This window comes from Alosa alosa, chromosome 24 (assembly GCF_017589495.1).
Source record: "Alosa alosa isolate M-15738 ecotype Scorff River chromosome 24, AALO_Geno_1.1, whole genome shotgun sequence".
NCBI lineage: Eukaryota > Metazoa > Chordata > Actinopteri > Clupeiformes > Clupeidae > Alosa > Alosa alosa.
Genome location: NC_063212.1, coordinates 9,117,282 through 9,261,460, shown reverse-complemented (window position 1 = coordinate 9,261,460; position 144,179 = coordinate 9,117,282). Strand labels below are relative to the sequence as shown.

Genomic DNA, 144,179 nt, shown 5'->3' with positions numbered 1-144,179 from the left:
CACGCAATAGGACAGCGGCAGCGCTATGAGTCCCACGCGTTTCCCACCAGCGGAGCTAGTTCAAACGTTAATAAAAGCTTAACTCGTGTCACACTGTTCGCCAGCAGCAACATCCATCTTATTTGTTTTCAAGTAGCAGGGAATTCAAGCCAACCCGTTGCAACTCTGCCATCAATCATTATGTTAAGCCCACCTAACGACTCTATACACGATTTCATTGGCCTGATTAAGTTTCAATTTCTGGAGCTCACAAGCCAACGGAGAGTTGCTAGACTAGCCCTGGCAGCAAATGTAATTTGCTGCCGCTAGGAGCACGTCTAGATTTCTAGGCTACCTCAGTCTCCCATGTCCCTTTAGATCAGGGGTCTCAAACTCAAATGAGCTGGGGGCCAATTCTGCCAACGTCATCTGATTGGAGGGCCGCTGCTTTAGATTGTGGATCTGGACCTACTTGATCTCCCACTCCAACTCAACACAGCCAGCACACATATGACCTACATCAAGGTGCAGCAGCCTGGCCTTCCCATGGTGGTATTCCATGGATAGTGTCGCTCTCCAAGGTGCTGAAGGGGGTACTGCAGTGCTTAGCCACATTGTGTATGCATCCCCAACAATTCATGCGGCTTTCCTGTCCAAGTTAGAAACACACAACGTTTAGACAATGACAAAGACTCACACTAATAAGCAAATAAACTCACTTTGTTTACACAAGTTCTAATAGGCACAAAATACTTTTGGTTGTCGAATTTATCTTGCACAAATTGTTACATTGTTTTATTGCACACAACATATTGAAAGGTGGGGATAATCCACAACAGTTTAAGATGGGTCCTAATGCAAATGCAGGGCAAAGTTCAACATCCACAACTGAACCAATGCTTACCTAAAGGTAGCCTACGCCATGCAAGATGCTCACCTTAACATAACCTTTACGAAGACAATTTGATTGCAAACTAACTTGTAATAGGAGAATCGTTCACCTAGCATATCCATACCAGAGACGGTTAGATCTTTGGCCATACAGCATAGCCGTAGTGAGTCGCTAACGAGAGAACCAGTCATGCAACTTCAAGAACAATCAACCTTATGACATCTCGCGAGAATCGTGAAACATTACCCCATCAGTAGATATCACTATTGAGTTCTTATAACGTGGATTGTTGATTTCTTTGTTACGTTGGATTTGATTTGCTTGGTATTTTACCTGATTTATTGCTATGGTGGAAGTTTTCCTTGCCTTGACGCAAGAATCATAAATTGAGTGTGTTTCATTGAGTATTTCCATTGAGTTTGAATTGCTTCCTAAGTTTTGCCTACAGGTTTCATTGGTTGCTTGCATCTCATATCACAAATGGGAACTGGGACTTTATCAATTACCCCCGGCGCCGACTTCTGACCCTCAAAATGTGCAAAACATCTACCCCATGACAAAGAATAGTAATCTACAACTAATACAATACAAGGTTCTTCACAGATTCCACTTCACTGCACATAAATTGGCAAAATGGGTTTGGCTCGATCTTTGCACCCACTCGCACACAAAATAACCTTAGATACATACATCTTCACGCGGTTTGGCATTGCACTCCAATCAACCACTTCAAGTGAGTGTCACAACTTCCCTTCCATCTCTTTGGCTGTCAGCATCCCATCCCTTCCTTATGCATACTCTCTAGTGATACATCCACAGTCAATTTAGCAACTCCGCAATAAACACTACTGGTAGCGCTTGACTATCGCTAAGAAAAACAATCCTCATGAACTGGAAATCTAAGAAAAAGCTCACATCACTCATTGGAAAAACTTGTTAAATAGACCATATATCATTAGAAACCTATCAACTACAAACTTAATCAATAATTAGGATACAACCTCCTTGGTACCCCCTTTTATCACCTAATTTCTACAGTCCTGGACCCTCTTTGCCTGAGAGTTCCATCTCCACACGATCATAACACACTTCATCAACAGATACACATATCATCGAACACTAGGGCAGGAGGTAGCTGGAACTATTATTGTTATTATTATTATTATTATTATTATTATTATTGGCTATTAGTAGTAGTAGTAGTAATATAAATAGCATCCCCTTCTTTCCCTCCCTTTATTTACATTCTGGATAACTTTACTAATTTCACTCTTTCTCTGCCTCCCATCGCTATTCTGCCGGGCCCCATTGATGGCTTGGGAGACTCGGTCCGAAGTGGTCAGCTGTGTGTCTTTTGGCATTGGTTGGGTCCTGGGTTATCTATTGGCCCTGGCCCCCGTGCACCTCCTCCCTACACAGCCATGCACACGCCTTTGTCCTGGAAGCACACAGCACGCTTTTACTCTTTCACCGCGACTACATGTTAGGTGACATATGTTCCAAAAAACTACAAAACAGGCTAGGTAAGAGAGTGGAGTGCAGGTAGATGCCCCATCAGGGTGTCTATCTGCATGCCTCACCCTATTTTAATGCACACACATTGTTGAGGCATTAACATCTTACACAGTGTGGTGCATGGGGAAATCCTGACAGATATTCACCATGCATGCCCACTTTAATGCTACATTCTAGATAGATTCCTCAACCTAGCCATTCACATACTGTACATATTTAGGCTGAAGAGTGGCGTGTTGGGTGAAGGTCTGGGGCGAGGTGGGCTGGTCGTGGTAGTGGGGATGCTGGGGCTCGAGGCTATTGGGTGGCACGCAGGTCCTCCCCTCTGTCAGCTCTTCAGTATAACTGTAGGGCTGGGTGGCATTGTGGCTATTAATGGTGCCCAGGTTGGCAATCAAGGTCAGGCAATCAACCAGGCAATCAGTTATTCCTATTATTATACTCTATCACATTAGAATAATTACAACCTCCTCTCCTGAAACCCTCCCTCTCTCCCTCTATGTTCCAGCTTCTCCTCCTGGCCCAACAGCAAACCAGCCTTATACATATGCGCATTACCACACACACACACACACACATACATCCTCACATACTCACTACCCCCTCACTTCCCCATCCCCAACCCCCATCCCAACACCACCACCTCATTCACACTCTTAGAGCTACCATCCAAGACCCCCATCCCCTTCTTTTTCATTCCGGGCCATCAATTTCATCCCTGATAATCATATCTGTAATCATCCTGACTTGTAAAATCATCCTTAGCTTTCATATTAATGTTAAGGTTGTGTTAGCAGTTTGTGGAAGCCAAGTCATCGTGATGGTCTTGTTGTTACAGTATGTAAGCAGTGTAATGCTGCCCGTTTGTCGATGTAGTATCTATAGATATCGCCTGATAATAAACTTATAATAAGATATATTTTGTTTGTTAATCCTTTGCCTCACAACAAAAGCATTTTCATTGTGTACAGGGGGACAAGCCACAAGTAGGCCTAGGCGATTTACAACGACAAAGAAAAATGTAAATATATCGGTACTCCAGTAGAAAAAAGTAAATCTTATAAACCTTATCTTATAGCCTAAACAAAGCACAGGGTTCTCAAGTCTCACGCAATTCAACAAGTTCACACGCCACACCTTGCATTTCTCACGCAAAAATATTACTATGTCAAGGTATCTGCATAATTATTAGAGGAAGCACAGGGATACGAGAGGATTTCTCGCAGGGTTCAGAACTAGCGCACCACTCAACCAGCCAAATCAAAAAAATAAATAGCCACCAACATGCTATCAAAAAATAGTGTTTGTTGCTAAAATTCCAAAATAGGACACCCCCTCCCTGCAACCACCCTATGCTTGTGTGCTTATGTGGGGTTACACGTTTAAGATTGCCTAGCCTACTTTATGGTTATAAATAAAAAAAAATATTTATAAACTAAACTGTCGGTCATTAAGAAAACATAATGATTGTGTCGTTGTAGCTTTGTGCAACGTTAATTTTATACGACCTATCATATGGCAAGCGGTTTAGGACATAACGTCTGTCAAAATAACGCCTCCACATGTAGATTTTTTACTTCTTCAGGAGTAAAAAATAGACGTCTGAACGTCAGACGTCATATTTTTACGTGTGCCACACGCAAAAACTTTGCGTCTGACGTCAGACGTTAAAAAATGACGCCTGGATGATTTGCTCAGAGAATAGAGCATCACAGTCCCATGCTGCTAGCATTAGCCTACATGCTGCAACACAGGTATGAAATATGTTTTAGTGACCTTGTTGTTTCTATGAACATTAATTGTTGTTTATAGGAAACATCAACTTAGTCGAGGCATAAAAAGCCCTGTATATCCTCATTAAGTACTTAAACTTTTGAACTAGCTAGCTAGCTGATAGCACATGCAAGCTGGATGCTACCACCGGCTAGCAGCTAGACACTGCAGTAAAATGGTTAGCAAACCGTCCATGCCCCCGTAAATATTTCACTGTTTCAAGGGCCGAAATCAAGAGTGTCCAAAGGGGTGAAAACCACTTTAAATCGGGTCACATTATTGACTGTTGTGTGTCCGAGGGTTAGCTTGTGGGTTTTGTAAGGGCCAGCATGAGGGACAAGACCTACAAAGTTGTGTGGTGTGTTTTGCAGGGAGGTTGGTAATGCTAGTTAACATTAGCTAGGCTACTGTAGCCTTCATACTGTACGAGTCATATCATCAATCATTAACCTAGAAATACTTCTTCAGATATTTAATGAACATTTTGTGTAATAATTCACAGCAAACTGAATATGGTGGTCCAAGAGCAGACCATGCACCAGTCCATGCATCAGCATGGCAGTCAGATACGAAGCACTGCACAATGTTGCTAACGTTAACGTTAACTGCTCTCACACACACACACACACACACACACACACACACACACACACAGACGATATAAAATGCACGATGGTAAATATAACATTCAATACCAAAACACTATTATTTGCACAAAATTATATGTTGTATGCTTATGAGTTACTCCGTAGCTGATTAGCCTAAGACATGCTCTAAAACTCTTTAGATACAGATTTTTCCAAAACGTCAATAGGAGACATGAATGGGAAATTTACTTCCGGAAACTAAGCTCTCTCGGAGGAGGGGCGGGACTGTGATGCTCTATAGGCTTGTTTGAGATCGACTGAGTCTGACTTGGTCTGGCTTTCTACTTCAACGTGATCTTCAGAGGCTAGCCGGGAGGAGCTACAACAGATGGCAGCTCATCCCGGACAGACAGGCTACAGTCTGCCTGACGTGACTCGCGGCAGACATCGCGGGAGATATCGCGGAATTTTGTTTGCAATAAATACAGCAGAACTTTCATTCTCGCTCATTAAAATGAGCATGATGACTGACTAAATAATTTCTTATGATGTAGTTTAAAAAAACCACTGTTGTCATACAGTTAACAGGCCTGCATTGTAGCACATAAATTCAATATCAAGTGTTTCCCCTATATGTGTGTCTATCTATTTAGCCAACAGCAGAAAATAACAGAATATCCAAACGTTTTCAGTAGGCTAGCCTACCATTGTTGAAGAAATCACATATAAGAAGGTATCCCTTCGATTTCTGTTTATTTTCACATATTCCAACATAAGGAAGCAGCATGAGACTCTTGTCAAAATCGTCATGAGGAGATTCCTCCCAAATGGCCCTATCCCGTCTTTGAACTGACGTCATGAGGGCGTGTTTCAGCTCGTGCAGCTCGTGGAAGGCAACTGCAAGATCTGTCTGCAGGCTAACCTAGCGTTCATGGGCTTCGGAAAAACCTTTTTCCGAGGCAAAACATCATCATTCTGCGTCATTCACATCACATAATGTGTGAGTCAGAGGTCGGAAACTGGGGCTAGATTTTGCTAACAGAGTTGCCCAGTTATGGGCTCGTCATCACTTTTGTCGTCACGTTGTAGTTCGTTTGTAGTCCATGTGGCCTTTCATGTCCAACAGTTTTAATGTGAACTTAGGAATCTGCCGTTTTTGTCACTTGAAAGCTGCATATCTTTCTTTCACAAGCGTCTTACACTATATTTTAAGCAAATACAGTTGTTTATTTAGGATTAGTGAGTGTATGTTTTAACCTTTGTTGTGGCATCCGTGTTTGTCACACACTCCGACGGCAAAGCACATGAACACTTGCTGTGGGAAAAACAAAGTTGCCACGGGGCGGTCCTTGTCATTCCGAAGTGCCTTGAATGCACCCTAAGACTCCCGCGATATTTTAAGGTCATGTGACATGGTGTCACGGTGGTAAGTCCCTCCCCGGCTGACAGAAGTCGGACAGAATTTCTAACCAGTAAGCAAAGATTGTTAAGGCGGAGCAAGATACTTCTTCGTAGTTCGTAGTTAGTCTATGGGCGCGAAATGGGGATCGAATCCTGTCTGCATAAAGAGGCATGTCGATGACGTATTGATGAGCGTACATTGCAACCGGCCAACAGCAGTGGCATAAATAACCGGCGCACACCTGATATAAAGTTGATTTTCTCCAGACTGGAATGCTCAAAAATGCTAAAAATGTACCTGAAATGTTCAGAAGGGTTTGAGGATCATGAAAACGTGCCCAGAATTCACATTCCTAACTCTATAGAACCAAGACCTTAGCATATGTGGTAAAATTCTGAGCTATGCCCATAGACTTCAATGGAGCAGTCGCTGCCTCTGCTGTGCATAAAGGGGGATTATGACCCCCCCTCGTGCGATCCGGGTTCCCGGAAGTGGCTCCTGATGAAATATCTTGCTCCGCTTTAACAATCTTTGCAGTAAGCATTGCGTCCATCCCAGTATGCATTGTGTTCAACCCAGCATGCATCACATCAAGTCAGATCTGCACAGATCTGCCTCAAGTCGAACACGCCTAATGTCTCCAGAGAATGTCTAATAAACGGGCTCTGATGTCTCTGATTTGCTGCAATGCTATGAAGGTATATTGGGTGCAAAAGTGGCAAGCACATTTAACTGCAGATTTTGCATGTGCACACTAAAGTCATAAATGTGTAACAGTAAAGTTGAAGTTGTACATATTTTTTTATATCTTGTTAACACAAAATAGGGGCTATGGGTTCACAAATCCTTTTTACAGGTACACAAATCCTATCTTGTGAGTCACAACTTTCAAGAGTCATGCACTCGACACTTTTGCGCCAATAGTTGCAGCGCAGTTGGTGGGAAACACATTTGCAGTGGTGGAGGAAGTACTGAATCTCAGTACTTAAGTAAAAGTACAAATACACAGAGAAATATTTACTTTAGTAAAAGTAAAAGTACCACAATGACAACCCTACTTAAGTAAAAGTAAAAAGTACCTGCTTTTAAATGTACTTTAAGTATTAAAAGTAAAAGTATTTGCGTAATGATTTATTCTCTTAATATCTATATTCTAAAAAAAAAATAGTATGGGCTGTGGCATTTTAATTAAGCTAGTTTTAGGTTAGGCTATATTCGACTAGATAGTTTTAAGCTAATGCAATTGTGCTTACCATCTGTGGCCCAGTTTACATTCTGACCTACAATTGTAGAGACTGTAATTCTGGTTATCTACTAGGGTGATCTGCTGAGTATATCATTCAGCAAAACATGAGAGCCTGAAGTTTAACGGGGTAGACCAGGGAAACGTCGGGTGGATCGTAATGCCAATTCTGCTGATTGAACAGAAAAGTTGCTGAGAAAGGTGTCTTTATGATTAGGTTCAGTTTCACTTGCGCAGACGCACATAGACATTGAATGAGCGCTCATTTCTACCCCAATTGTAGGCTATGCATCTTTATTTGATCACACACAATTAAAAATATTTTCTAATCTGGAAAATGCTACGTTTTTTTCCGCCAGCGGTTCTATAATAGTCCACCATTCATTCATTTGTGCCGCAAATGATCAGACGCGGTGACAGAAGCATGGGCATAGCCTGTAACTTCGCTGATCCCCGGAGAGCAATCTCATCGGAGAGGAGGCCCTAACGCTGCAGATAACAGACAGAGAAAGGCACAGAACACAGTTGCATGTCCAGTGTAGCCATGGGTCTGGTGAATATAGCCTACCAAATGCAGATGGCTACAAGCTCACGCTTTGCCTGGTCTAGACTAGAAGCTTATGTTTCAAAGATTTAGAAGCTGGGCACGTAGCGCTCCAGAATCTGTGGTAGCAACCCCGCCCCCTGGTAAAACAAACGTGTTTGTCAGAGAGAAAAAAAATCTGATCATAAAATGTATCTTAAAAAGGAACGATGGTGTTGTAAAAATGTAGCGGAGTAAAAGTACAGATAATTGCTGTAAAATGTAACGAAGTAAAAGTCAAAAGTATGCACTATAAATTCTACTTAAGTAAAGTACAAATACGTGGAATATTTACTTAAGTACAGTAAGGAAGTATTTGTACTTCGTTACATTCCACCACTGCACATTTGCACATCAGTGTTTCATAATCTGAGAACATGCACAACATTCGTGCGTAAATGTGAACTAATGCATCCGAAGTTGTGCATCTGTGAAATAATTTATCATTAATAAAATTTTACAGATCGCTTTGATTTTCTTGCACGACTACAAGTCAATTGACACAGGTGCTCGAATCTGCTTCTACAAGTGAGGATACTTTTGCTCCTGGCTAGGTGATATAATAGGAGAAAAAAGATTTGTATGTATGCACGTGAGCGAATCGATCGAGAAAACAAGCGGCCGGATCTGGATCGCGCTCAGACTACCATTGCCTGTAAGTAACATGTTAATAATATGAAGAAAGTTATCTTGTTTGTTGGTTTACATTATCATGACAGCTATGTTTAGCTTAGCTTACCTGCTTGCTAAATCCTCCAGTGCCAGATCAAGCTAGCTAGCTATCGCTAGATAAATAACTAGTTTAGAAGTACAGAAATATAACACTGTCCGTCCAAAATCGTTAGGACACACAATCTGACACAATCGCAATTTTCGAACAGCTGACTTGTATCTTGCACTTAGACTATTGGATAGCAGCTAGTGCTATAGCAAGTTAGCAATTGTTTGCTGTGCAGACATTATGAATAATAAGGTCGTAAAACTTACCGCACACGCAACAAATATTTTCTCGCTTTGTGGTCGTGTGTCCTTCATTGATAAGGAAACATGCTGAGGTTACTTACTTTATGAGCAGGCAATGGTAGTCTGAGCTTGATCCAGGATCCAGATCCAGCCGCCTTGTTTTCTCCGATCGATTCGCTCGACGTGCACACATGTATCTGCTTCTATGCACTTGTATGCACTTGTATCAATTGACTTGTAGTCGTGCAAGAAAATCAAAGCGATCTGTAGAATTTTATTAATGAGCAATTATTTCACAGATGCACAACTTCGGATGCATTTGTTCACATTTACACATGAATGTTGTGCATGTTCTCAGATTATGAAACACGGATGTGCAAATGTGTTTCGCACCAACTGCTCTGCAACGATTGGAGCAAAAGTGTCAAGTGCATGACTCTTGAAAGTTGTGACTCACAGGATAGGATTTGTGTACCTGTAAAAAGGATTTGTGAACCTGTAGCCCCTATTTTGTGTTAACAAGATATAAAAAAATATGTACAACTTCAACTTTACTGTTACACATTTATGACTCTAGTGTGCACATACAAAATCTGCAGTTAAATGTGCTCGCCACTTTTGCACCTAATATACCAATGCCTTCTTCTTCTTTGCTTTATTGGCGGATTACAGCTCTTTGGTGCATATACCGCCACCTATTGTACAGGAGTGTGTCAATGGACTAAACAGACTATCATGGCTAAAGTTTAAAGTTCAAAACCATGATCAAAACCCTTGGTCAAACTTTTTACAGTCTATGGGTAAAACATTCGTTTAGTTTTGCGACAACAAAGAGATGTCCATAAATCTGTTGCACCCCTGGGGGAACCCCCACCTCCACCCCCAATCAAGTTTTTTTGTCCCAACCCTCTAGATTTTTTGGAGGGAATTTCATAGATGGACGATGTCGCGCAATAGGCAAAGACATAGGCAGCTGCAACACCATTTTAATGGTATCTTGGACAGTCACATTAGCATGGACGGTCAAGACAATACCAGGAATGTGGTTGATCGGTAAGTTTTGTCTGTTTATGTGACTGATTCCTTCGGCTAGATGCTAGCATATGGTATGAATTCAAGGCTACGCTGGTCTTCCAAAAGCTAACCAATGCAGTACTGCTTATTTAGCCTCACACTTTTAAAGAAAGGCCCAGCCAAATACAATAGCCTAGAACTGTAGTACTGTTTATTTAGCCTCAATAAATGTTTCAAAAATAGCCTAGCCAAATGCATATATCCTAGAATAGCACTAACGTTAGTGCTACCAAAAAAAAAAAAACGTTTGGGCTTCTACACAAGTACCTCCAACCCCTTAGGTGCTGTCTGGGCTGAATATTTCACAACATTTGTCTTTAATTTTGTTTCATACAGCCTTGTCTGTACTTTATCAAATGTTTTGTTTCATACAGCTTTTTGTCTGTTTCATGCAAGTATCAACTTGATTCCCTGTTCATCCTTTTCCTGCTTGCAGCTTGCAATAGCAAGTATCCTAACTAAGTTTCTAGCAAATGCATCCCTGTTTTGGAGATCGGTCTTGAGCAGGAGTCTCTCACTGGGTATTCCTAACGTGTCCGCACAAATTGAACAAAAACGTGCCTGCGAACTTAATAATCAAACTCAATTTACTACGCAGTAATAGCACAACCTCACTTGCAACAGACATTCAAGGTATAAAGTTGTTAGATTGCACATAGCAGAACAACTGCCTGTGACTACAGCGGGCAGTCAGCTCAGTTCATCCGCTGGCGCGTCGGGGTCCGGTTCGCCCTGTCGAGACTTTTTTTTCCCAATAATGACCGGCGTTCTATACATTATCCCTTACATATTTGGTGTATAAACATGTCTTGCCCTTTTGTTTAAAGTTTTCACTACTAATTTGCACCTATGCTCAAAGTAACGTTTTTTCAAAGTAAATTGTTTTGCATTCTTCCAATGTTGAATTTCCCCTTTTTTTGTAAATAATTTCTTTCAGACTAAGGGACTGTCAGCGAAGGATAGATCCACACCGCAACGCAAGAACCACGAGGTCAGCCGGTCGGGCTTTGAGCTCCCTCAGGCTGTGCTTTCTGACAGATCCTTCTGCAGAGGTTTTGGGCTCAAGAAGTGTGTTTACCAGACTGCAAATAATGCAATTTCCGATTGTGTTGTTGCTGCATACAGATTACTCATGTTTTTTACTTTCATACAGATGCTTCATCAATTACAAAAATAAATGCCCCTTTCTCCATGTCTGAGACAGACTTCAGAAAGAAGGTGAAAGACACATTCCCAGACCTTCAGGATGGTGACTTTGATTTGTGTAGGGTAGACAGGTGGAGAAAAGTTAATCCGGTAGGAATAAGTTCTTTGTGTCCTTCAGTCATAAAGGCTTGTCCAGAGTTTTCAAGGTCTGCAGTTTACATAAGACTCAAAGTAAGCAGTGGGATATATGTATTTCGCAACAATTTTTCTCATGTTTTATCACAGACTTAACTTGTAGTCTAAAATACAGCATGTCATGACTGTAAATGAATGTTTGCTTGCGCCTCTTGTCTACTCTCAGACAGCACCACCACCCTCAGGTCAGATGGTAGATCAGATAACCCCACCATCCTCTGGCCAGAATGTAATTGTTGATCAGGTGAGCCTACTTTACACACTAAATTAATAACTAGGCTGGGATAACGGGGCGTATCGATTCGTCGGCCGACCAAAATATCTTGCGCGTCGATTTGTCAGACCCAAAACGCGTGCTGCCAAATATTTTGAATTTTACACCTTCAGTGTTTCCCATACGTTGACTAATCTGTGGTGGGGCGCCAAGAAATCAAAACCGGCCGTCACACATTGATGTTCTATGTTGTACTATTTAAATTAAAGATAAGATAAAATCCTTTCATTGAGCTACACTTTTTTACGCACGCAGCCTTTCCCTGCCCCGCCCGCTCTCTCTCGTAACGAGCCCGCTGCCCCTCCTCTGCATGTGCATTTAACACAAAATATTCACGATTGTTGAAGGATTGTTGTTGCGACATAGAAGCATTGCATAGAACACTGCTGGTTAAATTGCTATTAAATCCGCTTAGCATCATATGCTGTGCAAATTTGTTCAAAACTGCTGCAGTCAAGTTAATTCTGCTAAGGTCTTATCACAACATAGTTCATTGAGGAGACTAAACTTAGTTAAGTTATGCAATCAAGCAGTATCTCAAAGCAAATGTTAAAATACTGTTTGGATGTTGAGTTTAGCATGCTTACTTGCAGCTGCTTGTCAATTTCGTTACTCAGGGCTCATTTTATTGACTCTGCATGCATGCACACTGCATGTTTGCAAAATCCCAATGTAAATGGAAAAGTGTTTTCTAAGACTCAAAAGTGCTTGTCCCAAGGAGAAGTACAAACTGTTATTTGAACTAACTACGTGATGAATTGCATCCATACATCAGCAGCCTTTTAACTGCTTTAGTCTTACAATTGCAAGGGAATGAACGTCATAAAGTGACAGTCACTCAATTAGACCTATACACTACTGAACTTTATTGAATGCTACCTCTGACTAAGAATGCATTACTTTGCACAATGTATAGTCTTTTATTTTGGAATTTTAAGAGCAATAAACATAAATTGCAATGTTAAGGAATTCATGTTTTTTTTTCATTCAGATATATAAATCAACATGTATAAATTGCTATTAGTCAATTAATGGGGAGATAATCGAATCGAAATCGAATTGGACTGAAAAAATGAATTGTTAGATTAATCGATGCATCGAAAAAATAATCGCTAGATTAATAGTTTAAAAAATAATCGTTTATCCCAGCCCTATTAATAACATAACATTAATTAAGCATTAATCATAAACTGTAAGACCTGTTATGGCGAAAATAGAAGCTTTCCCGGCTCCCCCTACCGCCTCCTAGAACTGGAAAACGTCAATGAAAAAAAATTAATGTGTATGTCACGTTTTGCCTTAGACTAACTCATGTTATGCTTCCTGTATTTTCCCTGTCCATTCTCAGACAACAACACCAACCTCTACCCAGAGTGTTGTACCAGATCAGGCTAGCCAGTTTGACATTGATGCTTTGCTTTGTTGCTTTGGTCTGTTATTTTGGCTACTTGCGGTGCATGTTTTCATACTTCAGTACTGTAATACAGTGCCATAACACCTACCCATGTATGGATTCATTTGGTGATTTATTTTGTGTTTTGTTGTGTGTGGTCTGTGTGTGTCATGGTGATGTTGATGTACTGTAGTTGATGGCTTGGAGAGCCTTAAGACAAGTCCAAGACCAAGAATATGCAAGTTCCCTTGAAATTGATAGGGCAAGGGTAAGCATCACAATAATAAAATGACAAAACAATGCTGCATCAATGGTTGATGGTGTGATGTTATTAATTGCATATCAAATTTCATAGGACATGAGACGGAGACAAATTTAGGTGTATGAAAACCGGAGGAGAAAGGTATGCACAAGCATGATGAATTAGGTAATTCGGTTTAAGCTTTTATTTGCTGTGAATTTCATTGCAGAATTCTTTTTAAAAGGCAATTGAAGATAGGCAGAAACATATAGCCAACATCCCCGAGCCAGATGGCGGCGTGATTATTCAATTTAAGTATCCGGATGGGAGACTGCAAAGGGGGCTTTTAATATTACTCAGCCATTTGAGGCAAGTTTTTATTTTAGTAAGATTGATCATACAGTGATTTCATAGCCCAACTATCAGGCTTGTGTGTAATGTTGTATCCCTGTCTAGGACTTTGAGACATATTGATTTTACATAGAGAATAACAGGCAGACAATTGAACATTAAATGAATGTTTATGTATTTGTACTCAAATAGATTGGCCTCAGCAGCCCAGCACACACACCCAGTCTCTCACCAACATGTAAAGTTGGCTGTTGTTGGTTGCAGAAAAGATACAATTTACACATACAATTACAAAGTTTTTTATTATTTGGTTCTGTTACAGGACCTAGCTGTTGCTTTTGCTGGGTTAGATGACATGGCAAGTGAAATTTTCTCTATCCAGCTCCCACTGTCTCCAACTCCGCTTTACAGCTTTGAAAGACGCAACATAGAATACTACGGCATAAAACAATCGTGCACCGTTTATGTCCTGTGGCTCTCCACTGATGAGGTGCAGGCGTGTGTGTGTTTTTTTAAGCAAAACTATGCAGCAATTTCAACTTAATAGAACGTTTTAGAAATCATTGCGATAGTTAAAAGACCTGTTACAGCGAAAATAGAAGCTCTCCCTGCTGCCCCTACTGTCTCCTAGCTGAAAACCAGCCATGTGAAATGATTAATGAATGTGGTTTGTTTTTTCCAGAGCATGCAAACAAATGCTCCAGCCGTATTGCATCCATCAACTGTCATATCTCAATCACTTGTGGTAAGCATTTTCACTGCCTGTTGTGTGTTAAGATTTCTGTAATACAGTGGAGTTCACAAGAAGATGAAAATTAACTAACCTGGCTCACTCATCCCCATGTATAGGCTTACATTGATAATCAATGAATTTCAATAGTATATGGAATACAGGAATATGGATCATGTAATATGGCCATGGAATATGTGTCCATGACAGAGGTCTAAATACATGTGAAATCCCTCGTTTTGATATTTATTTATTAGCAATCATTTTAGTTTTATGTGTAAGAAGCACATACTTTGGATAAAAGTACCAGTTGTATTACAAACACATTTTCAAGATATGACATAACATGGCCCCAGCTGTGGCGCAACTGGCTGGGACACCTGCACCATACGCCGGCAACCCGGGTTCGATTCCCGCCCTGTGGTCCTTTCCAGATCCCACCCTGACTCTCTCTCTCACTCACTTCCTGTCATTCTCCACTGTCCTATCAAATTAAAGGCATAAAAAGCCCAAAAAAGTATAAAAAAAAAAAAGATATGTTCTATCTATCTGTTCCATGCACAACACACAGGTTGAGGATGATAATTATGTGCCAGATGATGAAAATGTTGTTTCTGTGAATATCTCGAGAACCGTAGGGCCTAGGAGGTCCACCTTTTTTTGTATGTTGGTCTTAAGGGGGCATGTCAACCTATCCCATTACCACTTATTTCATATATAGCGCCACCTAGTTAAAAATTAAAAAGCAAAACATTAGGTGTTTTCATCACAATATCTCTGGCTGACATGGTCAAAACTGCACGAAATTGAAAGTGTAGGATCATTATGACACCCTCCGAATGTATGCCAAGTTTCGTGGAACTTTCGTTCATGGGGGGCCTTACAATAAAATAATTTATGTGTACATTTAGTGACCGTACACCAACAAGGATTCCCGGGACACTGAAAGACGGGGGTACACGAAACTTGGTGGGCATGTAACCCCATATGGATAGCATGGAACCATCGCTTTTAGTTTTGATCTGTGGCCCCCGGGCTGGGCGATAAAACGATAGCGATATGTATCGCACATGTAATCGATATCGATAACAAATACGTTCGATAGAACATTCATAATTAAAAGCAACACACACCTCCTGCCTTATGTTTTCCATAAATAAAATAGGCTAAATATATCTTGCATTGTAGTATGTCAAACTCTACCAGAGTAGGCGGTAGAAGTAGGCCTACCTCAACACAGACTCTCCTTGCCCCGTGCACTCTCTCTCTCTCTCCCTCTCAACAGGTGCATCCCTCCTCCTCAGCATGCACATGTAATCCAAACATTAATCGTGCAAGACAACTGGCTAAATTGCTATTAAATCCGGTTAGCATCACTAGCACGCTGCACGAATTTGTTCAAAACTACTGCATTCAAATTGACTGCTAAATTCTAATCATCTCAATCCCAATGCAAATGGAAAAGTATTTTCCAAGACTCAAACGGCCTGTCCCAAGGAGAAAAAGTATTCAATTGAAACTTAAACACACGTGGGGAAACTGAACAGTCTAACCAGTAGACTATGATAAACTAGCAAATTAAGCTAACGTTACTTTGTTTACAATATTTCCAGGCTTCAACCAGTGCTGCTTTTCATTCAGACTTATCTGCACATTTATTTATTTGAGTGTTTTTAATGATTGTGTTGCCATTTCTTTTCCCTGTTTGCTTTGATTGATAACTAAGGTGAAGAAGGAAGGTTAAGAGGTTAAGTTTAAAATAAAAATGTCTATGTGGGAGCTGAGCTCACTAAGCGCGAACCAGCCAGGATGCTAACCTACAGGAGCCCAGATGGCCAATAATAGCCTTGCTAATGAGCTTGCGATTTCACTTCAGAAGGCGTGAAAAAAACCTCGGAATCTGAATTGAAAACAACGTTTAGGCTACAACCAAATACATTTACAAAAAAATATTTCCATAGGCTACAGGTTCGAATATTAAGAGATCCCTAAAATTTGTTCGAATATCTTTAAATTTTAAAATAATTGAATTATATTCGAATAACGAAGTTCGGAGTCAAAGCCCTAACACGCACACACATACATTCACAGTAATCCTACGTATGACTCACACAGTAAACATATATACGTATGCATGCACATGCACACACACAGGCACATAAACAGGCAAACACACAAGCACATGCACGCACACACATAAACATAAACATGTACACACACATGCACACAATTAGAGAATTTCTCAGAATTATGAACAGGCAAGATGGGGGTGGGGTTGTATAAAATGTATTTTACATGTGAAATCTATGAACTAATCATGTTTTGGTACTTGTTGTCTAGCAGATACCAGTGAGAATTGAGTGTGCATAATGCAATTCAGTGAGACAGTTAGAATCATATATGCCTTTCAGCGTGACTTATTTTTGTGGAAAACGTGTGCTGGACTGGGCGGCGGTCATAATTTGTACCGCTCTGCGGTACATCTAGTTCCTTTTTAATTCAACATGTTAAACTAGGCTAAAGAATAGAATTCCGAATCTCACCAAGCTTGAATCAAGCAGATCTGTCTTCCAATCTTGAAAAAATGTGAGCCTTTGGAGAAAATGTGTGAAAAAGGTTGAACTATTCCACTCAACATTCTAATAAAACATGTTTTCTGGAGTGTCATTGATCCTTTTCTCAAATATTCCATTTTTACCAGGATGACCTGTCATGACCTCATACATTGTCAAAATAATTATTTTGTAGCAACGGGAAGGCTGATCGCATTATGATTTCCTACAGCAGTCCTGCTGTTTTTCTCTCTAAGTGTTCTATATCAGACATTTTTAATATATTTTTAAACCTTCAAAATGAACTGCTGACACAGGAAGTGTCCAGAGTGTGAATTAAGATAATTTGTTGCCTTCAATAAGCCTGTCATCATGGCCTAATACATTTATCAAACACAGTCAAATGCTGGCGACAGAGTTCCTTTCTTCTCTCTCTTTCCTTTCTTTCTTTTAATCTGAGGTGTGTGTTAAATGATGTTAATTAAATTGTTCATGTGACTAAAGCCATGTCAATCTTTTGTTCTACTGCTTCCATTTCAATGTGAGTAAGATAAATTATTGGCTTTGTAAAAATCCAAGTTAGGAATATGCTTTGCCATAACCTGGAATCACCCACCCCTATTTCCCCTTTCAGAGTTACTGAAATAACAGTAAATAACAGTTTTATTTACTAGACTTATTGTGCCTTATCATGTGAAATTCTACATAACTGTCTGGTTCCTATTGTGCTGGAGCATATTTATGAAGCATGTAGTTTTATTTCACTGGTGTGGCAAGACAAACTGAAGAACAGATCAATTCACTTTATTTCATTATTTATTTATTTATTTTGATTTGTGCTTCTTGTGACAACAGTGACATCTTGAACAGGTCAGGATGACGAGATGCGGACACCTCAGCAGGAATAAGAGGAGAGAGGAGTGTGCTGGAAAGGGAGGAGCATGTATGAACATGGCAGTGACACCACACCAGTCCTTTGTCAGTAACCCAGCAAGTTCTTTTCTTAAAGCAACTGCCAGTGCACACCACAACACAGTATGTATGAGCTAGAAATAAGTAATTTGGCTCTTATTGTCTAATGCAGAAGCTAAGTACTACAGACTTTCCCCTAAAGATGCCAGCTGCAGCAGCAACATTTCCGGAAAGGTAGTGGCTTGATGAAATTCATTCTGGACTCTCTATCCGACCACATAAAGACCTCGGGATACTTCAGTTTGGCTTTAGGGACCCTCTACTCACTACCACGTAAGTGTAATGTTGTTTGGAACTGTAGAATCGAACTTTCTCAAAACACATCCGAATGACATGATTTTGATGTCAACTCAACGTATGTACTCCCAATCATCCGTAAATTGATCTAAAGTGCATTTTACTCCGGATAATTCCTTTAATGCGAAACCCCAAATGTTACCCTACACACTGGCCCTACTTGGTGTACAGACATGGAAGTAAGACCTAGGTGAGTGGTTGCATATATGTGCGTGTCAGCTTTGGAAGAGCTCCAGCAAGAGGTCAGTTACCTATGGCTCTCGCTGACCCGCGACGTCTCCTGAATAGCCCAAGCGTTGTTTGTCGATGTATTCAAGTTGTGTTGTTACAGTGGTGATATTCCAAATAAACTAAAAACAGAAGTTTGTCTCGCTCATGGGCAAACCCTCCAGGGGAAAACAGGTCCGCCATCTTCCACAAAGGCATGCAAACTGATTGTGAGCCAAGGACCGAGGACAGGTGTTCAATTTAACCTAATTAGCCACAGGTAGTGACATTACTAAAGCCCTGTCTGTAACATGTCCTGTCAGCCATGTCCTGTGAACAATAGCGGGTTCCTCACTGTCATGCCAAAGATGTGCGAATAGGGGCAGGCGGGGCTAATCCTGAGGCTTATGGCTGCTTTATAAGCAATACCTTCTCAGAGTGTGGTAAAAGTTCGCCCTATTAAGAGTCATGTGCCATCCAAAATTATTTTATTTCTGTTATTTTAGGGTAAAAACCTGTTTAAGTCACTGGGAGCCGTACAATCAAAAACCTTATGACACATATATAGGCTAACAGATAACTATAGTAGTTTTGTCAGTTATAAAATATTGAAGATGATGCAATGATTGTCACAATAGTCCAGAAAAAACATGATTATATAACTATTAGCATATAGCTGTTAGTATGTGTAATGGAGTTGAACTGAGCTAGCATGCTAGTTGCTCGTGTAAATCCTCACACCCCTAACCTTCAGAACGCTTCTAACTGCTGCGTTGGAAGCCTGGACTTTTAGCTCAGTGGTTAGAGCGTTCGACTCCCATGTGTTGAGGTGGCGGGTTCGAGGGCCTCATGGCTACGGCCGAACAACACCCGTGGGAATATCCATGACCAACCCCACTCTCACTGCTAAATTGCTTAAGTATGTATACTCTTTTTGATCCCATGAGGGAAATTTGGTCTCTGCATTTATCCCAATCCCTGAATTAGTGAAACACACTTAGCACACAGTGAACACACAGTGAGGTGAAGCACACACTAATTCCGGCGCAGTGAGCTGCCTGCAACAACAGCGGCACTCGGAGAGCAGTGAGGGGTTAGGTGCCTTGCTCAAGGGCACTTCAGCCGTTCCTACTGGGGTTCGAACCGGCACACGTCCGAACGTCCGGTTACAAGTCCGAAGCGCTAACCAGTAGGCCACGGCTGCCCAAAGTATCAAAAGTAAAAGTCCTGAAATGTATTATGACTTAATACAGTTGTTGCTATTTTTGAAATGATTCGGCATAGACATAGGCATTCATTGAGCCTTTCTCCTCCATTCAAGGACAAAATCAGCTAATAATTGTTGTATGTAGAAAGAACTAAAATAAAACTAATGTGATATCTTAGATACTTCAAAGTAACCACATTTTTATTTGTTGAATGCTTTACTCTTTCGGACCAAATCAAGATGTTCCCTTTTGTGTTTGATAGTGTCAGATTGTCTATCATTGTCTATAATTTGCTCGATGGCGTCAAGAGGCTAGTTATGGTAACATCAATATTGTGAAAAGGGGTCAACAAGGTACAGTAAATAGTGGATATGACAATAACATAGGTTAGGCAACACCATTATTTAAAGCCTAGCTCACGTAATAGAAAATATACATGTAAGTACACATGTATTTGGACAGTCTTTTTTTCTAAAAGGAACTTCAGCTGTACTTCAGCTGTCACAAAATGTAGTGGAGTAAAAAGTAAGATATTTGACCTCAAAATGTACTGGAGTAAAAGTAAAAAGTTTAACAAAATTGAAATACTCAAGTAAAGTACAGATACATGAAAAAGCGACTTAATTATAGTAATTGAGTAAATGTACTCAAGTAATGTCCACCACTGTCCGCTGGTAAGACAGAACGTGTGCTGGTCAGGTAGGCGGAGAAAAAAAAGACCATAAAATGTAATGGAACGGAACGATGGTGTTGTAGAAATGTGGAGTAGAAAGTATAGATAATTAATGCAAAATGTAATGAAGTAAAAGTCAAAAGTATGCACCATTACTGTATACTGTATAAGTAAAGTACAGATATGTGGAAAATGGTTAGGGTTAGGGTTAGGGTTAGGGTTTAAGTTTCACTTCGCCAATGAGTTCAAATAATCAAGTGCAAATGTGTCTAGCCTATATTTTGCTAGGTTTTAGCAAAGCATGGTTTTGTGAAATACCTGTTCCATGGTCTTGCATGCAAGCAGATTCCTTGCGCCGCTGACTATCAAAATACCAATGCGCTGTTTGAAGTTGCGCTGCTTGCTGTTAAAGGGAATGACAGATTATTATTATTATTATAAAAACACTCACTGGACATCCTACTACTGGACTGGACATCCTACTAAATTTAAATAAGCTTTTCGCTGGTGACCATGCGTTTTAGACTACGATAATTGATGTACAAGTGGAATGCGGACAAAAAAAAATGGAATTTTCATTGATGTTTTAAAGAGCACATCAGAATAGAAAATTCAATCAAGCAGTATGTTATGTTTGGTCTGAATGATGGAGCAGTGGGCACTGCAACAAGCGTGGATGCCTCACTAGCAGACGATCAAAATGCTGTCAGTGCGCAAGACACAAACGCAGATCGTGCCACCCAACCACTTAACAAGTAAACAATGTATTCTTTGCACGGTTGGTGTGGTTATTCATAAAACTTAAGGGCTGTCTGAATTTGATGCTTTGGGTCATGGCTTTAGTGTCAAACAACACTCTGAGGTTAATTTTCAACTCACAGAAATGGCCTTGGTGCTGGACACATCTTCTGAAGTGGGAAACTCAAAAAAAAAAAATACTTATTTCATTATATACCTGTATGTCGAACAGAATTTGGAATTAACATTACTAGAAGTGCAGAGGTTTCATTGTAAATAGTACATTTATTGACCAAGATGTGCTAAAAGATCTATAAAACAATGTACTTGAGTCCTTATTTATACAGTCTATGATTTGAGTAAGCAAACGAAATCTGTTGCAGTCTATATATTACTGTAAAATGGCTATTGATTTATTGGCTATTGACAAGATCTCAAGCTTAAAAGGCTCAAGCATTGATGTTGCTACTCAATTACCCGAGCACTTGCTCTGTGCAACCCTTAGTACCCAGTACACTGGGAATGAGTTGGGTCACAACTTAAATGAGCACATACAAATGGGTTTATGAAAGCAGTGAGATTCATTTGCATAAGATCAGAATATTTGGGGTTTAGTATTATGAAGAAATAACTAGTTTATCCTTAAAGACATATCACAAGCAAAAAAAAGCAGTCAATGTCACGACTGAGGATTTCTGCTTTGGATTTCTGGTCGACCGATGAAAGCCTCAGTATGCGATACTAATACTGGTAATGCAACAGCAAAGCAACTTCACTTGCAAGCTAACCAAAGTGCAGTCGGTTCTCCTGCCATGGTTTTGGAAATCACACACCTGCTGTACCTAAAGGCCCACGCATAATAAGGCCTTTGACTATCACTCTACACGCTCCCTGTTGCACGTCACGTTTTAATTTGCTAGCTGATCCTGCCTCCTGGCTTCCCAAAATGCCGCATCATGTGAACAGATCAGCAGGCCGGCAAATTTTCACCAGGCCTAATATAAACCATTTTAAGGCCATGAGGGGATTTTCCATGAGAAAAGAACATTCTGAACATATACTTTTGAGGAGCAGAGAAGAGTTTTAGGTGTGTAATAAACTGCTGGAGTCTGACTTTCATAAAGCATCCACCATCATTATACATTAACTGATGGGGCAAATAGAAACTGAGGAGATGATAAGAGGAGAGGAGTTCTTACCTCCATCATTAAGACCAGGAGAGAAGAATGGGTAAAGTTTCTTAGTGAAGGTAACATTAGCATAAGAGTAGAGATGATACCAACAGTCTGCATCATAAAAGGAGACCAGACCTGCCTCATAATCCACAAACACCCCCACCCTCTGGGGCTTCTCTTTCAGGGAGAGGGGAACAGAGGGATCAGCTAGTGCCTTATACTCAGTCCCATTACGCAGCCATATTGTCCAGTATCCATTCTCAGGGCGCAGAGTTATGTCCCCTTTCCTGGTAATGGACTCTTTGGCCACCCTAAGGTCCATGCAGTCTTCCCCTTGACCTGAACCTCATAGTAGAATTTGCCAGCAAAAAAACCCTGTTTTCCCAAGACACTTACAACAGGACTGAACCTTTTTGGGTTGTCAGGGACATTCTGTGGTGTGTCACCCAGTCTCACTTGTTTCCCATCAGCAGACAGGATGAGAGAGGCATGTGCTGTGTCAGGATCCAGAGTCACATCCACTAAGACAAAGAAAAAAGATATGACAGCTGAAGAAATATATTTTGACTGAAACAGAATGATACATGCTGTGAAATGTTTTATAGAAAATGTCTGTGACAGGTGTAATATGGTGACTAACCCTGTAGCCTTTACAGGTTCTGTTGCTGTGAGCCTATTAGTTTGATAAACCCAAGGTCACTAGGTAGACACAGTTAGTTTGGTACCTGATGGTTTAATACCTTCAGTGATCTCTAGTGCCAAGAAATCATCATTCATTGACATCTCTCATTGACAAAGACGGACTTGTCTGTCTGTGTCTTCTGATCAGAACAGACTGATAGCACAGATGGACTCATAGAAAATAGCCCAATCACAAGGACAATTCCCCCACAGCATACACTACCTGTCAAAAGTTTGTAAACACCTACTCTTGTATGGGTCTTTCTTTTTCTGATTATTGTAACATTGTAGAACACAACTGAAAACACAAAACTATGAATAAACACATGTAGGGTAACAGAAAAAGACTGGTGACTGTTTCATGAAGCTGGTTATTATGATGCCAATAGTGTACAAAGCAGTCATGAACATAAATTAAGGCTATTTTGAAGAATCTAATACATTAAACATATTTAGTTTTTTTAACAGAAGAAAACAGTATTGTTTCATGAGTCAACAACACAAAATGTGATTGTCAGAGTAAAAAAACAAATACCTGCACGATTTGTAATTATTTTCATGTCTTGTGGAGAATAATGAAATAAATACATACGTCATTCCATGTCAATTCAGACAAAATCCAGCAAAATGGTTGTTGCACTGTCTCGTATTTTGCTCAAAGTTAGTTAGCCTCAAAACTAAGACCTGTAAAATACTTTTGTTGAATTCCAATGTTTTCATACATTTTTTCACCCTCATTTTTACACTCTCAGAAATGCCTTCATGGAGGTCATGTTTGGGCGTTATCTTATCTTATAAGTATTATTCCTAGCCTGTCCAAACTTTGTAAGGTAAAAAACATACATGTTGTCAGTATGACTGGACTGTTAAAAGTTTACATGCATGCCCATTAGTTTTATATAATAAGTACCGTATTTTCCAGACAACAAGTCACACTTTTTTTCATAGTTTGGCTGGACTTATAGTCAGGTGTGACTTATATATCAAAATATATATAATTAAATTTAACATGTTAAATGTTGATTCTTTCTGAATGACATGAATCTCTGCAAGAACTAAGGTAACATTACCGTCGACAGCCGTGAGAGGGCGCTCACTTGGTTTTTCTGCCTGTCGCCATCATTGCTTTTAAGTAAACTGTGCACGAACATGTTCTCAATGCTCAAGTTCATGTAGAGACACTGAAGATATTTCGATCAAAGTTTCATTTTGTGTCGAGCCTTCTTTAAAAATAGGGATTCTGTGGCGATCATGTATCGAAATAGTAGTGCCCCTAGGATTCCCATTCAAAAGGCGATTTCACCCGAAGACAATGCGGACAAGCTTGAAAGTGGCGCGTCGGACGTAGTAATTATGTTTTTAAACGGAGTTTTGACTCGGGTACATTCACAAAAACACCCTAAGATGCGTTTTGGCGAGAGTTACGCTTTGAGACTGGGAAAAAAAGAAGAAAGAATTCCCTATACCACTTATATGTACAAATTGTCTGTGATGTTACAAACATTGTATATCTACTTTTTACATTTTATAGCATTTTCATTTAAAAGATGAGTTTTGGAAGGCATTTGATTGGCTAATAGGTGGGAAATGTCAATTCCCAGACAATATAGATTTATTTTGAAGAAATTAAACATTTATTTTTCTGGACATGGTCACTTAATGAATGATTCTTTTTTGTCTTAATCATTTTGTCAAATATGTTTAAGCCCGCTGGACTTGGTCAAGACCAATTAGAATAGACCAATTAGACCAATGGCCAAGAACAGAGAGCATTAAAAATGTCTCGAGTCCAAGACCGGACTTGAGTAGGCCTATTACTTCCCTGGATAATCTTCTTGATAATGTACTATTCAAGTGGGGATTTCATGGAAGAACCCCCCACACATGTTGCTTTGGCATTAAAATAACTTCCACATCATAAGATATGTAAAGCAACTAATTATGCTTAAACACTCACATAGGTTACAAAATCTCTTCTGTAGTGCATCCCTCTCGGCAGTGACGGTGTTCAATCTGTCCTGTAGCTGGGTTTTCTCTCTGTTCAGATTGTTGTATCTGGTCTGTAGCTGAGATTTCTCTGAATTCAGGCTATTGTAATTGGTCTGCAATTGTTTTTTCTCTCTACTCAGGTTGTTAAATATGTCCTGCAGTTTAGATTGTTCAGAGGTCAGGTTATTAAATCTGTCCTGCAATTTGGATTTCTCTGAATTCAGGTTGTTGTAGCTTGTCTGTAACTGGGATTTATCTCTACTCAAATCATTGTATCTTGTCTGTAGCTGAGATTTTTCTCTATTCAGGTTGTTAAATCTGTCCTGCAGTTTAAATTGTTCAGAATTCAGGTTGTTGTAACTAGTCTGTAGTTGAGATTTTTCTCTATTCAGGGTGTTGTACCTCGTCTGTAGTTGGGATTGATCTGAATTCAGGTTGTTGTAGCTTGTCTGACACTGGGATTTCTGTCTATTCAGGTTGTTAAATCTGTCCTGCAATTTGGATTTCTCTGAATTCAGGTTGTAACTGGTCTGTAGCTGAGATTTTTCTCTATTCAGGTTGTTAAATCTGTCCTGCAGTTCAGATTTTTCAGAATTCAGGTTGTTGTAACTAGTCTGTAACGGGAACTTCTCTCTACTCATGTTATCGTAACTCTCTTGCAACTGTAACTTTTCTCTGATCAGATTGTCATGATATAACTGTTTGGTTTCTATGGAGCTAAATTTGTCTCAATAATATTTGTATATGCGCAGAGGGGGATCCACAAATATTTCTTGATTTGCATGTGTGTTTCGATATCTACAAATAAAAAAATCATATTTGTAACTCGTATATTGATTTTTACAAATATAGATGTGCATTTGTAAATAAAATGCCATTTGTAAAACCAAAAATTTCATTTGTGAAATGTGATTCTGCATTTGTGGATCACCAGCACACGCATTCTTCGCTTTCCAAAGTTATGTGTTTTTGAGACGTTCTTTACATGAAAGCCACACAAATCCACACGTAAATAGGCCTACTTTAATTCACCGGCACACAGAAATCGCAATCCAGTAGATGGCGACATCCACAAATATTTCTTGACTTGCATTCGTGTTTTGACATCCACGAATAAAAAAATCATATTTGTAACTTGTAAATTGTTTTTTCACAATTGTAGATGTGTATTTGTAAATGAAATGGCATTTGTAAAACTGAAAATTGCCTTTGTGAAATCTAATTTTGCATTTGTGGATCACCAGCACACACAGTTTTCGTTTTCGCATTTGTGGATCAGCATTTGTGGATCACATATTTTTGAGACAAACTTTGCGGCAGAGAAGCCACCCAGATCCACAAGTAGCCTGCTGACACTTTTTAATCCAGTAGATGGCAGTGTTGTTCTATCGGACTCATAACCAAAGATTATTTGCTCATAACACACACCACACAAATTTAACAGGGTTAAATAAACACAAAATAATAAATAGTCAATTAACCACACAAACTGAATTGGCATCAGTGCTCTGCTCTTGAACAACAAGGGTGTAAACCAAGGCTTAAAAAGCCATTAGTGCAAACAATATTGTAAACTGTATAAAAAGCAAAACACACAGAAAAGCTGAGTAGAAAATAAATAGTCAATTAACCACACAAACTGAATTGGCATCAGTGATCTGCTCAAGAGTGTAAACCAAGGCTAAAAAGCCATCAGTGTAAACAATATTGTGAACAATATAAAATTATATATAAAAGCAACACACAAAACCTGAGTAGAAAATAGTCAAATTACCACACACACACTGAATTGGCTATAACAACCCAAATAACGGTCACGCCTTCTACAGTATTGCTATCTCCTCCACACTTTACTGCTCCATATCCATACTCCCTTCAATTTCTACTGTTTGCCCTGGCTGCAGTCTGAGCATGATGGGGAGATTCTTCTTCTATTCACAAAGGTGATCATTTCAACATGCTCAGGTGTCAGCCTGCTCCTGTGCTCATCAATGATAAGTGAGACTGCGCTAAAAAGCCTCTCGCTGTTGCGTTTTAAAAGCGAAACTGATGCCACAACTGGTCTGGGTTTGCTGAAGTAACCTAGGCTACAGGCTGCATTTATTACAGAAAATCAAGCAACATAGCACGTAGGCCTATCTACACTATTTAGTTTACCGCGACAACAGCGGTCACTAATTCACATCGTCGTAGGCTGCGCTGATGCACAAACGGTAAAAAAAGTTATGATGCCCTGGAAGCCTCTACCATTTTGGATGTGTAGAGTTGTAGGCCGAGGTGCAAGCTTAGTTGTTAGCGATTGACCAGGTTGCTTTTTTAAATGAAATGCGTTTGTTAGGCTAGCCGATTGTAAATGTCGGTGAAATTCAAACCCACAGTGTTTGACAGGTTTTATAGGCGTACTACAGGATGAGGAAGTCACTGCAGCTCCATTTCCCCACACCTCTTCTTGTGGATGAGTTAGCAAACTGTGAGGGGGTCACACAGTGTTTCATGAGGTAAACTCATAGTCATGGTCACTAGCTGAGTGCTTGTAGGTACAAGTTTGGTCTATACATTTTATTGTCTTTCTTTAAGCATATGTCTATCTATGTAAGAAAGAAAACGTCTCAGCATGTCATCTTCAAGTACCCTCAAGGAAGGTATCTTGAGTTCATTGTAAAGGTCTCTCTGTAACTGACTGAAACCCTCCTAATGAGGCAGATGGAAATGGACATGAACGATCAGCTGATTCATACATGTATGTTCCTGAACTGTCGTCCTATCGTCCTGTTCACACTTGAACTTTTACAGTTTACACTTAATGAACCCAAAACCTCTCTTCCTCAGGAATCAGCACACACTGCAGAGTTCATGTCCAGACAGGGTTTGGTCTAGAATGTCAGCCATGTTTGATATGACCTCACAACAAGGTAAAGTCTGTGAGTGTGTGTGTTCACTCAGGTGTGGTTTGACATACCTGTGTTTGTCTGTGTGCTCGTATGCCATCGAAAAGACCGTACTGAATTCTGAAGAAAGGTCAACAGAGTTGACAGAGGTTACCTAAGGTGACTTACTAAAACTCTCCTGACGAGGCGGATTGAGATGGAAGGAAATGGTCAGCAGAATCACATGGTCCTGAACTGTCGTCCCATCGCCTTTTTCACATGGCAGCTGGGTCATCAAAGTTGCCTTAGGCCTACTGCATAATGTTTTCTATGTCTTCACTCCATGAGCTGTGAGGGATTGACGTGGTAACGTTAATGTTCTGTTTTTAGCCTAAAACAAGCTGTTCCAGTAGTCAGTGTGCATAAAGCAATCTATTGCTTGAAGAGAGTTCCTTGGAGAGGATGAGAGAAGCGTAAAGAAGGACAAACATCAGTGCAGCTCAGTGCCTGGTTTCTTCCACACACAACGTTGGGAATTAGGGCTAAATAGTTCAGTCTTCGTTTCATTAGACCAGATGATTTTACTTCTCGTCGTGGTCTGAGAGTTGTTCAGGTGTTTTTTGGGAAACTCCCAGCAAAAAATGGCTTCCATCTGTCCACCCACCATAAAGGCCTGATTGGTGGAGTGATGCACTGATTTTTGTCCTTTACGCTTCTCTCATCCTCTCAAAAAACTCTGGATGTCATTTATAGTGACCACTGGGTCCATGGTTACCCGTCTGACCCAAGGCCCTTCATCCCGGATTCTAGGAAGACTGTTGGTTGTTCCAAATGTAGCACCCCTCTACTCTACTTAATAATAAATTGCACTTTAAAGTAAAAGGAGGTGCTTCTATGAGTTACTGTTAAGTTTAGGCCAGTTCTAGGTTCGGCATTAAGGGGGGAGTAAATTGACAAGGACACCAGTATGTAAAATGTTATAAATAAATAATGCAGGTTTATTAAATGCAAGAATATCTTTTCTCTATGAGAAAAGAAGAGGAAATACTAGTAAATAGAAAATAAATACAAAACCCTATAAAATAATAAAAGAGCTCTTAAAAATGCAAAGTATCAAATCAATAGTTAAAAACTCAAATGTCCAAAAGAAAAAGAAATACCGGGTAAGGTGGTGTGAGTGTACAATGTCAGTGTATGTGTGAAGGCTTGTCTGTATCCAGGGAACAGATCCAAGGGGTTGGTTATCCAGTATGAAAGGGCAGTTCAAGGGGTTGGTTATACAGTATGAAAGGGTAGAACAATTCAATCGATCCAAGGGGACTGACTCGCCATCCAGTGTTCCAGTGTACATAAAAACCCAATCTGCATACAGCAGTTTGAGAATACAATTAAGGATATATATTCAATATCAAAGTCGTAAGATATCATTAAATTCCAATTGAACTACAATTCCAGTTCAATTAAGTCCTATTAACTTAGCTAGGCACAAACTACGACGTTAGCGTCGCTGGTAATGAGAGAGAAGAGGTGCCGTTCTCACTCACACACACACACAGGCTACTACTGTGCGCGCTCCTCTAAACATTCTAATATTAACGTCTCCTATCTCTTAGGAGTTCGTTACTACCAACGATCATATATTTAAAATCATGTAATTCAATATATTCATTAACAACTTCTCTATTACTCAAAAACATACTTAAAGACAATATTATTACAATAGCAGCACTTAAAAGAACAATAAAGTAAAAGCATCTCCGATTGGTTTTAATTAGTTAGCTCAGTTTTTCTAGCATGCTAATCATCCTATTGACTTGAATGCACTATCAGCTAACGGTGCTAATCACTTTCGCTAGCAGAATGCTAGCGAAGTATTTTAACTCACGGAGTTCGAGGTTCAAACAACACAGGTCTTCAACAATCAGTAGAAAAATAGGTATAAGGAAAGGTAAGATGATTCAATACGATCAATAGATTTAGAAAAAGTTAGATTAGTGTTAGATAAAGTTAGTATTCATTTTCTTAAGAGGATTATCAGTAACATCTAATCAATTTCATTCAAGTGGAGTCTCGAGTGAAAACAAACCCGTCACCTAGGGAGATGACTATACCACAATAAAAGTATTTTAGAATACCTGCACTTTCAAGCAGACCAAAAAAAAGAAATACATATAATCATGTAAACTCAGCTTCTTGCTATTTATTCATATTTATTCTATTTATATATTAAAATATTTATTGAACTCAAACTGTTCTAAAACTAAAGTTATGGTCTTAGTAACCAAACTTTAAGGTGGGTTACACAAACTTTTCCATTTGAGAATGATGGAGGCTACTGTGCTCTTGGGAACTTTCAATGCTGCAGAAATGTTCTTGTATCCTTCCCCAGATCTGTGTCTTCACACAACCCTGTCTTGCAGGTCTACATACAATTCTCTTGACCTTATGGCTTGGTTTTAACTCTGACATACATAATCAACTGTGAGACCTTATTTAAAGAGATGTGTGCCTAATAATGTCCAGTGAATTAATTTTTGGCACAGGTGGACTCCAATCAAGTTGTAGAAGCATCTCAAGGACCATTGATGGAAGTAGGATGCACCAGAGCTCAATTACAAGCATCATTACAATGGGTGTGAATACTTATGGAAATGGAATGTTTCAGTCTTTTATTTTTTATAAATTTACAAAACACACCAAATGCCTATTTTTTTTTGTGGAGTGTTGGAGTATTGTGTGTAGATTGATGAGAAAAAAAAATAATTGAATCCAGTCTGAAACATAACAAAATGTGGAGAAAGTGAAGCATTGTGAATACTTTCCGTATGCACTGTATCTGTGTTCTGTTCGGTGAGTGTTTGTACGATTTCTCCCCAGGGGCTCAAGGGATCTTCATCAATCTTTGCATGGTTACTCATTAAGGCTACTTGCACTAATTACTTTACTAAAGGTTGTAGGGTCAAAAGTCTAGATAAATGTGTTTGCACAATATTGCCCTGGTAACTTAGGTTTTTCATCAAATGTGGCATGGTTAATCACTATACTACATGAACGGATCGGTCAAACTTACAGTCACCTCAATGAGGAGGGTGTCATACACCACTTATACAGGCAATGAGCAGTGCTGAGAGGTCTAGTCCAGGCGAACAAAGTTTCGGGCAGAAGCAAAAGCATTGGGTACATTTTCATATAACTTCATTGAATGGCATGTTGGAAGGTACAATTTAGAAGTTTAGAGCAGAGGTTGAGGTTTTATTTATATTAGAAGAGATTGATTGATGCATCCTCTCTTTTTAGGTCATGTGCTGTGTAAAGTACTTTGAGGGTCCTATACCTTTTACGCAGATAAGAAGGTATAAGATACAGGTGCTATCTGCCAGCTGTATAAGTTTATCTTTTTGCTGCTTATGTCAGTTAAACCTACATAAGGAAAACAAAAATCTTGAATGACCTGGATATTGTGCCATTGTGTTTGGAATATTTCCACGTAAATTTATAATATTCTCTAATGTGAGATGTATTCTTATTAATAGGTTTGAGATGTATTCTTATTATGCCCAAACCCGTCAATGAGTCGGGACACACGGAAAGACCCGGGGTACCACGAAACTTTGGGCATTCTTAGTTGAACCATTTTTCGTTTTGATCTGTAACCCCCCCGCTTGACTGGACCCCCCGAAAGGAGGGTAGGGCAGACACAGTTTTCTGTGAATATCTCGAAAACCGTGGGGTTTAGGAGGACCATTTTTTTTTGTATGTTGATCTCAAGGGGCCATGTCAACCCATTCCATAACCACTCATTTCATGTATAGCGCCACCTAGTTAAACACAAAAAAGGTGTTGTAATTGAAGGTATCTGTGACCTAACATAGTCAAAACTGCACGAAATTGGAAGTGTATGATCATTATGACACCCTCTGTATGCACGCCAAGTTTTGTGGAATTCCGTTCATGGGGGGCCACACAATAAATTATTTTTATGTTACTATACACCAACTGGCCTGTAGGTGGCCGGAGACAGTTTTCTGTGAATATCTCGAGAACCGTAGGGCCTAGGAGGTCCATCTTTTTTATGTATGTTGGTCTTAAGGGGGCATGTCAACCCATCCCATTACCACTTATTTCATGTATAGTGCCACCTAGTTAAAAATTAAAAAGCAAAAATTTGGTGTTTTCATCACAATATCTCTGGCTGACAAGGTCAAAACTGCACGAAATTAAAAGTGTAGTATCATTATGACACCCTCCGAATGCATGCCAAGTTTTGTGTACTTTCGTTCATGGGGGGCCTTACAATAAAATAATTTATGTGTACATTTAGTGACATACACCAACAAGGATTCGGGACACTGAAAGACCGGGGTACCACGAAACTTGGTGGGCATGTACCCCCACATGGATAGCATGGAACCGTCATTTTTCGTTTTGATCTGTAGCCCCCGCTGGACTGGACCCCGAAGGAGGGTAGGGCAGACACAGTTCTCTGTGAATATCTTGAGAACTGTAGGGCCTAGGATGACCATTTTTTTCCGTATGTTTGCCTCCAGGGGTCATGTTAACCCATTTCATGTGCACACATGTGCACAAACAGATACACACACACACACATACATTCACAGTAATCATACGTATGACACATACTCACACAGTAGACATATGTATGCTGCATGCACAGGCACATACGCAGGCACAAACACAAGCACGCACACACACACACATTTAGTGAGACAGTTAGAATCATATAGGCCTTTCAGCGTGATTTCTTTTTGTGGAAAAAATGTGCTGGACTGGGCGGCGGTCGTATTTTGTACCACTCTGCGGTACATCTAGTTTTTACAGATTTTATACCACGACAGGAAGCATTCATTTGCATTCACCCAAAAAATAGTTTTCTAAAAACACATTTGAAGACATATGGTGGTTAGGGATTTCACATAATTGAAAATACATACATACACACATATATATATATTAAGTTTTTATTAGTGAAACCTATTCTGTGCATTCATGTAAATGGCTTTTACAAAATGGCTATATTTTTTGTCATATTTAATATTTCAATAAAATAATCTAGTTATATGTCTGGTGTTACTAAGACTTTGAGGACTTTTAAACCTTTGTGATTTATTTTCTTAAAAGCATGATGACTTGATTGTGGTAGCTTAAATGCCCTGCATGCCAATTCTCAAAAAGGCAAGTACTTCCAGACTGCCTTTACAGCACAGCAGGGGAACTCTTGAGGACAAACACTATTGTGTAGTGCATTCTGGTAGTTCAGGACAACCCTTCAAACCCTCAGTTGACTTTTTGTCATGTTTATTTCAATATGGTAAAAACATGTATGAACATACAAGAATGTGTCTCAATGTTTGGATGGCCAATAATGGCCAATGTCCTTCATCTTGTTGGGACAAGCTGAGCAAAATTTCAGTTGTGCATCTGCATTGGAAACACCACAGTGTCAACAATTCTAATGAAGTTTTTCTCCAGCATCTTGGAGAAGTTAAAATGGGGGCAGAAATGCGCCGTGCTGCAGGATGGCTTGGTGAGCATCAGTCGACATGAAGTTGGAGCAAGATGTCATAGCCACCCCCAACAGGCAGAAGGGCAGCACAGCACCCAGGCCAAAACTAACCCCGAGCAGGGCTCCTCTTTTGCAGCTAGTCCAGACCTGGTTCAGCCAGGGAGTGCTGCAGTGACGAGTAGAAAAGGCCAGATAGAAATGTCAACCCTCAGGAAATTAAAGGTAATGGCTTTTCAAACCCACACAACCCAGAGCCCTAATTTGATTGACGGGCAAAGAATCTCAAATCTAAAACTAATGCTAATTTAATAACTAGACAAATCTATTTGCTAGTTTAATACCATGGGCGAGACATTGAAGCGCAAATATTGATGAGTCAGCTCAAAGCTCCCATATATTACACAATAGCTGTTTTTCATGTGCGAGTATCTTCCTTGCTCACAGACTTTGCACTTTGCCCGCCAAACAAATTAGGGCCCCCAGACTTTTTAGTCACTGTGTCGGTTATGTCAGTAATGGATTTGGATTTATGAAATCACAAACTAGTTTGGCGATGATATGAATATGACTTGGTAATCCAGGCCTACCTGTTCCCAGATTCAGAGACCTCAGTCAGATCGCGAGCTGCCCCCTTGTGAATAATCACCTCACCCTCTTCTTTCAACTCCTTGACTGCATCCTCTGTTAGGTCTGTGGTCTCTTTCTGCAGGCTGACAGTTTCAGTGGCCTTCACCTCCTTGTCAAATGACTCCTAAGTGAGTCCATTTTGTTGAGATGAGTTGGTATGTCATGGATGATGATATGTCATTGGATGGAGGATCAAATATTTATGATATCTAAAGTCTTAAGAACCCACCTGAAATCCAGACAGCAGGCTGAACTCCTGTGCCACAGACAAATGGTTCCTGGTGGCTCCAGTGGGGTGTCCATCAGAGGTCATGGAACTGTCCTCTCCAGACACCTCACCATGCTCTAGCGCTAATTCCAACTGTCTCTTCAGGTCATTAGCCTTCTTTTTCAGGTCCTGTGAAGTTGTAGTAAAAACAAAAAAATGACAAAATAGGTACAGAAATGTGTCTGAAGTCAAATGTTTTGTGTCTCAAACAGGCAAAGGAATGTGAAGGGAATACCAACAAATATTATTGTTATTGTTACTATTATTATTATTATTGTTATTATTATTTTACAAAGGTTAGCCATGAAGCACCTGTCCAACACCGATCATCTCGTCAATGGAGGCCTTCGTCTGATCAATCACAAAATCTTTCTGAAGAGAGATTGAAAATGAAACATACATGATGAAAATGTTTTATCTACCCAGTGGAATCAAATAAGTAGAGTTGCAAACGTTAGGTTTACTCACATTCAACATAATCTCATCTTTTTCTGCAATCTTCATCCTTGTCAGCTCAAGTTGTTGCTATGCACACAAATACAGTACATTTACAATGGTGAGTGATACTCCAGTCTGCCAAAGGCATACCTAAACACCTCATTAAAATGAAAATCTGTGGAAAAGTCACCAAACTGCTTGATTTGTAGTAGCCCTACCTGCAATGCCTGGACATGCACAGTCAGATTTTTTGTGTGACTTTTGTCCATTTCCTTGGCCAATAAGTTATCAGATTTCTGTCAAAAAGTGTCAAAGAATTCAAGAACAGATAATGCAGCATTGACTTTAATGACATTGATGGCGAAGAGCATTGAACTTATAGACAACATACCTCATTGGTGCTGGTTTCAAGGTGGTCCTTCAGAGCCTCATTCTCCTTTTGCTATAGGAGAAAATGAATAGTATATAAGGGTTAACATACTGTATAATGTCACTGCATTATGGGTAACATACGTTTATATACACGAGGCAACAGGACTGTCATTGGAAAAAAGACACTTGTTGACTATATTTGTGGGAACTCACCAGTTTGCTGATCCAGACCTGAAGACCACAGCTGATCATCTCTTTCTCAGCAAGTGCTGCACGAATGCTGTCCATTTCTACCCTCACCTGGCCCAAACCCTTGACCAAATGCTCCATACTACAATACAAAAACTTTTGTTGGCTGTTGTTATGTCATATAGCCTAAACAGAAGTCTGTAATAACTTCATCTTCATCTGCTTGAAATGAAAACAGCTTGAGACATCAGTTTGAGGTTGGTAAAGTTTTTTATGTTGCACCATGTAGCCTACCTTTTGATCTGTTTTTTAAGAGCACAGTTCTCATTATCCAGTTCAGAATTGGCATCTTCACAGGTATTCAGGGCCTGTTTGAGGTCGGCATTCTTTTTTATTAGGTGGTCCTTTTGGCGCCACAGATCCACAAAGCAGCCTTTCACATGGGCGTCCCTAAGGGTACACAATACCTGTATGTCAAGGCTTTGTGAATGTCACCATGTTATGTTGAAACAGTTCCAGTGTATAGGTGGGACAGACATTGAAAAGACATTTCTCTCAATCAGGACACATACACATCAGTGGAGCAACCGACATCATTCTTATCTTCAGCATACGTTGTTGTACCTTGTGAATACAAGCACAGAAACATTAATTTGCTTAGCATGACAGCTCCATTGTCATCATAAATATGGGTGAGAGAAATTTAGATTTGCTAATAGTATAGGAAGATTAACATTCTGATATATTGATATATATATATATATATATTCTGAGGCATTACCCTGATTTCCATGGCTGTTGGCTTCTCCTTGTCCATGGATGTCAGATGAGCTTTCACTCTTGAAAATGACTGTTGATTTGGCCCCATGAGGGCCTGTGATCCGTTTCTGCATGAAATCTGGAGACAAATCGCTTCCACTTAAAAATGTCCAATTGGTGCAAATGATCAAGTCCTAGGGGATGCAATGCGCTTATATTTGATGGCAGATTTTACACACTTCAACAGTTTTAAATGCTATAGCAATCAATGAACCAGTGTACTGTAACTGAAGCCTGTCTGATTTTGTAACATGTCTATGATGTCAGCGATGATGTCATTGTCAACTCATTATGACAGCAAGTCAGCACAAAGCTTAATGATCACTTTATTTTTTTTATTAATTTTGTCTATGCGTGGTGAAAACTGACCTTTTAGTCAGACATAGCCTAATATTACTGGTTCAGACTTTACAGCTTCATCAGTTCAAATGTTCTTTAGGTTTAAAAATGGTTGATAGTGTAAGTCAATGAAATTTTCAGTAGGCTATCAAGGCCGAAACCTAGGCTAGAGCTGAATGGTAGCTGAATTCAATGTTCTCTTATGATGTCATAATATCACTTCTGTGTGTACTGATCATGGAAGTAATGGGTGCTCTGCAGCTGGGATATGTCACATACTCTCTATTCATTTTAATTTAGCTTGCTCAAAATTAACACTGGTCTGTTGAAATGTGTCAGTTGACATTTCCATTTCATTTCATTTTCATACATTTTCATTTAACTAAGCACTGTCACCTTTTGCTAAATCATTCAGTAGGTCAACAAACAGGTGAAAAGAAATTCTAATGTTCATACTTTCATCATACAGTTAATATACGAATCCACCTGCATAGATAGAAATCAAATGATAACAATAAGCACAATTGACCTCTGTGGCAGAACAAAACAAGCCTATAAGTTCTAATCTCAAATACTGGATATAACATTTTTGAAAGGCCTTTCCATAATTTCTAATACTAGTGGCACTTCCTAGTGGTTTTGATGGTAAGAGTTTCATTAAATACATTTATGCAGAGGGATGGATGTATTTCCGTAGTGAAGGAAGCATTAGTGAAAGAATAGATATGATGACAGGTGTCTGCATCGTAGAAAGAGACCAGACCTGCCTCATAATCCACAAACACCCCCACCACCTGTGGTGCCTCTTCCAGGGAGAGGAGAACATTGTTATTATTTAATATTGCTTCATACTCTGTCTCATTTCTCAGCCATAATTCCCAGTATCCATCCTCAGGACTCACTAGAATTTCCCCCTTCCTGTCCACGGAGTGGGAAGCTACTCCTAAATCTGAATTTGTCGTCCCTGTGACATCCACTTCAAAATAGAATCTTCCGGAAGAGAATCCCTCTTTTCCCATGGCACAGGACACAGAGTCAAACCTTTTTGTGTTGTTGGGGAGATCCTGTAGTATGTCTTCATATCTCATTTGCTTCCCGTCAGCAGACAGGATGAGACCTTGATACGCTGTATCAGGGTCCAGTGTCACATCAACTAAGAGAAAGAGTAGTTAGTTTGGCATTGTTAAGCGTCCAGCAACTGGGTGTAAGAGAAATCTCTCATCAATATGAGTATGACTGTTTTGTGTAGAACTGCAGTAAGAAACTACTCCGACTTTCCTGAATTTTAAGAGATGATAAGATTATATGTGTATTCTGTATGATTCAATAATTTATTAGTCACTTTTCCATTAATTGCTGAGGATAACAGGTCTACTTTCAAAGTAAAGGCCCATAATGGGTTGTGTATAATATAAACAATAAAAAAAATATTTAAAGGCTAGAGTAATTCCCACAACCAGAAAAAATACATACCTGCATAACATTTTATGTCCAGCATGGATTCTGTGAATCAAGTAATTATAAATTACATGCCATATATTAAGTACATATCAAATATATATATTACATACAATCTGGTACATTGCAGAAAGCCAAGGCTCTTAATTGTCTACGGGTTAATTCAAACTAAACTAAACTAAACTAGATGTACCGCAGAGCGGTACAAAATATGACTGCCGCCCAGTCCAGCACATTTTTTTCCACAAAAAGAAATCACGCTGAAAGGCCTATATGATTCTAACTGTCTCACTAAATTGCATTATCCACACTCAATTCTCACTGGTATCTGCTAGACAACAAGTACCAAAACATGATTAGTTCATAGATTTCACATGTAAAATTAATTTTATACAACCCCATCTCCATCTTGCCTGTTCATAATTCTGAGAAATTCTTGATTGTTTGTGTTATGTTTATGTTATGTGTGTGTGTGTGTGTGTGTGTGTGTGTGAGTGTGTGTGTGTGTGTGTGTGTGTGTGTGTGCGTGCTTGTGTGTGCCTGCGTATGTGCCTGTGCATGCGTACATATGTCTACTGTGTGAGTATGTGTCATACGTATGATTACTGTGAATGTATGTGTGTGTGTGTGTGTGTGTGTATCTGTTTGTGCACATGTGTGCACATGAAATGGGTTAACATGACCCTGGAGGCAAACATCACGGAAAAAAATGGTCATCCTAGGCCCTACAGTTCTCAAGATATTCACAGAGAACTGTGTCTGCCTTTCCTTTTCGGGGGTCCAGTCCAGCGGGGGACTACAGATCAAAATGAAAAATGACGGTTCAATGCTATCCATGTGGGGGTACATGCCCACCAAGTTTCGTGTACCCGGTCTTTCAGTGTCCGGGAATCCTTGTTGGTATGCGTCACTAAATGTACACATAAATTATTTTATTGTAAGGCCCCCATGAACTTAAAAGTACACAAAACTTGGCATGCATTGAGGAGGGTGTCATAATGATCCTACACTTTTTTTTCGCGGCAGTTTTGACCTTGTCAGCCAGAGATATTGTGAAAACACCTAATTCTTTGCTTTTTTAATTTTTAACTAGGTGGCTTATACATGAAATAAGTGGTAATGGGATGGGTTGACATGCCCACTTAAGACCAACATACATAAAAGGTGGACCTCCTAGGCCCCACGGTTCTCGAGATATTCACAGAAAACTGTCTCCGCCACCTACAGGCCAGTTGGTGTATAGTAACATAAATTAATTTATTGTGTGGCCCCCCATGAAAGGAATTCCACAAAACTTGGCTTGCATACAGAGAGGGTGTCAAAATGATCCTACACTTCCAATTTCGTGCAGTTTTGACTATGTTAGGTCACAGATACCTTCAATTACACCACCTCATTTTTACTTTTTGTGTTTAACTAGGTGGTGCTATACATGAAATGAGTGGTTATGGAATGGGTTGACATGGCCCCTTGAGATCAACATACAAAAAAATGGGATGCGAAAAAAAAAAAAAAAAAAAAAAAAAAAAAAAAAATATGACTAAACCTATATGCCGCCGCCGCGTGGCGGTCATAATAAGTGTAAAGAGACATATCGTGGAGTTTATTTTTTCGTTTTTGGCAAGTAGTCATATAATAAGCGGGATAATGTATAGAACCCGGTCATTATGGGAAAATAAGTCCCAAACAAGACCGGGTTAGCCCTGTCGGACTTATTATGACCGCATGGCAGCCAAGGGCGGTCATATAGGGTTTAGTCAGATTTTTTCCCTTTTTTGTTTTTCTTTTCAAGATGTCCAAATGTCCGCCAAGGATTCCCGGGACACTGAAAGACCGGGGTACACCGAAACTTGGTGGGCATGTAACCCCATATGGATAGCATGGAACCATCGTTTTTCGTTTTGATCTGTAGCCTTCCCCGCTGGACTGCACCCCGAAAGGAGGGTAGGGCAGACACAGTTTTCTGTGAATATCTCGAGAACCGTGAAGGTTTAGGAGGACCATTTTTTTGTATGTTGATCTCAAGGGGCCATGTCAACCCATTCCATAACCACTCATTTCATGTATAGCCACCTAGTTAAACACAAAAAGTAAAATTGAGGTGTTGTAATCGCGAGGTATCTGTGACCTAACATAGTCAAAACTGCACTAAATTGGAAGTGTAGGATCATTATGACACCCTCTGAATGCACGCCAAGTTTTTGTGGAATTCCGTTCATGGGGGCCACACAATAAATTAATTTATGTTACTATACACCAACTGGCCTGTAGGTGGCCGAAGACAGTTTTCTGTGAATATCTCGAGAACCGTAGGGCCTAGGAGGTCCACCTTTTTTTTTTGTATGTTGGTCTTAAGGGGCATGTCAACCCATCCCATTACCACTTATTTCATGTATAGCGCCACCTAGTTAAAAATTAAAAAAAAAAAATTAGGTGTTTTCCTCACAATATCTCTGGCTGACATGGTCAAAACTGCACCGAAATTGAATGTGTAGGATCATTATGACACCTTCCGAATGCATGCCAAGTTTTTGAACTTTCGTTCATGGGGGGCCTTACAATAAAATGATTTATGTGTACATTTAGTGACCGTACACCAACAAGGATTCGGGACACTGAAAGACGGGTACACACTAAACTTGGTGGGCATGTAACCCCACATGGATAGCATGGAACCATCGTTTTCGTTTTGATCTGTAGCCCCCCGCTGGACTGGACCCCCCAAAAGGAGGGTAGGGCAGACACAGTTTTCTGTGAATATCTTGAGAACCGTAGGGCCTAGGATGACCAATTTTTTCTGTATGTTTGCCTCCAGGGGTCATGTTAACCCATTCCATGTGCACACATGTGCATAAGCAGATATACACGCACACACATACATTCACAGTAATCATACGTATGACACATATTCAAGAATTTCTCAGAATTATGAACAGGCAAGATGGGGGTGGGTTTGTATAAAATGAATTTTACATGTGAAATCTATGAACTAATCATGTTTTGGTTCTTGTTGTGTAGCAGATACCAGTGAGAATTGAGTGTGGATAATGCAATTTAGTGAGACAGTTAGAATCATATAGGCCTTTCAGCGTGATTTATTTTTGTGGAAAAAATGTGCTGGACTGGGCGGCGGTCATATTTTGTACCGCTCTGCGGTACATCTAGTTTTCCCAATAATGACCGGCGTTCTATACATTATCCCTTACATATCTGAAGCTTCCATTTTATAAGCCTAGCCTACTACAGTAACCTAAAAAAAAGTTTCCTTCAGATGGTTTTGAAGATATTAGTGAAGATTTTCTCACCCAGTTTAGACACACGTGTCTGTAGCTCATCTCTCTCCTCAACAACAGTGCTGTACATGGCCTTTAACTGATCGTTCTCCTCAGGCAGGTTTTTGCAGCTGATTCTAAGCTTTTCTTTCTCAACAAAGGTCTTCACAAACAAAAGCAGGAGAGCCCCCAGCAGGCCCAGGAAACACAACATCAGGAGGCCTGCTGATAAGAAAACATAGCAAAGTGCCTACATTTGCATCACTTTCAAGATATGAAGCATAAAAAAGATTAAATGATGAAGCCTGGGCAGAGAATAACAGAAACAAGAGTCATAATGGAGACGAGGAAGGTGAGGAAGCGCAATTGTACCTTTTCGGTTGGAGTCCTTGGTACGTGAGCTGGGTCTGTTTACTGTGTGAGTGCGGGTACCTTCCTCATTGCTCTCCATTTTCAGACGTTCTGAGCTTGGATCGGTTGGTAGAATGTCCTCAATCAGTTTGTAGATCCACACAACTAGTGAACAACTACCAACAGAGGAGGGGGTAAAATGGGGCACTTACAAAAGAAGCGACGTCAAAAATACTTCTCAACTAACGGAGCTAACGGTCATCTTATCTTTATTTCAACAGACTTTTGGCAAAGTATTAGGCCTGCTGCAACTTCTGATAAGGTAATTAATGCCTTCATTAAATGCTTTCACACCAACATGTCATAAATTGGACCACTATACTGTGATAGCAAGTGATGCATTTTACTGGAAAATCCTCAACAATATGATCAACAATTGGGTGTTTTGTCTAATTTCATTAGGGTATATGTAAAAAAATATCATTTTTATTTGAGTGGCATAGGAAAGTGAGTAGGTAAAGGAAGTGAAAATGAGAAATCATGTTGAGATTTATAAATCTTAAATGTGTCATTCCTATGCCTCAAACTCCTCCAATATACTTGTTCAGGGCCGTTTCAAGGAATTTGGGGGCCCCAAGCAAAATGGACATGGAGCCCCCCCACCCCACCGCACGCAAAGCCTACAGGAACCACCGCATAGCCATACAGTTTAAGTTCACCCACAGTTTATATAAATACAAAATTTTGACAGTGCAAATACTGCAGTTGCATATATATACTGTGAATTAGTTTTGAACATTTGCAAAAACACCACCATACCATAAAATCCAATATAAATGTAAACAAGTGCACAATAACTAAATCCAACATACTTAAACACACACACACTCACATTAACCTTTTTTTAGTTCTCACAAAGTGAGAAAATAAAACACTGCCATCTTATGCAGAAAAGGGATGCATTGTTCAAACTATAAAGAGTGCAGGTTGTATAGCAATTTAAAAATCCAACATAAATACAAGTACACACACACACACACACATAGGATTAACCTTTCAGGCCATCTTCATCAGTGGAGGTATCCTTAGGAAGAGCCTGAGGGCTGAGAAATTTAAGCAAAGAACCTTGAGGGAGAAAGAAAAGATATGTTAGCATTTCCATATTTTGATTTAGAAGGGATGCAGCTGCTTTCACAACTACCAATGCTTACTGTAAAAACATCCCAAGCTAATGTTATACATTGACCTAGGCCTACTTGTAGCTTAAGATAGCATTTAAGCATTCTCTTGTTTGAGAATTAGACAGACGCACTTGGTGCTTTAAAGACAGTAAACAGCTGGCGTGCATGAATACTACTAGACATGAAAGTTCCAGTCTGCTTTGATGCACGGAATTTATCGTGTGGTTTTCCTAACCCCCATTTGGTAAATAGATTATCACGGTCGAATAGTTAGTATAGCAGAGAAGCTATGCCACTTTCATCAAAACCTATTACAAAGCCAGGGTCGGACTGGGAACAAAATTCGGCCCTGGCAATTTTCTCCTGGACCGGCCCACTACTGGACCGACGACCCCCCCCCCCCACACACACAAGCCCACCGATACCAAAATCCCCCCTGATTCCCCCCCATAAATAACAAACACACAGGTTATTATATAATCAGTATCGTAATTTCTGTCAACTATGACGATCTCCATGCATGTTCAGTAGCCTATATTTTTAATTTAGTCAAGCAGTGACATGTGGTTTAATCATTGTTGGGCAAGTTACTTCAAAATCGTAATATATTATGTATTACTTATTACTGTCATTTCAAAGTAATTCATTACATTATAATATTACTGTCTCTGAATTGTAAGGCATTACACTACTATTGTATTACTTTTAAGTTACTTTTACCAAATGGATTTGGAATTCTAAATGCAGTTTATTATGCTCAATGCAGCTCATTGCACTTCTAATGAAGGGTGATGTGGTACAACATAATGACTGAGCTAGGCTTAAGGCTAACAACAGTAGAATGCAATAGGTGCAGTGATGGCTCATGATGCAATACAAGGAACAATCATCAGAATTTTGTTAAAAGAAGACAAAAGGTCAAAGTCTGGTCAATTGTGATAGAAATGCTGTAACTTTAGGCTTAGGCCTACTCATTAAAATCAACAGAGAGCCCACTACCTGTATATTGTAACCCAAAACTTAAAGACATGTCAAGATAGGCTACACAGTGCAGCTACTGGCCATTTTTGTGCCCTAACTGGTGAAATACAGTATTAACCAGTAAAAAAAGTAAATGAAAAAGTATGTCATTATATGGCCAACTATAAAGATGTAATCTGCCTGTTCCCAGGGATGGGTAGTATTTCTGAAACATGTAATATGTGTTTCAAATGCAAAATAGTAATTTTGTAATTTTAAAAATACTGCAAAATACTATATGTGAAAAACACAAAAAAAGTAGATACTACAGACAGGTGTAATGAATAATTGGTAATTAGGCAACAATGGTTTATGTTTATCGCAATCAGCTAATGTGAGAACAGCTGTGTTCAACAACACTTACAGCTTTTCAGTGACGGCTATTGCTGAAGCATCAGCTCTGGTCTGAAGCACTGGTGTGAAGTGGTACGCAAGTAAAGATGAGCAAGTTGACCTGTGCAAGTTCACATAAGGACACTGAAAAAGGCAACCATGTCCCATTGTCTTCATGCCAATCTTTAACAGAAAAATGTCAGATATCTCAACCACAATGACATCAATTTTAAACAAAATTCTGGCTATGATTGTTCCTTGTATTGCATCATGAGCCATCATTGCACCTATTGCATTCTACTGTAGCCTTAAGCCTAGCTCAGTCATTATGTTGTACCACATCACCCTCCATTAGAAGTGCAATGAGCTGCATTGAGCATAATAAACTGCATTTAGAATTCCAAATCCATATTTCTAGATATTTTGGTAAAAGTAACTTAAAAGTAATACAATAGTAGTGTAATGCCTTACAATTCAGAGACAGTAATATTATAATGTAATGAATTACTTTGAAATGACAGTAATAAGTAATACATAATATATTACGATTTTGAAGTAACTTGCCCAACATATGTCACTGCTTGACTAAATGAAAAATATAGGCTACTGAACATGCATGGAGATCGTCATAGTTGACAGAAATTACGATTTGTGCCAACATGTTGTAGAAACACAACCACAACCTTTAGGCCTATTTGGTGCAAATCTTCTACATTGGTTATAGTCAGCGATTCACATTAACTGTAGGCTATCACCACAAGTGTATACTAAACGTTTTTGCCCAAGTTTGTGTGCCGTCATCACATTTTGCAAAATTAGGCTACCTTCGTTTAGCCTGGCTAGCGCCACCACTTCTCAATGAGACGTGGTCTGGGAACCAAACGTTCATTTTCTCGTATTTGAAAAAAATGCCCAGATCCGTTTATTGGGTGCCACGGATGTCTATCAAACGCGCCTGTGCATAGCTCATCATCGCCTTGCTTTCCCACCTGTTCTGTGATTGGTTCCCTATCTCAGGCGAAAATTTGCTCCATGGTCTCCAGGCTGCCTTAGCAGCGTGAATCAAATTGCGTGCAAGGCAGCATGGGAACACCCAGGCTAACCTTCGTTACTAACCTACCAGTTGATACTTTTTACGTGCATCGACTCGCGATTAATTGTGCATCTAATAGCACTCAGCGGAGAGACTTCCACTTTCACTGTCATTGTGAGCTAAAAGGCTACTATATGGGAAATACTTTGAAGTTCCTTTTGAGTCCATACATGAATAGGTTTTCTTTAACCTGTGCTACACTTTTCCACCAAGTTGTGTGAAAATTGTAGGTACCCGGAGTTTTTTTTTATGTTGATAGACAAACCGCACTACAGTAGCCTACATGGTGCAGTAAATGGAAGCTCTTCGTAGCGCGTGCAACTTATGTCTATAAAAACAATATATTTATGGAATAAAATTAGACACCTCTGATTGCTGTTTAGGAAGGTGCGCTGGGGGCGCCTCATAGCCTCACTACCTGGTGCCCGCGGGCACCGTGTTGGAGACCACTGGCCTAGGCTACCATGCATGGACTCGTAGGCTATATTTCCCCACAAACCAAGCAGCTGCTTGGACAAATCCACTTGAGGGGTGGGGCAGGGGGGCGTGATCGTAACACACACGGAACCTGTCATGAAGAGGCCAAAATGATTGACCTGTCACCCCCCAATCCAAATGGATGCAACTTCAAGCCTAGGTCTACATGACGGGCCGCAAATAGGCTAAATAACTTTAAAAAAAAAATAAAAAAAATCCCGGAGGTCACCGGCCCACCGGGCATTTGCCCGGTTGTACAGATTACCAGTCCGAGCCTGTACAAAGCTATAGCAATGTTATGTCATTAAATACGATAAACAGTGATTCTGGAACAGATCTGCGTCTTCCTTATCCCGTTAATAAACATATTACAGTATGTAACCATATTCCGGTCCGCTCGGGAAAAAAAAGGCGCTTACATGTTCTAGTTTGTTACAAGCAGCATGGGTCGGCCAGGCAGGTAGTTAACATACACATTTTTTGCTAGGCTAGCCTTCCTGCTGCGACATTACACCATTTGTACAAGACAAGTAGAGCTATTTTATCCAGTGTAATTTATCACTTACCACTATCTTGTTTTTTCTTCTCATCCTCTTCCTTTCTCTTCTGGCTTCCGGACGCATAACTCCGCTTCATTATGACTGCCGAGGTTTTATATTTTCGCGGCAGCAGCAGAGACCACAAACCTGGCTGGCTGGCTGCTGTCAGTGACTACTGAGAGGGGCCCCCTTGAGGGGGATCCCGGTATTGCCGGTAACAGTGTCGTTGCACTTTACTGCATTGACTATCAAAGGGTTGCTCAGTTTGTCGTTGCATTTTATTCTTAACCAGTCGTTGTCTTGGGGCCCCTGGCCAGCTCGGGGCCCCAAGCAATTGGTTTGCTTGCCTTCTAGCGACGGGCCTGTACTCGTTCCATTTAAAAGCGTTATGAATGCATAATTTAAAGCTGTATTCTGGAGAAATACCTTTCGTGTACAGAATATTCTGTAGGGACTTGGAAGTACAAGTGTAAGGGAATATAGTACCTCAATCTTCTCAATTCCCCTCTACTGAGCAGTGCATCTTTAAATGCAGGAGAGTACGTACCTTCTAGTAAGCATCCTTGGTATTACATGATTAGGCCACCCTGAGATGACTAAAATGATCATGACTGATCAATTATCCCTGGTTACAGAAACATCATATGCATTATCTTTACTGTTCTACAACTGACAATCTTGTAATCCTCGTATGGAGAGACCTTTAACATGATACCAAAAATGAAAAGATTATCATTTCATATTTGACAAATACAGTTAAAAGTCCAGATATTTCTTTGGTCTAGGAGAGACCCAAAGCTGAGTGGGGCCCCCAGCAGGCTGACGAGAACCGAGGCCATATGGCAGCTGAAAACAGTGACTGATATTGGTACTGATTTCTTGTGTTATTGTTTTCAGTTTGATCTTATTCTGTTGGTTTGTATTGTAACAATCTCCTTTGTAATTTGAGATTATTATTTAACACGGGTTATCATTGATTGCGCTACAGTTAATGACATGTTTTCTTATAAAAGCCCAGGAAATACAGTGGATATGGTATTTTAACATATATATTTTACAAACACAAGCAATTTTGCAAACTTCTCATTTACAGTCAGTTCAACCTGTTTCAATATCTCACGAGAATGTACAAGCATGTGCTCACAGTCACTCCAAACCAAAACAAGCCATTTCAAAAACTCCTGCTTCAAAACTACAATAGAATCATCCATGGTATCTATAAGGGCAGAAAGGGCAAAAATATAATCCAGAAGCAAAAATAGAAAAAACTAGAAAAGCATTTCCTGAAGGAAATACAGTGCATGAAAATGCAAGAATATGATGTCAAATATCATAGAGTAAAAACAAACTATATTGGTTGCTAGGTAGATGAGGTTTAATATAGTTGGAATGACTAAACAGTTAAATAGGTGGATAGTTTAAATGGTTAAATTATTTAGGTAGATAGTTGACGATAACTGACAGTTGGAATGGTTCTAATGTTTGCTAGTAGTTATGCTAACTATGTTAACAAAGATAATAATGCTAACCAAGTTACTTAGCTGACTTAGCTAATGTTTTCTAGCATTTTTTAAAAATGTTTATAACTATGCTAACAATGCTAACTATACTAACCATGTGACTTAGCTAATCATTTTTAGCAGTTATGCTAACAATATTAATTATGTTAGCATGCTAACAATGTTAATTATGCTAACCATGTGACTTAGCTAAAAAAAATTAGCAGTTATGCTAATAATGTTAACAATGCTAACTATTATAACCATGTTACTTAGCTAACTTAGCTAATCATTTTTAGCAGTTTTGTTAAAAATGTTAACATGCTAACAATATTAATTATGCTAACCATGTGACTCAGCTAACTAAGCTAATCATTTTTAGCAGTTATGCTAACAATGTTAGTAATGCTAACATGCTAACTACACTAACCATGCTAACTAGCTACAGTCAGTAGGAGTCATAGTTGATGACAAGTAACATTTATAATGGCTGAACAGTTAAAAAGTTCAGTAGTTTAAAGGGTTAAATTGTTTAACAGTGAAATATTGTAGTGAGGACTTTTGAGTTTTTGGCAGAGGAAGCAGTTGAACAGGATGTGTAGTCTTAATAGAGCCAGTTTGTATGATTAAAGCTTTAGATCCAGGTGGCCTGACCACCTGGCATAGGATTCTAATTACGGCTCTATTGTGATGTCATCAGCCCAATGTTAAGTCTATGGGGAAATTTTGATTAGTTTTTAACTAATAGTTTAAAAAGTATAAAAGTTACAAAGATGAAAAATACAAAGCCCACGTGTCCTAAGTAAGACCTACGCAACGCAGTTTGAATTAAGTTTCTACGTTAAACGGTTGAAGCTGCATTAAATGCGTTAGAAGAATAATCAGAAGAAAAAGCCTTGGAATAACAGTACAGTGCATTTTCAAGCATTGTAATAAACCTTAAAGGAACCGTAAGTAAGATTGTGGCCAAAACTGGTACTGCAATCAATTTCAAATTACTGTAGAGCGGTTTATCCCCTCCCCCTCCCCCCTGACTGGCAGAGCTGGCTACCCGGATGCCGAAACACTACTGACTTTGTGATTAGTAGATAGGTGGAGGGTGGCGCATCAGGCCAAAACACAACATGACAATATCAACATCAGTTGAGGGCTGCAACTTCACTTTTTAAATGACAATATCCTGGCCGGACTATTGTTGTCAGTGATATAAGTATTTGAAATGAACATGATTTCTTAATGTCTAGTGACATATCAGGGCCATATTATGATTAATTGAAATACATTTCTTACATACGGCAGTGCTGCCTGGAAGGCGCTAGGGTTAGGATTAAGGTTAGGTGCCTTGAAGTCGATAGGGGCCCAAAAGACCATCATGTGATTTAAGTCAACTAGTCAACGGAGGTTATGGATAATCCCGTGCCCAGCCCAGTTCTCACAGTGAATGTGAGAGAGGTAGAGCCACCATTTCTAGCTACTTGGTTTAAACCACAAGATATAACAGGTCTCACATAGACTCCCTGCATGTCTGAAGCTATATCAAAGTCCTTTTAGGCAAGTCCCTCCACTCGGCGGCCATATTGCAACGCTTTTTGGTCACTCAACGGGCATCCATTTCAGCAGAAATACGCATGCGCAAGGCTTCACGACACCAATCTTGCTCCAGCGGCGAGATCACAACAAATGATTGGCACGATGTCTTCACAACACACCACATTATTGGCTCAATGTATTCACAACACAGCACATGATTGGCTCAATGTATTCATATGTCGATGTTTTGCCGCGGAAGGGGTGTGATATGCGTAGACAACGGCCACATTGGCGTTACAAACTAACTCCATGCTTTTCTATGGAAGATTTTTTGAGTGCTGTGTCTCCTCATTAGAAAGTCTCTGGCTATATTTACTCCACGCACTTTGCGCTTTTATCTTTCAAACCTTAGCAAGGGTGACAAGCTACCTGTGTAGCAACCAGCTGATCCACCAAAACATAAACAAATAATGAAATTGATTATTGCCGCTATAGGGCTACAGATGGGAAGAATGGGGATTACCCTTAATATCAATAACTATTTATATGTTAATCAATATGCCGTCTTAAAAAGAGAACCCTATGTGGTGGTGCCACAGTATCTAATAGCAGTAAAAAAAACAGAATCATACCAACAGCTTTGCCTGAGCATCATATTTCTAGAGAAGTTTGTCACACACACTTGTACACACACATGCATACATGTACATTATACTGGTTTACATACTTTCCTGTACATACGGGTTAGCATGATAAATAGTACTGCACTTTTGCTCATTATTGCGGTGGTGGTAATGGCTCAGGGTTCATTTTGGATTGTTAGAATGCATTATGTATTATTGCGGATTTATGGGAATCTCTAGCTTTAAATATCTGGTTAGGTGTTCTCTACAGCCAGTGTTCTCTCTCTGTCTCTACCCTAATGCTGGCCCTCCGTTTGGTGCCTGCCTGATTGCAGGCCAGATGCTGGCTGGGGTTTTTTGATTGTTGGTTGCGTTATTCTTTATTTTCCTTAGTTTGTAGATCTGCAATGTTTTGATATTCTACTATTGTAAATAAATTATTCATTGTTATTCCTCAAACCTCTCGTGTGTCCTCCCATCTTTGTCCAGTTTATGAGCCAGACTGTGACAGAAGGGTAACACCAGACAAACCTCATGGAGTGATGCGTTTAGCCGTTTACAGTGGTGACCAGTCCACAAGAACAGACATAAGAATGCATAACAATGCATAAGAAGATGAATGGACTGATTGGCCAACTGACCTTACTGTAGATTACCTGGCCAGCCGAAACTGATAAGTGTATGTCAGGAAACACCCAACACGTCAATTATCCCAGGAACCAGAAATTAACCGAGTATTCCTATTTTGAAAATATTTATTTGAAAAAATAATTTATTTTACTATCACAGATAAAACTAACACTACAACAAGCACACATGAATACAATAACGAACAATGCACATATTGTACAGAAAGTCCCCGGGGGCCACTCCCCCTCCGTGCTGGGCCCCCCGAAACCCAAAAAATGCAGTTTTTCCTAAATAACTACCTGAACCGTGGCACCGAGGATGAAGAAATTTTTATGGTATGTTGGTCTCAAGGGCCCACATCAACCTAGCCCATAATCACTCATTTGTGATTTGCACCCCCCTGGTAAAAAATAAAAATGCAATATCATTCTGCTTTAATCGCCCCTCTCTTCAGTTAAGATGTTCAGAACTGCACCAAATTGTATGTGTATGATTAACCTGGCATTCTCTGGGGGTATGCCAAGTTTAGTAGAATTTCATCCATGGGGGGGGTCTAAAAAAATTTAAGTTATGTGTACATTTAGTGATTGTACACTCATTGGCCTGTAGATGGCGGTGCACACATATACACACGCACACACACACAGGCTCGCACATACTTTCGGTATCGGCAATTAGAACGGCCGATACATAATTACAAATTCAGTAGGATTAAAGGAAAACCAAATATTCATAATCCTCATCATGGCTGCATTTCCAGTATTGGCGATACGTAGTTGTTTGTCCACCAGATGGCCCATCTTTGCAGTGAGATGTAATTTTGTTGGAAGTTAATCTAAAGTGGGTTGGAAAAACAATGGACGCTTCCTACAAGGACTGTAGTTTACCGCAGAGAACATCTAATAAGGATAGGACGATTTTCACATGAAATGTAATTCCCATTTCTTTTTGAAGCCGAAATAAATCTGAGAATGTTTAACGGACATGCTTGGTTTTTACTGCAGGTACGTTAATCTTATATCAATAGCTATAGTAGTGGGGCTGTTAAGCTCAACGATCTTGCTTTTTATGAAAGAAGCATGAAACTTTCAGGGTTTGTTCTTGATGACCTAAGCTTTAATTTAACATCTGGAGGCATTCTCAGTTTGACCTCTGAGGTCAGATAGAGGTCATTGACCTCTGTAATATGTTGTGACACTACAGGTGAATGGGGTAAAACAATTAAATAATACATATCACCATGAAACTTTCTCAGTTGATTACTTATGTTAAACTAAGAAAAAAATGTATTGAAAGTTTTTTATATTTTAATGTTTAAATATGCAAATTAGGCCTTAGCATTCGCTAGGAGAGGCAAAGAAAATACACACTGTTGATTGTTATATTTTTTGAAGTCTTCTAAAAAGCCTTTCAAATATGTCAATGACGTCATTCATTAGCACAATGCTAGCGTGATATGGGCAACAACGCCCCAACCTGTAAGAAATGAAAAGGACATAAGTACTGCTCATTCAACTTTTAGATCTAAAATCTATATTGAACCTGCATAAACTACAATAAAATTCCATTCATTCTTTACGACAAGCAAGCAAGAAAGAGATACATTTAGCCGCCTAGCTCCATAGACCCCCATTCAACCTGCACTCGCCGGCCATCATCCCCAGTGGAATTCTAATGGAACTGCTAAACCAATGTCGATACAATAAGGCTTAATAGGAAGTGCCAAGGTTTCCTCGTGAGACGGCTCTGCTGTTACTTTTACTTGTGTAAACTTTTCCGAAGTGATCATGAGACCTGGCGAGACTGCCACCCAGTGATAGACCCACGAAAAATGGCCTGGTTTTGACCTGACGACCCCGCGCCACTGATTCACTCCAAAGCGGCAACCGAAGTTATGATAAAATGTCCAGATAAAATTTCCATATTGTGCGCTTTCATGAGTTTCACGATCGTCATATATTTAATTTCCATTCATCACAGAGTTCCCAAAATCACATAAGGTGTGTTAGAGAGTGTCTAGTTTCGTAATTTAAAAAAAAGAGAGCTAAAAACGTAATATTACGTGGGGGCGCCAGTGCGTGGACATCTCAATCACAAAATTAAACAAAATTTCTATCGGGTGCCTACCATGGACTAGGCTGGGTGAACTCAGCCTGATCTGCCGGCGATTTCTTTTTTGATTTCTTAAAAGATTGAGCTTGGTCTAGACTAACCATGGACCTCATAGTTGCAAAACATGAATCAGCCTATTATTTGCACGAACAATAACGGACGGTAGCTCTTCAACTTGGCCCGTTAAAATGTGTATGAACAGTCTAGGAACGCATTTCATGAAAGCCCTTTTGGACATGTCAGTAGGCGAAGTCCCGCCCCTTCCGTTTGCCTCCATGGGACCTATCTTTAAAAAAATTGAATGGCAGTCTATGGCGAAAAAAAATAAATTATTTTCTGGTCCGGTTGACTTGTGCCTTGAATTACCCATGTGATGTTTGTCAATTTTAAAGACAATTTTCATGTAAAGACATTTGCAGTTTGTTTCAGTAACTATTGAATTACAACATTGTAAAAGATCGTAATTCCAACGACTACAAACCCATCAGTCGCCAGCTTAGTGACGTTAGCTCATTCACAGCCACACTAGATTGTACAAGCATACCAGCAACAGGTCTTAATTGGGCTTTCCTTGTCAAGAAAATACCATGAGGAGGATTAAACACATCAGGTAAGTTGTATTTGTCCATAGACTGTACATTACATACTGTTAAGTGACATAGCAGGCAGCAAGATGCAACCGTTAACTAGCATAACAGCTCTTATCGCTTCATTACGTTGGTGGCGTACATCGCTCGAGACGAGAGATGTAGTCTACTGAGTGGATTCGCACAAAACCAACATAACTTTTTGAAGTCCATCGAACAACAGTACTTTCTTGACGTGAAAAATTATCTTTTAAATTCCACACATCATATGTGAAATTCGTGGTAATAATTCAAACTGGACCAAAAAATAATTGTTATCTCTCCATTAACTCCCCGCTCATAATTTTTGAAAGATAGGTCCCATGGACCGGAAGTAGAAGGGCGGGACTTCGCCTCTCTATTTGCACCACTGGGTAAAACTGCATTTTGTTTTAGACTACTGGTATTTAATTTGTGCATTGACAATAAAGCTGAATATCATATGAAATAGATGACTAAACTTATGTATAATGTAGAAGAAGAAACATTCACAAAAATCCATGACATGACCTCTCTTCTTGATAACTGTTGAAAACTGCATGGAACTGACAGGGATTGTTTTGTTTAATAATAAATAAATAAATACATTATGCTGCTACCTTCTGCTTTTCCCAAATACAATGTAGCCTACAGGTGTAAGTGACCTTTCATCAATCCAGTTGCAATGGATGAACTGTGATGAACTGCCCTACTTGTGATTGTTTAGAGATTTTAAAGGTTTTATAACAATGCTACAACTTTTTTGGCTATTCTACAATCTATTCACCTTTGCAGTCAGTAGGCTACTTTCTGTGCAGCCGCACACACACACACACAGGCATGCCAAACAAGCATACACAAAAGTTTCAAGAGTGGGGGATGGAGTAAAAGATGGAGACAAATTGATTAGTGTGATTTATTTTCAGGACTGAGCAGCGGTCATATTTTGTACCGCTATGCGGTACATCTAGTTCAAGAATGCAGTACACAGTTAAGCTCATCTAGTTTAATTCCCCCCTAATGTCCAAGTATCCCTTTAATGTCCAAATGTCCCTTTAAAAGTCTGTAAGCCACGGCTCCTGGTGCAAAGGAGTAGGCCTAAGGGTTTCCCCAAGTGGGCGTGACCAATGACGCAGGCGGTGGGAATCCCAGAGTAGTCGCAGCACTCCCTCGATACAAACACAAACACCGGAAGTCAGCAAAAAGGAGGCGTGCTTTTTAGTTCAATAGTACAAGCCACAGATAAAGAAGAAAATGACTCCTGTCGGGAATATGTAGTGTGCTCCTAGTCACAACCCCTCGTGGAATGGTTTGGTGGACGGATGAATAGACTCCAGCAGGCCGAGAGCTCACGCTGTAAACGTAAATAGGAAGAACTCAGCAATGTGACGATCATCAAGACAGTGAAGCCACCAGAAAGCAAGGCGGATTAGAAGAAGGATTACGTCCCTTAAGGGAATACTTGCGGAGTTCAATCGTTGGTTTGTCTCGCGGCCCACTATTCCAGAAGTCGGCCGTCACGGAAGAGTGACCCTACACCTCCCATTCTGGAAGCTTGCCCATGCACTTCACACACACTGGTGTCCCTCGTGCTTCACCCATCTCTGGGGTCCCTCACACAGGGGTCAACCTATCCTGGGGATCCCTCATACGGCTCACACACACTGGGCAAGTTTCCGATGACCTCACGGCAAGCCATCCCACTTCTGACACCATACACTATGTAGCGAAGGGAGAGAGCGCCAAAGAGCCAGGCCCGTTGGTATGGCAGTCAGAGTGCATACTCAACTGTAGTGACAGTACTCCGTCACAGGAGCTAAACATCTCAATCTCTGAAACAGCAACATGTTCTCATCATTCAGGATGAAACAAGCAAACTTGTTTCATACTGAATGATGTTTTTTAGAATTTTTTTTTAGAATTTAGATGTCAACAAGATGGTGTTACCATGTAAGTACTCTCTTCGTAGTACTATCACTCTAAAAACTGCTGGGTTGAAAAATAACCCAAGCGCTGGGACTGATCCAGCACTGGGTTGATTTAACCTAGCAGGATGAGTTGCAGGTTTGACCCAGCAGGTTAGGTTATGTTTTCTACCCAACAGCTGGGTAAAAATAACTACATTGCAGAGTTAAATAAATCCTGCCTCTTTCAAACGCATGAATAGAAGAATTTGAGCCTGATGGTGCGTTGCATGTAACCTGACCTAGCCAGATGAATTTCGCTCCGCCTAGCTCCACTCATCCATCTGGAACCGACCCATTGAAGTGTTGCTTCAGAAGGCTGGGCCTAATCAAAAATGCTTGCATATGATTGAATAAGCCACTTGTCCGTCATCTATTGGCGTGCTACTTCAACCACTCACATCGAAGCCAACCCGTGGCGCTGATTACAGTCTCTCTCAGTCGGCTATAATCTATGAAACTCCCATAATCCATAATTATCCAGTCCATAAAATCGGTTTCAGAAATCACTCTCAATGGAAGAGGTCCCAGATGGATGTGAGTGATGCCATGTGCTTAGGGTCAGGTTAAGAATCATGGTGAAGAAAATGGACTGCCACAATAAAAGGTTAAAACATACACTCATTGAAAAAAATAAATAAACAACTGTATTAGCTTAAAAGTATGGTGTAAGATGCTTGTAAAAGAAGTATGCAGCTTTTAAGTGACAAAAACTGCAAAATTTCAAGTTCACATTAAAATTGTTGGTTACACTGATTTTAGAATAGCTAAGGGGGGTTTTAGGCACTATGTTTGCGCATTGTGCCTAACAACGCCCCTTAGCTGTTCTAAAATCAGTGTAACCTATTGCTTAAATACATTAACTGCATTGTAAACACTGACATCTTTTTAAGAGACACATTTAAAGAGTTACCCTGCAGTGAGTTTATTAATCTGCTAAAACATCCATTCATCAGCATGTAAAAAATATTACAAATAAAACTTCACGTGTGACAAAACAAGCTTAACATTTCAACTCTGAAACTTGGTGGATTCTTATATATGAAACACCAACTTTTGGAAATATTTCTTTTTATTGGAGTCATTTAGTGTTGTCATCACTATATTATGTTCTAAGGACTTTTGTCAAGATATTCTGTTGCCGGAGGTAAAAGATCAAGAGAAGTGCAGTTAAGATTGCAAAGAAAATTGCACACAGAACACCATATGGCAGAATTCTTTTAGGAAATGCTCCATACACGTAAACAGAAAAGGTGGTGGTGAGGGTGCAGAAGCTGGAGGAACAAGCAGAGAATATCAAAGTACTCCGTTATCTAATCAATACATTTGATAGACATTTTTAAAACATGTTCTACATAAAGTATAAGACAAAATATAAGCAAAGAATATATACCTGTAATGTGGGTCCACAACTACAGCTGTAAAAAGATACATGCCATTGTAGTTTGAGAACACAATTTTGTTCCTTGAATTTTGGCTTAGGACTTGATACTCAGCATCTGGATTGGTTAAAGGTGGCCCATTATAATCTTTGCAGCTTCTGTAATTCTGGAAAAAAAGAAAGCAACAATAACCTCAAATACAAAAAAAACACTTGTTAATTAATAAGATTTAATCCACAACTGTAAATTACTTGTTTACTCCATGCACTATATGGTGTTTTTTGAAGCATGGAAATCCAATCCTGAGGCTGAGACACACATTTTGCTGTCTTTGCCGTCTGCAAGTACTTATAATTGTGCATGCCGTGAGCCTCATACATCACAAAGTCGGCCTTCACGACCTCTACAAATGTATCCCCGTCCCAACTGAAATGGAATATAACAGATAGTGTCAGTATGTAAGGGATAACGGATGCCGAGGTGTCCTGTTATACGGAATTAATGGACAAGGGCGAGTGGCTAAAAACTCCCCGACACGCAGCAGAGGGGAGTTGCCTCAGCCCGAGTCCATTAATTCCGTATAACTGGACACACCTCGAAGGCCGTTATCCCGCTTATCACCCGGTTGCCACTGTAAAGCAAAGGAAACGCGGTTTCGTTTAAAAAGAAGCTCAAGTTCAGCTTGTTGTACAACTTCCATTGGCCCAAACAGCGATAGCATGGACAGTTCTAGCTTGTTTACAGTTGATTCCATTGTTGCGAAGCCTGCAACCGTAGTCCTACTATGGTTGTTATAGTTACCATTCATAAGCATTGATATGGAACGGTGTCCTGTTATTCAGAATTAATAGCCACCCCACCAGCCAATCAGAAAAGAGTACTTCTTTTCTCCGGGTGATAATAAAAATATAATATACACTGCTCAAAAATGAAGGAAACACTTACAGTTTTCCACAATTGTTAAAACACATTTTTTGAAACCTTCCACACTTTTCTCCATTCTCAAACTACATTCACAGAATGTCTGACAGTTCTTGCAAAATAAAACACTTGCCTCAAAAGTTTTACTTGTGCTCAGAACCAAACAGTGTCAGAGTACCGATCCAGTGTATGATTGAAGTGTCCCCTTAATTCTTTTGAGCAGTATATTATGAAATAATTCATATAATATTTTGAGGTATAGAGTATGATGCATTGGTAACACTATATCACCATTAAACAATCTTACAGTTCAAAGGTTGGCCTCCATGGCATGTCATAATACACCAGCAGGGGACAAATATGATGAAAATAACTGTATTTGACTGTCAGATCTCTTTCGGCCTTGTTGGGCCTGAAAAGTAGGTCTGGGTCATAGACCTCCCTAGAAACGAAACACAATATCATCTTAGATTTCAATCTGTTGCAGAGAAGTGTTTATATGTAATAACAATATATATTACAGAAGATTGAATACATAATCTCTTAAAAGCCAACCTACTTTGGTATTGTGTAAGTGAAGTTATTTAGCTGTTCTGGGGTGAAAGTCCCCCTAGTGCAGGCTGTTGAATTCCTACATTTCATGCAAAAAATTGTTATTGTGGACAAAGTCAATACTAAAACACACAAACAAATCTCATCATATGCGTGGAATCTGACAGCCTCAAGCATAATGTCAAGTAAATTATGTTTTACATAATGTTATGTAGCCATCTTTATTTTGTGTTTTGCTATACATTTTATAATTAAAGTATATTACACATGTGACTTTCATTAAAATACAGCTACTAATATAGGTGTAGTGGCATGTAATTTCCAATGGGGGGCTATGCATCTGGCAAACACTGGGAGCAGATCATATAACCAAAGATACTTTAGTTTACCAAGATGAAGCATATCAGGCTTTGCCAATGGAAAGAAATCCTAAATAGACGTGTCCATAACACCATAACACTGACTTATCCAAGATATTCATGAGCCAGCTATGGGCGTTGCCATGACACTTCAGTATTCAGAAATCTATCTTTGTCTGTATTGATTTTAATGTGATGGTAGACCATGTTTGACGCATCCCAAGCCATGTAAAAGTCAATTTATATTTTGTTCTGTCAAATATTATATAGATTATCCATATTCACTGCAGAATTGTCAACATTTCGAAAGAAGAAAAGTATATTCTAGTTAGAATATTCTAGTTAGCCTGCTGAGACAGCACTAAGTTATTATGTAAACAGAATGGATGGAAGATGACAACCGGACGGAAGTAGTGTTTCACAAATAAGGTGGATAAAAGGGATTGTAGGTCAGCGGTAGCCTGACGTTGTCATACTCAAAATTCTAGTCAGAATATGAGTCTGATACTGCTCCATTGGGACGTAATTATGGAGCGTGTTTCAACCGATACGGGGGGTTGGGGGCACAGCGTTTTTGTCGCAAACAAAATGAAGCATGCTCAGATGACGTGATAGACGAGGCACTGCTCAAATGTCCATCATCATAAAGCCCAATTTGATTGGTCCTAACAGCTCTGGTTCGAGCATAGTTGCTCCACAACGGAGCAATGCCAGACTGAACTTCCGGACCTCAAATGTTGTGGGCGGGACTAAGTTCGGCTTGCACCCAGGCTAGGTCAGTGGTCCTGAACATTAACTTTTCCCTAAATAAGTTTGACGTCATCAAGGATGTCTCGTTTGTCTAATTGCTACCAGAGGAGACATTAGTGACATTAATTGTGGTAATTGTATTTTAAAGGCGAGACACTACAGGTGAATAGGGTAAAATTTTTAACAAGCAGATATCACTATGAAACTTCCCCAGTTGATTACTTACATTAATATGAGAAAAAAATGTATTACAAGTTTGCTGTAATTTAATGTTTACATATGCAAATTAGGCATTATCTAATTAAATATGCGCTAATTTGCATACATTTTAAGGCACGAAACCTGAGCATTGGATACAGCCAAGTTCAAAATTATGTTTTCATTGTGTTCAGATATTAGATGGGAAAACATTTACAGAGGGATTTATGAATATCTACTTTTGTTATCCTGTAAATCAGAAAATGATGTCACTAGCCCTAAAAAAATCGCTTTTTTCCATGTTTTTAGGCATAAAATGTCATGTAAGTCAGGCTAGGAATAATATATCAACAAACCCCTCTGTAGAAATCTTCGACATATAGTTAGGCATAAGTCTAGAAAGTTTGGTGTATGTATGCGTGCTTCTGAAGTGGAGTTTTTGAGCTCAGAGTGTGGCGGAAACTCATTTTGAGAAAAACAGCCTTTGAAAGACAGCCAATGAGATTCCGTTCTCAGCCTAGACTCGCCTTTGAACTTTCGCGATTGGTTACTGATACAAAGGAAGTGTCCATATATGGATCACATAAAGCGTGATACAGGAAAAACAGAGCTTGCCAGCGGTAGTACACATGTTATGTTTTGGACCACGGTCGGGGAGTGCATGCAAGGTTAGAATGCTAACTTTTGCTGAATTTAGGAGAAAATATACAGTAGCGTAAAGTAGACACAATATAATGAAATAAACACCTAAATGTGTAAATCGGACATTTTTGTTGTAGTAGTGTGATAGAATACATGCTAAGGTAACATACTAGCTCAAAATCTCGAAATTGACCAGTGCATGAAAAAACGATGTTTTCACCTGCCGTGTCTCGCTTTAAGTGACTGCACCTTATACAAACCATAGCGCATAAGAAGCGCTGAAAGAACTAAGTGCATGTTGAACAGGAATGTCTTTAGACCCCTCTTAAACGACCCAAAACTACCACAGGAAAAGAGAGCACTGGGCAACTCATTCCACCAACATGGAACCACTATGTATATATTCATATACATTGGGGCTATCAGCGTTAACACGTTAATCGCAATGCGATAAAGGACCAAGCATAACGCGTTTTTTTAATTCTTAATTTTACACCTTCACTTGTTCTGTTATCAACGATTCTCTTTGGCTACTAATATGTTGGCCTTGATGCACCGTTACTTGTCCTCAACCTGCCAAAGACTAGCCTAGTAATCTAGACGCGCCCCTAGCAGTAGCAAATTACATTTGCTGCCAGGGCTAGTCTAGCAACTCTCCGTTGGCTTGTGAGCTCCAGAAATCGAAACTCAATCAGGCCAATGAAATCGTGTATAGAGTTGTTAGGTGGGCTTAACATAATGATTGATGGCAGAGTTGCAACGGTTTGGCTTGAATTCCCTGCTACTTGAAAACAAATAAGATGGATGTTGCTGTTGGCGAACAGTGTGTCCTATTGCGTGCAGAGGGAATTTGAAAGACAACTGATTATCCCGCCCCTCGGACTGAGCACTGCAAACGGTGAGTGCCCAGACCCTACATTTTAATGTGGGTCTGGCTCGTCAGGCTAGCCAAAGACACTTCCTAGTAGGCTTCTGCCTGCCTTCCACCGAAATACCTCAAAGCCATAATCTACGACATGGGTTGGCAACAGGCGGCCCAAGCTGGCCCGCCACCAAAATTATTTGGCCCAGCCAAATTATTCTGGCAGTCCGATTTTTTTCTAAATCTTTTTTTTTACAATATCGATTTACAAATAGCCTATTCACCAATCAGAACGCGGGTGGGTGCTTAAACAAATGAGAAAGAACACCAGAACGCACTGGATCCTGCTAGCCTACTCTGTGCATAACCCACGGTTGGATACGTGTGGACTAATAGACTATCCATCGGAGCTGGATTTAATAGTAGCCTATACGCTGGCTCGCCAACTACTTACTAAGAAAATACTGCAGTTACAGTACTTGCCGACTCCTGATCTACGAGCTAAACATTGTTTACACTGTTACACGTTTTCAACTGAACTAGTTAACTGAACTGAACATAGTTAATGGAGATGAAGGCTATTTCTGTTTGTTATGCACTTCATTGAAACATGCTGTAGGCCTGGGCTACATTTTGCATATGCACTTTTTGCATATGCACTATTTTCAACTGAACTCAAAGATAATGAAAATACGGAGTATTTAGTTTGTTAAGCCATTTATCATGCATCCCACATGTTGTGCATGCACTTCTGCACATCTTTTGAAATTTGATTTGAAATAATCAAATATGTCTTAAAGTTAATTCATAAAGTAACTTTCTTTGCATTAATTTGATTCCCAATCAAGATACACTGCTAATAATTGTTCATTGTTAATATGGACTTCTGGAAAGTTCTGAAATGCAAAATAATAGAATTTTAATCATGTGATAAAATATATGATTAATCGCGATTAACTATAAATTCAGCGATTAATCGTGATTAAGAAAATAAATATTGTTTGACAGCCCTAATATGCATACATACACACACACACACACACACGCTCTACTTGGAAATTCCCAGCAAACACGCAACATTCCGGGAACGTTCCCTTAAGGTTCCCTGAAGGTCACAAAAAATAAACCTTTAAAAGACGTTCTGGGAATGTCCTCTAAAGGTATTATGTTGTATAGCCTTCAGAGAACGTTCCCAGAATATCCTCTTACAGTTGTTTTTGTGCAACTGTCAGGGAACCTTTTGGGAATGTTCTGGGGGCGTTCGCTGATGAGTACAAAATGAATGGGGGTCTATGAAGCTAGACGGCAAAATTTGTCTCTTTCACCTGATTGTCGTTGAAGAATCGCAGATTCTATTGTAGTTTATGCAAGTTCAATATGAATTATTAATTGTTGAATGAACGAGTACTTAGTAGTACGAGAGTATGAGTAAATAGGTTTTCATTTCTTACAGGTTGGGTTGTTGTTGCCCATAACACGCTAGCATTGTGCTAATGAATGACATCATTGACACGTTTGAAAGGCTTTTTAGAACAATAAAGTGACTTTAAAAAATATAAAACTCAACAGTGTGTATTTTCTTTGCCTCCCCTTTCGAATGCAACATTCAAATTACTAGACAAAAAATTATATCCCGAGAAAAGTGGATTTTGAGGGGTACAGCTCCATAGACCTCCATTCATTCTGCACTCATCGGCGAGCGCACTCACATGGAACCAGAGAAGGAACTGCAACCAGTTCAGAATCCGGAAGTTTTCTGGAGTTATTAGACATTCTCTGGTTCAACCAAAGATAGGCTAGCATTATAATTTTAGATTTCCATCTGGTTTGACTTCAAATCCAATTTCAATAAAGCACCAGAGCTGTGCTGATTTGGAAGCGTCTTTCATGTTGAGGTTGCAACACTTCGTAATTTAGCTTTAGTTAGTTCCCAGCATGCATTGAAAGACAGTTGCCGGGTTTATTATTGTTTTGATTTTAAAGTATGGTAGAAACAGTTATCCTTCTCTTGCTGGTGGTTTGAACAATAACATGACAGGATATACCCATTGAAAACGGCTAGGCTAGTTTATCGTGAAGAAAGACACCGTGAACGTGAAAGTACTAATTCGGTATACATATCCAACTGGTTATTTTTACTAATTATCACGGTGGAGGCAGCTATCGTGGAATGGATGATTGCAAAATCAGATGATGGCATGAGGTAAGCATAAACGGTCACATACAAATAGTAGTATACAAAATGACACTGAATCAATATGTGCATAGTCTCTCTCGTGCCGTACGCTGATATATTTCCCAAATCAAACCATTCCCAGTGCCCGCCTAGTAGCCTAGGCTGCAGTTTTTTCTTTGCTCGAGTTTTAAACATGGGTCAAAGAATGTTCCGTGGACATTCCCTGAACCAAAGATTCATGGTTCAATAAAAGTTCCGTGGACATTCCCGGAACCAAAGATTAAACCATGAAGGAACGTTCCGCACTGTTGAGAAAACATTCCTGAATGACAATGAGGGAACGTTAGTAGCGAACGAGCAGCGAACGCTCCTGCATCCTTAAGCGGACGTCCGTGGAACGTTCCTCGAACAGTAAATTGTGTCATCTCGTTTTTTTAGAACACCAGTGTAACCTTACAACATCAGTCAAAAATGTTCACAATGTAATGAAAACAAATGTGATTTCCCAGGCTGCCTGCTAGTTAGGTAAAGTTAACCTAGGAATATCAGAAAGTGATCCATCCTTTTGTGTCGGCCTAGGCCTATGTGCTACTTAATATTCATTTCTATACAAACCAAGAAGGCGGATTACTAAAGAAACGCAAGCACCCACCCCATTAGCGTATCTTATACTGTATTTGTACCAAAAATGACATTGTTCAGTGAATCAAAGAGCAGTAAACAGTGTTGTAAGGCTGCGTGTACAAAACCGCTTTTTAGAGATCAGCTGGCTAACGCTGCTTTTGCCAGCTGCCAGTTACACCAGGTCAGACCTATTTTTTATTTTTTTGTTTTATTCAGACGAGAAAGATACGTTTAGATTCCCATGTGAACGGTTTAGGAAAAATGTAAATTTTGAATTTGAAATTTTGCTTTGCCATTTTTTCTACTGTCCCAGAGTTGTTGCAGACATCTTTCTATTGTGTCCCGGGAGCATTTTTATGGTCCCCAGGACATCGGGAAGTCATTAATTTCAAGCCCTGGTAGTATTTGTGATAAGGAGTGGTGTATTTGGGCTAATATCAAGTCTACATCTGCACTTGTGAATCCATATTACTCATTGATCTGGGGGTCCTAAAAAGGTTTTGCTAGTGATCATTTTGTCAGACGAGCCGAGAGGAAATAAGTTCGTCAATGACCTTGTTTTCGGTGACTAAGACGAGACGATGACGAGACTAAACTAATGTCCTGAAACACTAAGACTATCTTAAGTCTAAAGACTAAATCTATATTATTGTTGATGAAAAAAGACGAAACTAAAATGTTTTGCATGAAATAAAAACTAAGATAAAATCTCTCTTCATTTTCGTCTACAAAATGAGAAGACAGAATATCTAGCTGTTACGTTTTCAAAATATTCCGAATGAGTTCATGCGCAGCAGCTTTCCTGATGGCTAGTCTACGTGCTGTTGCTGCAACCCTGTGGCTGCAACACAAAACTACATGGAACAAAAACACTGGAGATTTCTGCCAGAGTTAGCAAGCTAACTACCTAACCTTTATGCCACAACGCTACATAACCATAAGTTGAAGCTTCTCTCATACATATACAAATTAACATCCCCCAGAATGTCCATACCAAAAAAGTTCAGCAAGTAATGTTAACTAGTTATACCGATGATGCAAAGTTTGCTAGCAAGTAAGCTAATATGGAAAGTTCGCTAGCAAGTTAGCTAAGATGGAAAGTTTAGGGAATGTGTTGTGGTTGGGCGCATATCGCCATCTAGCATGGCAGAGTAAAACATTAATACTTGGGTCTACGAAGATCATGACAGTGGTCCAGTCAAATCTTTTACTGTCTATGGTCAAATCCCAGCTGAGCTATAACTGTAGCTCGACTTACCTGTGCATGTAAACATACTGACTGACAAAAAATCAGAATGAGTAATTATAACAGACGAGTAGCCCTGTGGACACACAATATTGTTGGAAAATTGAGATGTGTGAAACACTATTAGACTGAAATGGTAATCAGAAATAATTTGTTATTAAAAAAAAGACTAAAATGTTTTGACTAAAAGTTAACTAAAATGATGAGACTTTTAGTCGACTAAAACTTGACTAACAAAAATTATATTTGAATGACTATATATGACAAAGACTAAAAAGGACATTTCGTCACAAGACTAAGACTAAAACTAAATTAAAAATAGGTGACAAAATTAACACTAGACTTTTTGCTAAGGGGGTAGTGTAAACAAAAAAAAAAGAAAATTTGTTTTTGGGGACCTGGAATACCCAACCTAAAAATAAAATACAACTTTGGTCACAACATACTACTGACAGGAATGACAGGCACACTCTAGAACCAAGGAGGACATATAGAGGGATTTTCTCAAAATAATAAATAATAAAATAAGTCTCCAGCCTTTACAACTTATGCCTAATTTGCCCTGGCCTGACAGCTCAAGAAGCTACAGTATGTGAAGTATCATGCTACTAATGACACACTACTCTACTTACATACAAGCTTTACAAATCACATGGGAGAAAAAACCGTCATCTATGGTGCGTCAAATATGGTCTGCCATTAGAGCTCAATGTTGCAGAGAGTGCATGCACATCCAATTTAAACAGGTGCAGGGTAAAACAGATCCATAAAAATATAAAAGAAAGATAACCACACACTGTTGCTGCTGCTCCCGAAGTGATTTTAATTACACAACATTTCAAACAATGTTGGTCTTTGTCAGGTGTTCAGAGCCAAAAAGTGGGAGGGGATATATACACATGACCATAGGCATTGTTCTTAGCTAACCAATCAAGGAGTAAGTGACATCATGTAGAGCAATTAAGTACATCATCTCTTAAATATAAATACAAATATAAAGATGTGCTGTATCTTTTTGCTTCTGTTAAAACCTGACAAAGACCAACATTGGTCAAAACGTTGTGTAATTAAAATCACTGCTAATAGAGTTCCCACTCTAAGTCAAATGTAAAATTTGATTGTAAAATTACCAGACAAAGCTGCTATGACATGAAAATGTCCATCCAATGAGAAGCATTTATGGGCAGTCCTTTAGGAAGCTTTGGGTAAAATATTATTAAGTGGCTGACTGTTTGGACCTGTACAGTACTCAAAGCTACAACAGATGTGTGTTTTTTGTCTTCCCCTTTTCTTTTCTGTGGAATACTAGAATTTAAGGAAATTGAAGTTGCTTTAATCTAATAAAATTTGCTATTTTGATTTGTGTTGTCACTTATGGACGCAAAATAATCACAAAACAGTGTTATGACAAATACTAAATTATGCTGAATTACAGACTTAAAATAGATTTGCAGTCATATTTCTTATCTCAAGCACGTTGTAATGCATTTAACAAGTGTGGAAACCCTGCATGTATTACAGGTTACCTCATAACCCGAATATGCTTTCCTGGTGGGCACGCCATCATGACATGAACTTTCTGAGAACAAAATTAAATGTTTTTGTATTTGTATTATATATATATATATGTATATATATATATATATATATATATATATATATATATATATATATAATAATTATCTGAGGGCTAAAGGAAAAATCTTGCGATTTTTCACATAGATCTCCGTTAATCGAGGTCACCGAGTACCGTCGGTATGAAAAAACCCTGAAAACAATCGGTTTTACCTAGCTTGAGTTGCTAGGTTGTCGAGTTAAGAGTTTCCAGGCAGCTATTGTGCTACACTCTGGGGGCATGTTAATGAGCCCCCATGTTCATGTCCCCAGAGTGTAGCGCTGTAGTTGCCCGGCTGTGTTGCCTGTAGCAACTCAAGCTAAGTAAATGGCCTGTGAATCTTCAGTATGATATGAGGCACCCAGTCCCTTCCCAGAACCAAGTAGGGGTAAGCGAACCTGGCCCAAGTTCAGTGCAACAGGGTGGGGTGAAGCCATTGCTTACCTCAGTGGGGGGTGCAGAGAGTGGGGATACTGTGCTCGAACCTAGGCGTTCCAACAGAGGTAACTTTGGGATGCCCCCTGCACGGTTCGGACATTAGCTTAGTGGTCGGGACGACCACTGGTAAAGGGGGGAGGAAAATGTTGTGGGTGGCTATGGACAATGGTGGGTTGGGCTTGATTACTGGGTACTGATGTTATATTGTGTATATCCTGTATAATGTTTACTAGCTGATTGTTGATATAATGACCATTCTGTGTATGATGGGACTGTGGCTTTTGTTTTGATGAACTAAACTACGATCGTGTGGGACACCTGGTTAATTGCCAATGATGTATGATTGCTTGATGGGTCTGAAATGAGCTCTAGGTTCTCCCTTTCCATAAAAAGGGCAGTCGGAAATTATGGGGGAGACGGATCGCCGGCTGTCTGGGGACGTGCGACGCCGCTGGCTGAGTGGGCCTACTGGCAGACGGCCAAAGGAGCAACGCTGTGGTGACTCAATGATTCAAAGTACTCTAAAAAGGGATGTGATTGTTGCAATATTGTGCATTTGAACCTGTGTGATAGCCGCGGTGCACAGCGGCTTATGTTCTGACTACAGCTGTTTTGCAGCGGGGAAGTGTTGCTGAAGTCCTTCTTCTTAATCGCTTGATCTTTAGCTCCATTGTAACCTCTGCCTACTGCTCGGTGAAGGTGTCGACTAAGCCACTGTTTGTTTGTTCCGCTTTAGGCATAGTGGGCAAGTTATGTAAGAGGAGCCGGAACCAGTTGTTGAATACAGCTGTCACGCAGTGTTGCAGCCGCTCATTGTAAAGGGAGCCTAAGCCACTGTTTGTTTGGCCTGAACTGCAAACGCCAGCTGTGGCCCATTTTCCTCACTGGAGGCTGGACTGTGAACTTGTGCTGGTGGCCTAAATTGTGGGTTTGTCTAATCGTTGTATTCGGCTACCCCGAGCTTGGACTGTTTCTTTTATACTGGTCGGCCGGACAGCCGACCAGTTGGGACAATTTTTACTAGAAGGGACTGTGGGGAGGGACTTGTGGGATACTGGGGGTTTTTCAGCACCCGCTGCTGCCTAGGCTGGGGGCTTCCCCATTTCCCCCTTTGTGTGGATTGTGTGACTAGAGTGTATTGCTATTGAACTAAGTTTTGCTGGATTTGAACTGATTGTGTGATTATTGCTGTGATTTTTCTTACCAACAGTACTCGGTGACCTTGAGAAACGGAGATCTATGTGAAAAATCTATGGATTTCTCCTTTAAGGTACCCACAATTACCTGAGGATTCAGATTGTTGCAAGATACTTCTCTTTCCATCAAGTCCACAGAGATCGTAACAAGGCCTTTTTCTTCTCTGAAATGAGATGACAATTGAAATATGACACTGATATCTACAGAGAATTGTATCAATCATTTCACTTTTTCCACAATTAATACACATTATTTTTTCAAATATACACAGCATAGATGTTACATTTCTAGTGTTACAGGTAGGGGATTTCACACAATGGCCAATCAACAACCAAACCTATTTACTTTCAAAAACAAATCACTAACAAATCAACTTTTGTGGGGGAAAAGCATGACCAACAGAACAGCCTTCGAGAGCATTTCACTGGGGTCATCAATCAGGTACTGTTCTTTATCAGTGTTTCATTGAATTAGGCCCACAACACCACCAGAAGGCTTAACAGTGGTATCTGGCGTCCCTGACCCCAAACATGCAGTGTATCATGATGGGTTCTCTGCCAACAATAATGCTGTTTTAGTCGTGACCCACTCAGATCTTTCACCTGTGTCTTTAAATTAACCCATGAGTCGCGAAAATCTAGTCAATTTGTCTCCATCTCCTACTCCATCCTCCATTCTTGAAACTTGCTTGTATGTGCATGCCTGTGTGTGTGCGTGCCTGTGTGCATGCGTGGGTGTGAGTGTGTGCGTGCCTGTGTTTGTGTGTGAGTGGATCTGTGTGTGTATAGAATTGTTTTCCATAGAATTGAAAGAATAGAAAGAATAAAAGAGGTCTTTGTTCTGTACATTGCCAAAAACTACATTGTGAGCAGTTTATGCTTAAAGACTCCCCCTTTATACAAGCAAAACATTTTACAAATATGATCAGTTACTTTACTTTAAGCCTTTGAAGCCTAAACCATGTTCTTCCTTACTTGAAACACCTTTGTTGAAATGCAAGAAATTGAAGACTGAAACTAGGGTGCAGTAGTGGGTGTTTGGGAATGAACATTAGCTCAGATGCTCCCATTTATTTTGTGTAAACTTTTTGTGGTCTTAATGCAATATTTTACAAAGCACTGACAGGGCCATCAAGGACTGTGAGCGAGTCAACAGCATCTGGGATCAACCATTTCACAGGACCTAAAATGGTCTCCCCACATTGACTGTATCAAGAAAAAGGCCAAGCAGAGGTTATAATTCCTGAGACAGCTATGGAAGTTTAACCTGCCTATGGAGCTGCTGACCACTTTCTACTCAGCCATCATTCAGTCTGTCATCTGCACCTCCATTACTGTCTGGTTTGGGTCAGCCACCAAACGGGCCAGGGCCAGACTGCAACAGACAATTAGGGCTGAAGGCTGGATCATTGGAGCTGACCTTCCCTTCATCCAGGACATGTACCGGTCCAGGGTCAGGAAAAGGGCAGCAAAAATCTTTGCAGACCCCTCACATCCTGGTCTTAAACTGTTTAACCTCCTTCCCTCTGGTAGGCGATACAGGGCACTGTTTGCCAAAACCAGCCGATACAAAGACAGCTTCTTCCCCCAAGCCGTCACTCTGTTGACTGCTCAGAAATAGCTCCCACCCTTACACTGAACAAAGTCAGTCAACACTATTCTGCTCATCTACTTCATGTATACTTCAATCTTACAACTACAATACTGTTATTAATACATTATCATTGCACTGAACTGCCTTGCACTATATTTAAATCTTTAACCTCAGACTATACTGATATAGCACTATTCCTTCCCTCTCTTCATTAACTCGCCTGTGCTTGTTGAGGTGTCCATGACCATAGCAACCTTGAACCGCCGCACAACGGACATTTGCACTACCCTACTGCAGAACGAACAATTGCACTACTCTATCCCACCCATAGTGTTCTATTTATTATGATCACATATAGGTTTAGTCCATGCCCAAATTTCCATCAAGGGATTCGGGACACTGAAAGGCCCGGGGCGAAACTTGGTGGGGGCGGTCATATATAGGTTTAGTCAGATTTTTTCATTTTTTTTTTTTTTTTGTCGCGGGTATCTGTGACCCTAACATGCCCAAATTTCCGTCAAGGATTCCCGGGACACTGAAAGACCGGGGTACACGAAACTTGGTGGGCATGTAACCCCACATGTGTAACAAATCGCCCTTATTCGAAAGGACTGATTGCCACTTCATGGGGGCCTTACATGAATAAGGTTCAAGGATTCGGGGAAAGACCCGGGGATCAATCAGCAAGAAATCGTGGTGCTGGTTCAATGCAGATGAAGGCCGTTTAACTTAACTTAAACTGGCAAAATAATAAGAGTGATAAGAGTGTATATTACAGAAAGAAACCCAACATATGAGATTGTTTCACTTTGTATTTGTAATGCACGAACTCGCGGCCACTCGGCGCACAACTGAAGGCCCGACACACAATTAACAACAAAGTTTCACAGTACCCCAAAGTTCAGTGCCCAACAGTCCAAAACACCAACGTGATCCCCGGAATAGGTCAAAGTTCACCGTGCTTACAGTCTGTTGAGAAGTCGTTCCCCCATACAGTTCGCGAAAGCATAATCTCACCAAAACACACACACGTGCGTTAGGAAAAGGATCCCTTTGCTTGATGTACTCCAATGACTTCTGAAAAGGAATGTTAATCCACAGCACTCGCGGATACAGAGGACGAATCACGGTAAGTCCACCATGCAAGGCCTCTAACGCGCGTTACTCCACACAGCCGGCTTCACACAGGTAACTCTCGGGGGCGAGCGCTCTCCTCGCGCCTCCATTTAAACGTGCAATAAAAGTCACTCCTACCCAAAACGCACGTCCAACAGTCAGCTGACATCAAATTTACATACATGGCATATTAAACAGAGAAAATACTAATACATTTTCATGCAAACAACCATGTAAAAAGGTGATTTTGGCAACCTTTACATTCCCAGCCAGCGGCTTATCGGGACCATAGTAGGGCTTCATGTCTACCACATTTACATTATCCACCTTTACTTTGTCAGTCAACCAACGAACACGGTAATTTATGGGACCCAACTTTTTCTCTACCTTAACAGGCCCTGACCATCTGGGTGCAAGCTTGGCAGAGAACTTTGTGGCGGCTTTAGACAGTGGGTGTGTCCTAATCCAGACTAGGTCCCCGACTGCAAAGTGTACATCTTTGCGCCGTGCAATATAGTACCTAACTTGTCTAGCCTTGGCTACACTGACGTGTCTTTTAACCTCTTTCATGAGCTGAGTGTGTGCGTGTAGTGTATGGTATGCAGGTGTGTCAGGAACAAGAGATTTGTGTATGAGACGCTCTAGGGGACCTTTGATGTTACGGCCAAGAGCCAACACAGCAGGGGTCACGCCAGTGGTCTTGTGGACTGCGGTGTTGATGGCCAGGCGGAACTCAGGCAGCCATCGGTCCCAGTCTTGATGGTGGTCTTCAACATAGGACGCAATCATGGGCCTCAGAGTTCTATTGACCCGCTCTGTCAGATTGGTCTGGGGGTGGTACGCAGTGGTGAGCTTCTGAGTCACGCCCCAGGATCCACAAAGGCTGGTCAACAGCTGGCTTGTGAACTGCGGACCGCGGTCAGAAACCAGAAAGGCTGGCACCTCCCAGCGGGTGAAGATATCATTCTTCAGGATCTGACACACCTTTGGGGTCTTGGCATCCTTCAGAGCAAAAAGCTCCACCCACTTGCTAAAGTAGTCAACAACGACCATGAGAGTTGAAATACGGGCTTTGCTGAATGGAAGGGGTCCCATGAAATCCACGCCGATCATCTCACCCGGTGCCTTGACCTCTGTTGACTGGAGCAGACCAGCTGGCTTGACATTCGAAGCCTTGTACTGTTGGCACTTCTGGCAAACACGGACATGGCTCCACACGTCTCTCCTAATGTCTGGCCACCATGCCACCTCTAGGATCTTAAGGAGCGTCTTCATCCTCCCCAAATGTCCACCGAATGGGCTGTCATGGAAGTATGCCAGAAATTCACTAATCATCACAGCAGGAACGACCATCTGGTAGTTAAAACCGCCATACTTGGAGGGTACGCCACGGTAGAGCACACCTTGCTGGAGCTGATAGTGAATTTGGCCAGGAGTAGGCTCCGAGATGGACTGGAAGAGCTCTTGGCACAGGGTGTCACTGCCTTGGGCCTTCTCAATGTCCTGCAAGGAGCTAGGTAAGTTGGACCAATATGATTTTGACACAGCCACAGCCATGTTAGCCTCTTCAGACAGTTGGTCTCTTGGTTGAGGTGCACGGGACAGTGCATCTGGGACAACATTGGAGCAGCCTTTCTTATAGTGGACTCTGAAGGTAAATGACTGCAGCCGTAGTGTCCACCTTGTGAGCCGAGACGTTGTCTTGGGGCAGTTGAATGCCCAGGCCAGCGCGCTGTGGTCCGTGAACACATCAAATGTGTCCCCTTCCAGATAATGGTGCCACTTCTCCACCGCCCACACCACTGCAAGGCACTCCTTCTCTGATGTGGAGTACCTCAGTTCAGGACCATGGAGAGCTCTTGAGGCATAGGCGATGACCTGCTCCACACCCTCAATGGACTGGGTCAGGACTGCGCCTAGGCCAACGTCACTGGCATCACAATGAACTTGAAATGGCATGTGCAGCCTTGGCTGCGCGAGCACTGGTGGTGACTGCAAGAGGGCTTTGAGGTGTTGAAGAGCATCTTGACACTGTGCAGTCCATTCCCAAGGGATGCCTTTTCTCTTGAGGTTGTTGAGCGGCGTTGCAATGTCTGCGAGTCTGGGGAGGAACTATATGTATGCGAGTCTGGGGAGCAAATACATCCTTCTTCGAAAGGAATGACTTAAGTGCATTGTGTTGCGCAACTTTCAAAGAAAAGCACAAGTCCAACTCCTCCAAAGTTGACGCCAACACCGATTCAAACAACCGCTCTTCGTTCGCCATAGCCACCTTCCTTGTTGTTTACCGTCGCAGGACTGTCAGGACAAAATAGAGCGCTGTGATTGGATAACATCCACGGTGTTAGCCAATAGAAATTCCTATGGTTTGCTACTAGACGTACAGGCTGAGCAAATTAATTTGCCGCCGCTAGGGTGCGTCTAGATTTCTAGGCTAATACATTGATAATTTATCATCTGAAGATGGTCTGTGTCAATTTTGGTTAAGATCAGATGAAATTTGTGACCTGTGAAAACTTTTTAGTGTTTTTGATTAAATCCAATATGGCGGCTAGGGATGGGCATAATTAATCAACGATCGATAGTTGATCATTAAAGGGACACCAGGCAAGCCTGATGCTTTTTCTCTAAGAAACTCCCCCTTCGCTTGGTCTGAAGCTCTTTTCCTTTTCTTTGCATCTTTCGTCAAGGGTTTTCGCTGCTTTTTCGCCGGCTCTGCCATTATACACACCTTTGCAACAATCGCTAGCTTTAGTTAGCCTGCCTCTGTGCTGTGAATGCAGGATGTAATTCATTCTGCTTCGGTCAGCGGGTAGGATACACTGAACTTGCAAGCGGGATATTCTTCCTACAGGCAGTAGGGGCGGGCGAGAGAGTCTTCATTCGCCCTGTAATGAGTCATTTAACCATATACCGATTTACGAAGATGAGTAATTAACACGAAAACGTTACCTGGTGTCCCTTTAAGAATTTCGTTGATCACGTTAATTTGTTGGCGATTAAACTAATGCAGGTTGCGTTACATAGTGTGTCTTGAAGCAATTTAATGGATCATTGTGTGGCAGCAATTAAACATTATACCACCCGGGGACAATATTTGACGCTATAGACTACTCAGTTACCTACGAGTTTACATTTTGATTTATGAAGAGTTCACGGTGAAGTGTGGCGTGGGACTATTTTATTGTTTAAAAAACGATAACGTTAGTTCACTGCAAACATTGCGATGTAATAACTGCCTACCACTATCAGTGCACAAGCAATAGAATACATTGTTTCGATTTAACTCAATGAAATAAGAACTCTTAATATTTTATATTGTTGGTTGGTTTAATACCTTGTTGTCAATTAAAAGTCGTTGTACTACACCATGGGTCTCCAACACGTCACTCTCAAGCTCAGTCGCTTGCCGTCCCCTTCTGAGCTTGCAGGCTGAAGCAGTAGGCCTACAGTAGGCTACTACTGTATTTAAACACAATTGTTGCCGCGACTGGAAGCATTCCAGCCTACGAATTTAATAAAGTAAATCATACGTGGGGCAGCCATGGCCTACTGGTTAGCGCTTCGGACTTGTGAATGGAGGGTTGCCGGTTCGAACCTCGACCAGCAGAAAGCGGCTGAAGTGCCCTTGAGCAAGGCACCTAACCCCTCCCTGCTCCCCGAGCGCCGCTGTTGTTGCAGGCAGCTCACTGCGCCGGGATTAGTGTGTGCTTCACCTCACTGTGTGTTTACTGTGTGCTGAGTGTGTTTCAGTAATTCACGGATTGGGATAAATGCAGAGACCAAATTTCCCTCAAGGGATCAAAAGAGTATGTATACTTATATGTATATACAATTCAAACTCAATTTAGGCTACTTGGCTACGCAATAAGGTTTCCATTACAGCACACACATTTTGAATGAATGAAAGCGGCTGCCTTGTCTCGCAATAAACAGCGGGTGAAGAACTTGACTTTTAACTACATGAAATGTAATAGTGAGCCATCAAATACCTCCCAGATTTCAGTGCTCATCAGTCCCAACATTGAGCAATATAATCAAAACATTGAGCAATATAATCAAATATAATCAAATTGTCCAAAAGTAAATTAAATTCCAAACCAAACGGAAAATCTTCTGCTTTTGATAGCGGTATGCGCTCCAAACGAAACACATGTCTCACAATAAAACGCACGTAGAAATAAAGGCCTGCTCAATATAGCCTACGTCTGCCCCAAATAAAGCCCTGTGCTTTGCGCAGCCTAAGTAAATAAAAGGCCAGCCATAATTTGAGGATTTATGGCAGTTATTTTTTTATGAGGCTTTGTTAAATAGCCTAATTAATTGTTATAGGCTAATCTCTCACCCTCTTTCTCCGTGCCTTGGATAGTTTTGAGTTACATTTTGACAAAACCTGTCAGATCTAAGCATTATTATGTTTTTGGTTAAGTTATTGTTTAACATGATTTTTTTTTATAATTTATAATTTTGGAAGAAACGAGGGTCTCTGTTTAATCTGAACACCGGCTCGCATTCCGAACGTCCAGTGTAGGCCTAACTGCCACAAGTTATTCTTCTTGTGATAAAGAAACATTTAGGGAAAAACACGCTGTATTTTTGTATTTTCATTGCATTTTTAAATTTATAAAAAGTTAAATAAATAATGAATTTTAATATAGGCCTAGAAATATTAATGATTAATCGATAGTTGATCGTTAACTCTCCCGACGATCGACTAAGAAAATTTAATCGAATGCCCATCCCTAATGGCGGCCGAATCAATTATGTTGACATCACAAATTGGCCTGGGTTGGCCTAAGGACATCCAACAGTACTATTATATTATTATTATTATTATATTATACTATTTTTTCCATAGACTGTCAATTTTTTTCCCCCACTGTATTATCTACAGTATAAACAATAAAGTATATTACGTACCTACTTACGGTTTGACGTCACTTCCTGGACTCGTCTGTCTCATCTCTAAATGACTTAACTCCTACTGCAAATTTCCCAAATATAACATGGAGCCAAAATGTAAAAAAAAAAATATTTTAAGTTACCATTTTGCCGGGTTGATGGGGTCATGTGGGGTTTGTAAATTCCACACCTCCAAAGTGGAGAATGACAGAAAATGGTTGAGAACCACTGCTTTATATGTTAAGTGAGTGTTGTACTTTGAGATTAAAGATTAACCAGTCAAATTTCTTGTTTGTTGATGCAAATCTGGCCAATAAAGCTGATTCTGATTTTGAAAACCTATTTAGCAAGCAGAAATGTCCCAGCCCGGTGTTTAGGGTGCATCGTAGACAGGTTATCTTTCATGGTTTCAGGTTATCTTCCATTAGCAAACCATCATGTTAGCGAACATTAGCATTGTGGCTAACTAACTTAGCTCCTGTCAGTAGGGTCAGAAAAGAATGAGATGACGGTCAAAAGAGATAATTACAGTGCTGTTATCAATTTGCAAATCACAAATGCAAATCACCTGGCGGCCAGAACGAGGCTAAAGGGTACACTTGCCATTACACCTCAGTCCAGCAGATGGTGGTGGTAATGCACTCCGTTTGCAAACTGCCAAAAAAACTCACTGAAGAAGAACAGGCCAGTGAACCCTTCTTTTTCGGTGAGCTTTTTTTTTGAATAAGCGAATAAGGCGAATGGGCTAAGTTGATGTGGGCCCTTGAGACCAACATACCATAACAATTCTGTCATCCTCGGTGCCATGGTTCAGGTAGTTACTTAGGAAAAACTGCATTTTTTGGGTTTCGGGGGGCCCACCACAGCGGGGGAGTGGCCCCTCGGGACCAAACAATTTTTTTCTTTAAAAGTCTAGTAGCATACAGACATCACACACAACATTCACTTACAACAGAAATGGTAAATATAAGTATAAGTATAAACATATAACCAAACTCCACTGTAAAATAGAGACAGTAGAAGATAAGAAAAACTAATAAAACTAAATACTAAATATACTATATAAATTAAATTAAAAAATCCACAATGTGCTTGAGGGTGATCAAGCATGAGACGCTTGCAGTGACAGGGCCGGGACTGGCCTGTAGTTCTGTGTGCATGGTGAGGTGCTCAAAAGAGTGAGTGTCATGGTGAAGGTGCAAATAGTAGTCCAACAGTAGTCCTGTAGTTCTGTGTGCATGGTAAGGTGCTCAAGAGAGTGAGTGTCATGGTGAAGGTGCAAAAAGTAGTCCAACAGTAGTCCAACAGTGCAACAGTGCAAGAATAAGGTCTAGAGACCAGCATAAATAATATGGACAAATAGGAGAGTAAAGTGTAATGTAGACAAGGTTATTTAAAAAACGATCAGTGCAAGAACAGGGTTTAGGTAATATGATACAGCCTTTCAGTATTGTAGCAGTAGCAAATTGGTCATGTGTGCTAATATAGCATGAAAAACTGTGTAGCAGTAAAACAGTAGTAAAAACATTAGGCTGTGGACATTAGTAAAACAGTAGTAAAGCAGTAGTGGGCAGTCCGTACTCAAACATGGAGAGGGTGGAGAGGCAGACAGACTAAGCAGAGAAGTCTATCTGTATCTCTCCTCTTCCCTTTAGTGAAGCATTGAACAGTTCAATGGCCCTGGGGACAAATGACTTCCTCAGCCTTTTAGTTGTGCATGGCAGTGAGCGAAGTCTCCAGCTGATCAAGCTCTTTTGCTTTTTAATAGTGCTGTAGAGTGGATGACATTCATTGTCCAAGATGTTGATCAGTTTGTTCAGGGTCCTTTTGTCAGATATTGAAGTGATGCACTCCAGTTCAGCTCCCACTACTTTCCTTACCAGCCTGTCAAGTTGCCCAGCATCCTTCTTCTTTGTGCTTCCTCCCCAGCATACCACTGCATAGAAGAGGACGCTGGCAACAACAGACTGGTAGAACATCCTTTTGAAGACATTGAAGGACCGCAGCCTCCTCAGGAAGTACAGCCTGCTCTGCCCTTTCTTGTAGAGTGAGTCAGTGTTGGCTGACCAGTCCAGTTTATTGTCCAGGTGGAGACCCAGATACTTGTAGGTGCTTACCACCTCCACATTGACCCCATCAATGGAGACTGGTAGCAGAGCGGGCTTAGACCTGTGGAAATCCACCACCATCTCCTTGGTCTTTGAAGTGTTGAGTTGAAGGTGATTGAGTTTGCACCATTGCACAAAGTCCTCCACCAGGCTCCTGTACTCCTCCTCTTGCTCGTCCATGCCCACCAAGTTTCATGTGCCCCGGTGTTTCGGTGTCCCGGGAATCATTGACCAAAAATTCAGGAAGTAGATGATGGAAAAAAAACTAAAAAAACTTTGACAATACCTTTAAGACCGCTACGCTAGCTACGGACACAATTAAAATTTCATCATTGCAAATCAGTCTGCCATTTGTCATGTATATCAAATTCATGTAATTCATGTATTTTTTTTTAACATAACCACACTATGTGATTCATGTTTTATTTCAGTTGTCCAATGTGTGGCCCTCCACTTACTTTATCAAAATGGCCCTCTGGGGAAATATGTTGCTCACCCATGACCTACATCTATCCAACTATCTATATCCAACGATTTATCTGTTCATCTATTAGACTCTGTTTGGCGCCGCCCCCACCATATCTAGGTTGTTCGACAGAAATGTAATAGCAACTACTACGCCCACTACTACTAATACTTCTACTATCATAGGGCTTAGTGGAGCACTGACTCCTCCTCCGTTTTCCCACATATCTGCAATCTCAATTATACTCTTCCTCAGTTTTTCCACAATTCTACAATCTCAAGGCCCCATGCTCTAAAACAGCTTAGATCCCATTCATTGTCGCTTGCAACTATATTTTAAAATAATTATTGAAGCATGGCACATAGCTTTATGCCATTGATATGTTACTCATAACAGTCTAGTCCTGGGGCCGTATTCACAAAGAATTTTAAGGCTAAAAGTAGCTCCTAACTGGCGAATTTAGGAGCAACTCCTAAAAATAATGGGCGTTTTTCACTAAAAGTAATTCACAAAGCATTTTAGACCTAAAAGTAGCACCTAAGTCTGGGACAGCTTAAAAGAAGTCGAGAGGACTCCTAACTCACTAAGACCTATTCACAAACCCTTTTTGTGGCATTTCACGTCGCAATGTTTTGAAATGCGTATGCGGCTACAGGAGCTTCCAATCGCGAGGGAACAATTTTGCATTGTAGGCAAAAAAGGGATGCAATAACGCCACCAACAACAAGCAAAACTACTCATTGTGAACATGTAAATTAAATGTAACGTTTCATTGTGAATCAAATTAAAATGTTCTCCTCTTTGCAAACGTGGGCATAGGCTATGGTGACAGGTTAATTTAATAATGTTGCAAAGATACTGCATCAATCCGCATGTTTCATTAGGCTACTAGGCTATTTGTTTTGCCTTACTCTTTATTTATTTAGGCTAGGCCTTTTTATTCAGTTCAGTTTATTCATCATCTTCCGTTCTTCGCACTACCTGTGTAGCGCACGCATTCTCAGACCTGTCACCTGTCACTCATCATCGCAAGGGAGGTGTTTGGAATCATTCCCGCGTTACAATCGTCAGCCAATCAAGGTGGTCACTTCAGTCAAGCTCGTGCATGAGTAATGACGTCATCCATAGCAACGAAGGCTCACTCTTAGTTTAGGAGTTGTCATTTTTCCTTACTAAAAGTAGGTCTGAAAGGCTTTGTGAATAACTTTTAAGAGAAAACTCCTAGCTAAAATCTTTTAGTGCGATTTAGGAGTACTCCTAGTGGTAAGATAAAAGTCTTTGTGAATACGGCCCCTGATAACAATCAAATCACACTTACATGTCAGCTTCAGCTGCTGTTGATAGTTTAACCCCAATTTTCTAAAAAAAAAAAAAAAAAAAACAAACAAAAAAAAACAGAAAAAATGTAAATAAATCTGTTTGTAGTATAAAAGCTAATGACATGTGATGCTGTATAAAATATAAGTAAAAAAAGAATGTGATGAAAACCCCTATTTAATTGCAAACCCAACAGCATACCAAGTGATGAATTTTAATATTTTATGAAAAACGACAAACGGCAACAACATACTGTAAAGGCTTATACTGAAATTGATGCCAGCAGCATATCTCAAAAAAGTTGAGACGGGGGCAACAAAAGGCTAGAAAAATTGTGTAATGCTAAATAATACACTAAGAGGAACATTTCACACATGCTTATATTAGTTGGCAACATGATTGGGTATTTTAAAAAGCAAGATGGGAAGGTATTCACCACTCTGTGAAAAGCTGTGTGGAACAATTTAAGAACACACAAAAAATTGCAAAGAATTTGGGGATTTCATCATCTAATGTACATGATAACATTAAAATGTTCACCCATAAACCCCTTTGTAGAACCAATGCTATGAGCAAAAAACGTTAAAAGACAGCCTTGTTATTGCAAAAATGTAAATATAAAGTAATGAATGGATTTGTATAATACAATGGCTGAAAGTTTTGAACCGCCCTCCACCCAAATATTGCCCCCAATCCTCAATGTTGCACTAATCAGAATTCAATATAAGGGTTTACATGATTTGCAAATAATAGAATTATGTTTTATTCACATTTTACACAGCATACCAACTTTTTTGGAAACAGGGTTGTATTTCCTCTTCAAAAAACCAAAAACAATTCTTACCATTATAAATGTCTTGTATCCATCTGGAGTTGTCCCATCCATCACTATCAACTCTTCAGTATGCAATGCATCAGCATTTGTTAAAGTCACCTAGAAATGCAAATTAATATTGAAATTACTAATGTAATACTGTACTTAGAACATATTTTACACTCATATTTATTTCCATGTTTGTACTGGACCAACAAAATGTTTACCACAGGAAAAAATGGACAGTTGGGAGTTGGGACATAGTCCAAACTCAGCTTGAGAGAGTCTCCCTTGTCAATGTAAAACAACTTCCCATCAAAATCGCCAGAAAATCGCTCTACCTAAATGCACAAACATTAGTGGGTCAACTTAATACTCTGCTTTACTTCAAGTACAAGATGTTTTTTTGCTCATTGCTTGACTTTGCACTTTGCCTGGCATTTCAATCAGGGACCATGATATCAACAGTATGTTATTTGAATGTTTTCGTTAACACAGTAAACGTTTTTACTTACAGGACAAGATATCACTGGGGCTGATGTTTGAGTTAACTGCTGCTGCACATGGACATGGCTGTGTCTGAAATTAACTCGGTTCTCGTGTTGGTCAAACATGGGCTCTAAAAATACGAGGTCTGTATATTGATCAAAATACATAACTCTGTCAGGATACAGTCCAAATTTTTCTAAGATGTTTGTTGGGAACTATGGAAAGGAATGCATACAGAGAGTCAATGCAGGTATACAACACACAATATTAACACTATTCCAATGAAAATGTGATGGTGTCCAAAAACACTGCCCTTACTTTTACGACAACTGCTTTCAAGCCAAGTCGACCATAATACAGTCCTCCATCACTGGTGACAACAGCTATGGCCCCATTACCAGCTATAGACGGTGAATATTGTAAAAACAAATCAGCATCAAACTTATCCACTACTGCTACACTGATATATTGCCATGTTGTCACCTTCATACAGCGCAACCAGAAAGTTTTTTAGGGCGTTTTCACACCTGAAAGTCCGGACCAAGGTCCGAACCAACATCTGTTTTTTTGTTCCCATGCATTGAGTGCCAAAAACGCAATATTTTATTATATTATATTATTAAAATTACGAAAATAGACACTCTAACACAACTTATGTGCGATTTTTGGGAACTCTATGATGAGTAGAACTGAAATAGATGACGATTGAAAACTCAGAAACAAAACCAGGCCATTTACTTTCGAAACGTCATGAAAACCCCGTTCCCAGCACCTGACGTAACCGGTTCTTATTTCTGGACCAGTTCAAAGTTGGTGCTGAGTTGGAACCTGTTTTCCCGACCCAGAGCCAGGTTTTTTGTGTGGAAAAGCAAAGAACCGGTTGGAGACTTGGCACTGACTCCGAACCAGCACCAGAACTGCCTTGGTGGAAAAGGGGTATTAATCAGTCATGGGTGTATTTTGAGCATAATATCCTTCAAACTAATGAGAGACGTCTGTTATTCCCTTTAAGAGCCAGCGGCATAACATCAAAAAGCCTGTCGGTATTTTGACAGTCAGCGCATTTGAAGGAATCTGCTTGCACGCAAGTCTGTGTATGGAACACAGGGATTCCACTAAACCTTACTTTACTGAAACCTGTGTGTGACTAGCAGAGTATTGCCTAAATGCATCTGCGCTCCCCTATTATTTTAACACATAGCCAAAGTGAAACTAACTTCACCATGGTCTCATAGGCAATGACAAAACATTTCTACAGTTATTTACTTTCACTATTGACTAACAAGGGGTTATCAAAAATAGCCTGAAATCGAAATCAGTAGTCTGAAATCAAAATATAGCCTGTAATATAATGCTTGAATGACTGAATAAAAATCCTAAGCATATTTATCCTGCAAAGGAGTTGTTTGGGACTGGTTGCTAAGGGCTGCTTATATCTCATGACTGTGTCTTCAGCTGTGCTTTATCTGTGCCTTTCACAATAGATCAGGTTTTTCTTGGTCAGTAGTGTAATGATCTTTAGAGGGTGTAAGATAGTGATTTTTTGGATCATGCGCCAGACCACACCTTATATCATTAATTGCCACACCCCTGGGTGCAAGATTTAATAAAAGTGGAGCGCATAGCGAAAAATTAATCACTTTATTGGGTTTAAGATAAGAACAAGCCTTGCGTCTTGCTTTGCGCCGGGTGTACAATAGGGCCCATAGTATTTTTCATTAAAACTCTGTTGACATGTGTTGACATGACATGTTTATCTGTCCTTCACATGACCATGAAATGAACTTGAATATGATATCACTTGCCTGATAAATGCACTCAAAAAGTGGTAAATTAGTGCAGTGTTGCTTTAAATACCATACCTGTAGTGACCCCCTTAACAATTACATCAGGTGGTGGTACTGCACTGTCTTCATGTCCAAATTCAGATACAGGCACAAGTACAGTACCTGCAAATACAAAACTAAGTATGATGATGATCAGCAGGTCCAGTATTTACAATGTTATGTTTCTGCAGTAACTTTGATCAAATTCTTCAGTTAACTGCCAAGCGAGTTGTACCATCATGTGGGGAGTAAAGAAGCATTTGTGGACTCCATACAATGAGGTGGCCCCTCAAGCCTGCCACCAGGATGACTTCAAGCATGTACAGGGGGTCTCTAAGTGGAAAGCTTTCTGACAATTGAGAGGTAGCCCAATTTTCAGTGTTGCGGAAATAGAACTTGGGAAAGAAAAACAACAGGGTTGTCACATGTCCAATATTGGGCTGTATTTTCTGCTATTTGAAACATACATGATGTTCTCTTACATTGTACTGTTCATCCTGCACCAGAGCCACAGTGTTTCCAGAAACTGGCAGTCTGTATATACCACCTAAAATCTGCTGTAAAATCGGAAATTGCATTCCTATGTTAGCCTGGGTGAACTTGTGTCAATCCTGTTGGCAAATTACAGTGCATGCAAAGCACCTGTGCTCTTACTGACTGTGCGGTAACTTAACATGATTTTTGTACCACACTCACTACTCTGGCGACTTTGACGCTCCGTCTATGCTGTTTGTGAGTGGAGCGCTTTGAGGTGCAGTTTTTTGCATAGAAAATGTGCTATAGAAATAAATACTTACTTAGTTACTTAAAAGGAGCTTCTTCTCTGTGTCTCTCTCCATTCAATTGGATCTCTCACTTTTCTCTTCCCCTCTTTCTTTCACATCTTCTCTTCCTGCACTTTTCACACTTTTGCCTTCTCTCTCTCCCTCCCAATTTCAGTTACTTTTTAAAGGTGCCATGTGTAATGTCTGCCAAAAAATCAATTCATACTCCACATTCCGTAAAAGATGGAGCAGTATACCTCCAGAAAGTGAGTTGGTCTACCCTAGAGTAACAACCGAGACACGTGTATTGCAGTTTGGCTGGCGGTTATGTTGCCCGCGATACCGCCTCCCATGGCGAAACTGGTATTATGACACCTGTCGGGCTGTGGCTAGTAATTTAGCATGCTAATTCAGGTTGATATCTCTGCAGCACTATACCTTGTCATTTTTTTAATGACACCATCGCCCTTATTTCTTCTCATTCTTTTGATGCGTGTAGCTCATTTTTTGGATATTTTTACCTCAATTCTTACACATGGCACCTTTAAACTTTTTTTTATACTAGATATACCGCACAGCGGTCCAAACTCCTACAAAATCTCCTACTCCATCCCCTACTCTTGCAACTCATGTGAGTGAGTGAGTGTGTTTGTGTTTGTGTGCAGTTTATGAATATGAATGTGTGTGTGTGTGTTTGGGGAATCGGGGGTAATGGGTGTGTTTGGCGGGGATGTACCTGTCTATGTGTGTGTGTGTGTGTGTGTGGGGGTGTACCTGTGTGTGTGTGTGTGTGTGGTGTGTGGGGGTATTTTGTGTCTGTGTGAGTGTGTGTGGGGGGTATTGGTGTGTGAGTGTGTGTGTGTGTGTGTGGGGGTAACTGTGTGTGTGGGTGCTACAGTTTGATTGTAAGTGCGTGAGGGGGGGGGGGTGTGTCTGTGTATGTTGGCGATGTACCTGTCTGTGTGTGTGTGTGTGGGGGATTTTGTGTCTGTGTGAGTGTGTGTGTGTGGGGTGGGGTATTGGTGTGTGCTTGTGGGGGTGTGAGGGATGGTAATGGTGTGTTTCATTTTCACGAAACGGTGTCACATCAAATTTTGTGCGGTTCTGAACATGTCAGCCAAAAATACCTGCGATTACAACACCTAATTTTTGCTTTTTCATTCTTAACTAGGTGGCACTATACCGCAAATGAGTGGTTTTGGGATATTTGAGATGGTCCCTTGAGACCAACATACAAAAAAGTTTGGTCCTCTTAGGCACTACAGTTCTCGAGATATTCACAGAAAACTGTGTCCACCCTACACTTCTTTTTTTTTTGGGGGTCGACGGATCAAAACGAAAATCACTGGTTCCGTGTCATCCTTGTGGGGCTACATGCCCTCCAAGTTTCGTGTAGCCCGGTCTTTCAGTGTCCTGGTAATCATTCATACAAAATGACCTGGGAAAATGTTAAAAATCGCTAGCACGGCGGTCATAATAAAAGCCCTTTTATATTTAACTGCTCAACACTCTTTCTCTGTCACTTTCAATTTAAAGACAGATATTATAATCTGCAAAGGATTCCATTGACGCATGTCTCCGAATCACCAAAGACCCAGAAATGTGTATTTGGAAGTGAGTAAAGAACTGCATTTAAAACTTTCATTTATAAAATGTATTTGCTGCACTTCTGAAACAATTTGGCAAGAGTTTAATGCCCCAGTTTAAGTGCAATTTGACTACCTGTTACGCCCCTGGTAGTCGTTTAGAAATGGGTGTCAATTGGATATATTTTGAAATTGTAATTCAAATAATATCCAGTCTTACCATTGTAGTAGATGCTACATAAAAAATAGTGTAAGTGAATCCACCATCATAGGACACATACACTTCCTGTTCTCCAAAAAGACTTCCAATTTCGTAGAGCAAAACCAATGAATTTAGTTCCTGTAAATACAAGAAATGTTAAGTTTCTTTGTGTGCAAACTTCCTTTGAGAAAGTATATGCAACAGAGGCTCTCAAGGGACACACTGAAACAGTTTCTCTCTTCTCTCTCAGCGAGATCAGTGAGAGTGTACAACTACAGCAAGATAAACGGCTTACAACAATGAGTATAATGAGTCATATTGGTCTTTCAGTGGCTATAGAGGCCTTAATGCAGTGTTCCTTAACTGGCTATAGAGGCCTTAATGCAGTGTTCCTTAACTGGTGGGTCGGAACCCAAATGTGGGTTGTGGAACCGCTCTAGGTGGGTCGCGGAGCTTGCGGTTAAAATGCCGTCATACCTCCCTGAAATGACTTTTTGCAGGCTGGGATGTCTACTATGTAAGTCACTATGGTAACACAGGCTCTGAACTTAACTGGGTATGTTAACCTAGAGTAAGTAAACCTAAGTAAAGTAAAGGTAAGTAAACCTAGGATTTCAGTTCCAAAACGTTCAAAAATGATCAGGCTATGTAAGTAACTATGGTAACATAGGCTCTGAACTTAACCTGGTAGGGGGTATGTTTTGTTCAGGTTATGTTCAATTATGTTCGGTTATTTCAGTGCATGTTCAGCCAGGCTGCTATTTTTATACTTTTTGACGAAGGTCCGATTGACAAAGAAGAACAAAATCATGTAATATTCATCCGTGCAATTCACCGTGAGAGGGCGATAAGACCACAACATCACATGATATCCTTTCTTTTCCAAAGAGGGCTACAGTTTTTCAGCTGAATCCTAATTATAGGCTACTTGAAAAGCATTCTCCATCCCTACATTACGCACTGTGGATCAGAATAGAATAAAATAAATCTTTAATGTAGGCCTAGGCTAGCTAGCCTACACCATAGTGGACATTTGTCTTTGGCTCTCCAGACATAGACAGATGGACAAACAACATCTCAGACACATTGAAGATATCAGGCCATCCTTAAAAATATTTTTGTTTGCAGTAACAGCCAAAAAAAAAAAAAAAAAAAAAAAAATGGGTCGGTAGGTAGGTCAATATTTTTTTTTTCAAGATTCAAAGTAAAAAAAAAAGTACAATTTTGGTCATGGTGATTACGTAGGAATGAATTTACACAAATGTGCATATCGTGACGAACTGACTGGGTCTTCAACCCGTGCCTTCAGGCTTAATTCATTGCAAACCTCATTCTGATGCAGGTTATATAGACCAGCCTTTCTCAAACGTCTTTGACCTGAGGCCCGGTCATGGCAGACTTTTGGGTCATAGGGCTCATCTACATGTACCCAGAAAGAAGGCTACGATAGCTCTTGGCCACGTTATATTGAAATTTGAGTATACAATACTCAATGTTATACAGTGTATTATACAGTCTCTGCTCTGTTTCTAAGGAAGTTCCAAAAACAACGCCATTCTATTAAGTTTCGTTAAATAAATAAATAGCCTTCCAACAGGTTGAAGCGGAGCTTTGATACCAACGTTATCGATTAGTTTCAGTTTCTCTCGGCATGAGACGCCAGCATTGAATGAATGCTCATACCACCACTTAATTGTAGGGCTCCATGTTTAATGACATCGATAGCAGAAACGTTTGTTTTCTTTTTCACGATCCGCGGTTTCTTGATCAACTGCGCAGCAAATTATCAGATGAAGCACCGGCCTAATTTCACTCCACGACTCCGCGGACCAGCAGTCTCCATGTTGCGGACCCATATTTTGAGAAATGCTGAATAGACCACAACCAATTTCAATACTCCGACACGGTCACCAAGTAGACTAGGGGAGAAGGGATGAGAAAAGATCTGGCCACAGTTCTTCCAGAACTTCGTGCCAAGTAAAAGCGTTATCAGTTTGTGTGAATGAAACGAAGCGTAGGCCATAGTGTGACATGCGTAAAACCAATGGTGTAGAGATGACGCCACAGGTTTTTTTTAAGTGTGCCACGTTTGCATGTAGGCAATTTATATTCACAATACTTGGGCCTACTAAAATAAATATTATTTTATTGCATTTGTATTGGTTGTTTAGAGTAAAAACAATCGGTCGGTATTAACGCGAAGTTTACAACCGCAAGTCGGTCGGACTAAAAGGGGAAAAAAAATATTTGGGTCGGTTCTAAATTGACAGGGTCGGTCGGTTACGGCAAACGAAAATATTTTTAAGGATGGCCTCATTAAAACAAGTACAGTACAAAAAAGGGAAAACATAGAAAATGAATAAATAAGTTTAAATATAGGCTACATAACAGCTCAGGCAGGTATGTGTGTTGTCACTAAGTTTGGTTAAGAATGCTGATGGCATTTGGGATAAAATATATTTTTTAATAGGCTACACTTTTTGCCTCTCCAAATTATGTGCATTGACGATCGCTCTCCAACTGGGAATTTTTGTAGTGTTGGAGACGCAGAGCATATCGGCAAGCTTTTGGTCGGTGCGTAAAGTTTGCCTTGCGCTAAAGCAGTTCCTGCAACTTCGTTCGTTTTCCTGCCCACAAACCCACGAGGATCATTAAAGTGTAGTTTCACCAACTGGCAGGTCAGCATCACTTAATAAATTTTCCAAATTTGCACCGACAATAAGCTGTCTTTGCCGGTGAGCTTTCAATAAACGGGCTTTGGCTTTTTCAGAATGTCCTCACATAAGGTCTAATGAATAGGTTATAGGCCACTTCTGTTTTTGGATGCTCTCTTAATGGTGTTGGTGTTTAAAACACATTTTTATTTTAATAACTGCCAGATGTTTATGTGATGCTTCACATATCATCACAAACATGGAGGTGAAATAGCAGGGCCCAGTAGCCCTACACGATGCCAGGATGTACCGGGAATCTAATTTGAGCGACACATTTCAACAGGGTGCGTTAGGCCTATACCTTACTAGAATATTATCAGATCCACTACAGACTAATTAATGTATAGGCTGTAACTTAATGCAGTTACAGGAGAACTTGATGGGTAGGCTACTAGAGGATAGAGGATACCCATGCCTTCCGACACTCATCGCCCTTCCAATGCTGGAGCACAAACAAGGTTTAACTTGGCCCACAGCTGCAGAACCCACGTTAAAATAGAAAATTACATTTGGGATTCTCAAGGAGTCTATCGGCCACTCAATCTGTGACAAGGTAGGCTAGTTTAAGAAAGCAGCATTCAAAGCAGCCAATACGTAATGTCCACTGAATTATTTAATTGTGCTTTTGACATCAATAGGCTATCCTAAACTTACGCATAAATTTACACGGTCAGTTAGGCTATTCTCTGCCAAGCAAGGTCTCGTTCCTTGGCAGACGCTTAAGTATTGCTCTTTTTTGTTATTATAGTTTTTCCTCGTAAGCCTCAAGGAGAACTTGCTACTCCGCCTCTGAAAAATACGGTGCTCTTCGTTTCACCGGTTTCACTCATGGTTTCGACTCTCAATAGATGATGCCTTTATAAGTTCACCGTGAACGCGCACAACTCTAGGTTTACTAACACAGGGTTGATTGAACTAACTGGTAACCGGTGTTTTGGAAGTTTTATTTATTCAGTGTTTGTTTTTTTTGTTTTTAAAGTATATTTTTTTGGCCTTTTTATGCCTTTAATAACAGGACAGTGATGAATGACAGGAAGCGAGTGGGAGAGAGAGTCAGGGTGGGATCCGGAAAGGACCACGGGGCGGGAATCGAACCCGGGTCGCGCCACGGCCGGGCCATCTCAGTGTTTGTTAAACTTTCTTTCTGGAATACCTCCCAGATCTAATATTGAACCTTTATTATTATAAACTTAATTCTTATGTCAGTTATTACCATGGACATAGACAATGTTTATATGATAGGTCATGTTAGACATCATTTTAGCGGTAAATGCAAGTAGGCTATGGCCCTGGATATACTGTAAGTAGGATTTGGATTCAGTTAAATTGAGGACAACATGGGACAGAAACCCCAGTGTGTGGTGTATAGTGAATTGCCGGCACATGACAGCATGAGACCATCAACACTAAAATGCTACATGGAAACAAAGCACCTCTACAAACCTGTCGAGGACTTTTAAAGGTAATATCAGGAGTGGAAGACTTCACAAATGTAATGCCAAACATGAAAATGTTCCAAACAAGTAGGCCTACAAGGCACTTTGTGCGTCTAACCATGTAGTTCACCATATCCGCATATTCGGCTTGAACGCAAAAAATATATAAGGGTCGCGACTTAATGAACATGGAAAATTGTGGGTCCCAAAGCCAGACCAGAATCAGAACCACTGCCTTAATGTATTCACCTGTTTTGGGATGGCAACTGCTGCTTTATTGATTTGGAGTTAAGTACTTTAGATGAGTGGAGTTGATCTGCACAAGCCATTCCCATGACCACACACACACACACACTTTGTATACAGTATACAGTCCATTCATTATTTACCGCTATGTACTTATCCTGAGTTGTAAAACAGCATTGCAGTGCTGACATATGCGACACATATGTTACCACTCCTATATAAAACATACATTTTGAATTAATACCTTTTGAATAAATCAACATGTGATATTGTGAATGCTATTTGAATAATAGCACAGAATTAAAACTATATATGTTCAGAATACAGTGTTAGTAAAAAAAAAAAAAAAAAACCTGCAGCACGCTTCCACGTTAATGTAGAGGGCAACAATGTGAAAGCCATTCCATCAATCACAATTCCAATGTGTGGCTTAGGAGCATTTAAGAACACAGCTGAAGTGACATATCCATATTGTATCTGTAAACAAGACAAGGACAATTGTCATTTTTCATTTGGCACAATGTATCCCCAATCAATACAGCTATATTTGCCCCTAACACATCTGTTTTGGTAGCAATTTTAGATCTTTAAGTCTCAGGGCTCTATTTAAGCGATCTAAGTGCGTAGTCTGAAATGAGATGCGTGGGGGTGTCTGAGTTCACTTTCACTATTTTAACACCCTTAAAAACTTCTCTGTGCCCGGCGCATAATTCAAAAGATCTTATCCAGGGAGAAAATCCCCCATTTTTTCAGAAATCAGACATGGGATGTTGTAAAAGGTTGTTGTACATAAAAGAAATCTAGAATGTCCAAGGATCACAACCTGGGTGCACAACCTTGTGAACAATCTACTGGAAACCCACATGATATGTTCCAACGATGTGTGTCCCTACTGCAAAAATAGCATTTTGAACTTGTTTTCGGTCCAAGGCTTTGAACCGGTTCACAGAACGAAAACCAGAAACTTTTGATGTTTTGCTAGGAACAGAAACAAATACCATTATTTTTTTTGTTCTTTGACAAGATTTCTATGCTATGACTTGGTGAGGTTGACTTCTGGACTTCACTCATCGGGAGAAATATAATAGAGAAGCTTGCCGCCACCTGTACAGGCAGAATCTTTTGTCATTTCCCTCTGGGCCCTGACCAGGTTTGGCCAATTGATGTTCACAATGGCAGCTATGTAGCCTACCATAATTCAGTTATTTACACAGATTTAGCTATGTGAGTTCCATAGGCTTTTTGATGGATGTAAGAACTACAGTGATGCTTCAGTAATGCTTTGTGGTTTTGTATTGTTTGATGACATAAGAGAAACAAGTGCCCTGATTGAGCCCTGACCAGGTTTGGTCAATTGAAGTTCTCAATGACAGCTATGTAGCCTGCCCTATTTGTCATTTGCACCAATAGAGCTATGTAAGAGAAGTATAATGGATATGTGTTCAGTTGTTTGCCAATAAACAACATAGCAGACATTTTCCTTAATTCATGTATAATACTGAAAAAAATTTAGGCATGTCAGAATTACAGTTATGCCGCTTACATAATGTAGCCTATAGTGCTTTTTTAATGTTTGATGACAGGATAGAGAAATATGAGACTAACAATATAATGTTAAAATCCTAATGATCAGCCTCCTTATTTGCATGTCCTGCAGCTGACATAGAACATTATTAACCGGTTCGGGAATTTTATTTTTTTGTTCTAACCGGTTCAGTAACGTCAATTTTAGGGTTTAGGGAACAAATCAACTGAGGAAAAATTCTGGTTCAAAGCCCTGACACAGTCACAATCAAATGCCTAATCTGATCTAATCTGACTGCATATCTCCGCAATAGTTTGTGTTAAAACTTAAATAAACACAGACACAATGGAAAACAAGCTTTCAAATGATAATCATTTTATAGAATGTTTCACTACTGTTGCTGTATGTGATTGGCCTATTAGTGGGGTGGCTTAGTGCACATATTCAATAACACCATTACAGGGTGGATAAAAGCACCGCATTTTACTTGAGGTTTCTTTAGGTTTGGGGTTTCTTCTAATTATTTTAACCCAACAAAACCCAACAAAGATTTTTAAAATATCCACACAGAGCACAAAAACACTTTTGAAAAAATAAAAAATTGAACTAATAGATATCACCATCAAACTTGCCCAACGCCTTCAAATGGGCTGTTGACTGTCAAAATGCCGATGCATTCTTTGATGTCGCGATTTGCGCCGTTAAAGGGAATGACAGATGTCATTCAAATGATGTTACACCCCAAACACACCCATGACTGGTTAAGAAACCTAGGAACACCATGCGCTCGACGTCTGATTACGAAAACACCCAATGTGGACTGGACATCCTACTAATTTTGAATAAGCTTTTGACTAGTGACGATGCGCTTTACACTGTCATGATAGGGCCCATCGTCTTGTAAGCGGAACCAAAGTTTCACAGGCACCGTTGTTGGTAGAACAAAGAACCTACAACCTCATGCTTTCATTGGATAGTCGCGTCGCGTTCAACGGATTAATTTGCATAAAGATGGCCATTGGCCAGCAGTGCTTTGCTCAGACAAAATGCAGCACAGTATCCGGAACAGAGAAAGCTGTGACCTCTGTCAGATATAACAGATTTTACAGGTGCTAACATTCATTTTTCTGTTTTTGGAATTATTTACAAATGACCATATTTTATATACAAATAGCACCTAGGGCTGTCAGCGTCTTTAATTTAATTACAATATTATTTTTCATCACATCATCCGCCGGAACCGCAGTTTATCCGCATAGTCCGCGGCTGTAACCGCCAACCGTGCATCTCAATTCTTACCCTGAATGTGAATATAGCACCAAGTATGCACAAAATGGCTGCCTCATTTGACAATGTTATTTGTACACGTTGTACATGAACATGAATATGTTTCAAACACTCCTTGCAACACTGCATTTCGGTCGTTGCTTTTACCGAAAGAGTTCCGCATGTTGGTTAGGTATCCACCTGCTGCTTGCAGCCTACCTCCAAAACTCCAAAGCTGCAATCAGATTATGTTCCAGGGACACAATTTGCCTATTGTGTATCAAGTAAGGGATAATGTATAGAATGCCGGTCATTATCGGAAAATAGGTCCCGACAGGGCGAACCGGTCTTGTTCCGCCCTGAAGGGACCTATTTCCCGATAATGACCGGCGTTCTATACATTATCCCGCTTATTACACAGCTACTTGCCAAAATGAAACAATAAACAATTTTATGACAAAACGGTTGAAATTGAAAGTAAATCATTGTGTAGGCTGTGTAGGGTGTATTTTATACACAATTTGTCAACCTGGGAAATGTTAAACTAACAGAAAAAATTAATGGATCCCTGATTTTAAAAGGAAGTTTGACGGTCATGCAAATTCCGGGAGTTTTACGGGAGATGACCTTGAATAACTAATACGGTGAATAAGCTAAAGTCCCAAAAGGTTGGGCTGTTCCTTTAATAAAATGTTTTTTCCTGTGTGTGTATGTGTATGTGTGTGTGTGTGTATGTGCGTGCGTGCAAGAGGTTGCTCAGTGAAACATCGGAACACACCAATTCCACGACACAGATGAACCTTTATTGATATCACTATTTTAAATCCTTGGTTTTTAGTTATCCCTTTTTGAGTTTGTCACGCTCCACCTTTGACCGCGTTGCCATCTCTGATATTAAACAAAGCAGCATGCATAGACGCGATTAGGCCAAATTACTGCCTGATGAAAATTTGACTTTTCCAAAGTGTACTCGTTTTTTTTTCAGATGTAGGTAACAATATTTAACAAGGTATATATTGTTTTCATTTGATTGGTTCAACTGCCACCTGCCTGAATTTAACTGAAATATTAATTTTCATCACGTCATCCGCCCGATCCGCGGTTTATCCGCGCAGTCTGCGGCTGTAACGGCTCCCACACACAGCTGCGTTCCATCAACGCATTCCAGTGGGTGTTCCCGACGGTAGCTATGCAAATGACTTGAAGTAAAACCGTAATGTGATTGGTTGGTGCGATCCGTGGATTGGCTTGATTGGCGGTGCCGTCTGTCGGTGCAGCAACAGCTGAACTCCTCAACGCGAGCAGCGGGAGAAACGTGACGCGACGGACCCACAATTCAGTTCGGCAACGGATCACGTGAGCCCATGTAAAGTGAATGGGATGCGTCTCCAGCAACGCGATGCACGCAGCTGTGTGTGGAAGCCGTAACTGCCAACCGCACATCCGTAGTGCCAGGGCTCTACACTAACATTTACAACTAACACTTGTGCGCCCAAGTTAAAACATTTAGGAGCACAGACAAAAATTTGGGCGCACAGTCAGTTCTGTACTTAACTTACACATAATCTAACATTATACTACAGCTAACAGTTAAACATGCCAGGGCACCAATTGCGAATATTAAGAATGACTGACAACATTTAGGCTACAGGAAACAGGATTTTAAAGATCAATGCCTATTTTATTTTCAGTCTGTTCTATTATCCTACATTTTGTTAATGTAAAATATAATACATATTTTGCCATATTTGCATTTAGCCTGTTTATTAAGTATCCTGCCAAATGTAGGCTAATTTATCTATTTGTGAATCCATCTATAGCTAATCCAAATATGCCCATGGTGACCTATCTGACAGCATACTGCCTAATACTACTACTAAAACAGTCCATTTTCTCTTCCACAAAACCCAACATAGGCTAATCAAGGATATATGTTTTATTTGAAATATCTGCATTGATGGGGGCAGTAGGCAAGCGTTAGGCCTACTTTTCGTTTTGCACTTCAGCTTGTATAGGTGTAAACAAACAAGCATCGTGGAAGCCTGGAGTTGTCAGTAGCGTTCTATCTTTGAATAAAATGGGAGTATTACGGGAGGCTACTTTTGTGTTGGTTCGCTACAGCTATATTTTGCATATTGCAGCCAATAACATCAACTGGGCTAAAAGGCATGTTAGGTTACCTTTCCTTCTCTCACTGCATTCTCAGAATCTCATCCTGTTCCTCCTATATCCAATGAATTTGGTGGATAGAAGAACTAATTTCTTCAATCTTTGCATCTTGGCTGGCTAGTCTAACTTTCCGCTTTTTTCTCTTGCTCTTGGATTTGATAGAAGCGACTACTAGCAAGTCACAACGCGAAACTGCTAACGTTGATGGGAGGTGTAGTTTTTATGCTGCATTCGCGAAGTGATTCTATGGTTTGCATCAGTAATGTTTCTCGATGTTGCGGTGTATTTTATAGACAAACATTGACATGTTAGAAGTCATTCGCACCAGTGTGCCTAAATATTTTTTTGCACTCGCACGGCATCATTTTTACTCGCATGTGCGAGTGAAATGGGCGCACTGTAGAGCCCTGCGTAGTGCTTACACCCTGTATGTGAACAGTAGGTACAAAATGGCTGCCTTATTTAACAATGTTTGTCAATTGTTTGTCATTGTTTTTCAACTATTTGACATTTACACAGCATGTAAATAGGAACATGTCGGAGTTCTTTTGTCACTATTGGGAGGTGTTAGCCTGGCTAGCGCCACCACTTCTCAATGAGACGTGGTCTGGGAACCAAACGTTAATTTTCTCGTATTTGAAAAAAATGCCCAGATCCGTTTATTGGGTGCCACGGATGTCTATCAAATGCGTCTGTGCATAGCTCATCATCGCCTTGCTTTCCCCCCTATTCTGTGATTGGTTCCCTATCTCAGGCGAAAATTTGCTCCATGGTCTCCAGGCTGCCTTAGCAGCGTGAATCAAATCGCGCGCAAGGCAGCATGGGAACACCCAGGCTAGGGAGGTGTAGGCTATTGGAGCCTAGTGGTGGGTGTGTCAGACCGAGTAATTACAAGCAGAGAGATGAGAAGGGTATGTATCGATTTATGGCGGCCTTACATTGTACGATTTTGGTCTGTTTTTACAGTCAGCGACTAAATTTCCAAAGTCGGACAGAAATCATGGGAGTTGTACTGGAATTGCGGCGCGCTCCTGTCAACTAGATCATTAAGTGTAAGGTGCCAATCTTAGCGGTTTTAAGTCAGTCGGAGTCAGTCCTTTTCTAGTTTTGCCGTTACGACAATATCAAACATGTTTGATATTATCGCAAGTCTTTCTAGTCGTGGCTCATGCAAATAGTGACGTGAACTATAAAAACCAATAGTGACCTCTCTCCAACACCAAACAGGAAGGGGTAAAGTAGGCGACAGCTGTAGCCTATATGATTATTTGTTATTCTTATAATATTTGTCATTTCTTATACATATTTAGTTGGCTCTTCCACAGAACAACTCTATATCGGTTAGGGATGTCACGCATGAAAAAATGCTGCAGAAACATGAAAATATGACTGAGTTTAGTAGGCTATCATTTTAGTTCCTGTTTATCTATTGCACGATGGGCAATAATTTAAAGGAATCTAGTTGCAGTCTTGTAATTACTGACGCTGCAAGATCCCTAGTCATTGCAAAATCATAGTCTGTGACTTAAAACTCTACTACTTGTCTTTAGATGTGAGAGGGTCTGAGACTGTAGTCTTTCAAAAATCTTTTCCAAATCTTTGCAAATCTTTCCAAAGTCTGTCAGTGTAAGGAGGGCTTTATCTAACTGGGGAATACGGTGAATAAGCTCCAAGTCCCAAAAGGTTGGCCTGTTCCTTTAAAAAATTTTTTTTTCCTCAACACCCTATATATTTCCGATATTTCCGTTTTTTACGTGTATCGGAATCGGCCGATAAGCGGCTGCGTTCGCCGATAGTTTTTTCCCCCCGCATTATTTACATACAGGCGTCCACAGGCAGCGCTGGAGACTCTGCAATTCACGTGCAGACTGCCGCTCCCCCACGAACAGAGAGCTGAAAGCCTGCTCTTCATGACAACATTAAACTTTAAACTTTCAAAGCATCTTTTAACTGTTTGACTTAGCTTAAATATTGCCATACACTTTAAAGGTGGAAGCAAGTTTGTGGGTCCAAATGGAAAATGCGAATGATATAGGTAGCCTACTTTATTTATTGCTTAATGCCTCGTTTATAAAACTGCTTGCCATTGTATTTAGGTAGCAAATAGCTAAGTTGTAGTCTAGGCTATCCATATGCATGTGGTAACTAGCTGTTACAAACATTGATCATATGATTAAGTAATGCCAACGTTGTTCCGTGGTATTTGTGGGAGTTTTATTCAGCGACCACCTGGCTGAGTGTTGGACGCGTGTGGTGGTGTGTGTGTGTGTGTGTGTGTGTGTGTGTCTCCCTCCCTTAATGCCCCCCCCGGACATGTTTAGGATTTTGACTGCTAAATGCGTCATTTTAGTGCGGTGTGCGGGTGATAGCGAGAAGTTTTAGAAAAGTCCTGGGCAGCCAAAAATGTTCCGCGACAGCACTCCTTGTCCACTGCGCTCACCCTACCCCACAGAAGCGGGGACATTTTGTGGACATTTTGGGGGGACATTTTGTGGACATTTTCAATTTATTTAAATTTGTCTTAATGGCAAAGGCCACACCCAATCTGCGAGCACTTAATTTTTCTGGGCTTTTCAAAGAACATCTCTAAGGCTCTTTGGTTTGAATTGAATTGTTGGGGGGCCATTAATGCTGAACCCGTAGCCAGATGCTCTCATTGTAGTCTATTTCTCAGCTATAAAAGTAAATACTCACTTTTCTTCTACATCACTCCCACAGTTACCATACAACTCACTCACAATTAACTTTCGAAAAGGACCTACAGTAGGCTACTTGATTGAAGTCACGACCGTTAGTCTCACCGTCAAGAGAGCAGCTGAAGTTATGAGAACCGTCTTTCTGATAAGAGAATGTAGGCTCCTATTAATCATAAGCGTGAAAAGGTCTGTTTGTGATAGCCTATTATAGCTAAGTGGACAGAATTTAGGCTATACATTATATGCCAACATATGCTCATATTTCCTTTAACTATCAGAAAGTTTAAACAGGCCAGACTGTGTTAGCCTAGCTTTCCCATGCAAACATTACATGTAGCCCTCGCTTAACGTTACAAGTCTAGGCTACAATTAACGTTAAGACCATACACCTTGTAGCACATTGGTTTTACTCTATTGCATTACTTACGTTTTTAATAATTTGTCGTTGAATGTTGATGGAGGCTCATCTTTGGGAAATCAGCTCTCTGGATAAAATTGTCAGCCCGGAGCAAGAGTTCTCAGAGTTGGCTGACACGGACGTAAATCAATCAGCAGAAAGAACCGCGATCACAACAGTAGGCTAAATCGCAACAAACTTTTTTTCCCCATGTTAAATTCATTTGGTAATCATGAATTGGTTTCTTTATTTGATGTAGGCTAGGAGAGGAGGATGCATGTTTCACATTAGTGTCAATGTGTCAAAGCAGGCTTTGGATCAGAGGAATTGCTCAAGCTTAACATATGGCATAGGCTACAAAGCGAATTCCACGCATACAAACAGCCGTGATGAAATATAACTAATATCATTTTTTATTGTCACCAGGCCTATAAGTAGGCTATTTATTGTGTAACCTACAAGTGAGCGATGACACCATAGGCTACACTGTGGCGGAGCAAGACCCCATCAGTCCGGATAGCTAAACAATGTAACGTGTGTTCAGAGCGTAGGCTAGCCATATGGGCTGCAGACTTGTCTTTGGGCTTGTAATCACCTGACACATCATGCATATATGTCCTGAATAATGAGAGGCTAAGTCGCGGTTTGATGCACTTAACTTACTCAAGACTTTCAGAAAACAATTTCGAGAGATGGCGTTGGCCGTTTGTGCTTTTACAGTGTGTTAAGTGAATGTGATATTATGTTGAGCGGCGCTGACAATTAAATACACTGTAGGGGAAACACTGAAATCGCATAGAATATGTAGGCCCGTAGGCCTACACACTTGATCGCTATCACATAGATGAAACCACGCTACGGTTCTTACAGTAGCCTAACTGACTCACGTTCATGTTGATCTCTATAACTGTTAATTTTTAGTAGCCTATATTCGAACCTATCCATAACCCTTTTTTGCTATTTGACTCATCATTTCACATACAAAAATATAAATAAAGTCAGACAAGCGAATTAGTAATTATTTAAAAAAAATTATATAATATTTTTTATATAATATTTTTTAAAAATCCATCTCCTGCCAGCAGGGGGTGCTGCAGCACCCTCAGCACCCCCTTCCTCGCCCTTGCTTGCCATTGTATTTACGGAGCTGCAAATAGCTAAGTTGTAGGCTCTCCGTATGAATGGGGTAGCGGTAGCTGTTACGAACACTGGTCAATCATATGATTAAGTAATGCCGACGTTGTTCCGAGATATTTGTGGGAGTTTTATTCAGCGACCACCTGGCTGAGTTTTGGATGCGTGTGGTGTGTGCGTCTCCCTCCCCCTCGCCCTTCAAGCGGGCGGAGTTGCCATCGCAGTGATATCAGAGTTTTAATAATGAGAGACATGTTATATGTAGTTGAATATTAATTTGTGTTAACGTTTATCATGTACCAGACATACTGTGGTGTATGCCTTACTTGTTTAGAGCCGTTTGCTAACGTTATCATTATCAATCCAGTTCAATGGTGGTTCGTCAGCTACCAAACAGAAGTTAATTGTGTGTGCGTCTGGTCTGTCTCACTCAGTGGGACACACGCATCACAGCGATATGAGAGTGCTGCGCTACCTGAAGGAGAGATTTTAAAACTGAGAGATATGTTTTTATACCTTTTGACGTGGATGCCGTTTAGAACAGAAACATTTGACACCACGTTATTTTCCTCTGCTGATTTATGTTCTGTGGTTGACATCTGGCAGCTTTTTTTAGAAAAATATAGACATAGAAAAATCGAAACCATGCAGTCTTAAATTACAAATCAAGCACTTTATTTCAATAGCTAATTTTCAGGCTTATTGTTTTCTTAAATTATTTAAATGTGTTGACAAAGGACATTTTGTGATGACCTGAATTATGTCTTATAATATGTCAGCAAGCAATGCATCATCAAGGCTGTGTTGTAAGATGATGAAAGCATTTTGCACAGTTAACCATATTCAGTGCACCCATCCATAAGTTCAATGTTCCTTTTTTAAATTGAGACTTATAACATTTGTTATCATTTGTGTAATTATGTGTCATTTGTATGATGTAAATTGAGGGAGTAAAATAAAAGCAGTATCGGCTCCAAATATCGGCTCAAGAAAATCGGCAGCCTGTATCGGTCATCGGCTTAGGCTGATGGAAAAAAATCGATATTGGTATCGGCACTAAAAAATCCATATCGGTCGATCCCTAATTCACATGTCGAAGTTTTGCCGAGGAAGGGGTGGGATATGTGTAGACAACGGCCATATTGGCGTTACAAGGATTGCTGTGTCTCCTCATTAGAAAGTCTCTGGTATACCCACTTAAAAAGCATCACCAATCTCAGTATACCCACTTAAAACAGACAAGGATAGGTATTAATATTTGGGGTTGATCACAGTATACCCACTACAGCTAGACTACATCACAGCAATAAGGTGCATACATTTCACCAGTCTTACCTTGTTCAAATACTTGAATGCTAAATGCTAAAAACCAAAAAAGCCAATACAATTCTTAACAATTTCCCATTTATTTATAATGTGCATTGAAAACACAATATAAAACTAAAATATAATAGACACTTCAGTGGAAATACACTGATATTTTAAACAGAAATCATACATCATCATACACACATTTTTCATTCAATTAAACAAGTTTTACTCTTTCCCCTTTTGTTGATAAGAGAAGCCACTTTCACTGCCAGTTTGCGTACATTAAAACAAACACACACGCACAGCACACACACATAGCATGTGAGCAACAACTACATCATATTTACACAATTTTTTCAACAACTATTTTTACAATGGTTTGATTTGGAATGGTCTTTAAAGCCACCGTCTTGCTTCCAATTAAAAAAGCCTGATTCTGATTTGAAGACTGACGATGGGTCATTTGAAAGCGAAAAAATTACGGAAAGGGTAGCAAAACACTAAAGATGGAATATTCCTACCATTTGAAGTCTTTGTATCAGAAGTCATTGAGTGGCCTCTTCCTATTTCCGTGCTGCATCTTGCGGAATACCAGTTTAGGAGAGGTTGTACAGAACCATCTGCTCTAGAATGGGAAATGTCTGGAGAGAAGAAAATGAAACAAGTTTCATTTGCTTGTATTCAGCATGTCGTCTGGCAACTGTAAAACCAGTTATTGTTTTTTTTTTAATCATATAATTTATAATTTAAATCACCAATTTATCTCAATGAAACTCTCCTTGTCCTAACACTTTGAGACAGAATTCATGTGAAGCCCATGAATCAAATAAACTCAGAATAGTGGTTAATAACTTTGCAATGATAGCTCACATTAACTACAAAAACGTAGCGTTAGCTATTAGGCATGTATTCTCATGTTTATGTTAGCAGCTGCCAAACTTTTTCCTCAAGCAAAAAAACTTTATTTACATTTGGTAAGGCGCACTAGCGCATGTAATATTATTAATTTCGGACCCCAAACAAACAGGATGTCCATTTCTCTGCATTTCATATAACACCATTTCAAACACTTCATACATTACCTTACATAAAATCTATCAGCATGCTAACAATGAATAACAATCAAACCTCAACTCAAGTAACCTAACGTTAAGGTAATGTTAACAGTTCACTAAGTCAGTTAACAGTTCACTGCAAGCTTGCTGCTGCTTCGTAATTTAATTGAAAAACAACATATTGGGACAGCAACAAATAAACGTCCCTTTCACATAATGATGATAACCAACACAGAGATTTGTGACTCACCAAGAAACTTCTGTGGAGGATGAAACGCTGCCATCGGTTCTTCACGTTAGAATTCTAGCTGATACTTTCGTTAGCCAAATGTATCGGTTCTTCACGTTAGCTGATACTTCCGTTAGCCAAATGTATCCTTTCTTCACATTAGCAGAGACACATTAGCCAAATGTATTCTTTCCTTTACAGTTCACTGTGTGCTTTAGCTTTCAGGCTTCATAGGTGCATTACTGCCACCAGTTGTTTGGGAATGGAATTGCATCTCTGATCGTCGTTCTCAACAAGTTTGACACTTATTGATGATTGACGGTACAGGGGCCAGTCAGGGGCCAATGAGATTTCAGATGGGGCCCGGCCCCCTGTGGCCCAGCCCCTAGAACCGCCCCTGCCCCCAACAAACACACACACACACAAAATCTTTAAAAAAAGTTTTACTTTAACTCTTTCCCCTTTTGTTGATAAGAGAAACCACCAAAATCGAGGTACATATTGAACCGTGGGTCAAAAGTCTGGATACAAACCGAATTGTGAGTTTGGTGTATTATTACAGCCCTTGTGTGTGTGTGTGTGTGTGTGTGTGTGTGTGTGTGTGTGTGTGTGTGTGTGGCAAGCAGAGTATCAGTGAGTGCCTCAGATATGGTGAAAACTGGCAAACTTACTTCATTCCCATGATATACTAATGGTTCAGATCCATCCATAAATGCAGTATCTGTATAAACGATCATGGTCCTGAAATAATACAAAATAAATATATATATATATATATTGCTGATAATTGGGAATGTTAAGATATTGGATACAAGGATTAGAGATGCGCGGATGGGCTATTATTTCAACCGTAACCGCATAGCAAAACTTATCATCCATCCGCCATCCATCCGCACCAACGTTTTTTGACCAATTTTCAAAACCGCACCTGCCCGCCATCCACTGGTTGTTTTAATGTATATGGTGTTATGATACTGTTGGTCTCTGTTTGTTTGCCTGTCTCTCTTTCTATGTGTTGCAGGGCGGAGTCAGTGCACAGGTGTTGCTAGTCAGCTGCTAGTCAGCTGATCAGGGATCCAGCTATAAAGAGGCTACCTGGCTGGGTTCGGAAATCCCTTCTCTCCAGGAGAATCTGCGTTGCTTTTATTTTGAGAATGCATTTTACATTGTATCCTGACTTACATTACACCTTTATTTTTCCACCATCTTATGGACACTGACTGTAGTTTACGTTTGCCCTACATTATTACTTTAATAAACATTTGTTAACGGTTATCTACGTGTGGTCTCATATGTTAAAATCACCACAAACGAGCCTGGTGGTCTTAACATATTGGGGGCTCTTATCCGGTTTAGCTTTGGGACCTTTTTTCTTTTTGCGGAGTAGGTAAATGCGCAGGTATTGGGCAGGTGAACGTCCCACTAAAGTGGTGTCAAAAGACGCAACCAGGTTGAATTGTGTATTTGCATATTGGATTGGCTACTCCGTTTGGGCTTGAGTGCACCCTAGAAGATCAAATTCGTCGGGAGACTCGCGTGGATATTACTTGTTTGATAAGAGTGTTTTTGTAATTAGTTTTGTTGCGATTAAATACATGGAGAGAGGGAAACTAGTTTGGATTCGCCAGGCTATCTTGTAAACAACTGAAAATTGGTAAGTGCTATCTCAGCATTGTTTGCGGAGACGTTTTTTTTGTTTGTGTTGATGGAGCAGGTAGCCTACCCTGCGATAGATTTTAGACCGTTCTGCGATTTCTGACCATGTTGGGGGGGTTGGCGTGCTAAACCCTGGGCTGAGGACACAGCCGTGGTCTGTCGTCTTGAGGGGCCTAGATAGTCGCTTCCAGCGGTATTGTGATTAAAAATCTCAGTCCTCGGGGGGGGAGCGAGAAGACGCAGGTATAGTTTATTTAGGGGTTGGATGAGTTAGGTGCGGGGAGCTCCTGATCGCTGGTTTGTTTTTGTTTCTGCAGACAATGCTGGTTATGCACAACGCCAAGTGAACGGTAGGCTATGGTTGTTGAAGTTATCAGTCACTAAATGTGGGAACTCTGTGGAGTGTGTAAGACATAATAGCACCTTGGTAAACTTTGTCAGATTTATTGTAGGCTTCGTTGTTTAGTTGCGGGATTAAATGGACGCGGTTGAGAGTTTTTTGGCCGCTCCTACAGCGGAACTTTTAAATTCCCTCTCAAAAGATAATGTTTTTAAGGTGGCAGAGCATTTTCAAATCGAGATAACCTTAAGTAAAACCAGTAAAGTGCATGCACTTAGGACATTTCTGAAAGATAGGCTTGTTGAGCGACAGGTGTTGACTCTCTCTTCGGATACGGAGGAGCCAGCTGCACATTCGAGCCCTCATTTGGTAGCTTCGTGAAGTTGTCTCTTGACACTTCACGTTCCAATGAAGGCCTTACATTTGAACAGCCGTAAGGAGCTGCGGCTATTAGAGTTGGAACAACAGTCTAAAGACCGTGATTTAGATCGTGAAATTGGAACTGGATAAATTTAAGGTACAGCGCGAATTGGAATTACAAAAAGAGGAATATGGGTTGAAGGACAGGGACAAGTACAACTAGTCCGGGCTAAAGTGCAAGCCATTGACTATTTTCCACCCCCTACTTCCAAGAAGGAGCTGATGAGGTTTCTAGGAATGGTGGGGTACTATAGAAACTTCTTGTCCGAACTTTTTCTACAGTTGTGGCTCCGCTAACTAACTTGTTGAAGGGTAAGACTACGTTCGAGTGGTCTTCGGTCTGCCAGAAGGCATTTGATAATGTCAAACTTTTTTGTTGAGCACGCTGCACCGGGTCCTGGCGGCTCCGTGACGAATACTCCTTTCAGATTCAAGTGGATGCCAGCCAGGTCGGTGCTGGGGCAGTTCTATTACAGACAGATGACCAGGGGTGGAGCGACCTGTGTCATATTTCTCTCGCAAATTTAACAAACACCAGGTCAATTATTCAACCATAGAAAAAGAGGCTTTAGCTTTGATTTGGGCTCTTCAATTTTTTTATGTTTATGTGGGAGGGGGTGCTGTTCCAGTTGTGGTCTATTCTGATCATAATCCCCTGACTTTTTTACATTCCTTGCAGAGTCCTAGTCAACACTTGATGCGGTGGGTATTGTTCCTACAGCCCTACAACCTGGAGATTAGGCATATTCGGGGTTGACAATGTGTTGGACACATTGTCTCGCGGGCCCCGCGGTGAGTGATACAGCTGTAACTTGTCTGTCCCTATGTTATGTTCTTCCTACACATGGTAGTGCATTTCCCAGTGGCAGAGTACTGGTGAGGGGTTATGGGTTATACAGAGGATCTCTTTGAGGGTCCCCTGTCTCTTTATGGGGAGGTGTTATGATACTGTTGGTCTCTGTTTGTTTGCCTGTCTCTTTCTATGTGTTGCAGGGCGGAGTCAGTGCACAGGTGTTGGATCTTATGGACACTGACTGTAGTTTACGTTTGCCCTACATTATTACTTTAATAAACATTTGTTAACGGTTATCCAAGTGTGGTCTCATATGTTAAAATCACCACAAACGAGCCTGGTGGTCTTAACAATGGGTGATGCGTTTGATTGGTTCAACCGCCACCCGCCAATTTATTTAAAATATTATATTTCTTCACGCCATCCCGCCCGATCCGCTGGTTTAACTGGTGGAGTCCATGGGCTGTAACTGGGCGAACCGCTGCGATCTCTAAGGATACAAGGATACAAGGAAGTTTATTGTCACATGCATATAGTTACTGGATGTAAGAAATGCAGTGAAATTATGTCTGGTGTCAGCCTATTTGTGCATTTATGGGGTGGGGGGATAAAAAGTGCAGTAGAAGAGGGGTAGATTAGTAGATTAAGTGGCAAGGGCTGCATAAGAAAGGTGGGGGAGGATTGGGATGGGGGGGGGGGGCACCAACAAGGAGCACCCAAGAGCAACAGGGCAAGGAAAAACTCCCCTTACTAAGGAAGAAACCTTGGCAGATCCACGGCTCAAGGGCTAACCCAACTGCCAGGGTCTTGGTGTGTGTGTTGGGGGATGACAAGGGAGATGGGATAGTGTGCTGTGTATGTGGGGAGAGGGCAGTGTGCAATATGTGTGTTGGAGAAGCTTCCCCATGAGACAATGTGCTGTGTATTGGGGGCAGTGTGCTGTAAGTATGTTAGGGATGTGTGTTTGAGAAGCCTCTTGATTAAATAATGTGCTGTGTATGTAGGGGGGGGGGGCAGTGTACTGCAAGTATGGTGAAGGGACTTACTATTGCAAGCAGAGTACTGTATGTATGATGTATGTGAGTGATGAGAGTGCAGATGTGTGTGTGGGCGGAAGGGGAGTGGAGCAGTGACTGTGTGTGTGTGTGTGTGTGTGTGTGGGTAGGTGGGGACAGTGTGCACATATCCTCTACATACTTACAGTATGTAGAGGATATGTGTTGGAGAAGATCCTGAAGATAATGTGCTGTGTATGTAGGGAGGGAGGGGGGGCAGTGTGCAGCAAGTATGTAGAGGAGGCTTACTGTAGCAAGCAGTGTGCTGTATGTATGTGAGGTGATGACAGTGATGATGTAAGTGTGTGTGTTTTTTGTGTGTGTGTTGGGGATGGGGGTGCGAGAAAGGCTAGGCAATAAAGGACATGGGTAGATAGATGGAGGAGAAATCAAAAACAATAAATGGTGATGTGCAAAAGTTGGAGAAAGTCAGATGTGTGTGTGTGTGTGTGTGTGTGTGTTTTGACTTGTGATGAAATAAGAAAATAAATAAAAGGTCTGTAGCATAGGGAGAGGGATGTAAAAGTGCAAAAAGTCATGTAGGTGTGTGTATTGCATTAAAGATCAGCCATTTCTTTCTAAAACAGTCAAAAACCGTAGAGGTTAAGGATGCAGATGGCTTGCCCCCACTGCTAAAAAAAATCTAGAGGAAACACTGGGGGTTCTATAATCAATTGCTATATTTTCAACAGCGCACGGAGAGCTTTACGGTTTCATTCGACCACTTCCAGTTCCCTCATTGGTTCTGAAAAGTATGTCTTTCATATCATTCCATGGGTAGTTAGTTAGCTATCATTGTATGCAAGTAATACATTTCTATGCAATATCTGAATCTGAAAGTTCAATTTGTGTGGCAATCTATTTGATTTCTCAGCAGATGCATAAAAGGGTAATCAAAAAACTGTAAGACTCGTGAAGTTTCCTTTTCTCATTTTGGCTGTATAGCCTAATAAAATGTATTGTTTGTCTGTCCTTAAATAAATAAAAGTGGAAATAAATCCTGACCATGTCAGAACACCGATGCGAAGCGGAGTTGATATGGCAAGCGAATTTAACATGACAGACTAAAGTAGCCTATTCTTGCAGTTGATAAGCAGACGTTTTCCACCATTTTCCGTCATTGGCACTTGCTAATTTCGAGCCTTGGCAACAATGAAATACATCTTACCCCATATAAAGAGCTTTCTGTGTGTTACAATGATCCAAAACAATTGCAGCTTCATTTTTGTAAAACTGCAACAATACCTAAGTGATTACATAGACAGAATATGTTATAAAGATTATCACACAACTAGGGGTAGCACGGTTCATGAAAAAAATCCAAACCGTTCGGTTCGCTAGTCTCGGTTCAGAGCATGTGTGAATTGTACGGTTGACGGTTCATGGCATGTGCAATGCAGCCTCATGCCTAGGGTTGCCACATGCACTGGATTTCCCGAGATTGTTCTCTTTTTTGAGTGACTGTCCCGGATAATTACAAATATTTCCCGGGACACAAATTGTCCCGGTTTTTGGTGAAAATGAACGGTTCTGTTCTTGGTTGTGTTTATCATCCCGTCAGACTAGGACATAAAAGGCATGCTTTTTGTTGATTGTCAGCAAAAATAGAGTTTACATTATTACCTAGCAACTGCCGCGCAGCCACAGACCCAGACCCCACTTTGTAGAACAGTGGGTCCCGGTTAAGTTTGGACGGGTTCCTTCATGAATCACGCACCCCATTTTCTCAGCAGAACAGGATTATTCATGTTTTTCTTTCACCTTTTTCATTTACATTATTAGTATTAGCCACTGTACAACTGTACACTGTAGGCCACTGTACAAACTATTACTATTTAGAATATACAGTGCAGTGCATAAGTTAAGACATTTATATATAATAACATTTATTTATTTACGATACATGATACATTACAAAAAAAAATAATTGATGTCCTATTTTTAACATATTTTTTTTAATTAAGGCATTAAGACAAAAGGCAAAAATATTTTTTTGTTCCTCCCCTTTAGTCAATTTCAGCATGGGTGTCTTAACTTTTGCACAGCACTGTTTAAACTATATAAACTTCTCTTTCATGTCATTACACTGTATTGGTGCTGTGCAAGTCGAATTGAGTGTCTGTCACTTTAATGCCGTGACGGCCCGTGACGCTTGCTTGATTCTCACGGTTTTAAGCTAACTTAGTAGCGTTGTTGTGCATGGTGCATAAGAATATGTGGATGAAATGAATTATGTTTCCCATGTCATTTGGTAAAATAAATGGTCAAAAACTCGAAGAAAATCTATCTTGGATTATAGCAGATAAGTGTACAAGGAAGTTTATTGTCACATGCATGTGAGTGATGAAGATGTGTGTGTGGGCGGGAGGGGAGTGTAGCAGTGACTGTGTGTGTGTGTGTAGTGTGCGTGTGGGTAGGTGGGGGCAGTGTGCTCTTGTATCATATCTATAATTTTGGTGAGCTCTACAGGAATTAGAAACTATCTCAGATGTAAATGGTTGCGTATCCTATTACTCAAATTCAATTAAACCCACCAATAGGCTAGCTAGCTAGTTTCACAGCCTAGGTATGTTAGCAACACAGGGCTTGAAAGCATTGCCTGTATCACAAACAAAAGCGAAACAATGCGTGGAATTTATCTGGGAATAGGCTACTGAAGGTAGGGGCGAGCTATCTCGCTGGCGTGTTTAATTTGGTTCCTTGGTTAACATACTGTAGCCTACGTTTTTTTTGCACAAAAACAGCCTAACAGCATGTTGTAGGCCTACTGTAAAAATTTCACTTAAATTGCAACCGCAATATGCCTGCTTGCCGACGTTCAAACGACAACGAAAAAGATATCAAAGCAACAAGAGGGTTGAGTCTGAATGACACTGAGTTTTAGACACTGAGGCCATCCTTAAAAATATTTTTGTTTGCAGTAACAGCCAAAAAAAAATAAAAAAATGGGTCGGTAGGTAGGTCAATATTTTTTTTTCAAGATTCAAAGTAAAAAAAAAAGTACAATTTTGGTCATGGTGATTACGTGGGAATGAATTTACACAAATGTGCATATCGTGACGTAACTGACTGGGTCTTCAACCCGTGCCTTCAGGCGCACCATTGCAAACCTCATTCTGATGCAGGTTATATAGACCAGCCTTTCTCAAACTTCTTTGACCTGAGGCCGGTCATGGCAGACTTTGGGTCATAAGGCTCATCTACATGTACCCAGAAAGAAGGCTACAATAGCTCTTGGCCAGGTTATATTGAAATTTGACTATACAATACTCAATGCTATACAGTGTATTATACAGTCTCTGCTCTGTTTCTAAGGAAGTTCCAAAAAAAAACAATGTCGTTCTATTAAGTTTTAGTTAAATAAATAAATAGCCTTCCAACAGGTTGAAGGCGAGCTTTGATACCAACGTTATCGATTAGTTTCAGTTTCTCTGCGCAGACGCGCATTGAATGAATGCTCATACCACCACTTAATTGTAGGGCTCCATGTTTAATGACATCGATAGCAGAAACGTTTGTTTTCTTTTTTTCGTCGATCCTTGGTTTCTTTGATCAACTGTGCAGCAAATTATCAGATGAAGCACGGGCCTAATTTCACTCCACGACTCCTTAGGATAGCAGTCTCCATGTTGCGGACCCATATTTTGAGAAATGCTGAATAGACCACAACCAATTTCAATACTCCACACGGTCACCAATTAGACTAGGGGAGAAGGGATGAGAAAAGATCTGGCCACAGTTCTTCCAGAACTTCGTGCCAAGTAAAAGCGTTATCAGTTTGTGTGAATGAAACGAAGTGTAGGCCATAGTGTGACATGCGTAAAACCAATGGTGTAGAGATGACGCCACAGGTTTTTTTTAAGTGAGCCACGTTTGCATGTAGGCAATTTATATTCACAATACTTGGGCCTACTAAAATAAATATTATTTTATTGCGTTTGTATTGGTGTTTAGAGTAAAAAAAAAAATCGGTCGGTATTAACGCAAGTTTACAACCGGCAAGTCGGTCGGACTAAAAGGGGAAAAAAATAAATATTTGGGTCGGTTCTAAATTGACAGGGTCGGTCGGGTTACGGCAAACGAAAATATTTTTAAGGATGGCCTGAGTTTTTGAAGTTTAGAAATATTTTCGTATAACAAAATGGTCATTCTTCAATCTCCTTCACTGACGCCTATATGGAAAAGGCTTAACGTCCCAAAACAACGATCAATGATCATCAAATTTCTCTCTCATATTGCGCCTCATAAGCATCTATAAAAAAGTGTTTTTTCTTTTCTTTTTGAGCACGTCCGAATCCCAGGACATAACGCATTGGACCTTATAATAGGCTCGAGATATAATTCCAAAGGGGGCAGATAGGGGCCACTGCACTTAAAACTTAAAAAGATGAAGTCTCAATCACTTTGGAGGGTCATAGAAACATTTCTTGCTGGCGAGGGAGGGTCACGTCTTTTTTGACTAATGCTCCCAAAACTCCTCCGGTAGCCCCTTAAAGGAATTATCTGGAGTAAAATGCACTTTAGATCAATTTACGGATGATTGGGAGTACATACGTTGAGCTGACATCAAAATCATGTAATTCGGATGTGTTTGGAGAAAGTTTTGATTTTACAATTTTTTTTTTTAAAAAGCATAGTCTAGTATTTCTTTCGAAATTTAAATGAAGTTGTATGGACTGGACTATGTTTTTTTTTTTTTTTTAAAACGGCAACGAAATTGTGAATTTCCAGAGTGTGTTACTCCACACTCTGCAATCGACTTCTACGGACTTTCCCCTAAAGACTCCAGCTGCAACAGCAACATTTCCGGAAAGGTATTGGCTTGATGAAATTCATTCTGGACTCTCTATCCGACCACATAAAGACCTCGGGATACTTCGGTTTGGCTTTAGGGACCCTCTACTCACTACCACGTAAGTGTAATGTTGTTTGGAACTGTAGAAGAGGTATAAAAATAGCGTTTTGTAGCGGCGAAATGACTTGCCCTGGTCACTTCCAGGCTAACGAGTTTTGACTAAAAACGGTAAAATCGAACTTTCTCAAAACACATCTGAATGACATGATTTTGATGTCAACTCAACGTTTGTACTCCCAATCATCCGTAAATTGATCTAAAGTGCATTTTACTCCGGATAATTCCTTTAAATAAATAACGAACAGTCCCTAATTGATTAATAGCCTGTAGGCCTACACCAGCAATTGTTGAACATTGACCTGTACAGGACATTGACAGTAGCCCAGCCTAACAAGCAAATGTTGCAAAAGCCATCAAAAGACGCAATTAATCAGAAATAAATAATGCAATCTGCATCGCTTTATTTAACAAACTGCAAGCAACAAGAGGATTGAGTTCGCTGTGAGGCCAAACCCAGGAGCAGAGCCTATCTGTTAAGGCTGTCGACAGGCTATATGGTAACGAGCTGTGTGTGCCTGGAAAGACGATAGATGACGGCTCTGGTCATCCCATACCCTCCCCCCACTTCCATAGCCTACCATTATGAAGGCCTGCAAGGAGTAGCCTAAAACGACTCGTTGCCGTTTTGGGACATTAAGCTTTTTCACGTTAAGCCCCTCTCCCCCATCCCCTTCTTTCACAAGCAGTGGGGGAGTGCAGGGCACAAAGTAACACTTTTAGGCTTTGCCTAAATATTTCTAAAATCATTTGAGTTTCACTAGTCACATGTTTTAACAAGCAACACTTGTTATTGAACTAATAACAGACGTGTGTCGAAAATTGACTTTATTTTCCATATGGAGAAATAACTATGCAGAGTCTAACCAAGGTCAATCTTGGCAAAAAAAGCCCTCAAACCTGAAAACACATGAGGCAAAAGTGCAAAACATCACAAAACTAACTAAATGTAGCTTAATGTAGCTTATGTCCCAAAACGGCAACAAGTCATTTTACTCCCCGTATGCGCTCATTATAAAGAACGTGTCACCAAACGTCTTATAAACGTCTTGCCATTAGCAACACCTTGCAAAAAATTATAACAATAGGCCTAGGCCTTTATATGGTTCTGCTCCTGCCTAGATTCGAACTCAGAACTGCCTGAAAGTTGCAGACCTGTTCTGGAAATACGTGCATTAACCCACTCGACCGTCAGACAACGCTATCTGCTTCGAGTAGGCCTATTGGGAAGGACTGTAGCCTACACTGCTGCAGTCTTGAGTGACCGAATTCGTTTTCCTTTGTCATATGAATGCTGTCATTTTGTTAACATTACTGTTAAGGAGATGCTGTAGGCAAAGGCTATAGTAAAAAAAATCAGAACTATTCACGAGGTTTCTGGGCAGCATATCTATGTTCTGTTAGCAAGCGAACTTCTCATGACTGCCGACAAAGTAGCCTACTTCCAGCTGACAGCTCTCATTTTAAAACATTACTGAGAGACAGGCAGGCACTGTGCAATCAAGAAATCTTGCCACTGAATCCAAAACTATGTTTAACATTATGTACAAAGCTTATAGGCTACAGTGGACTAGCATGTTGCAGGGGCTGCTAAAAACACAGAGAAACAAACTGAAAACCCGCCAATCACAGCCCTTGCTGGTCCGGTTCGACCGCAGAACGCAACAGCGGACTATGCAGCCCCCAAGCGGCTGCAGTTGTACTTACATTTCACCCAGCTGCGTGAATCACCTTGATGGTGAATGAAGTGTCAATTCTTAACTGGGACCCACTGTACACGCCTGTCCTAGTTGCTCTGTAGGCTAATATAGAAAGGGACAGCATTGAAAGGAGTCCAAAGTGAGTTTGTGTGTCTGGGTCAACGAGTGCATCAGGGCAAATATATAGGTAAGAAACTATAGGAAATGTTTCAACATTGTATTCACCACACACATTATGCACAAGGCCACCAAGGGACAGAGGGAGTACCAAAATGTAGCCAATTTGATTTTCACAAATCAAATAAATGTGGCAACCCTACTCATGCCGGGATGTGACTTCAAACTGTTTTTTTCTCCTTTCGTGCAAAAGCAGAGTTGTGGAGGGTGGAGTAGAAATGGCAAGTGGGAGAGATAACGAAGGCAGCCCGGAGTTGAAGGATGTGCCAGCGTTGCATACGTCTGGTGTGTGGGAATATTTTGGATTTCCTTTTACCTATGATGACAGCGGAAAGAAAACGGTTGATAGAACTGTGACTGTGTGCAAGCACTGTGCAACACATATTCATTATGCTAGTGGCAACACGCAGGCGCGCCTGCAGGTGTACGGCCGTACGCACTGTACATACTATTAGGCTACTCAACAACGAGAGAATTTTCCCCTGTATGTGAATTCACACCAAGTTTGCCTACCATAACTTCCCAACTCTGCACAGTATCCAATTAACTGCATGACAGTAGGCTATTCAGTAAACACATTATTACATTAATACACAGGATTAGATGTTATAATCCCTTGTGCCAAAATCCAAGGTAAAAACACATTCAGAAGCCCCTACTCAAATTAACTTAAAAAAAAAAACATGCTAACCACAAATCTGCCAACCAATGGTCACAAACACAAGACAAATGGCCCATCCAACAGCAGTATATAGTATGCGGCATGTCATTGGGGTTATCAAGTGGGCACCCTCATTCACCGATGTTTCGTTAAATTAGGCCCACGACACCTCATGAAGGCTTAACCGTGAAACCAGCGTCCTGGAGACACTCCCCTCCGTGCTATCACCATATTACCACATTGAAATATCCAATACCCAAAATACTTTTAACCAGCCTAGGTCTAGGTTGGTTAGGTTGGTCCGTCCCGTTGATGCGGACTGAACCATAACCATAAAAACCCTAGCCAACCACCATCAACCTAGGCACAGTCCATCACAAACACAAAAGCTAGTTAGCTTACCTTAGCTTACGCCCCATGTTGCCACCATATTACCACAATAAAATATCCAAATACTCTTAACCAACCTAGGCATGGTCTAGGTTGGTTAGGTTGGTCCGTCCCGTTGATGTGGACTGAACCATAACCCTAAAAAACCCTAACCAACCACCATCGACCTAAGCATGGTCCGTCACAAACACCAAACAAATGAGCCAGTTAGCTTAACATAGCTTGCGCCCCAGGATGGGTAACTTCTCCTTACCCACAACCATTCGCTTGCTCATTCTCCTGCCAAAGACATGTTACTAACCACCTGCCTTAGACCTCGTCCACAAATGCCCAATTCAGACAGCAAGCCAATAGCAGATCTGGCCACAAACCCTCATGCACCAATTTCTATAGGCCTTAATCGTGCACTCCAACCTCGCTTGGCTGCCTCCTCTGCTATTTCAGTGTATTTCGCTCTCTTCAGCTCATTGGCCTCTTCCACTCTGTCTTCCCAAGGAACAGTAAGTTCAATGAAGTAAACTATCTTCTCTGAATCCAACCACAGAATTAAGACAGGTCTTAGTTTAGTACTCACTATGTGGAGGTACCGCCATCTGCTGGCCAAGATCAACCTTCATTTCCCAACCCGCTCCATTTTCCAACAAAGTGTGCATTTATCATCCTCACCAAACCATTGACTTAAGTTCTTGAGAGATGGGAGCACATCATATGTAGCACCTAACATAAATCTGATCCTACCAGCTTCCATGCCCCATAGATCTTTCCATCTAATAATCTTTTTTCCACCCCTTCCCAGTTCACCCACTGCCTTTGTTTTGCCTGCGACACTGCCTTAGTACATCTTACATTCTCCTCCTGTCTATGCATTTTCTCCTCTACCATTTCCCTCTTTTCTCCCGCTGAAGCCTTGCTCCACAAGGGTTTACTTACGTTCACCCCTAGACCCCCCCGCCCATGCTTATCAAAATCAACTTAATGCAGAGCTATGCGCATGCACTCCTTTTGGTTGAGCAGGAGAGAGAATGACAGTGCATGCATGTATCGTTACCAGCACACAATGTTATGCTAAATTACTAACTCAAGACTTCAAGACCATCATGGATATAAAACATTTTTGGTAAACAAGGAAAACAGAAACGATAGAGGCAGCAAAGCTAGAGGAGTAATTTCAGATGGCCAAGAACAAGGTAGGCAAATTTGGTGTGCTTGTCAAAACGTTAGCATTACAGATGGATTATCATGCTAAATGAATGCTTCCTAATGTTAAAGCTCAAACACTGTTTAAAACCATACACTCGGTAAACCAGAACAAAACTAATATGCGTACCATAACATTAATTCCCTCTCGCCAACACTTCGGCACCACTGTCTAGAACTGCATGACGAAACATGAGGACAAATTGTCAAAGCATTGTCCAACAAAGCCTATGTGATCTGTTATTTCAATTGATATTCCATAATATTTCAGCCAATCTCAATGTGCTAGAAAAGGTGCAAACGTTCCTGTAGATGGCAATAACGCATTATACTTTTTCCCAAATAAATTAAAAGCATGTTGAAATCATCAATGTCTTCCCTCTTGCTGTATCAAAATCTCACCGCTTTCCTCAGAGATGGTTTCTAAGATGTGCTTAAAGTCAAGTCAAATTCTTTCCGTTTTTGCATGATTACATGTTATAACTATTTTAAATACTGTAGCTTAAATTGTGGATAATTAAGCTATATCACATGCTGAAGTATGGTATTTCTGGAGTGTTAAAGATTAAAAAAAAAAAAAACAACAACAACAACAACCCTACAGAACCAAAATCTGTGACCCTAAAACCGTGATAGAAACCGAACCGTGGGTTTTGTGAACCGTGCCACCCCAACACACATTTTGTTTTTTTTAATCAGTGCAATACACAGGTACAGTATGTGTCTTAATCAGTGCAATACACAGGTACAGTATGTGTTTTAATCAGTGCAATACACAGGTACAGTATGTGTTTTAATCAGTGCAATACACAGGTACAGTATGTGTCTTAATCATTGTGGACAGTTATTTTTATGTGTATTTATTTTTGTATTCTTTATGTAATGCATGTTTTTTTTTTTAAACTGGACTTTGAGCCTGTAAATAAAGATTATGCAGTGTACACATACAGTATACAATAGGCTCATACATATTCAAAAGTGACAATGATACTTACTGAGTTCCCCTGTTTTACTGATGTTTGCCATCCTACTGGAAGTGCCGCTTCAGGTAAAGCTAACTTACCTGAATAAAAGCTATATTTTAAAAGTGTTAAAAACATGAGTTAGTAAGACATACAAGACAGAAAGACCCATAGACAAATGAAAACGTACTACAGTGGAGCTCAATTTATGATTTGCTATTTGAAAGTAGGGGGTGTCGCGATATACCGGTTTTGTGATCATCGTGATTAAAACTTGATAAAACTTGATACATGGTATTACCATGTAGCACAACAATGGCATTTTTAAATGAACGGCTGTGTAGCAGCCAATAATGTAATAACGGCCAATAACGTAATAATGGCCAATAATGTAATAATGTCCAATAACGTAATAATTTTAATGTAATAAAGCCAATTATGTAATAATTTGCCAATAATGTAATAACTTTCTGAATATAATGTAATAACTTTTTGCCAATGATGTAATAAGTTATTACATTATTGTCTGGGTTAAAAACTTTGAAAATGTAATAACTGCAGGCAATAGAGTACCGAAGTGTGACGTTCCGTTTCCATGACGGCAGTGTCACTGGATCTAAACAAACTGTCGAAGTAGCTTCATAGCATTGAATGTAGACTTGTGGCATCATTTCTAGCTAATAAATTGTTTAAAATATAGACTATAGTCATTTAAACATGTTTTACCTGCTAGACAGCAGCTTAGCCACAAAATACAGATTCCCTGGCAGGTGTAATAGAAAGAAACAAAATTCCAGTGGATATTATATGTCTTATCAAATACTGACGGCTGTTAAGAGTGATGTTATTTGCCTCAAAAAAATACAGCCAAGACTTAAACATATTTTAATATATATAAATAATATATAATATTTTAACCACAGAAATTCTATTTTTTATTTTGAATTTAACAAAATTTGCTATTATTGGTCGCACCACATGATGAGTGGTTGCTCCAAATGACAAAAGGATCTCATAATGTTAAAAAATATATGTAGACTGTTTTCATTTCATGAGGGGAATATAGTGCTTGCAAACCAAAAAGGATCCATTAAATTAAAAATAATTCAGTTTTATAAATACAAGGTAAAAGATTATTCAGTTGAAATGATGTTTAACATGTCCATAGGGAAAGGTAGGAAAAATATAAGCATTGTGAGGGCATTTGAAATAGGCTATAGAAGGTGATGAAAACAAACACAGGCAGAAACAAACAAGGACGTATAGACAGGTTAAGGGAGAAAAGGGTGGAAAAGCGTGTAAGGGATCGAGGGGATATACAGAAGAAATTCAAAACGTAAATGGGATTTAGCAGACACTTTTAAGAGTTGGGGAAGGAGAAGGTATTAAGATAGACAATGGTGCATGGTTGGATGGAAAGGAAGAGAGAGAATAAAATATAAAGAAATTAAAAGATAGACAATGAGTTATAGAAGTTAGGCTAACAATATGGGGAGGGGACAGAAATTAAATGGGGAATGGTGATCATTCACATCAGTGGTGATCCTAGTCTCTGCTCGACTCTCCACACACACAAAATTATGGCTTGTCATATGTTTCTATTTCATATTTTGGAATTCATAAACGTTATATCTTTTAATAATCTGTTAATAATTTATAGTATTTTATGATCTCCATAATTACTAATAGCTAATATCAATATGAGTACTTTATATTGATTTTTAAACTATTACACATGTTTTTAATGTCATTAAAGTGGTGGTGTGTAGTTCTAATTGAGTGCCTGTCACTTTAAGAAGCTTTTAAATTAGCTTTCATTCTCACAGTTTTGGGATAAGAGAAAAATAGTTGCGCATATAGACCTCAACAGTCCTGCCCACAGCTGATTCCCGAAGTAAGAATACAATACAATTTCTCCTTTGACAACTGAAGTATAAGCCATAAAATTGTAACCGTCCATGGTAGACTTAAAACCAGCTACAACATGACTAAGCGATTGTACATGCTCATATTGAGGCCAAAAGTTAATGGGGCATCAACCTTGTTTTGATTTTTAAAAAAAATATTTGTGATTTAACGGAAAAGTACTACACTTCCCAACATCCTAACGTGTAAAAGCTGGTAAAAGCAGATCCTTTGCCTACAAAGTAGTCTCCAATTAGTCTCCAATTCTGCTCCCGTCTACTTGAATGCCCTCATACAGGCATATGCTACCTCCAGACCGTTGCGCTCCTCTGACGAACGGCGTCTAGCTATGCCACCACTACGCTCAGGCCAATCCAAACTTTTTTCATCTGTTGTTCCTCGTTGGTGGAGTGCACTACCAGTTCCTACTAGAGCAGGGACATCCCTCTCAAAAAACTCAAGAACATCTCCTCTCGTAGCTCTACTTACAACTAGCCTTGCTGATCCTAGCACTTACCACCTGACTAGAACTGACACTGTTGTACTCTACCTTTTTTAAATGGTGCTAGAATTGTTGAGAGAATTGCTTTAAAAAGCTTAAACTGTTTACTATGTTGTACAGTCTTGTACCTTTGCCTTTTGTCGGATTTTCTGTTCATTTTTTCACTCGAAATATGTTGTATGAGTCACGTTGAAGCTGGTTAGCCTAAGGCATGGTCTAAAACTCTTTATACAGATTTTTCCAGGCATCGATTGGAGAAATTACTGGGAAACTTACTTCAGGAAACTAAGCTATCTCGGAGGAGGGGCGGGACTGTTGAGGCCTATAGTCCAAGGATATGCAGGGCTCTACACTTTTTTTCAGGAGCACTTGTGCGCCCAAGTTAAAAATTTAGGAGCACAGACAAAAATTTGGGCGCACAGTCAGTTCTGTACTTAACTTACACATAATCTAACATTATACTGCAGCTAACAGTTAAAACATGCCAGTGCACCAATTGCGAATATTAAGAATGACTGACAACATTTAGGCTACAGAAAACAGGATTTTAAAGATCAGTGCCTACTTTATTTTCAGTCTGTTCTATTATCCTACATTTTGTTAATGTAAAATAATATAATACCATATTTGCATTTAGCCTGTATGTATCCTGCCAAATGTAGGCTAATTTATTTATTTGTGAATCCATCTATAGCTAAATCAAATATGCCCATGGTGACCTATCTGACTGCATACTGCCTAATACTACTACTAAAACAGTACATTTTCTCTTCCACAAAACCCAACATAGGCTAATCAAGGATATATGTTTTATACTTTTAGTTTTTATTTGAAATATCTGCATTGACGGGGAAAGTAGGCAAACGTTAGGCCTACTTTCGTTTTGCACTTCAGTATTCGGTGTAAACAAACAAGCATGCGTGGAAGCCTGGAGTTGTAGCGTTCTACCTTTGAATAAAGTGGGAGTATTACGGGAGGCTACTTTTGTGCCGGTTCGCTACAGCTATTATTTTGCATATTGCAGCCAATACGTCAACTGGGCTAAAAGGCATGTTAGGTTACCTTTCCTTCTCTCACTGCATTCTCAGAATCTCATCCTGTTCCTCCTATATCCAATGAATTCGGTGGATAGAATAACTAATTTCTTCAATCTTTGATCTTGGCTGGCTCAGAGCCATATAAAGGTAGAGTTGCGACAATGGGTGTTCAAAATTCGTTAAGGTCACGTGGTTCATGTAAACTTCAAATAGTTCCCGGAAGTGATTGACAATGGATTAAATAGGCTACTGTTCAATGATAGACAGAGCCACGATTTTGGTTCATTGACAGTCAATAAATGCATTGATATACAATATTTATAACACAGTGTAATTATTGTGTAAACTATGTAGTTATCCTACCATTACAACAATATTAAATTAAATTCCAGACCTTATATCTTAGCCTGCTATATAAGGTGACGTTTTTTCCGCCCTTTTACGTATGTGTCACTTAATATTAATTTCTGTACAAAAGAAGAGATTCTTTAGAAAACGCTATTGCACCCACCCCATAAGTGTATCTAAATTATCGCTATATAAAATAAATGACCTCGTACAGTGACTCGAAAAGCTGTAAACAGTGTTTTTGAGACTGCGTGTAGCCTACAAAAGCGCATGGAGCTCCTGTGAAATTTTGATTGCAACGAGAAACTGTAACACAGCTAGTCTAACATTACTTGTTTGAGCTTTCTACCCCGCGTTTCCTCTGGTAGTCACTGATCTGAGCTAATGAGCTTAATTACCTAGCCAAGCCTAGCCTATCGTCAGCTGCAGAATAAAAAAAGTTTTTTAACATCTCTAGTGTAATGGTGGGCATTCTAAGTTAACCGTAGCATTAGACCTACCTATTTAGTAACCCCATGGTAATGCGAGTGATCATAATAAAATATAAAACGTGACATGTAAGTCCTTCGATAAATAACCAGGATATGAACTCATAAACATAAACAGCATTTTGTCATCGTTTGTCATTCACCGTGCTGTGAACAGCAGATGCTAGGTTAAAGAGCTTGAGATTCAGACAGGTGAGCACCTGGAAATGGTGTGCATTGTGTCAGAAAATAGCAATTTGATCAGTGATCATGCATCATCAGCAAGCTTGGTTTGAAACTTTCTGGGGATGGGGATTTTTACACGATCCTTCATCACTGGGCTAGCCATCACTGGGCTAGTGTGCCCTGCTGTGTTAATATGACCTGCTGATGCTAACAGCTGCAGCTCCCTCAAATCTAGGTTCTCTCATGCATACAGTAGGCTAGCTTTTGCCAATGAAAATGAATGCAAAATAAAAAAAACCAGTCCTGCTCTAACTGAAGAAACGTTTACGTTACCAACCATGTTAACAACAAACTCAGTTTCACTGCTGCAAGTAGGCCTACAAAGTTGGCTGTAAATATGCTTCGCCATATTTAACTAACCAGCTAGCTTTGTGATAACAAAATCTTACCTTTTATGTGTTTAGTCCACTGAAAGTTATCCACATATCAAACGATTAAATCCACAGTTATGGAGGAATTGGTTTGGGGGGGGCACTTTATCCCAGCTCTTTTAAAATTAAACCAATTTAAATCCATAGCCTTATCCCAACTATTTGACATGATGGTCTTTTAAAATTACAAACCAAAAACTTAAAATCCATAGCCTAATTGAAATGAGGTTTATCTTATATTAGGTTAGTGCACATTTATTGGGCTTTAGCCTCTTTTAATTTATTTGATAAGGAACTGATAAAAACTGAGCAGCAGAAAATGTCATGTCGATACATAAATAGTTTATTATTATAATTAGGTTATTAATACTAATGACTACCTGTTGTTACTGTTATTATTATTATTATTATTACCGGATGAGCCAATAATGTAAATCTGAGTCTGAAATGTTGGCTACAAACAGTCTGTAACTGCACTGCTGCTATTATAAATTGTTAACTTTTCGAACTATTTGAGGCTTCCATTAGCCGCCATTGTTGAAAAAAAAATGGAACATTAGCCAATGGAGTTGTCGCAACTCTACCTTTATATGGCTCTGGGCTGGCTAGTCTAACTTTCCGCTTTTTCTGCGCGCTCTTGGATTTGATAGAAGCGACTACTAGCGAGTCACAACGCGAAACTGCTAACGTTGATGGGAGGTGTAGTTTTTATGCTGAATTCGCGACGTGATTCTATGGTTTGCACCAGTAATGTTTCTCGATGTTGCGGTGTATTTTGTAGACAAACATTGACATGGTTAGAAGTCATTCGCACCAGTCATGACCATGACCAATGACCAGAAGTCATTTTTTGCACTCCCACGGCATAATTTTTACTCGCATGTGCGAGTGAAATGGGCGCACTGTAGAGCCCTGATATGGATGCAATTCATTATGATTTCTATATTATTAGATAAAATACATGTTCAAATAAAAATGTTCAAATAAATAAAATACATTTTCTGGGATCATAGAAGAGATAAATACCTTGCAATGTCCATTTCTATAATTTTGATGAGCACTACATTACAATGTACAACGATAGACATGACGCGTGAGCTAACGGAAGAGTTACCTAAAAGGAACTCTCTCAAGATGTAAAAGTCTGCGTGGTTGTGTAGCTTATTTCTGAAATGTTATTAAACCCAACAGTAAGCCTAAATTAACTAAATGACATAGCCTAGGTAGGTTAGCAACACAAACTTGAGTGGTGAAAGTCAGCAAATCAACTTTACATTTGATTATGATTTGTTGCTGTGCAGTGGTGTTTTAACCTGAAAGCTAAGGGAAGTCAGGCTTCCCCTATCTCTCCCGACAATCACTATTATTGTAAACAAAACATTTTATTTAATCATTTTACAGATTTGTTTATTCTTGCTTTGCTGTCATCTCCCGTTTTCATTTCTGAAATTGTATTTAGTGAATGTGGTGAAACACAGTGTTACACTCCAGTCGTTTCCAAGTGGCTTCCAGCCCGAGTTGGAAACCTTAGCACTAAGCAACACGTAAATAAAAAAGATGATCAACCAATCAAATTAGGTATAGTCATGGTCACTGTCAACCTGATTTGTCAGCACCTTAGAAAGGCATGTCATTACTATCAGTCGTTGGGTGCAAATGAGTTTTGTTGAGATCAGATCACATGGGGGGCAGCCATGGCCTACTGGTTAGCGCTTGTAGGACTTGTAACCATAGGGTTGCCGGTTCGAACCCCGACCAGTAGGAAGCGGCTGAAGTGCCCTTGAGCAAGGCACCTAACCCCTCACTGCTCCCCGAGCGCCGCTGTTGTAGCAGGCAGCTCACTGCGCCGGAATTAGTGTGTGCTTTACCTCACTGTGTGCTGAGTGTGTTTCACTAATTCACGGATTGGGATAAATGCAGAGACCAAATTTCCCTCACAGGATCAAGAGTATATATACTTATACTTATTAGTAAGTGGACAGTTGAGTAGATGGACAGTAGATGGACAGTAGAGATTTGGAATTGTTAGTAGGCCTACAAAAGGATTTTAGTAAACTACTTAACAACGACTTCAAATTAAATCTGACGGCAGTCCAATGCCAAATCTAGAGGTTCGTATTTATTGAGAAGTTTTTAGGACTTTCAAGGGAGGGAGAGAGAGAGAGAGCCCCTGTTTGTTGCTGTTACGAGTGGCAGTAGTCCAGGCTGCGTTGTTAGCCTACATTGCTGTGACATTACATCAGAGGTGGGAGTATGTCACACATGTGCAAGTCACAAGTCTTAACCTTCAAGTCTCAAGCAAGTCCAAGTCAGTCATAGCTTGGGTCAAGCAAGTCAAGTCATAGCCAAATCATACAAATTCATGATGATTTACCCACATTTTCATTTAAAATAAAGCTACAGTAAAAGCTACAGTAGGCTAGTTATGAACTGCTGGAGTTTTATTTGTAACAAACAAATAGACATTGCATTCATTCAAGCCACATACATCTGAACGGTTTATAGAATAAGATGAAATGTATATGAATAAAAATAAATCTATTTCAAGTAGTAGACCTATTATAAAATAGCCTATTATTGTTTCAATATGCCTCAAATATTAGGTAAGCTACATCAAATCATGAAAATATATTCAAAGAGTTCAAGTTATACATGTCATCTCCAGGGACCCAATAATGTTGAAAAAGTGAACTAATCAATGAATCAAACGCTGCCGCCGACGTCACTGCCAAACTTTGACAAGCGCGACAGCGCACTGGGTTTTAGTAGGGTTTAGGACGTCAATGCTGTATCATATTATACATAAGCCTAACATCTGAAGTAAGGTACTTTTCTATGCTGATTGCTGGCAGTTAGCTAGGCCTACTGACTGTTGTTACTACTAGGCTGTAACGTATGGAACAGGGATGTGTTTAAGAAGGAGGGAGAAAGAGAGGCGCTTACTTTAGGTTATATTGGCAACATTTTAGCTATCAAGATTAAACTTAGACAAGAAAATGTTTCACTTTGCCATTTCACACATAACCTAATATCGTGTTAACTAAAAAGCACAACAGATTCAAAGCCAACTCTTAACTTAACCTGCCTTAAATTTGACATTAGGTTAACGACTAACTTCTGACGGATGAAAATCGACGTGGTGGTGGTTATGTCGCTAATTTGCACACTTGTAGACTGCTGTTCATTTCTCCTTTGAGCTGTCAGATAAATCATCTGTGTAGCCAAGCATTATTATGTTTTGTAGAGTGTAGTAGAGCCTTCCATATTTGCAAGTTAGCCTGCCTCAGTCTATCTCATTTGATCTGGCACTTGCTGTTGGTCTGTCACGTCACTTGGTAACAATGACAGGTTCGCTAACGTGACGCATGCAATAGCACCTAAACAGATTTTCTAAAATCGTAAAGTTTAACTCCTTAATATCTATGAAAAAATAAAAAAGTCAAGTAATTTCAAGTCATTTGTCTCAAGTCTAAGTCAAGTCTCAAGTCATGAATAGCAAGTCAAAGTCAAGTCAAGTCTTTTATGCATGTTGATCAAGCAAGTCTCAAGTCTTAAAAAATGTAACTCGAGTCTGACTCGGGTCAAGTCATGTGACTCGAGTCCCCCATGTTTGCATTACATAGCCCAGTCTTATATGCTTTCTTATTAGGGGTTTGCATCGACGTCACATTGGATATCTTACGTGATTGTAGCCGTGTCTAAACAACAGAAAAGCTCATCAAAATACATCTAAGATGCAAAGGCATATAGGGCAGGACTTGGACCACAAGAAAAGGCGCGATATTTCGAGAAATTACGGATTATTGGCAGCGCAGATCCATATGAGTTGGGTGAGGGAGACGAAGTACCAAGATCAACCACAAGCACCCCCCTTCCTCTGATAACTTCTGGCATTATTGTCCCTTCTCCCTGGTTTTTTAATAACTTTTGGAAGTCGATACCTACACCAGATGTTTTTCTCAGTGTGACCTATTAGTACAACCTAAAACACGGCAATAATTACCATTTTCCTTGACGATGTTAGGGATTTACTTCAGTGCCTAATGCTTTCTAATGAGGCGAGTATCTCCAATATGGTGATGTCCAGATCTGATGACACGCCGTGCAAACCCCTAATATGTTCCATAGCCTACACTATGCCTATGCATAGGCCTAATGTAGTGATGGCCGAGTAACTATGTGTGGAGGACGTCCTCCATCAGGCAATGTGTGAGGGAGGGAGAGAAACAGTGCGCGTGTGTTGCTGTCACAAGTGTCCCTCGTCCAGTTTATTTTACATGGTCTGTAGGTTAGGCCAGTGTTTCTTAACTGGTGGATCGGGACCCAAAAGTGGGTGTTACCTTACCACACACAAAATACACCTTCTTAATTACTGCTTTTCAATTTTTACTCTTTTAAGTTGAGCTGGCTCTTGAGCTTAATTAAGAATTTCATTACTTATAATTAAGTACATGACAATAAAACTACTTCAACTTGAACTTATTTTGATAGACTTTATTTGCATGTCAGTCATTGCCATGGACATATCTAATGTTTATGTGACCGGTCTTTTAGCATCATTTTAGCAGTAAACACAAGTAGGTACGACCCTGAATATTTGAAGTATATAGGAATGCGTGATATATCGGTGGCCGATATATTATTGCCCGATAAGTGGAAAAAAAATTGTGTCGTCCCGCGTTTCAATCGTCCCGGTTGTACCCAGGTTGTACCCTAACGTTACTCATCTTTGACAATGGACCAAAAAAAGCCATGTCATGTCAACCACTCACTTACGTCGATTCCTGAATCTGCGCTCGTTTTCATTCTTTATGCCCTCGCATAATAAAAGGCAGCTAACTGTCTCCATAGGATTGGTGTTGGAGACACCTTCAATTTTAATCTACATAAAAAACGATACCATGATACCACATATGATATGTTCAGCTGTACTACCACCCTTTTTCAGGCTAATTCGCTTTCTACATTGTAATGTCCCTTATTGCTCCTTGACGGGCCAAGTGAGTGGGGAGAAATAGGGAACACACACAGCACCAAATTCCAAGCGCGGTTAACAAAATCGGATATTGTAGGCACTAAAAGCTCCCTGTAAGAGCCAAATCAGATGAAAAATTTAGGGTTTGTCAATCAAATATACATTTTTCGAACGAAAGGCGTGGAAATCGGTCCTTTTACGATACATGACGGTATTGATGTGTTAGGCTTTCTGGACGTTCGTCTAGATTAGAATCTATCCCCCTTTTTAAAATTCTGAGCAACAGATTTGATTAGCCATGACCTTTGCTACCTCGAAGCAACAACTTTACTGCGGAGCGGACATTGACATTTGCGAATAATGTGTTATGTACAGTTAGACTAACCAAGTCAACAAGGCTGACTGCATTGACTAACTTACCGTTAACCTTAGCTACACAGCAGCTAAACAGAATTGTCATAACTAGCACCAAGGTAACATGAATGTAATAGAGCTATTAAGGTAACTAACTTAACGTTATGATATAGTCAACATAACATTACATTATACACTACGTAAACTTTATCATACCTGTAAGCCAGACCGGTAAATACCAATGTCGTTGACAAGAATATTATTATTTTGACACATTTATGTAGCATTGTTGATTAATACAGCAGCTTTGCCAGCTAGCTGTCTTCACCAGTAGTAACGGTCGAACACAACACAATCTTGAGCGCGAAAATCTTTTGCTCTAAGAGAGGGGGGAGGGGGCCTACTATATCCGGAAGTTTCACACACCATTCTCCATAAGCCCTTGCTGCGGGGAATGATATTGTGCCCCCAGAAAATGTTATAGGGGTGGCTAGATGAGGCCATTCCTGTCGTCACCCCCCAAGTCATAAACTGTTGTGAATTTAGGGATTTAAATTAATTGTAGCCTACCCACTGTAAAATATCACATAATTATATTCATGCAGGTTGCACGTTCACCTGAAACATGGTAGAAATATCTATTCAAAAGCACAGTTGATCTGTGCATGCCATCGATCAACTTTTGAGTCTTTGGTGGAATTGAGCGAAGGGTTGCCGGTACTTATCACATTTCTACAAGCAGCGCACACACACACACACACACACAAACATACACACACGCACGGACGCATGCTTGCAAACACACACACACACTCAAACATAAACCATGCATGCACGCACACAGGCACACACTCAGTTATAAAGATACATGCACACACATGCACCCACTGGCATGCATACACACACATGTGTAACCGAGGTCGTAATTCGTCCGCCGCTCACGGCCCTCGAACCCACCACCTCAACACACACCGGCATGGGAGTCGAACACTCTAACCACTGAGCTAAAAGCCCAGGCTTCCAACTCAGCGGTTAGAAGCGTTCTTAAGGTTAGGGGTGTGAGGATTTACACGTGCAACTAGCTTGCTAGCTCAGTTCGCCTCCGTTACACATGCACACACACATAAACACACACACACACACACAGCACGCACACACATAAACGCACATGCACGCACATACACACACACCCACACACACACACATAAAGACACACGCATACACAGTACACATGCACGCACACAAATGCACACCGCACGTGCACACACACACACACAGACAGAGAAGCACACATATACACAAAAGCAAACACACACATGCACACACTCATTTACATATACGAAAGTTGCAAGATTAGGGATGGTTTAGGACATGGGTCACCAAACTAAGGCCCGCGGGCCGACTCAGGCCCGCCACCCCCCTTTGACTGGCCCCCCAGCCTCTCTGCTTCCCACTACTTGAACCGGCCCTATGAGGCAATCCCCAAAAGTCATCACGGCCTATTTTTTTTAATTGCTTTTTGGAAAATAATAACATGTCTGCATCTGGTATTTTGTTGATTTTTTCAGTTAAAAGGTGATATTTAGTTATAAAATGAACTATATTTGCCGAATTTTCGTCACCCGACATGCTCGAGATCAAGCAGTCAACAGACAACGCACGTGCAGAGAACAATGAAGCCTGCTGGTGGTCATTTTGGTCTGGGTCATACAATTCTATGTTAAATAGCTGACCTGCCCACCCCCACCCCCCATCATAGTAAGGAATGATAGGCCTACACAAAACTAGTCAACTAGCACTACACTGCAGAAGTTATAGCATTTTAGACAGCTAATTTCTGCCATTTTTACCAGACAACTGTTCATATTATTCTCCCATTTATGCATCTCATTAACTTTTGTTTTGCATGCAACACCCATTGTTGATGACCCATCCTTGGTTCAGTTCAAAACTGGTGAAAATGTGGGCTGGTTCACTAGATAGGCTAACACCAAGTAGTAATTTATGCATGATAAGTAGCCTAGGCCTACTCTGTGAGCAATCATGTACGATTGCCAAAAACTAGCACATAACAGGCCAATGAATAGTGACATAATAGGCTACAACGCAGTTAGAAATTAACGTTAAGATAATGTTTTTTAATGTTCTAACGTTACGTTAGAGATGTTAAAGATAACGTATAAACACGTTATTGACATATCTTAGAACATTAATGGGTACATTTAGTGGATGTACACCCATTGGCCTAAGGGTAGAGGATGATGAGGAGAGGAGCTACATGGAGCTTCTCTCTCTCTCTCTCTCTCTCACACACACACACACGTATAAACACACCCGCCCACACACACATGCACGCATACTGTACATCCACACGCAAACACACACACACATAAACACACACTCACATACAGGCATGCACACACACTCTCTCTCTCTCTCTCTCTCACACACACACACACACACACACACAGGCATACACACACGATTGCACACAGGCAAACACACACAAACACAGGCATGTATATTCAAGCATACACAAAAGTTGCTTATAGGGGATGGAGTAGTAGGAGATGGAGACAAATTGACAACTGTGATTTATTTTTGTGGAGAGGAAGTACAGGACTGAGCGGCAGTCTAGGTCCTAGCCCCTCACATAATAGATAGTGGAAATATTTGTTTGTAAACCCTAAAACAACATCTAATGCATTTTCTTCTTTCACAGCATGCTAATTTATCATAGCATCTATTAGGTCCGCAACTAATGATTATTTACATAGTCGAATATTTTCCCAATTATTAAAGTTGTTTGATTAAATTACCAAAAATGTCAATCAGTGTCACTCAAAGCCCAAGATTATGTAATTAAATGCCTTGTATTGTCCACACCAAAGATAGGCAGTTTACTGTGAAAAAGGAGCAAGGTAAGATGACAGTATCAAGTTTAAGAAGCTGGAATCAGCACAGGCTAACTCAGGGGGCCGCAGGCTAGGGCACTTATGAACACACTGCATCCCAAGTGACAGTTAAGTATCTTGGTTGGTTGATAATTCCTTCACAAAGGAGTAAAAGGTTTCTTATTCTGTGAGAGTGTAAAAATATTCACCACAAAATATATTGGATGCTTTAGCTCTGTTCAAATGAAATGACAGTTGTGTTTAGATATCATGAGAGCCATTATATTGCAGGATTGTGGGGGTGGAAGGTGAGCTCTCAGAGAAGTCACTCATGGGCCTTCTTCTGTTTTGGGGCCGATAGCCTTTTCTTCAGTTTGCAGCATATACTTTCAATGCAATTGAGATCCAGACTGTTTGGGGCAATGCTATTGACTTCACATCTTTCCTGAAGAAAGGTTTTAACGTTGTTTGCTCTATGGCAAGATAAAGCATCATCCTGGAAAATGACTTCCTCATCGCCAAAACTTCTTTTGATTACCGTAATGGAATGACAAATGTGTCCAAATTGTGCATTTGCTGTAGAAATAATGACTGCCATCTCCCCTGGTCCTTTATCAGACATGCAACCCCATATCATCAGTGACTGGAAACTTTCTTGTTTTCTTCAGGCTATATCTTTATATTTTTCCATTGGAACGGCACCAAACAAAAATTCATCTCATGCCCTTTGCAGATTTGTGAGTCGTCTCTGAATATCACTCATTTATGAAAAATGGCAAGTCCAAAATTATTCATACCCTTTTTAAATAATCAATGGAAAAATATTTTTTTCACTCTGACATACACCATCAACTGTGAGACCTTGGAGTATTGTGTGTATTGATGAGAAAAAATAAATAATTGAATCCATTTTCATCCAAGTCTGAAACGTAACAAAATGTGGAAAAAGTGAAGCCCTGTGAATACTTATGCACTGTACATTACCCTTTATAGAAAGCATATTATGTTTTCATTTCATTTTCCCACTGTTTCAACTTTCTCACAATAAATTCTTTATAAGAAACAGCAGTCTGTGTTACAGTATCACTGTTTGTGTATAGCTCGTGGGTCTCTGTTTTGCCACCTCATGTCTTACTGTCCATCCAAGAGCGGGCTCCGTAGACCAGGAGGTGAACCCACTTTACTATTGGAGGCTTCACCCAGTGCAAAGACTCAGACATTATCCTGAAACCCACTTCCCTGCAGGGAGGAAAAAGACATTAATGCAATGCCAGACACAAATGCTCCCTATTAACTGCATTGATATATAATTATTAATTATGTGAATGTCTGTGTGTTTTATGAAAGACATAGTATAGACATCACACCAAAGGAGACTACATGGTCTTGGCCACTAGATGGCAGCATGGTTGCATAAGGCAGCCCAGAGAGCAGTAGCAGTAGCAGCAAAAACAGGAAAGACATACAGTAGGACTAAAGGCAGACACAGAGACTGAAGGCTATACAGTATTGTAAAACTATTACACTTTATTGAGTGTTGATATGTCCAGTGCATTGAAGGAATATATTGAAATTTCAGAGTTTTCACAGGCCTACGATGTATTTAATTCCAGAAGATCAGCGCACCTAGTCCAATAGCACCAGAAAATAAAGCTCCTGGTTGTCCAGACTCTGGTAGAATATGGGATTGGGATGGGAAAGGAAGATGAACAAACATAATACAGCTCAAATAAACAGAGACGACAACTGGAACCCTTTGCACTGAACCCTTTGCACTTCTCATAAAGATGAAATATCTGGTAGGCATAATTATCACTCTTAGTATAGGCCTCATTATTTCTACAGATAACTACTTTAGTAATTAAGGCTCCTTTTCCCCTCACTGCACTCACTCATGGTTGCTCCTAGCATGTGATCCAGCACAAGCTCCTCCTCTCGCCTATTGAAGTCTACCTGGTCAACCACCAGCTTCCATCTCTACATGAGGACGGTCAGGTTTGCTCACACTTGTGCAGCTCTGCTGCCTCCTGAAGCATGGCACTCTCCTTCAGTTTCAAGGAACATTGTGCCATTGTATTTGGAATATTTTGAAAATCACATAAAATGACAATAAATACATCCACATAAATGTATTTTCTAATGTGTTATGCATTCTTTTTTTTACAGATTTGAAACCAAGAGGGAAGAGATGCATTGACCCAAAACATCTTGTAAATAATTATATTAAGAAGAATGGAGGTTGGATATCATATTTGCAAATTTGTCCAAGAAGATGGTTTTGTTATAAATTACATACTGTATGCCATTATTATTGGTGATTTTCATGTGTCCGGGTTGACCGACATGACATTTACATCTAAAATATCACCACATACATATCCCCACATACGTGTTATATTCTTATCAAACTTTTGTTATGTTCAGAATTAAATATATTTTCCTTATGACATAAGACAAATTTATGCAGAATAAAATCATGTTATTTGGTAAATATTTGATTTTTTTTATTGCGCCCCTTGGTTTGACTTGGTGACCACCCCGTCACATACATTTTTTTGTCTGTTTTGATACATTAACTTGTTTTGTCTGTAAAATAATAATGTCTGCCTGTAGAGCACCCAAGAAACTAAGGAGAAAAATTCTAACATTCTTTTACATTGTTTATTTGTTGTTTTTTCATTGCTATGATGGGATCCGTCAAGCTTAATTCAACCACCCTGTCACACAAATTAGACAGTAATAACTGTTTTTCCATTACAGTTTTAACACTACGATTGCTAAGCAAATATATTTCTAATTGAAGGCATGTATGTTAAGTCAATAACTTGACACTTATTGAGCCATTTTAACATGAAATGTAGCACTCTGTCACATTTATTATATTTCAATGTGGAAAAAAATGTATGTCTGAGGTGGGCAAATGTGATTTTTTGGAGGGTGATCATGTCTTTAATGCTGTAGATAAATTGAAAAGACATTTACTTTTGATTAAAACCCGTTTCACAGAATGAACCCTTTACAGCATAACAGGAACTGTTGAGGACAAAATAGTATTATGTAATATGCAATAGTGCATGTAGGGCCTAGTGCATGTAGGGCATTCTGGTAGTTCAAAGCCCCCAGTTATGCTCAGTGTTGAGTTGACAACAGAAAATTCATGACATAAAATACTACTGTAGTGAGGGACACTCCTTTCCCTGATTTCATTTTTTCATATTTTATAAATATAGCCATGTAAAAAAATGCTTAAAATATCATCAATATCAATTCAATTGTACAAACGGTAACAACCCAAGTAAAGAGAGGATACATATTCAATATATTCATCACATTCCATTATTTTAACAGACCCAGAGCTCAGAGAAGTGTTTAGCATGTTATAATTGTCTGCAGTTTGTGTTGGAGCCAGTAGGTGTCAGTGCTCTGCCAGTTTTGTTTGCTCCAGTTTCTTTTTGACTCCGGCACACTTGAGGATGAGCTCAGCATGCCGCCTCTTTAGCATCTCCAGCCTCTGCTCCAGGGCCTCGGAGGTGTCCACCTTCTCCTCAAAGTCGCGCAGCAGAGTTTGGTTCCCCAGGAGACCGCAGCGCTGGCGTAGCCGTAGGTTGTCCATGCGCAGGCCGTCACGAGCCTGCTTGGTCCGTGTGAGTGCGTCCCTCTTAAGAGCGACCAGGGCCTCCACGTCGGCCAACTGCACGCGCCTGGCCTGGTTCTCCACCTGCACGAACTGCAGCTTCTCCTTGACGTGCGTGAGCACCTGCACGGTGCTGGTGATCTTCTTGCGGAGCTTAAGCAGCTCCTCGTTACGCTCCTCGATCTTCTCGTTGTACGTCTGGTTCTCAATCTTCAGCTGCTCGAAGTCGATCAGGTGCAGGCCTTCGGCCAGCTCCTCCTTGGAGCGCAGCTCCGCCTCAAGCTTGCCTGTCTTATTCTTGAGCTTGATGTTCTCCAGGCGCACGGCCACCAGCTCGCTTTCACGACGCTGTTCGGCCACTTGAATCTGCTCCACCTCGGCCTGCGCTGCCTGCTTGCCCAGGCGCCGGCTCAGTACAGCCACGGCCACAGCACGCTTCTGCTCCATGAAGGCGTGCCACTCCTGGTCCGTCTGCCCCAGCTTTGCCTGCACCTGCTGACGCAGCTCCTCAGCCTGCTGCTGGTGGAGCTCTGAGTCACGACGTTGCTGGTTCTTCAGGCCCTCCATGATGTCGATGTACTTCTGGTAGCGCTGTTCTTGGTCTGACACAGCCTTGTCTCTCTCCCGTTCAGGCTTGGCCTCGTCGCCGGTCTTCCGTCGAAAGTACTCCACGAGTTTATACTGCATCTGGGTATTGTGCTGGTTCAACTTTTCCTTCTCATTCTGAAGCTCTGTCAGGACTTCCATGTAATCAATGCCAGTGTCTTCTTCAACCTCTGCCTCCTCAACCTGCTCAGGGCTCTCAGAGTCAGAGCTGCTTCTTTCTCCCTCTGGTGTCCCTGGATCTATTCTTGGAGGCCCATTGTCGTTCTCAGTGATATCATCATATTCTCCTTTAATGCTTCCTTCACGCGTAAGTGGTTCACCGATGAGGGGCTCCATTTCAGGACCCTCCCCCTCTTCAAATGCTTCACTAGTTGGTAAGCCAGCATTTATGTCTCCCTCTCCCCTGCTTTCTTCTTCCCTTTCTTCCTGAACTTCAAAAGCCTTTGTTGTGGAGTCTTCTGCAGTATGGCTTAATGGGCCCTCCTCTCCTGTGATCTGACTTAGGTCTTGGTCTGTGTCTGTATGTTCTTTCTCAACTTGATCAGAGGGTGTGGCATTCTGATTTGGGTTGAGTGTTTTTTCTACTCCAGAGTTTTCCTCTGAAGCTTCCGCAGTATTACACTGAGAATTGTCGTACTTATTTAAATCTACGTCGGTTTCACCTATTGCTACAGTCTCAGCCACTTCCTCCTCCATGTTAAGGCGAACCTTGAAACAACCTAGAGAAACATTGAAATATCAAAACCCAATTTAAAACACTTGATAGGCTACAAAGTAAAAAGCAAAATGTTAAAATATAACTCAATGTGTCATTAAAATGTTTATGTTTGCTAAAGAACCGACTATCCTACCTTAAATGACAAGTCAGGACGTAGGATTCTTCAGTGAAACCATTATGTTTTAGAGTTGTCCTGGAAACTGGGTGAATTGGCCTATCAGAGACGTTCGCGCTGTTTTGATTAATATTAATGAGACGCAGCACTAGCTGACCGGAGACACTCTAGTACGCATGCCCTCCCTGCGAGGTACTGCTGCTTCCAACAACAAGCAGAAGCCAGCAACATGGCCGACCTGGGGAAGAAGTATTGCGTGAACTGCCTAGCAGACGTTACAAATCTGCGGCTTCGCTGTACCGATTGCCAGGATATAGAACTTTGTCCGGACTGTTTCTCTGCAGGCGCCGAAATTGGTAATCACCGCCGATGGCACGGCTACCAGTTAGTAGATGGCGGGCACTTTACCCTGTGGGGTCCCGAAGCGGAGGGAGGATGGACGAGCAGGGAAGAGCAGTCGCTACTCGATGCGATCGAGCAGTATGGCTTTGGAAACTGGGTAAAATGCATATTTCTCTCATTTAAAAATGATTAAATTATCAGAGCTGTGCATTTTCTGAAATGGCGAAGCAACAGTACTGTTTGTTCGACTTGTATTGGTGGTTGCAATAACATTAACGAAAGCTGTCAAAATGCAGCGAATGTTTGGTCAATTATCGGTATCCTACTCTACGTTAAGTTATCGTAACATCGAATGATAATGCAGGAGTTTCCTCGAAGAAACTTAGGCCTACTTTTTGACTTTCTTTTGGAATAGGCAGACGGAAGCTATTTGTAGTTTGACGGATAGTTTGAAAGATAGCAAAATTACTTATCTGGCGAAAAATGAGCTAATTCCTATAGTGTTAAAACCTGTTATGATATCAGTGATTGTATGGCCAGCTCTACTTTTTAACATGATGTTGCATGAATTGCGAGAAACAACTATGAATGAATTACTAGGAATAACAGACGGCTTCGTTTTTTGTCTTCAAGCAACAGTGTAATCTCAAGAATGCGTTCGACCTCTCATAGTTATATTCATTTGAAAATCAAATGTTTTACAGGAGGATATGACTGCCCCAGGCAGGACCCCTCAGGAGGCCATGGACCACTATGTTACCATGTACATTCATGGCAACCTCGGGAAGGCTTGCATACCTGACAACATCCCCAACCGTGTGACTGACCACACCTGCCCAAGTGGCGGTCCGCTGTCCCCAAGCCTAACCACCCCACTGCCCCCGCTGGACATCTCTGTTGCTGAGCAGCAGCAGCTGGGCTACATGCCGCTGCGGGACGACTATGAGATCGAGTACGACCAGGAGGCGGAGAAGCTGATCAGCGGCCTGTCGGTCAACTACGACGACGAGGACGTGGAGATTGAGATGAAGCGGGCGCACGTGGACATGTACGTGCGCCGGCTCCGAGAGCGCCAGCGCCGCAAGAACATCGCCCGCGACTACAACCTGGTGCCCTCCTTCCTGGGCCGGGACAAGCGGGACAAGGAGCGGGACGGGCGCCCCGGCTCGGGGTTAGCAGGCGTCGGGGTCGGGGGGGGTGGCACAGGGACAGGGGCTGGTGGCGGAGCAGGAGGAGGAGGAGTAGTGGGGGTGGTAGGCGGACTGGGGGCCGCTCCCTTGGGAGCGGGGGGTGCTTCCACGGGCACGGTGGTTCCATCGGCGGCTGTAGCGCCCAAGCGGAAGATCACCAAGGAGGAGAAGGAGCAGCGGGTAAAGCTTCGCCCGCTCTGCCAGCTGATGGCGCACCGCGAGTTCGAGGAGTTCTTCGAGAACCTGCACAAGGAGCGTGTGCTGCGCGCCAAGGTGCGCGAGCTGCAGCGCTACCGCCGCAATGGCATCACGCGCCTTGACGAGTCGGCCGAGTACGAGGCCGCCCGGCACAAGCGCGAGAAGCGCAAGGAGAACAAGAGCGAGCCAAAGCGGTAGCAGTGGCGGAGGAGGAGGTGGCCAGGGAGGGGGCGGGGGAGGCGGAGGTGGAGGCGGAGGTGGAGGAGGAGGAGGCGGCACGTGTCCCGGAGCGGGCGGCATCAAGGAGGAGGGCAAGGACGGCGAGTTCTCAGCCATCGAGAACCTGACAGGCTTCGAATTGCTGTCTGACCGCGAGAAGGTGCTCTGCAACTCGCTCAACCTCACCCCAGGGCGCTACCTGACTGTCAAGACTATCATCATCAAGGACCACCTGCAGAAGAGGCAGGGGATCCCTTCCAAGAGCCGCCTGCCCAGCTACCTGGACAAAGTGCTAAAAAAGCGCATTCTGAGCTTCCTTACGGAAAGTGGCTGGATATCCCGGGATGCATCCTAACAGCCTGGAAAATGGACAGGGTGTTTTTTTTTTTCTTTTTTCCCTCATTTTCTCATGTCTCATTATGTTTGAAATGGGGCCAAATTGCTGGACACTACATGCAGTCCTTATTCAGATGTCCATGTATTTACTGATGTACAGTCAAGAAACAGAAACAATATTCCATGTTTTTTAGAAAAAAGAAAGAAAGAAATCCGTTCCAGTCCTCAACCTGAAAGGAACAAATATGCCTCTATATTTTATACTATACAACAGAGTGAGACTTTACAAAGAGATAAGAAAAGGTTAGGCTATATTTCTATACAGAATTCCCTTCTACATTCGTTTTGCCAAGGAATCTCACATACTAATTAAGGTTTATAAGCATTTGGATGTGGAAGCACTTTTTGCCTCATTCTGATGGTGAAGTAAGGGGGGGAGGTCATTCTCATTAAAAGATGATGTCCTGGAGAACCACAAGATATGGCAGCTAACCTTGTCAGGCTGCACTGCTAAAAGGTGCCATTTTGTCTCCACCATTGAATATCAATTGCTTTGTGTTGTGGAAAACAAAACAAACAACAACAAAAAACACAACAACTTTGTTCATCTCCCTCTCAGGTCTCCATCATAGTTCTGATCAAATCGACAGCTATGCTGATGCCTGTGTTGCCTCTTGAGGCTTCAAAGAAGCACAAGGTTCTTTTCTTTTGCCACAGTGTGCATGTTTCTTTCTTTGCTCTTCCAATCTCACAGCTTGTCCATTGACTCTGAAGTGAGTGGAGCTGCGATGTTTGAGTTTTCCTTGCCCATCGTGTTGGATGTGTTGGGCTGAACATGTTCTTTTTACTGGTGTGTTGGAGGCGCATATGGTTTAAGTGCTGTGTTGCAATTTCTTGTGAAAAAAAAAAAAAGACATGAGCATGTTTACTCTTTCCTGCTGATGCTCAATGTAGTTTTTTTGTTTTATATTCCTTGCGTGAACTGTTGTCGGTCGGGTGTGTGCTTGGTCTAGCTGGCTTTATTAACATTGTAAAATCACTGTTATGGATGCATTGATAATATCTTTGTCCAGGGGGAACTGTCCAGAAGAGAAATAATAGGTCCCGCCACTGTGAGCAACATGGGAGTCTTTGCTAGAAATTAAAGACTAGATGTATAGTCCAGATCACGTTAGGTTATGGTGCAGAGGTGCTTAGATATGTGGTTTCATCAATCAGTGTATGTGGTTTGTGTGTACAAAATGAAAACAGTGTTGCAGTGGAAACTAGTGAGAATAAGTATGCATGTCCTTCCTGAAAGCCTTGTAAAAAAGAAACCTTTACCCCTTTGCTAATATATTTTTGCTATTTCCAATGGAGGCATAATTTAGATGAAACATATTTTTGTCCCAGTGTGCATAATTGTGTGTATCTGTGTATGGAATATGGACTACTGCTATGTTAGGGACTCCTCAAACATTGTGGCCCACATAGAGAATATGAAGAACTACTAAAAGAATGACAAAACCGAGTAAAAACATTTATAAAACAGAGAAAAGTGAAGGAGATTGAAATGGGGCAGATAAGATGGATGAAGAATGCTTCTGCATTCCACTTTGTGTCAGGCAGATTTTATGCCTGAAAAGTATTAAAATATGGCCTATTTCCTGTGCAGACAGTCTTCAAAAGAAGAAAAAGAATATCCTTGACACCTAAGATCACAGTCAGCTTTGTAGCTTTTGTTGGTGAGGAGGTACAGCCAAAGCATTAACCTGAAATCTAAATCAAGGACCTGTGGGGTCCTCCCATCTCTCTCCAAAAAGGAGAACACAAGCCCTTTCTGCCTCCTACTCATTATCGCACTGTTATCAAAACATTCTCTCTCACATAACGCCAGCTTTTTTTTTTTTGTCTTTCTCAAGTGCTGTTCCAAGATCAAAGGAAGGGATGTTGTTCGTTGTATCGACAATTTAAAGAGAGAGAAATCTAGTCACTTGCTTTTTTCTCCTTTACAGCCTTCTGCTGTCAGGCGCTCTTTGTATGCCTTGTTTGGTGTGGCTGACTCGACCCCATTTAAATGTAAATAGCAAATTGACTAGCGATGGCATGCCAGGGACACAGATGAATACAAACGAGATTTTGGGGTGCGGGGGAATGGTTTTAAGCTGTCGTCCTCTCATCACTTCCATAAGTAATATTGCTGGACACACTACTTATCTCGCCCTCTTCCCTTCGTGTCAGCCATGTCATGTTTGTGATGGAGGCTTTCTGAAAGAAAGAAAAAATTCTTTCTTCATTTATTCTTTGCTGGTGTGCTGGCTCCTATATCTTAACCACAAGCACTGGAGGAACCCTGACCAGTCTGATTACTCCTGACAAAAATGAAACTCTTATTCATTAAAAAGACAACATATTGTCAAGCAGGAAGTCACATTACTGCTATCGACTCGGTGCTTCCAGATTTAATATGGTCACATCTCTGTAGAGTGGGAAACTGTGACCAAATCAGGTACCTTTATTAATCAAGACTTTGTGTGGAGACCTCGGTAACCATTATCCAGTTCAAAATGTCTGTAGTTGTGTGTTGTCAATATCATGCCAAACTTTTCAGAGCTGATCTTACATTTAGTATGTTGGAATCTAGAGTAGCTAAACATGATCAAAGTTGCTTTGAAAATGCTTCAAACCAAACATATCCTATCTTTGTTTTGTAGGCATTTACCAGGTCTTTTTTTTTTACAGCAGTTACAAGGCCAGATACAGAAATAGGACAAGCAAATAATTATAAGCAAAATTTCCTCTATTCTACAATCCTTTTTGTGTTTTACATTGGGTATACAATTGTACATTTTATTTCAGTGGGACGTATTGTGAAGTATCTGAGTGAATGTAAATAATGTTTTGAAACTGAAATATTTGAAAAAGAAATGGGATATTCAAAACAATGACCTGTGAAATGTAAAGTATTTTATTTCAAGAGCAGTTTTTATAACTTTTGTAAGGAAAAAAAACTGAGAGCGATGTTCGCTTTTACAAAGTTGCTTTTTATCTGTATGTTGTCCTAGCATGCAGTTGAGTTGTTTTTATGTACCTGTAGTACGCTCAGCAGTGGTAGGCAGGTTTAGTGGTTGAGGCCGTTATGTGGGCTGGTTCTCTGCCCTGCATTTTGTGATTGCACATTGCAATTTGTTTGCGTCAACCTCTTGTTTTGTATTAAAGTGCACATACTTTATTCTGATGTTGCTGTCTGACTGTCCTTGCATCCTTTGCAGTTATTATAATTTTTACACCATGTAAGGGTGTCTTACTTATCATTAGGTAATTCAAATTGTATAGAACTGCTATAGCCAATGTACATGTTCCATGTGACAAAGTATTGCCCGGAAAGAGGTTTTGATATTTCTGTATTGACATTTTATTTCAGTAGACTTTTCAACTTTCATCACATGTGCATACACATTTATTTATACAGTCCAGTCATGGAACAGAAGACACAGTCCCTTGTCATGGTCAGGTGAAGACCTTCAAAAAGGAAGATATTACATGAAACATACTGTAATCATTACAGAACTTTGAATTATGTCTAAGGTAATGGGTGTTTGTGCTGCCAGCCCAATGGTTGAGATTTTACAGGAAGGGAAATTTGCCATTTAGGTCTCTTGGAATGTTTCCAGTTGTGACTATATTTATGATGTGATATTTAAAACATAATTAAATATGTTTATTTCATAAGTGTGAAATATAGATACGTTTTTGAAGTCCACAAGCAATGAGATTTACTGTATGTTGTTGGATGCCAGTGATTTGAACAGAACCTGAAAAAAAAGGATACATCTTTGTTGAAGACACCACTGGTTGTGCGTTTCCCAGTATTAAAATGGCTAAAATGGCAAAAATAAAAAAATAATAGGTTTCAGAGAATTAAATTTTAGGTTCGCTAGCTGTTAGTATCTTTCTGATGGTTTACAAAAATCTTCCCTTAGGACTCAAGCTGACAGAATGGCTTTGTAACTTTTACAATAGAACCACAGTGCCCAATTTTTCTAGTTGAATAAGGTTTGTGGCCTTGACTCATTTTCAAACAAGATCATTCATGTCACACTAGTTAATCTTCCAACATTTCCATCTGAAAAGGTAAAGAGCAATTTTGAACAAAACTCTGGAGACAGTAAGAACAGGACCTAAAATTAACTTCATGTCAAGACTATGGCCATAATGCACATATGATACAGCTGAACCCTATGCCAAATTGCCATACATCTGTAAAAGACTAAAACCACTGTACGTGGTACACTGATCTGCTGTAATTGGTAAGATTTCAATGTTTCTGTTGCTGTATTAGCTTCATCACAGCTCCATTCTGTTTGACCAGGATGTTCTCCTACCTATGGACTTCAATGATACACCACGTATAGGATTGATAACATTATGGCGTTTTTTTATGATTAACATAAGCATAGCTTATTGGAAAACTGGACGAAAACAAATGCATACTCTGACTGTACTGACAGATGACTGCAGGAGAAATGTGCTGTAGGTTGAGCCTGACATCCTGATTGACATGAAGTGCTTGTTCCCTCCCTCCCTATTTTTTAACATTAACTCTAGGTGAGGGTCCAGAGATTTGCTGTCAGTTTGATCCTGTGTTTTAAGTGTTTTTTCCAACTCTTTCAGGCACCATTTAATGGGCTCTCATATAATGCCCACCTTCAAGAGCCCAAACAGATCAGAACAGATGTTGCCCAGGTAACAGGACGTTGCCACGGCACCAATGCCCCAGGGCCTAGGGAGCCTTGACCACGCCCACCAAAGCTGGTCGGAGGGTGCGTCCATGCAGCTTGTAACCAACTTTGGTGACCGCCGCAACAGTGCCTGGCTCCTTGCCCGCGACAGGTGCTTGGAAGAGAGCTTCGTGCTCGTAGGGGTCGAACTTCTGGCCGTCAGGGTTGAGCTTGACCAAGCCATGTTTGGTGAAGACCTTCTGCATCTGGACCTCGGTCATGACCAGCCCATCGTACAGGTTCTTCAAGTGAGGGTTCTGTGATGTGACCTCCTCCTTAGGCACACACTCTGTTGCCTTCTCCAAGATGTCTGCCACCTCTAGAAGATCTTTACAGAAGCCCTGGATGCCTGGAGGAGACAAAAAAAAAAAATAATACCACCCCTGGCACACTTTCAAAGTCTATGCAGGGATGCAAACCAGTAAAGGGCCGTTCACACCAGAAATAATAACCACAACGATAACTACGATAAAAGCGTCCACGCTGACCAAGGATAAGGAAAGTCTCTCCTCGTGTTGATGAATGATGTCTACAATTTGCTGGATTCTGATTGGCCATCAGCTTATTATCGTTCTCAAAATGACTCAAAGTGATCCCCAATGATATTGTTATTTATGTTATCATTATAGTTTATGTATGGACGTTGTCATTCATATTAGTGATATTTCATATATATATCTCTGTTTCTCAAGGTCACCAAGTACTGTTGGTACAAAAAAAAAAAAAAAAAAAAAAAATTGGTTCTACCTAGCTTGAGTTTCTGCAGCTACAGAAGGTGAGTAGTTTATCTCTATGTTGTATTAAAAGTATCCATGCATATAAACTAAAAAATGGTTTAGGAGATGTAGAAGATCAACAGAGCAAGGTACAGTGACTTGGCCAGGGACTTAAGCCCTTCCGCTTTCCTCACTGTAAATACTCACCGTACAACTTTGCATCGTCCACCATCTTCTGACTCCTATGTCTAAGGTTCTCTGTGTCTGCCAGTGCCCGCTTGTATTTGTCCTGACCAAAAAGTGTAGAAAAATGTGTACGTTTTTAGAGCTCAGCTGACACATTATCACACTTCAACTATTATTTGTGTACCGAATATTTCTGGAAGTGCCGTGGCAGGGCAGTACAAAACAAACTGACCAATACCACATTACCCTTACCACGTCTAACATGACTAAATACTGAAGCACTGAATTCAAGAAAGATTACCAAAAATATCTCAGTTCAGTGATAAATATCAGGGCCCTTGATTGTTTCTGTAATACCTGATACCATAAACTACTATGCAACTCATCATCAGTAACTTAAATTACCACTATTTTAGCAGTGGTTGGCCTGTGACTATTACAAATGGACAGAAGTAACAGGAAACATGACAAATGTTATGTGAAACAAACAATGAGTGCCGCTAAATGCCACATGGATTCAATGGACACTTGCACACAAATATTCTGTATCCCAACCTTTCCACTACAGGAAAAGCCGGGTTGGGAACTTGGGATACAGAATATTGAATTCTGGAATATTGGATACTGAAGAAAAACAGCTTTCTATGTGGACTTTATGAAGTTCCCACTCACTGTGAGTTCTTTGACTTGCTCCTCCAGTTGTACCTTCTCCTCGGTCAGAGCCTTTTCGGCAGGACTCAGCTCAGGCTTCTGTGCTCCACTCTCTTCCTCTGAGCCAGAGCCCGGACTTTTCTGGTGGGCTGCTGTGCATAGTAGCCTTGGAGACGCCCTATGACAGAACACAGGTTATGGGGATGGGAAAGGGAACAGCGAACATATTTCATTGTCAATATGAAATACCAATGTAGTATGAAATACACAGTCAGAACACGTTTAGGTCTCGAGAGGTCATACAACAATACCAACAACAAGACTGAAGTCTACATCAATTCGACATTAGCAAATATGAGTAAAGATTTACTCGAGAAGCGATGATTAGGAAGCGACTGGTCACCCATAGTGTTACGCCGCATTTCGTGCTGTCCCAGCCCTTGGTTGAAGGGAACAACGCTCACTAGCAATTTAACCTTGACAGCAACCAGAACCCTATGAACGGCAGACACAGACACTACTCGAACATTGTAAACTTCACGGTAACATTACCCACCAATAAGGAATCGAGGTCGGAAAGATCACATGACCGGCACTTTCCCTAACTGATTATCATAGGTGATTATTAAGTAACATGCTAACTGATAGCGAACGTCATGTAACGTCATGACTGGCTTTAACATTGAATCTGGTTCGACTGCAACATGTTCAAATGAGAGGTTAATACTAATAAAAATAGAGTATAAATGGCAAGCTAAAGTAAACTCAACTGAATAACGTTAGGTCTCAGCAAAATTGCCATCATAGTAGACGCTACTTTAAAATCCTATGTGATTTTAAGGGATGCTAGCATGCTAGCAAGCTGAATTTGTGTAACATTATTCTATGAACTACTGGACCATTGCAGTCAGTATGTAAATTACGAAACCAGTGAACGTACGGCTAAAACATATGACTACCATATGACATAATATTTGACATAACGTTCATATTAACCGTAGCAAAACGGAGGGGAACTTTGACTACCCAACGTTAGTTAGCTTCTAACGTTATCTGCATGTGACTCGGCTCAGGCTGTCGCTATCATTACGAGCAGAACCACACTGACAACAAATTTTTAACGTAACAAGATACATTACACGAGAAAGCACTTGAGTAAATTTTCATTTGAGAATTATTCTTACCTGACCAGTGAAGGAGATGCTACAATAGTGTAGCTCTGTCTTACAGCACGTACACACCAGCTCGCCATGATCAGTGATACAACACGTTGGAGGACAGTCTAGTGCAATCTGCAGTAACTCCAGTAACTTGACCAATCACAGCAGCCGTCTACAAACTCCCCGTTAGCCCGTCCAGTCAAATACGCGCAAGCGTCCCCTTTCCTTCCTGTAGTTTGGTAGAGCGGAAGTTAAAGGTCAAATGCTTCACACGTGAACAAGGACACAATGCTGTATCAAAGGCTGTGTTTAATTTTGCATTGTGTAAAGGCTATTTTTCAACTTCGTGCACGAATTTAAGGATAGCAAAAATACACTAATGACCCAGAGATTGGCAACAGTGTGGTCCAATTTGTTTGCGTCAACGTACGTTATCCAAACACGTACAGAACTTTATAACGTAACGTAGCTTTACATTTGCCTGGCACAATCATGACGTTATGTAAAGACAACACTCTTGAGGCCAATTTGGAAGCCAAAGTAACCCAAACAAACGACTCTTCCAAGCTATGTTTACCGTTGTCATTCAGATGAATAGGCTTATGACGCTTATCGGTCTAAATTGGGGAAATGACGCCTTCACGTGGCGACTGGTGACCACTTGATTTAAAGGAAAGGAGGGCACCAGCCTGCAAATAAC

At 40.5% G+C, this 144,179-nt stretch overlaps 5 protein-coding genes across 11 annotated transcripts; 1 reads left to right on the top strand and 4 right to left on the bottom strand.

Annotated features, from left to right (window-relative positions):
- Window positions 1-32,999: 32,999 nt before the first annotated feature.
- LOC125289073 lies at window positions 33,000-41,593 on the bottom strand. Of its 3 annotated transcripts, none has more exons than XM_048235743.1 (16): window positions 41,379-41,593; window positions 41,040-41,231; window positions 37,750-37,779; window positions 37,179-37,429; window positions 36,733-36,762; window positions 35,900-36,071; window positions 35,691-35,742; window positions 35,413-35,568; window positions 35,143-35,260; window positions 34,949-34,999; window positions 34,776-34,853; window positions 34,588-34,644; window positions 34,432-34,491; window positions 34,081-34,248; window positions 33,812-33,975; window positions 33,000-33,390 (listed from the first exon to the last, which is right to left on the bottom strand). In XM_048235743.1, the coding sequence occupies exons 1-16, from the start codon at window positions 41,455-41,457 to the stop codon at window positions 33,204-33,206; spliced, it is 1,845 nt and encodes a 614-aa protein (XP_048091700.1). In that variant the 5' UTR covers window positions 41,458-41,593; the 3' UTR covers window positions 33,000-33,203. The 3 variants fall into 3 exon arrangements, with proteins under 3 accessions (XP_048091700.1, XP_048091701.1, XP_048091703.1); XM_048235744.1 differs by having other exon boundaries at window positions 41,040-41,228; XM_048235746.1 differs by lacking the exon at window positions 36,733-36,762.
- Window positions 41,594-55,777: 14,184 nt separating this feature from the next.
- LOC125289095 (cation channel sperm-associated auxiliary subunit delta-like) lies at window positions 55,778-126,121 on the bottom strand. Of its 4 annotated transcripts, XM_048235775.1 has the most exons (22): window positions 125,971-126,119; window positions 115,583-115,661; window positions 106,719-106,795; window positions 101,958-102,027; window positions 89,858-89,981; window positions 89,648-89,718; window positions 85,127-85,246; window positions 83,039-83,113; window positions 82,792-82,951; window positions 82,593-82,679; window positions 81,049-81,131; window positions 80,757-80,945; window positions 80,469-80,582; window positions 80,272-80,361; window positions 79,429-79,469; window positions 68,013-68,088; window positions 66,202-66,254; window positions 57,826-57,897; window positions 57,574-57,708; window positions 56,597-56,771; window positions 56,357-56,511; window positions 55,780-56,237 (listed from the first exon to the last, which is right to left on the bottom strand). In XM_048235775.1, the coding sequence occupies exons 1-22, from the start codon at window positions 126,039-126,041 to the stop codon at window positions 56,069-56,071; spliced, it is 2,286 nt and encodes a 761-aa protein (XP_048091732.1). In that variant the 5' UTR covers window positions 126,042-126,119; the 3' UTR covers window positions 55,780-56,068. The 4 variants fall into 4 exon arrangements, with proteins under 4 accessions (XP_048091733.1, XP_048091732.1, XP_048091735.1 ...); XM_048235777.1 differs by lacking the exons at window positions 55,780-56,237; window positions 56,597-56,771 and having other exon boundaries at window positions 56,376-56,511; window positions 125,971-126,121; XM_048235776.1 differs by lacking the exons at window positions 56,597-56,771; window positions 57,574-57,708; window positions 57,826-57,897; window positions 66,202-66,254 and having other exon boundaries at window positions 55,778-56,237; window positions 125,971-126,120.
- Window positions 126,122-131,968: 5,847 nt separating this feature from the next.
- Window positions 131,969-133,831, bottom strand: ccdc96 (coiled-coil domain containing 96). Its single transcript, XM_048236217.1, has 2 exons — window positions 133,740-133,831; window positions 131,969-133,607 (listed from the first exon to the last, which is right to left on the bottom strand). Exon 2 carries the CDS (start codon window positions 133,582-133,584, stop codon window positions 132,064-132,066), a length of 1,521 nt encoding a protein of 506 aa, XP_048092174.1. The 5' UTR covers window positions 133,585-133,607; window positions 133,740-133,831; the 3' UTR covers window positions 131,969-132,063.
- Window positions 133,832-133,871: 40 nt separating this feature from the next.
- Window positions 133,872-139,223, top strand: tada2b (transcriptional adaptor 2B). The gene is given in 3 exon segments (XM_048236216.1): window positions 133,872-134,220; window positions 134,768-135,633; window positions 135,635-139,223. Coding segments are annotated over 3 exon segments (1,527 nt in total). The 5' UTR covers window positions 133,872-133,950; the 3' UTR covers window positions 136,026-139,223.
- A 153-nt stretch (window positions 139,224-139,376) lies between these two features.
- Window positions 139,377-143,655, bottom strand: grpel1 (GrpE-like 1, mitochondrial). 2 transcript variants are annotated; one of them, XR_007192628.1, is made up of 5 exons: window positions 143,504-143,655; window positions 142,341-142,497; window positions 141,690-141,771; window positions 140,693-141,115; window positions 139,377-139,800 (listed from the first exon to the last, which is right to left on the bottom strand). XR_007192628.1 is itself a non-coding variant. In XM_048236218.1 (4 exons), exons 1-4 carry the CDS (start codon window positions 143,569-143,571, stop codon window positions 140,769-140,771), a joined length of 654 nt encoding a protein of 217 aa, XP_048092175.1. In that variant the 5' UTR covers window positions 143,572-143,655; the 3' UTR covers window positions 139,377-140,768. The 2 variants fall into 2 exon arrangements, 1 of the variants encoding a protein (XP_048092175.1); XM_048236218.1 differs by having other exon boundaries at window positions 139,377-141,115.
- Between the last annotated feature and the right edge of the window lie 524 nt (window positions 143,656-144,179).

Excerpts from the sequence above, each read along its gene's own strand:
- LOC125289073 (XM_048235743.1), bottom strand. The coding sequence starts at position 41,457 with ATGGAGAGCAATGAGGAAGGTACCCGCACTCACACAGTAAACAGACCC. Across the intron at positions 35,261-35,412 it reads CTTAAAAAACAGATCAAAAG|TATGGAGCATTTGGTCAAGG; the intron begins GTAGGCTACATG and ends TTTGTATTGTAG. Across the intron at positions 33,391-33,811 it reads GTCTCTGAATCTGGGAACAG|CACTCCCTGGCTGAACCAGG; the intron begins GTAGGCCTGGAT and ends TCGTCACTGCAG.
- grpel1 (XM_048236218.1), bottom strand. The coding sequence starts at position 143,571 with ATGGCGAGCTGGTGTGTACGTGCTGTAAGACAGAGCTACACTATTGTA. Across the intron at positions 142,498-143,503 it reads GCATCTCCTTCACTGGTCAG|GGCGTCTCCAAGGCTACTAT; the intron begins GTAAGAATAATT and ends GTTCTGTCATAG. Across the intron at positions 141,116-141,689 it reads GGACGATGCAAAGTTGTACG|GCATCCAGGGCTTCTGTAAA; the intron begins GTGAGTATTTAC and ends TGTCTCCTCCAG.
- LOC125289095 (XM_048235775.1), bottom strand. The coding sequence starts at position 126,041 with ATGCTACATAAATGTGTCAAAATAATAATATTCTTGTCAACGACATTG. Across the intron at positions 82,680-82,791 it reads TCTTTACTCCCCACATGATG|GTACTGTACTTGTGCCTGTA; the intron begins GTACAACTCGCT and ends TTGTATTTGCAG. Across the intron at positions 80,362-80,468 it reads ACTGTCCATTTTTTCCTGTG|GTGACTTTAACAAATGCTGA; the intron begins GTAAACATTTTG and ends TTGCATTTCTAG.
- ccdc96 (XM_048236217.1), bottom strand. The coding sequence starts at position 133,584 with ATGGAGGAGGAAGTGGCTGAGACTGTAGCAATAGGTGAAACCGACGTA.